The following is a 122,764-nucleotide window of genomic DNA, read 5'->3' on the forward strand; positions in this document are numbered from 1 at the left end:
GTCTTGCTTGGAACCTCAGAGACTAGAAGAGAGTCAAGCCACAACAGCCCCAGTCACCAGTGTGCCCTACAACTTTGTGGATTCCCTCACAATCAAGTGTATGTCACTGAAAAAAACCTGGGGAGAAGAACCTTCCCAACTCCAAATTTTCTCAATACACAACGACTAAAAACGTGTGGTTTATACTTTATCCACCTAATGCTTAACAAATACTTGCCAGAAGCTTAGATCTGGGGTGTGTGTGCTGGAATGAAGTTAGAATGAATCAAAAGATAGCGTCCCTTCCCCCAGCCCACCCCACCCTCCACAAACTGCTGTGGGCTAGTTTTCTTTGCCTGGAGAGATAGCAACATCTCTTTGTTCCCACCCACACTGGGAGCTGCGGTGGAAGATAAGCCCCTCCCTCAGCCAGGGCTGTGGCCAGAAGCTAACCGGACCCTCCTCCTTCTAGAGGGCAGATAACTGAAACCACAGAAGGCTTTGGAATCTTGAGAAACAAGAACTGCACCAACCCAGAAGGATTTATTATCTGTTTCCTCTAAAGAGGGGGCAAAGCTGTTCTAACAGTTTCCGTTACAGGGGTACCAACTGGCCGCTCCTCCCTAACAGACGGTTTTGGTGAATTGGCTTCTTTCTCCTTTTTGGGTGTTTCCCCCACAAACACCCTCTTCCTAGAAGAGAAAGTGCCTGAGTCAGGAAGGAGCAGGGAGAGGCCTGGTGGGGTGCTCTGAAGTCCCCTTCACCATCCCTATCAGCCACCTGTGTGTGGGTCTGAGGACTGAAGTAGGAGCGAAGGTCCCTGGCTCCTGGAGGGGAAAGTCAGGGGGATCCCCCATTTTCTTCACACCCAGGATGCAGGTTGCCTCAAGCTGGCCGCAGAAACACCAAGGCTTTTCTCTCTATTCAGAGAACATCTATTGTGTGCCAGCCCCAGTGCTGAGCTGTTGTTGCCTGACGGCATGGAAACTGTGGCTCTGGTTTCTGTGAAGAAGCCTCGGGGCAGCCCCCAAGTAGCCGAGTCTGGCTCCCCGCGGGAACCCCGTGGGTGTTTGTGGAGGGCAACTGGGGCAAGAGCACGGCCCATCGGGGCTGCATCCCCAATGGAATCACTTGAGGCGCGGGGAGGAACGTGATAAGTATGTCAAGTGCGAGAGGGAACTCTTAAGGTGTCACCGAGGCTGGAAGGGGCCAAGGCGGATTGGCACCGAGGAGTGGGGCTCAGCCGTCCCCGCCCCGCTATCCCGGAGCCAATATGGCCGCCGCGCAGAGGGGCAGGGCAGCTCCGAGTCCGGGCAGGAGCGGGGCGGGGCCGCCGTCGGCGGGCCCAGTGCGCAGGCGCAGGCTGCGGCGGCGGAGGGGGGGCGGGCGGCCGGATGAAGAAGTTGAGGTTCGGACCCGGCCAGGGAGGGCTTGATGGGCCGGCTTTCAGAACCCGGCACCAATTTGGGAGCGCCGTTGGGGGGAAGGGAGGGGAGGGAGGGACCGAGGTCTCACAGAGGCTGAGGAAAGGTATCCGAAGGCCGCCTGGAAGCGGGAGGCCCCGCCCCTCCGCCTGAGCAGCCTGCGGGTGCCGCCTCTTCCTTTACCGCCTCGCGCACCCCCCCTTCCGGGCCGGCCACCGCCAGCCCCCTCGGGAACCGGCCCCGGGCCGCGGCCCTGGCGGAGGGGCTGGGAGCCGGAGCCCACTGGCGATTGTGCTTGAAGGGAGATGGCTGGGACGGGCTTCAGCCTCGCCTGGGCCGGCGGAAGGCGACTCTGGGTCGCCGCGGCCAGCGAGGCCTCTTGCCCCCGGGGAGCGGGGTCAGAGCCAGTGGCCGGCCCCGCAGAGCATGTCGGTCTTACCCGGGGGTCCAGGCGCAGGCTGACAGGCTCCCCTGAGTTCTCAGCGGGCAGCTAGCTGGCCGCCCTAGGCAAGCTCAGCGAGAGCATGACTGTCACCGGACAGTTACCGGGCTAAGAGTTGGGAGCCACGTGACCAGACGTGAGGGCTGGTTTCAGAAACTAGGGAGGGGAAAAACAACAGCAAAAGCTGTAGCTTTGGATGTGTCCCTAGACCCTAGTGAGTCTCAGTTTCCACATCCATAAAATGGCGCTGGTAATTACACTGGCCTCCACAGTAGGTCTAATGAGATCTCTGATGTCAAAACTACGGGGATTTCTTATTACTCACCTCTCTGGGGCATATTTATCTCACGGGAGAAGAGAGTAAAACTAGTTGGTCTGCATGGATCCTGCCCGTTCAGTCTGTGATTTCGCAAAGGGGTTGTTGGGAAAGCGAGGCTGCAATTAGCTGAACGGAGAGAGCTCACTAGTTTTACTTTGCTTTGGCTTATCCATAAGGTAAGTGTAGGATACAGGTTTTCTGTGGTCGCTGAGGCTAGAGCTTGACTGGGGAGAGGAAGATTGAAAGCCTGGTGAAAAGGCAGAGGTGGGTTAAGTGCTTTCCTGTTCCCCCACTTCTGCATGTGGGTGGGGAGCGAAGGAAAGGAGGAAGGGCACATCCAGCCTGGGTCCTAGGGCCGAGAGGGAGCGGGGCTGGGGGCGAGGCTGTCCGTCTAGAATGTGTCTCCACTCCGCGAGTCAGATGTTGGAAACTGCTGGGTGGACTCAAAAGCTGCCGCTGCTCTCTGGGGTTTTAAGGTTGCCTTCGAACTGAATCTTGAGCAGACGACCGTGCTGGCGTGGGTGGCCCCTCCTTTCCTCTGGGCAGCCTAGAGTTGGAGTGAGCAGCCGGCGCCCCCTTGTGCCGAGGAGCGAGTTTTGTGGCTATTGGCCAATCTCGCTCCTTTCCAGAGAAATTTTATTTTCCTGTGACTTCTGTAGCTTTGTTTTATTTTATTTTATTTTATTTTATTTTATTTTATTTTATTTTATTTTATTTTATCTTATTTTATTTTACCAGAGCACTGCTCAGCTCTGGCTTATGGTGGTGTAGGGGGATTGAACCTGGGAGCTTGGAGGCTCACGCTTGAGAGTCTCTGCGTAACCCATTATACTATCCTTACCCCCATTTGTCTTTTTGCACTTAATGGTACGTGGTGGGCGGAATACTTGGGCTGGGGTTTTACATCCAGAATCAGTGAACTGTTGATGCTGTGTCTTGTTCTTACCACTTCCACGCAGTCAGCACACAGACTATTTGTATGCAAAGCCCTAGGTAGGCAAGATAGACAAAACCCCTACCCTCACAAACAAATAAGCAGTAGTAATAAAGATGACAAGACATAGTGCAATGAAAGAATATTAGTCTAACAAGGAGCAGAAATCTGCCAATCTAAGTGGTACCCAAAGGTTTTGGTAGGTATTAGGTAGATACAAGACCGGGGAAACTGATTTACAAAGCAGACTTATTACAAGGTTCGGTACCAGGCACCACCATAAACTAGAGATGAGCAGTACTTTGGTTAAAAAAATGTTTTTCAGCCCTACATGTTAATTTATTAATTTAATTATTTTTTTCTATTTTATTTTATTTTTTTGCCTCCAACGTTATTGCTGGGGTTTGATGCCAGCCCCATAAACCCACTGCTCCTGGAGGCCACTCCCCCTTTTTTTTAAAATAAATATTTTATTTATTGATTGATGAGAAAGATAGGAGGAGAGAGAGAAAGAACCAGACATGACTCTAGTACATGTGCTGCTGGGGCTTGAACTCAGGACCTTATGCTTGAGAGTCCAACGCTTTATCCACTGTGCCACCTCCCGGACCACATTTTTTCCCCTTTGTTGTCCTTGTTCATTGTTGCTATTATTGTTGTCGTTGCTGGATAGGACAGAGAGAAGTCTAGGGAGGAAGGGAAGACAGAGAAGGGGAGAGAAAGACAACTGCAGAACTGCTTCACTGCTTGCCAAGCGTCCCCCCTACAAGTGGGGAACTAGGAGCTCGAACCGGGATCCTTACACTCGTCCTTGCGCTTGGCACTATGTGTGCTTGACCCGCTATGCTACCGCCCCACTCCCAATTATTTCTTTTCTTTAGGTATAGTTCTTCACTTCCAAATCAGTGAACTACCCCTGTTATTCTCCACCTTCACTGTAATTCTTCAGAATAGCATCAGAACATTCTGTGGGAGCCATGGTTACCTAGCCCAATAATTTTTTTTTTTTTAAAGCATACCTAGCCTCAGAATGGCCTTGATTTTTTAAATTTTTTATTTTATTTTAATTTTTTATATTTATTTTCCCTTTTGTTGCCCTTGTTGTTTTTCATTGTTGTTGTAATTGATGTTGTCACTCCTAGTGACAGTTTTCTTCATCCCTAGTAGTCAACTCCATCTTACCCCTAAGTTTGTTTTAGAAATATGAGCTGGCCGAAGTCCTGCTGAGTGGTGGTAATAAAATAGATTTTGCTGCTATGAACATATGTATACATAAATCTTTTTGGGTGGTTGTGTTTGGTTCCTTAGGATATATTCCCAGGAGAGGAATTGCAGGATCATAGGGTAGGTCCATTTCTAGCCTTCTGAGAGTTCTCCAGACTGCTCTCCATAGGAGTTGGACAAATTGACATTCCCACCAGCAGTGCAGGAGGGTTCTTTTGTCCCCGTAAGCTCTCCAGCCTTTGCTGCTGGTACATTTTCTGATGTATGACATTCTCACAGGAGTGAATTGGTATCTCATTGTTGTCTTTATTTGCATTTCTCTGACAGTCAGTGACTTGGAGAATTTTTTTATATGTTTGTTGACCTTTTGGATCTCTTTGGTGAATAATTTGCTTATTTTTGGATGAGGCCAATTGTTTTCTCTCCCCATTTTTTGGATGAGGCCAATTGTTTTCTTTTTTATTTTAATTTATTTTTTTACTACAGCACTGCTCAGCTCTGGCTTATGGTGGTATGGGGAATTGAACCTGGGACTTCAGAGTCTCAGGCATGGGAGTCTCTTTGCATAACCATTAAACTTATCTACCCCTTTCTGTCAATTGTTTTCTTGTTGCTAAATTTAGTAAGCTCTTTATATATTTTGGTTATTACCCTCTTGTCTGATGTATGGCATGTAAAGATCTCCAGTTCTGTAAGGGGTCTCTTTGAGTAGTGGTTTCTTTTACTTTCAGAAGCTTTTTTTTTTTTTTTTTCTTTTTTTAAATATTTATCCCCTTTTGTTGCCCTTGTTTTATTGTTGTAGTTATTATTGATGCCATTGTTGTTGTATAGGACAGAGAGAAATGGAGAGAAGGAGGGAAGTCAGGGGGAAAGATAGACACCTGCAAACCTGCTTCACCGCTTGTGAAGCGACTCCCCTGCAAGTGGGGAGCCGGGGGCTCGAACCAGGATCCTTATGCCGGTTCTTGCGCTTTGCACCACCTGCGCTTAACCTGCTGCGCTATCGCCTGACTCCCTTGTTATTGCTGTTGTTGTGGTTGGATAAGACAGAAATCGAGAGAGAACAGGAAGACAGAGAGGAGGAGAAAAAGAGAGACACCTGCAGACCTGCTTCACCGCTTGTGAAGTGACCGCCTTGCAGGTGGAGAGCCGGGGGCTAGAACTGGGATCCTTACACTGGTCCTCGTGCTTTGCACCAAGTGCGCTTAACCCACAGTGCTACCGCCCGGCCCCCTCTAGTTCTCTCTTATAAGTAAATATTTCCTCAAGTATGTTTTTGTCTCATGTGTAATATTTTCTTCTTGGGTTTTGGAGTATAGAAGTCTGAGGGAGCCCAGTCCTGGCAGCAACACTCCTGAACTCCTGGTGATAAGAGGATGTGGACCCTTGACCCATCCCGGAAAGAAGTGCTGAGGTTTGCAGTCAGCTGCCGTGCCCTGACTCTGGTGCTGCAGGTCAGTCTCTGATCCTTAGTTCTGCAATATGACAGGCCGGGGTAGGGCTAAGAATAGTTCTCCTTTCTACATTCCATGTTTGCCCCTCTGTGAAGTTGGAACCATAGAGACCTAGACTTTATTTAATTAATTTATTTACTTATTTATTATTTTTCACTTCTTTATTGGGGAATTAATGTTTTACATTCAACAGTAAATACAATAGTAAGTACATGCATAACATTCCCCAGTTTCCCATATAACAATACAACCCCCACTAGGTCCTCTGTCATCCTTCTTGGACCTTTTTTTTTTTTAAATTTTTTATTTTTATTATCTTTATTTATTGGATAGAGACCACCAGAAACTGAGAGGGAAGGGGGAGATAGAAAGGGAGAGAGACAGAGAGACACCTGCAGCCCTGCTTCATCACTTGTGAAGCTTTCCCCCCGCAGATGGGGACCGGGGCCTCAAACCCGGATCCTTGTGCACTGTAACCAGGTACACCACCACCCGGCCCCTGAGACCTAGACTTTATTTATTTATTTAGTTACTACTGTCTTTACTTACTGAATAGAGATAGCTAGGAATTGACATGAAAAGGGAAATAGGGAGAGAGGGAGAGGGAGAGGGAGAGGGAGAGAGACACCTATAGCACTGCTTCACCACTTCTGAAGCTTTCCCTCTGTAGGTGGGGGGGGGGGGTTGAACCCAGGTCCTTGTACATTGTAACATGTACACTCAACCAGGTGTGCCACCACCCGACCCCAAAACCTAGACTTTATAACTGAAAAGTGGATAGGACTTTTTTTTTTTTTTTAAGATTTTATTTATGAGATAGGTAGGAGGAGAGAGAAAGAACCAGACATCACTCTGGCACATGTGCTGCTGGGGATTGAACTCAGGACCTCATGCTTGAAAGTCCAAAGCTTTATCACTGTACCACCTTCCGGACCATGACTTTTTTTTTTTTTTTTAACCAGAGACTTGATCAGCTCTGGCTTATGGTGGTGCAGGGGATTGAACCTGGGACTTTAGAGCCTCAGGCATGAGAGTCTCTTTGCATAACCATTGTGCTATATATCCCCCCCTTTTTTTTTAAGAGGAGAGAGAACCAGACCATTACTCTGGTATATGCATTGCCAGGGATCAAACTCAGAACTTGATGTGTAAGAGCTCAACACTTTACCCACTGTGCCAATTCCTGGGCTATTGGTATTTCTAACTGACCATGGTGTTCTGTAACCAGAGACACTGCTAGGCTGTGACAGCTCAAAGCATTGCCCATGGTTCCCTTCCTAGGAGACTTAGTATTGTGTCAGTCAGTTGAGTGGGGGGGGAGGTGGCACTGTCCTGAGACCATGTTTGTTTGTTTATTTAGTTAGCAGTTCTTCTTCTGTCATTTGCCCTTCTTCCGTAGCCAGTCAACAGCGTCAGGTTGAGCCTGATGTAAAGTTTCGAGACCTCCTTTGAATCTGGAGAGGTGGCAGTCGTTGACTATGTGGGTCAAAGTCTGTCTGTAGCCGCAGGGGCAGTTGGGGTCGTCTCTGGCTCCCCAGCGATGGAACATAGCTGCACACCAGCCATGGCCTATTCGATAGCGATTGAGGAGGGCCCAATCATAACGTGCTAGGTGAAAGCCAGGTTGACGCTTACAGGGGTCTGTGATGAGGTGTTTGTTCTTTACCTCAGCTGACTGCCAACTCTGTTTCCAAGAGTCTGGAACAGAGAAGTTCAGTGTAGACGTAGGAGACCAGATTGGGTGACGAGACATCAAGCGTTGAACAGGGTGGGCGGAGATATCCGCGTATATTGGCAGGTCTGGTCGAGCGTAGACGTGGGAAATGAACTTAGATGATGCCGCATCCCGACGAATATCTGGCGGGGCGATGTTGCTGAGAACTGGCAGCCATGGAACCGGGGTGGAACAGATGGTTCCAGAAATTATCCTCATGGAGGAATATAATTTGGAATCGACCAAGTGGACATGGGGGCTACGGAACCATACTGGGGCACAGTATTCTGCAGTGGAATAGCATAATGCCAGAGATGATGATCGTAGTGTGGAAGCGCTCGCGCCCCATGAGGAGCTGGCCAGTCTTGCAATGATGTTATTCCTCACGCCCACCTTTGCTGCAGTTTTTATGAGATGTTCATGAAATGACAGAGTGCGATCGAGAGTAACGCCAAGATAGACTGGCTGGGCTTCATGCTGGATTCTTGTATCGCCAAGCTGCACATTAAGCTTACACGAGGCCGAGGCATGGTGTAGATGGAAAACAGATGATACCGTTTTTGCAGTGCTAGGGATTAGTCGCCATTTTTTACAGTAATCAGATATCAGAGACATGTCTTTCGTGAGTGTTTCCTCGAGGATGTCGAACTTGGATGCCTGAGTTGCACAGCAGATGTCATCGGCGTAGATGAACTTCCTTGAAGAAGTTTCTGGGAGGTCATTGATGTAAATATTAAATAGCGTAGGAGCCAGAACAGAGCCCTGGGGGAGGCCACTTGAGACAAGTCTCCATCTGCTAGACTTGTCACCCAGATGCACCCGGAATCTTCTGTTTTGGAGAAGAAACGATATAGTGTTGCCACCCATGGAGGCAGGCATCTTGAGATCTTGACTAGGAGACCACGGTGCCAGACTGTGTCATAGGCTGCTGTGAGATCAACAAAGACAGCACCGTCTTTAAATTAGTTAGCAGTGTTTCCTACTATTTCCCAGGTGTCTCCTTTACTGCTTTACCTATAAACAACCCTCAGAATGTAATTGTCCTTTTGCCAACTCTCTTTCCTCACAAGACCCTTGAAATGTGTGTGTGTGTTTCTTCATAGTCAGGACTTCACTCCTCCAGACCAGTTTTTTCAGACAGAAGGAGAGATAAGCAGAGGAAGAGCCGGAGAGACACCACAACTTCCCCCAGGACTGTTACTGGGGACTTGATCTGGGGTCCCAAAAAGCAGGCACCCTTTCTCCCAGTGATTTATCTTCCTTGCCCCACATTGATGCATATTTTAATTAAAATTCGCTTATGTATGAATTATATCCAGTAGCTAGCCCAGTGCCCAGTGCTTAGAAGATTGCCACTATTTGTGTTGTCATTAAATATATGTCAATTTCCTAGGGATGTTATGTTCACTTCTTTTTTTTTTTTTTTTTTTAATAAGATAGAGCCAGAGAGGCAGAGAGAGTGAAAGAGACCACAGCACTAAAGTTTCTTTCATGTATGTATGTATGTATATATATATATATATATACTTTTTTTTTTTTTTTTTTTTTTTACCAGAGCACTGTTTAGCTCTGGTTCATGGTAGCACGGGGATTGAACCTGAGACTTTGGAACCTCAGGCATGAGAGTCTCTTTGCATAACCATTATGCTATCTTTTATTTTTTTTAATATTTATTCCCTTTTGTTGCCCTTGTTTTATTGTTGTAGTTAGATAGGACAAAGAGAAATGGTGAGAGGAGTGGTCCGGGAGATGGCACAATGGTAAAGCTTTGGATTCTCAAGCATGAGGTCCCGAGTTCAATCCCCAACAGCACATGTGCTAGAGTGATTGATGTCTGGTTCTTTCTTCTCCTATCTTTCTTATAAATAAATAAAATCTTAAAAATAAAAAAAAGAAGAAAGAAATGGAGAGAGGAGGGGAAGACAGTGAGGGGAGAGAAAGTTAGACACCTGCAGACCTGTTTCACCACTTATGAAGTGACTCCCGGGGGCTCGAACCTGAGATCCTTATGCCTGTCCTTTCGCTTTGCGCCACCTGCGCTTTATCCGTTGTGCTACCACCCGACTCCCACCATTATGCTATCTACCCCCACCCCCAAAGTTTCTTTCAGTGCAATAGGGCTTGAACCTAGGTTGCACACATTGCAAAGCAGCACACTGTCCAAGTGAGCTATTTCTTCAGCCCTATAGTAGTGTAACTGTGTTTCTTTTATAACAAGTAGCACTCTGTTGAGGCTCATAGCTCATTCCTTTGTGGAAAATGTATTTCCTTTCTCTTCTCTTCTCTTGCTGGGTTACAAGTTTAGTTAAAAGAGTCTTTGAGGGGCTAGGTGGTGGCACAGCTGGTTAAGTGTATGTATTACTATGCACAAGGATCCAGGTTCAAGGCCCCAGTCTCCACCTGCAAGGAGGATAGGACTGTAGGTGTCTCTCTCTGTCTCTCCCTCCCTCTCAGTTTATGTTTGTTCTATCAAATAAAATAAAGTTAAAGAAAAAAAAACTTTTAAAAAAATTGTCTGATTTAGAGACTGGGGCTGTTATCTAGAATTGTCACTCCTGTCCCTTTTTTTTTTTTTTTTCCTGCTTGAAATGACCTGATAAACTGCACGGGGGGTGGGCCATGACACACCCAGTAGAATAGACATGTTACCATGCTTGAGAACCTGAGTGAAGCCCTGGTCCCCACCTGTAGTACTGCAGATATCTCTCTCTTCCCCTTCTACTTTCCCCCTCTATTTCTGTATCTTGAAAGAGAGAGAGAGGGAGCCGGGTGGTGGCGCAGCTGGTTCAGCGCACTTGGAACGAAGCACAAGAGCTGGAGTAAGGATCCCGGTTCCAGCCTCGGGCTCCCCACCTGCAGGGGAGTCGCTTCACAGGCGGTGAAGCAGGTCTGCAGGTGTCTCTCTTTCTCTCCCCCTCTCTGTCTTCCCCTCCTCTCTCCATTTCTCTCTGTCCTATCCAACAACAATGGCAGCAATAACAATACTAATGACAATAAGGGTAACAAAAGAGGAAACATTAAAATTAAAAAAAAGAGAGAGAGAAAGAGAAAGGGAGAAAGGAAGGGAGGAACCTAAAAGGGAAAGATCCTTAAAAATGGAGTTGTAGCGTGTCAGGCGGTAGCACAATGGTTAAGCACACGTGGCGCGAAGCGCAAGGACTGGCGGTAGGACCCCGGTTCCAGCCCCCGGCTCCCCACCTGCAGGGGAGTTGCTTCATAAGCGGTGAAGCAGGTCTGCAGGTGTCTGTCTTTCTCTCCTCCTCCTCTCTCCATTTCTCTCTATTCTATCCAACAACGACGACGTCAATAACAACAACAATAATAACTACAACAATAAAACAACAAGGGCAACAAAAATGGAAAATGAATAAATAAATATAAATATATATTAAAAAATAATTTTAAAAAAATGGAGTTGTAGGGAGTCGGGCGGTAGCACAGCGGGTTAAGCACACGTGGTGCAAAGCATAAGGATCCTGGTTGGAGCCCCGGCTCCCCACCTGCAGGGGAGTCGCTTCATAGGCCGTGAAGCAGGTCTGCAGGTGTCTTTTTCTCCCCCTCTTTCTTCCCCTCTTCTCTCCATTTCTCTCTGTTCTGTCTAACAACGGCGATATCAATAACAAAAACAATAATAACTACAACAATTTTTTAAAAAGGGCAACAAAAGGGAAAATAAATAAATATAAAATAATTTTTTTTAAATGGAGTTGTAGGTGCCCTGGGGTGGTGGTGCATCTGGTAGAATGCACATGTTACAATGTACAAGGACCCAGGTTCAAGCCCCTATGATCCCTGCCTGTGAGGGGAAAGCTTCATGAGTGGTGAAGCAGTGCTGCAGGTATTTTTTTCTCCCTCTCTATCTTACCTCTTCCCTATCTGTTGCCAGCCTGGCATTGACTCATTGTTGGCTTTGAATTGGCATCAGCCAATTGATTGAAAGAATCAACAAAATATTACTGTGAAACAGCTTCTTGGTTAAGGATCCAGGACAGCAGTTCTAATTCAGATGGTGATTTGAAAACAAGTATGTGTTCTTTAGACTGTTTGCTAGACCACCACAATTTTATTATTATTATTATTATTATTATTATTATTATTATTATTTTGCCTCCAGGGTTATTGCTGGGGCTCGATGTCTGCACTATAAATCCACTGCTCCTGGAGGCCATTTTTTCCCATTTTGTTGCCCTTGTTATTGTCATTATTATTGCTATTGTTGCCATTGATGTTGTTATTGTTGGATAGAACAGAGAGAAATGGAGAGAGGAGGGGAGACAGGGGGAGAGAAAGACACCTGCAGACCTGCTTCACCGCCTGTGAAGAGACCCCCCTGCAGGTGGGGATATTATTATTATTTTTTAAATTATTTATTTATTTTGCCTCCAGGGTTATCGCTGGGGCTTTGTGCCAACACTACAAATCATTGTTCCTGTGGCTATTTTTTTTTTGAATTTTTGGATAGGACAGAAATTGAGAGGGGAGGAGGATATAGGGAGGAAAAAAAGAGACACCTGCAGACCTGCTTCACTGCTTGTGAAGCGACTCCCCAGCAGGTGGGGAGCCAGGGGCTCAAACGGGGATCCTTAGACTGGTCCTTGCACTTTGCACCACATGTGCTTAACCCGCTGCACTACCGCCCGACTCCCATCCTTTCTCTTAAGTTACAGGCAATATAGTGGGACAAAAGGTATCCAACAGTAATGCCATTTTATAATATTTTCTTCCCTTTTCACCTCTTAGTTCTAGCCTTAGAGCCAATTCCTCAATTATTCTTCATTTTTGCTGCCATATCTGTTAATGACAATTCATTCCTGATTAGCTCCTAATACAAAGTGTTGCTTTTCTTATCCTTATTGGGGGGTATGTAGATAGCACAATGGTTATGCAAAGAGACTTCTCATCCCTGAGGCTCCAAAGTCCCAGGTTCAATCCCCTGCACCACCATAAGTCAGAGCTGAGCAGTGCTCTAGTGAAAGAAAGGAAAAAAGAAAGAGAAAACAAAAGAAAAGAAGAAAGAAGCCTTAGACCCATTATTCACCATTTCACTGTCCCTCAACTACCTCATGGTGCCAACTCCACTCTTAAGATAGATTTCACACTGAAACCAATCAACAATGTAGTAGTAGTCAGAGATTGAGTCCAAAGAGAAAGAATCCAAACCCGGCCTGGGGAGACAGCCTAATGATGATGCACACATCCTATCCACTGTGCTACCTCCTGGGATGCGTTTATTTGTTTGGTTGTTTATGTATATATGATGCTGGGAGTTAAACTCAGGATTTCATACTTAGAAGTTTGGTGCTGGGTGGAAGAGACAGCCTAATGATTATGTAAGAAGTAAAAAGACACTCACGACTAAGGTTCTGAGGCCCAGGTCCAATCCCCTACACCATCATAAGACAGATCTGAGCAGTGCTCTGGTAAAATTAAATACATAGTGAAGTTTGCTCTCCACTACACCATCTCTTAAAGGAGAGGAACGGAGAGGAGGGGAGGGAAAGGGAAGGGAGCGGAGGGGAAGGGAAAGGAGGGGAGGGGGAGGGAGGGGAGGGGAGAGAAGGGGAGGAAAGGGGAGGTGAGGAGAGGAGAGGAGCTCTCCACTGCACCACCTCTTAAACTGTTCAACTCCATTTTTTTTTTAAGACTTTTTTTTTTATATTTATTTTATTTATTTTTTCCCTTTTGTTGCCCTTGTTGTTTTATTGTTGTAGTTATTATTGTTGTTGTTGTTGTTGGATAGGACAGAGAGAAATGGAGAGAGGGAGGGGAAGACAGAGAGGAGGAGAGAAAGATAGACACCTGCAGACCTGCTTCACCGCCTGTGAAGCGACTCCCCTGCAGGTGGGGAGCCGGGTTCGAACCGGGATCCTTATGCCGGCCCTTGTGCTTTGCGCCACCTGCACTTAGCCCACTGTACTACAGCCCGACTCCCTCAACTCCATTTTTTTAACTTATCTTATTTTTGTATGCTCTTTATATATTTATATTATTATATGTTGTATGTATTTATATATTTATATTATTTTATATATTACTATTTACTGGAACTATAAAACCTGCGTAACTACTATGCTATTTTCCCAGCCCCTTATTTTTTAAAGTATATTTTTATTTATTATTGGATAGAGACAGAGACAAATTGAGAAGGGATGGGGGGATAGAGAGGGAGAGAGACAGAGAGACACCTGCAGCCCTGCTTCACCACTTGTGAAACTTTCACCCTGCAGGTGGAGACCAGGGGCTTGAACCTAGGTCCTTGTGCACTGTAATGTGTGCACTTAACCAGATGTGCCACCATATGGCCCCACAGACTATTTTTTTAAAGATTTATTTATTTATTTTGTTTTTTAAATAATTTATTTATTCAGAAAGATAGGAGAAAGATAGGAGGAGAGAAAGAACCAGCCATCACTCTAATACATGTACTTCTGGGGATCGAACTCGGGACCTCATGGTTGAGAATCCAGTGCTTTATCCACTGCACCAACTCCCGGACCACTATTTATTTAGTTTGAAAGATTTTATTTATTTTCTCATGAGAAAGATAGACAGAGAGAAAAAGAACCAGACATTATTCTGGTACATGTGCTGCTGGGCATTGAACTTGAGACCTCATGGTTGAGAATCCAGTGCTTTATCCACTGCGCCACCTCCCGGACCATGATTTATTTTATTATGTATGTGATGGCAAGTTCTACATGAGGCAGAGAGGAGAAAGAGAGTGAGAGGGAGAGTGGCCAGGTGGTAATGCACCTAGTTGAGCTCACATGTTATAATGCACAAGGACCCAGGTTCAAGCCCCCAGTCTGTACCTACAAGGGAAAAAAGTTCTCAAGTAGTAAAGCAGGTCTACAGGTGTCTGTCTGTCTATCTTCCTCTCTGTCTCCCCCTTTTGCCTCAATTTCTGGCTGTCTCTACCCAACAAATAAATAAAGATAATTAAAAAATAAGTAAATAAAAAGAAAATTAAAAAGAAAGATGGAAACACAAAAACAAACCAGAGCACCAGTCAAGTATATGTGGCATTGGGGACCAAACCAGAATTTGGGCATTAAAGTTTGATGCTGTACTAGTGGAGCTGTCTCTCCTGTCACTAAATTTATTTCAGTGAGAGACAGAGAAGGAGAGAGAGAAAAATCAGAGCACTGTTAAGTTCTGTTTTATGATGGTGTCAGGGATTGAACCTATGATATCAGAGCCTCAATCATAAGAGTCTATTGTGCTATTAGCCTAACCTCGATGCCTGCACTATGAATCCACTGCTCCTGGAGGCCACTTATCCATTTTGTTGTCCTTGTTGTTATTATTATTACTATTGTTGTTGGATAAGACAGAAATGGAGAGAGGAGGGGAAGACAGAGGGGGAGAGAAAGATAGACACCTGCAGACCTGCTTCACTGCCTGTGAAGTGACCCCCTTGCAGGTGGTGAGTCAGAGGCTAGAACCAGGATCCTGAGCTGGTCATTACACTTGGTGCCATGTGCGCTTAACCTGCTGTGCTACCGCCCCACCCCTCTACTTTTCTTTTTTTACTGAATCATTTTATTTGCACTTATGTATTATATCCCTAGCTAAAGAATCCCCAGGATTTTCCCTCGTGTGCGTGTGCGTGTGTAGTGATAGACTAGGTGACTGGGTGGTAGTGCACTGGGTTAAGTACATATAGTACAAAGCATAAGGACCTGTGCAAGGATCCCGGTTCCAGCCCCTGGCTCCCCACCTGCAGTGGGGGTTGCTTTCCAAGCGGTGAAGTAGGTCTGTAGGTGTCTATCTTTCTCTCTTCATCTCTACTTCCCCCTCCCCTCTCAATTTCTCTGTCCTATCCACTGCACTACCTCTTGGACCACCCATAATTTTTCTAGATATTAGAGTTGCACATCAGATTTTGGGCTAATCACTCTACACTTGTGTAACCTGCTAGTGAGATACACAAGGATTTTCCCTGCTCTGTTACCATCAATGATTTCAAATTCACTAGTGAAACCATGCTTCATCATTCATAGTTAAAAGCTGGACCGTGACTTTGGAGCATGGTCTAATAAGAACTCAGCATTTACCTCTCCTTTTTGGCATTGTTGATGCTCTTGAGAGTATTGGCCAGACATTCATGCACACCATTATGGCAGCACAGAAAGATCATAGAAAGGGGATGGAGGGAGTGAGCCCACAGTTATTGGCTCACCTCTACTTCTTACCCAGCTTAGGTACCATATCCATCATTAAGAGTACAGCATGCTTCCTTATCCCTCCTATGAAAAAGGGCAAAAACTCAGCCTTGTTTAAAATCAGTTCTTGTCTACGTCATACTTGAATCTGCTCAAAGAAAAAACATAAGACTCAGGACTTAGCTTAGTGATAAAGGACATACTTGACATGTTTGAGGCCCTGAGTTTGATCCTGTTTACTTTTTTAAATTATCTTTATTAATTTATTGGATAGAAGCAGCCAGAAAATTGAAAGGAAGGGGGAGATAGTGCGTGAGAGAGACAGAGAGACACCTGTAGCTCTGCTTCACCACTCACAAAGCTTTCCCCCTACAGGTGGGGACTGGGGCCTTGAACCTTGGTCCTGGTACATTGTAACATGTGCATTCAACCAGGTGTACCACCTCCTGGGCCCCACCTTTGATCCTATTTACCAAATTAAAAAAAAAGAGAGTAACAAAATAGCTTACTTGAATAGTGTGCCTACTTTGCCATGGAGGGGGGGATGGGAGGGTCAGTCTAGAGCACTAAAGGCCTTTTGACAACAAAACCCGTAACTACACTAACCTCTCTCTTTTTTTTTAATTTTTATTTATTTATTCCCTTTTGTTGCCTTTGTTGTTTTATTTTTGTAGTTATTATTGTTGTTATCATTGTTGGATAAGAGAAATGGAGAGAGGAGGGGAAGACAGAGGGGGAGAGAAAGATAGACACCTGCAGACTAGCTTCACTGCTTGTGAAGCGACTCCCCTGCAGGTGGGGAACGGGGGCCTTGAACTGGGATCCATTGGTGCTTGTGCTTTGCGCCATGTGTGGTTAACCCCCCTCCACTACCACCCGACTCCCATAACCTCTCTTTTAAAAAAAAAAAAAATAGCCCCTGGCTCCCCACCTGCAGGGGGTTGCTTCACAGGCGGTGAAGCAGGTCTGCAGGTGTCTTTCTCTCCCCCTCTCTGTCTTCCCCTCCTCTCTCCATGTCTCTCTGTCCTATCCAACAACAATAACAGCAATAACAATAACAACAACAATAACGATGACGATAAACAACAAGGGCAACAAAAGGGAAAAATTATTTTTAAAGATTTTATTTATTTATTATGAGAAAGATAGGAAGAGAGAAAGAACCAGACATCACTCTGGTCTGGTACATGTGCTGCGGGGGATTGAATTTAGGACGTCATGCTTGAGGGTCTAGTGCCTTAGCCACTGCGTCACCTCCAGACCACAGGGGAAAAAAAAATTAAGAAATAAAGTTTCTTTAAAAAAATAAAATAAAGAGTCCAGCGGGTTAAGTGGAGGTGGCACAAAGCCCAAGGACCTGGGTAAGGGTCCTGGTTGGAGCCCGTGGCTCCCCACCTGCGGGGGAGTCACTTCACTATTGGTGAAGCAGGTCGGCAGGTGTCTATCTTTCTCTCCCCTGCTCTGACTTCCCCTCCTCTCTCCATTTCTCTCTGTCCTATCTTTATTTTTATTTATTTATTTATCTCCCCTTTTGTTGCCCTTGTTTTTATTGTTGTAGTTATTATTATTGTTGTTACTGATGTCGTTGTTAGATAGGACAGAGAGAAACGGAGAGAGGAGGGGAAGACAGAGAGAGGGAGAGAAAGATAGACACCTGCAGACCTGCTTCACTGCCTATGAAGCGACTCCCCTGCAGGTGGGGAGCCGGGGGCTCTAACCGGGATCTTTACTCCGGTCTTTGCGCTTGGCACCCCTTACTTAACCTGCTGCGCTACCGCCCGAGTCCCCTCTCTGTCCTAACAACGATAATATCAGTAACAACAAGAATAATAACTACAACAATAAAAAACAAGGGCAACAAAAGAGAATAAATAAATACATATTTAAAATAATTAAATAAATAGGGGTCTGGGCAGTAGCGCAGCAGGTGGCACAAAGTGCAAGGAAAGGCTTAAGGATCCTGGTTTGAGCCCCCAGCTGTCCATCTGCAGGGGTCGCTTCGCAAACAGTGAAGCAGGTCTGCAGGTATCTTTCTCTCTCCCTCTCTGTTTTCCCCTCCTCTATCGATTTCTCTCTGTCCTATCCAACAACAACAGCTATGACAACAATAACAATAACAACTAAAACAAGCACAACAACAAGGGCAACAAAATGGAAAAAATAGCCTCCAGATGCAGTGGATTCATTGTGCAGGCACTGAGCTCCAGCGATAACCCTAGAGGCAAAAATAAATAAATAGTAAATATACATATATTTTAAATTATTTTTATTTACTGATTTTATAGAGACAGCCAGAAATCAAGAGGGAAAGGGAAGGTAGAGAGGGAGAAAAACAGATACCTGCAGCACTGCTTCATCACTTGCAAAGCTTTCCCCCTGCAGGTGGAGATTGGGGGCTTGAACCCAGGTCCTTGCACATTGTAACGTGTGCTCAACCAGGTGCGCCACCACCCAGTCCCACTAATACCTATTATCACTAATCCAAGCTAGTTTTTAGTGTGTTACCTGACAATCTTAGTGTGTGTGTGTGTGTGTGTGTGTGTGTTTTACAGGAGAGAGAGGGACAGTGCAAGCATGATTGAGTACCATAGCATCACTAGTACATGTGATGCTAAGAACTGAGGGCTTCCAGTTTGAGATATCAAAGCTTTATTCACTGAACCACTTTCTGGGCTGTCTTAGTGTGTTGTCTTACTTAGTCCATTTACCTTCCTTGTTTCTCAGCTATTTCTTTTTAAAAATTTTTTATTAGTTTTATTTTTTGAGAGAGATGCAGAGACACACAGAGAAACACCAGAGCACTGCTCAGCTCTGGCTTCTGGTGGTTCGATTGAACCTGGGACTTTGGAGCCTCAGGCATGAGAGTCTATTTGCATAACCATTATGCTTTCTCCCCCACCTTCTCAACTATTTCTGTACCTGAGAATCACCAAGGGTTATTTTTTATTATTTTTTAAAATTTTATTTATTTATTCCCTTTTGTTGTCCTTGGTTTTTTTTTTTTAATTGTTGTAGTTATTATTGTTGTTGTTGTTGATGTCGTTGTTGTTGGATAGGACAGAGAGATATGGAGAGAGGAGGGGAAGACAGGGAGGGAGAGAAAGATAGACACTTGCAGACCTGCTTCACTGCTTGTGAAGTGACTCGCCAGGGGATATTCTAAATATGACTAAACTACCCCCCACACACACCAGTTAAATCATTAAGTCTGAGAGAAGGGATCCAGATATCATTAATATTTTTGAAACTCCCTGGATAATTCCAGTGCACATCCATCTTTTTTTTTTAAAAAAAATTTTATGGGAGTCTGGCGGTAGCACAGTGAGTTAAGCACACGTGGCGCGAAGCTCAAGAATTGGCGTAAGGATCCTGGTTCAAGCCCCCAGCTCCCCACCAGCAGGGGATCGCTTCACAGGCAGTGAAGCAGGTCTGCAGGTGTCTGTCTTTCTCTCCCCCTCTCTGTCTTCCCCTTCTCTCTCCATTTCTCTCCGTCCTATCCAACAACGATGATATCAATAACAACAGCAATAACTGCAACAATAAAACAAGGACAACAAAAGGGAAAATAAATAAATATTAAAAAATAAATAATTAAGAACATTAAAAATTTTTTAATCTTTATTTGTTTATTAGATATAGACAGTTAAAAAGTGAGAGGGAAGGGTGGAAATAGAGAAGAAGAGAGACAGACACCTACAACACTGCTTCACCACTCGCAAAGCTTTCTCCCTACAGGTGGGGATCGGGGACTTGAACCCAGGTCCTTGTTCATATAACATGTTTGCTTAACCAGGTGCACCACCACCAAGACCCCATCCATCTTCCTTCCTTTCATTTATTTACTTATTTTGTAGAATGTGGGTCTCTTTCATATGTAAGATTTTACTATTCCAGCATTTCTTTTTCATTCAGGCAGAGAAAGAGAGAGAAGCACTCTAGCATCTGAGCTTCCTATGGTACTATGATACTCCTATATAGTGCTGTGGCTTAAATCTGTGCCGAATGCATGGCAAGACAGGAACCCTTCCTGTTGAACTCTCCCTCTGGACTACAGATTATTTTTCTCTAAGATTTTATTTAGTTATTATATTTATTTTCCCTTCTGTTGCCCTTGTTGTTTTTTATTGTTGTTGTAGTTATTGTTTTCATCGTCGTTGGATAGGACAGAGAGAAATGGAGAGAGATGGGGAAGACAGAGAGGGGGAGAGAAAGACAGACACCTGCAGATCTGCTTCACCGCCTGTGAAGCAACTCCCCTGCAGGCGGGGAGCAGGGGGCTCGAACCGTGATCCCTACCCTGGTCCCTGCGCTTTGCGTCATGTGCGCTTAACCCGCTGTGCTACCGTCCGACTCCCTATTTATTTATTTATTTATTTATTTACTTATTTTAAATATTTATTTATTCCCTTTTGTTGCCCTTGTTGTTGTTTTTTATTGTTGTAGTTATTGTTGTTGTTATTGATGTCGTCGGTGTTGGATAGGACAGAGAGAAATGGAGAGAGGAGGGGAAGACAGAGAGGGGGAGAGAAAGATAGATACCTGCAGACCTGTTTCACCGCCTGTGAAGCAACTCCCCTGCAGGTGGGGAGCAGGGGGCTCGAACCGGGATCCTTACTCCGGTCCTTGCACTTTGCGCCAAGTGCGCTTAACCCACTGCGCTACTGCCCCACTCCCATTTATTTATTTATTAATGAGAAAGATAGGAAGATAGAGAAAAAGAACCAGATATCACTCTGCTACATATGCTTCCGGGGATTGAACTTGGGACCTCATGCTTGAGAGGCTAATGCTTTATCCACTGTGCCATCTTCCACTGTGCCATCTTCTGGACCACCACAGACTTTTTAAAAAATTTTATTTATTTATTCCCTTTTGTTGCCCTTGTTGTTTTATTGTTGTAGTTATTATTGTTGTTGTTGGATAGGACAGAGAGAAATGGAGAGAGGAGGGGAAGACAGAGAGGAGGAGAGAAAGATAGACACCTGCAGACCTGCTTCACCACCTGTGAAGCGACTCCCCTGCAGGTGGGGAGCCAGGCTTCGAACCGGGATCTTTATACTGGTCCTTGTGCTTTGCGCCACCTGCGCTTAACCTGCTGCGCTACAGCCCGACTCCCCACAGACTATTTTTTAAAAGATGTATTTGGACTGGCAGAATAGTTCACTTCGATAGTATGCTGCTTTTACCATATGAATGACCCAGGTTTGAGCCTGGCCCCACTGCATTGAAGGAAGCTTCAGTGCTGTGGTCTCTTTCACCATTTTTTAAAAAATATTTATTTATTCCCTTTTGTTGCTCTTGTTTTATTGTTGTAGTTATTATTGTTGTCATCGTTGTTGGATAGGACAGAGAGAAATGGAGAGAGGAGGAGAAGACAAAGGGGGAGAGAAAGACACCTGCAGACCTGCTTCACTGTTTGTGAAGTGACCATCCTGCAGGTGGGGATCAGGGGCTCCAACAGGGATCCTTACGCCGGTCCTTGCACCTGCGCCACCTGCGCTTAACCTGCTGCACTACCACCGGACTCCCTCACCATTTTTTTTTTTAATCTCTGCCTTTCATCTCTATCTTTTATAATATATATATATATATATATATATATATATATATATATATATATATATATATGTATGTATGTATGTATGTATTTTCTATGAGACTGAGTAGTCAGGAGCACTACTCTGGTACTTGTGACATTGGGAATTGGACTAGGAGACTAAGGCATGCAAGTCCGGTTGAAGTAGTTACCCTGCCACTGCATAGCCCACTTTGAGGGGCATGTTTTCCACTTTGTCTCTAACACCTTTTCTCCCATTTGCTTTCCTGAATGAATACTCAGAAAACTTAAAAATAAATTAAATAAAAATAGAAGTATTCAGAAGTGACCATCACAACCATCAGCTAACCCATATCTGCACATCTGTGCCTTCGCTACTGAAAGTGTGAATAGTCTGTCCTCTGAAGCTAACCTGTCTGCCTGTGCAGTGGAGTTCATCTTCTTTTACCTTTTCTTTCTTTCTTTTTTAAGATTTTATTTATTGGCTGATGAGAAAGATAGGAAAGAGGAAGAACCAGACATCTCTCTCTGGTACATGTGCTGCTGAGGATTGAACTCAAGACCTTATGCTTGAAAGTACCAAATGCTTTATCCACTGCACTACCTCCTGGACCACCTCTTTTACCTTTCCTAGCAGATTTCCATCTCTCCTGCATATTCCTTTTTAAAAAAATATTTATTTATTCCCTTTTGTTGCCCTTGTTGTTTTATTGTTGTAGTTATTATTGTTTTCGTTGTTCTTGGATAGGACAGAGAGAAATGGAGAGAGGAGGGGGAAGACAGAGGAGGGGAGAGAAAGATAGACACCTGCAGACCTGCTTCACCACTTGTGAAGTGACTCCCCTGCAGGTGGGGAGCCTGGGCTCGACTGGGATCCTTCTGCTGGTCCTTGTGCTTTGTGCCACCTGCGCTTAACCTGCTGCGCTACAGCCCAACTCCCCTTTTTCTTTTTACTAGAGCATTTCCTCTGGCAAACAAATATTTATCTCCTACAATTGGGGGGAAAAAATCTGTGAGTGTAGGACTCACAAGTTTGAGGTCCCAAGTTTGATCCCCAGCACTGTCTATGCCAGAGTGATACTCTTTGTTTTCCCTCTTTCATTAATAAATTTTTTTTTTTTCTTTCTTTCTTTCTTTCTTTCTTTCTTTCTTTCTTTCTTTCTTTTTTTTTTTTGGTGGTGTGGGGGATTGAACCTGGGACTTTGGAGCCTCAGGCATGAGAGTCTCTTTGCATAGCCATTATGCTATCTACCCCTGCCCTAAATATTTTTTTTCAAAAACCAAGATTCTGGAGCTTTAGAGGCGACTCTAGATATTTTTTCCATCAAGGTAATCACTGGGGTTTAGTGCTTACATGACTCCATTGTTCCTACTGTTTTTTTTTTGTTGTTGTTGTTGTTTTGTTTGTTTGTTTTTAATGGAGGATGAAAGACAAGGAGAGAAATAGAGAAGATACCATAGTACTCCTCCACAGTTCTTGAAGCTTTATCCCTGCAAGCATTCCCATGGGGTGGCAGGAATCTCAGAAACTGGCCCTTGAACATGGTGAAGTGTGTACTCTACTGTAGCCCTGCTTCACTACTTGTGAAGCTTTTTTCCTGTAGGTGGGGATCAGGGACTTGAACCAGGGGCCTTGCACATTGTAAAGTGTGTGCTTAACCAGGTTCACCACTGCCCAGCCCCCTGATTGTTTCTTCTTGATCTTTATTGCTAGATCCTCGTGCTCTTTCAAGCTTCTAATTGTTGATATGTCCAGGTCTAGTCCTTTGATCTTTTCTCTATCTGCATTTCCTATCTGCATTTCCTCACACCTTTTAATGTTTCCATGCACTGATTGCTCCCTGATTTATATCTCTAGCCTTTATTACCCTCCTGTTGCCTAGTTGTCCTCTGTGCTGGAATGTCCAGCTCAAACTTACCTAGTCCGAAAGTAAGCTCCTGATTATGCCAACAAGTTTGTTCTTCCATGTTTTACTAAATAGTAATTCTTTTCTTTGGGTTGTTCAACCAAAATCCTAGTTCTCCTTTATCCCACAGGCTCTCTTCAATGCTGTCATCCCTGATCATCAAGCAGAAGCCTTCTCTCCTCCTCGCCTCACCCCTTCGGGCTCTCTGGACCAACTTGTGGAAGGTCTTCTGGGTGGCCTGTCTCGCTGGGATGCTGAACACTTTCTCTTCATTGCTGAGTACGGCTACCTGTATGAACACAACTTTGCCTTCTTCCCTGGTTTCCCTCTGGTCCTGGTGGTAGGGACTGAACTATTGAGGCCTCTACGACTGTTGCTGAGCCTGCGAAGTTGCCTGTTAATCTCAGTAGCATTGCTCAATTCCTTGTTCTCTGTGCTAGCTGCAGTTGCACTTCATGATCTTGGCTGTCGGGTTTTGCATTGTCCCCGCCAAGCCTTTTATGGAGCACTGCTCTTTTGCCTCAGTCCTGCCAGTGTCTTCCTCACAGCTGGTTACTCAGAAGCTTTGTTTGCCTTCTTGATGTTCACTGCCATGGGGCAGCTGGAAAGGGGCCGAAGCTGGACGAGTGGACTTCTCTTTGCCCTTGCCACTAGTGTACGGTCCAACGGGCTAGTCAGTATTGGCTTCCTCATACATTCTCAGTGCCGAAGCTTTTTCTCTTCTTTCATGGTACAAAATCCTTTGAGACAGCTCTTAAAGTTAATGGGCTCTGTGTTCCTGTTAGTGCTCACACTTGGCCTTCCCTTTGCCCTCTTTCAATATTATGCTTATACCCAGTTCTGTCTGCCAGGCTCAGCTCGCCCCATTCCTGAGCCCTTGCTGCAGTTAGCTGTTGATAGAGGCTACCGGATTGCCAATGGAAACAAGCCACCTTGGTGCTCTTGGAAATGTCCCCTAATATACAGCTACATTCAGGATACCTACTGGAATGTTGGCTTTCTGAGATACTATGAGCTCAAGCAGGTACCCAATTTTCTATTAGCCACACCAATGACTATGCTGGTTGCCTGGGCAGTTTGGACATATGTGACTACCCACCCTTGGTTCTGCATTACACTTGGGATGCAAAGGGATTGTAAGGCCCTAGAGAAGAAGCCTGCTCTTGGATTCCTCAGTCTTCAGGTGTTTGTGTACTTGGTCCATGCTGCAGTGCTGCTCCTGTTCGGTGGTCTATGCATGCATGTTCAGGTGAGATGGGGTTTTGGCTGGGATTAGGGTATGAATACAGGCAAAACTCCTTAACTCTCATTTGATTGATCTGTACTTGATTTGTTCATTCAGTGCTTTAGGGGCTTTTTTTTTTTTTTTTTTGTGATAGGCTCTCAGTCCACTGAGAATGAAACATAAAGAAGATGAGGTTGCTTCTTTACTGGGTCTCATAGTAGAAATGTGGAAATAGATATTTGAGAGGGCCAGCTGGTGGCACATCTGGTTAACTGCACACACTACAGTGTGCAAGGACCCAGGTTCAAGCCCATGGTCCCCACCTGTAGGGGAAAAGCCTCACAAGTTATGAAGCAGAGCTGCAAGTATCTTTCTGTCTTCCTCCCTCTCTATCTCCCTCCCTCAATTTCTATCTGTTCCTATCCAATAATAAACAAATAAAATAAAAAGAAAATTTAAAAAGGACATTTAACAGACAATGTTGTAGCACAGCAGAATTAAAATATGTTGCTGTTTTGAAATAAAGTATTGAGACAGCATAGAGGGGAAAAGTGCTAAGTAAATGAGTTAAGGAGGGCATCATAGTTAATCTGGTTCCTGAAGAGCAAGAAGACATTCCATTGAAGAAGCAGGAAAGGAGACCAGGTGGTAGCACAACAGGTTAAGTGCACATGGTGCAAAGTGCAGGGACCTATGCAAGGATCCTGGTTCAAGCCTCTGGCTTCCCACCTGCAGGGAGGCTGCCTCACAATCGGTGAAGCAGGTCTACAGGTGTCTATCTTTCTCTTCCCTCTCTGTCTTCCCCTCCTCTCTCCACTTCTCTCTGTTCTATCCAACAACAACGAGATCAATAACAACAACAATAATAATTACAACAATAAAATAACAAGGTCAACAAAAGGGAATAAATAAATATTAAGAAAAAGAAGAAGCAGGAAAACTTGTCCCCAGAAGTGGTGCATTGGACTCACACGCATGAGATCCTGAGATCCCAGAATCACATGTGCCACAGTGATGCTCTGGTCCTTTTTCTCTTCTTGCTATTAGTTTTTTTTTTCTTTTTTTCTTTTTTTAAAAGGTGGGTGGGTGGTGGTATATCTGGTTGAATGCACTTGTTACAATGTGCAAGGACCTGGGTTTGAGCCCTGATCCCCATCTGCAAGGGAGGAAGCTTCACGAGTGGTGAAGCAGGGCTGCAGGTGTCTCTCTGTCTCTCTCCCTTATCAGCCCCTTCCCTTTCAATTTCTGGTTATTTCTCCAATAAATAAATAAAAATAATTAATTAAACCAAAAGGGGGGTCGGTGGTGGCATACCTGGTTGAACACAAATGTTACAGTGCAATAGAACCTGGGTTTGAGTTCCTGGGCCCCACCTGCAAGGGGAGAGCTTTGTGAGTGCTCAAGCAGTGTTGCAGGTGTCTCTCTGTCTCTCTCCCTTTCATCATCCTCTTCCCTCTTGATTTCTGGCTATCTCTACCAATAAATAAATAAAGATAATTTTAAAAATTAGTCTTAAAAAACAGCAGGGAAGATAGCATATATTTATACAAACAGACTGATATCTAAGGCATCCATCCCAAGCACCATCATAAGCCAGAGCTGAGTAGTGCTCTGTTCTCTCTCTCTCTCTCTCTCTCTCTCTCTCTAAATGAGAGCACTGCTCAGCTTGGGCTTATGTTGGGGTGGGGGGGCTGAACCTGGAACTTTGAAGCCTCAGGCATGAGAGTTTCTGTATAACCATTATGCTATCACCACCCCCATCCTCTTTTTCTCTCTTTGTATCTTTCTGTCTATGTCTCTCTTTTCATTAAAATTAATTAATTAATTAATTAAATTAAAATGTTCATTAAAATAAAAAAACATTAAAATGAAGAAGCAGAAGGAGAACATTTTGGCAAGTGGAAAGGCATTTGTAAAGACCTAGAAGTTATGAAAACCTGATCTGAGCTGTAGGAATAAAGCACTAATGTATCTGAAACTTTCCTCTAACATACAATTATTTCCAGAATGTCTACTTGAAAGTTGGCGTCTTGAGGTACTCCACACTGTGGCACTGTTCAACTTTTTTCATACCTGGCTGTGCTCTCCATTTCAGCATGACCTTGAGGATATCTTTTTGCTCTGTGTCACCACTTCTTAGTAGATTCTGCTTCTTGGAGGCCCACATTAGCTGTTTGTAAAGTTTTCTGAGCTGTGTCAATAAGAGGCACAGGGAAAATAAAAAGTAGCATTTTGTGTTTTTGTTTTTTTTTTTATTTAAATTTTTAATTTAAGAAAGGATTAGTGAACAAAAGCATAAGGTAGGAGGGGTACAACTCCACACAATTCCCACCACCCAATCCCCATAACCCACCCTCTCCCATGATAGCCTTCCCATTCTCTAGCCCTCTGGGAGGCATTTTGTGTTTTTAACTGGATTAGTAGAATGAGTGCCCCAAAGATTATAGCTTCCCTCTGGAAGCGTGGCTCTAAACACCCTTAGATGTAAAATTTTGAACCACTGGGCTATTTGCCTGCTTCCTCTCAGCTTTGCTATCCATATGGGATGGGGAACTACCTCACACTTCCAAAACCCACACCACAACCCAAAATTTAAAATTGAACCCCATCAAGTTTATTTTATATCAGTTTGTTCATTTTGTGAGTCTACAGCTAAGTTTGTAAGACTGAAGTCATTTAGCTGGTTTCACACACAGCTTTATAAATCAGATTTTAAACTCTGTTGGGTTTTTTTTCCCACTGTAAAACACTTCTGGTCATAAGGTTATAGTTCCAGCCTCAGGAAACCCCTAGGTTGTTCAGTTTGAGGCAGTAACATTCTAATGAATGTGTGGGTTCCCCCCCTTATGATTTCTCACCAGGTTCTCACCAGGTTCTTGGGCTCCTCCTCTCCTGTTGTGTACTGGTTTCCAGCTCATTTGCTTCAGCATCAAGAGCCACTACTGAGAACGATAGAGATTATGCCTTGGCAACCTCTTGCAGGGAACTCCTCACCACTACAAAAGCTGCCCAGAAATTGTATTATGAGACTTTTGTGCAACTGGAAAACCTGTTCTCTAGTCACACGATGCATACTAGGCTACTTCCTGACTTACTGGCTCCTGGGACTACTCCTACATTGCAACTTCCTGCCTTGGACATGACTTCAGAGTCTCAGGAGAGAGAGAGAAGGAGAGATACAGAAAATGAGAGAGAGACTCAAAGCATATTTAGCCCAATGTCTGAAAATACAAATACATACTGGGTCTACTTGCACAGCCTTGAGATACTTACTATAGCCTTTAGAAATGCCTTCTGTCTTTTTCAAGGCTTGTTCGAGGTGGAATAAATGTGAGCTTCTAGAGAGCCCTTCTGGTACTGGCTATGGTCAGTTTACAGTAGTAGCTATTCTTTCTGTAAGTGAAATTGTATTACAAATATAAAGTATTCCTGGACCTCTCTTGTCAGTCAGGCATAACAGAGATAGTCTTGAACTTATCACTGTCCCACATGTAAATCACATCAAGATCTCTGACGACTGGGTGGTCCACACATGACATCAGAAGCCTGAACACTGTGGCAGCAGTAGTAAGTGGGACCCTTTTTTCTAAATGGGAGATTGTTTATGATTATATTTTCCATGATTTGTTCATTTATTTTATATGAAGTATTTTATAAATATATGCAAATTAAACACCTTTTGGTTGTACATGCAATGAATTTTCTCCCCCCTCCTTCAGTCATTTCATTAGGGGACAGTAGTTGACAGCATAGTTGACACGAGTATAGTTTTCGTCTACCCATTATAGGTGTCTGCAAAACATTTTCAGTCCCCCCCCATACCCTCTTCCCTCCCATCTCCTCCTCCCCAGAGTCCTTTGCTTTTGAAGCAAAGCAATGTGTTGTTTTTTTTTTTTTTTCCTTTTTTTAACTAGAGGACTGTTCTGCTCTGGCTTATGGTGGTACTGGGCTGAACCTGGGACTTTTGGTTATCCAATTTATCTTACTGGCCCCAAAGTACTTTTTTTTTTTTTGCCACCAGGGTTATCTCTGGGGCCCTGTACCAGTACCACAAATCCACCACACCCAGTGATCATCCCCCCCTTATTTTTTCTTTCTGTGGATAGACACCTGCAGACCTGCTTCACTGCCTGTGAAGGGACCACCCTGCAAGTGGGGACCTGGGGGCTTGAACTGAGACCCTTACACCAATTCTTGTGCTTTGGGCCATGTGTGCTTAACCCACTGCGCTACTGCGCACCCCCTCACCCCCCAAATGCAACTTTTTTTTTTGCCTTCAGGATTATTACTGGGGCTCAGTACTGGCACTACAAATCCACTGCTTCTGGAGGCCATTTTCCCCCCATTTTTGTTGCCCTTGTTGCTCTTCTTGTTATTACTGTTGTTATTATTATTGTTGTTGTTGGATAGGACAGAGAGAAATGGAGAGAGAAGGGGAAGACAGAGAGGAGAGAAAGATAAGACACCTGCAGACCTGCTTCACTGCTTGTGAAGCGACTCCCTAGGTGGGGAGCCAGGGGCTCGAACTTGGATCCTTACACCATATGCGCTTAACCCATTGCGCTACCTCCCGACCCCTCCCACCCTGTGCAACCTTTTTTTTCCCCCCTTTTTGTTGCCCTTGTTTTTTTAATTGTTGTTGTAGTTTTTTTTTTTCCCTCCAGGGTTATTGCTGGGCTCGGTGCCTGCACCATGAATCCACCGCTCTTGGAAGCCATTTTTCCCCCTTTTTGTTGCCCTAGTTGTTGCAGCCTCGTTGCGGTTATTATTGCCGTTGTTGTCGTTGCTGTCGTTGCTTTGTTGTTGGATAGGACAGAGAGAAATGGAGAGAGGAGGGGAAGATAGAGAGAGGGGGAGAGAAAGATAGACACCTGCAGACCTGCTTCACCGCCTGTGAAGCGACTCCCCTGCAGGTGGGGAGCCGAGGGCTGGAACCGGGATCCTTACGCTAGTCCCTGTGCTTTGCGCCACGTGCGCTTAACCCACTGCGCCACCGCCCGACCCCCTGTTGTTGTAGTTGTTATTGATGTTGTTGTTAGGACAGAGAAATGGAGAGAGGAGGGGAAGACAGAGAGGGGGAGAGAAAGGTACCTGCAGACCTGCTTCACCACTTGTGAAGCGATTCCCCTGTAGGTGGGGAGCCGGGGGCTCAAACCGGTATCCTTACTGGTCCTTGCGCTTTGCACCACGTGCCCTTAACCTGCTGCGTGACTTCCCTAAGTGCAACTTTTGATGACCTTTCTTTTCTTTTTGCTTCCAGAGTTACTGATGGGGCTTAGTGCCTGCACTATGAATCCACAGCTTTTGGTGGCCATTTTTTCTATTTTATTGGATAGGACACAGAGAAATTGAGAGAAGGATAGATACCTGCAGACCTTCTTCACAGCATGTGAAGTGTCCCCCTGAAGGCAGAGCGCTGGAGGCAGGTCCTTGAACTTAGTACTATATGTGCTCAACTGGTGTGCCACCACCTGGCCTCCCTTAATTGACTTTTCATTTGAAGACTTATTTTGTCAGAGATAGAGACCAGGGCACCACTCTGGCATATGTGGTGCCAAGGATCAAACTTGCAGTCTGATGCATACAAGTCTGTAATTCTATCTCCATGTTGCCTTATCTTTCCTTTGGATGAAAGCAGTGATACCTGATAAATAAAACTTTTTGTCCTGCATAAATAAATTTGTGCCAGGCAACTCAGCGGTCAAAATAGTGATTGATTTTCTTCCTGTTCTTAAGTGCCTGTACTTGTTTTGATGGTAGATGTGGGTCAGAGGAGCAAATATATGGCAACACAAATGACTTGTATATAAGTACTGCGTTGAAGGTAATGCTCTCTTCTGGGGGACAGATAAGATAGCTCATATAATAGGGAACCTGCCTTTCCATTTGTGTGATCCAGGTTCAAACCCCCAGAATACCACATAGGAGTGCTACAGCCCTAAGGAAAACTTGGAACTGTGTTCTCTCTCCCTCTATCTGAAAAAGCCACCCCAGAGCAGTGAAATCACACATTTGAGAAACCCTGGAGATGCAGAAACAAAGATATATTTTTAGTCCCCATTTGGTTATGCCCCTTTAATGCAATTGTAGTAGTCATTGACCCTTGCTGACATATTTTTAAAATATTTTTTATTTTATTATTGGATAGAGACAGAAGTTGAGAGAGGAGGGAGCAATAGAGAAGGATAGAGACAGAGAGATACCTACAGTACTGCTTCACCACTCATGAAGCTTCCCCTGCAAGTGGGGATGAGGGGTTTGAACCTACGTCCTTGTGCACTGTAATGTATGCACTTAACTAGGTGCATTACCACCTGGCCCCCTCTGAGCTATTTTTGTTCATTCTTTGAATCAGGTAAGAAAATGCATCATTACCATTCCTTCCCATTTTATTTATTTGTATTATTATTATTATATGTAAACAGTTCTCTTTTACTTACTAAGCCAGGAAACAGGAAGAGATACAAATCAAGGCCGAGTAGATTCCTAAATGAGCAAACAGTGGTGTTTCACTGAAGATACTAGCCATCAGATCTCAGCATAAATATGTGCACATCTTAGGGGAATCCTTATAGACCCAGCCTTGTTCTTCAGTGTCTCTCTTGGAGTTGTATCTGGTTTATTTTTTTATCACCAGTAGACTTTATCATCTGAATCCACTGCGGTGGTTCTGCTTTTGCTTCTTGGCCAGGAAGCGCTTGATTCTGAAAGTCTTATAGGAAGACATAGCAAGGACCCGTCAGTCCACCAACATGATGGTGGAGAAAAGGAGACAAAAACCCATTTTACTTTATTCCATTTTAAAGGTGTATTTTATTTTATTTTTAAGATTTTTAAAATATTTATTCCCTTTTGTTGCCCTTGGTTTATTGTTGTAGTTATTACTGATGTCGTCGTCGTTGGGTAGGACAGAGAGAAATGGAGAGACGAGGGGAGACGGAGAGAAAGACACCTGCAGACCTGCTTTACCGCTTGTGAAGCGACTCCCCTGCAGGTGGGGGGGCTTGGGGCTCAAACAGATCTTTACACCGGTCCTTGCTCAGGTGTGTTTTATTTTATGAGCTACAGACGGGAGGGGAGAGAAAGAGGCACTCTGGCTAGGCATTGCTAGGTTGAAACTCAGCACCTCACATTTGCAAGCCCAAAGTCACAACAACTGCGCCACCTCCTGGGCCACTCCTTCCTTTTTGAAACTAAAATTTCCAGCAAGCAGAAATTTCAGACTAGATGGATAATCATAAGCAGCTTCTGGAGAGCCCTGAGAACTGGAATTTTAACACGCTCCCTCTGACCATGACAGAATGCTAAACTTGCCAGCTGAGGGGAAGCTCCTGGCTGAGCTCCAGCACCCTCTGTTGGAGTTTCTAGTGAGCTTGGCCAGTAAGCATTTCCCAGCCATCATCCCAGCTCTAGCACAGCTGAGAGAATTTGGTCCAGAGTCAAATGCTTCTGAAAATGTACACACAGATTGGGGCAGCCCTCTACCTTCTGCCAAGATTCCCGAGTGCCCTTCTTGGCAAAAGATGATCACCCTTGCCCTACTGTCCCTCTAGTTGGCAGAAAGTATTCCCTCCCTCCTCACCAACAGCTGCAAACCCAGGGACTTCCACTATGTGTGCTGGAACAGCTGAAGTCTTATTTCACTCTTATTGCTGAGGTAGGAGCACAGATTGGTTTTCTTTCTCTCATGGACTGTCCTCTTTGTCTTCTTCAACACCACCCCTTTTCTTTTAAAAAATATTTTTATTGGGGTGTCAGGCAGTGGTGCACCCAGTTGAGTGCACATATCGCTGTCACAAGGACCTGGGTTCAAGCCCCTGCTGCCCACCTGCAGAGGTGATGCTTCATGAGCAGTGAGGCAGGTCTGCAGGTGTCTCCCTTTCTAAAGAGTATTATTATTATTAAAAAAATTTTTTTAAATATTTTCTCTTTTGTTGCTCTTGTTGTTTTTCATTGTTGTTGTAGTTGTTGTTGTTATTGATGTCGCCGTTGTTGGATAGGACAGAGAGGAATGGAGAGAGAAGGTGAAGACAGGGGGAAAGAAAGATACCTGCAGACTTGCTTCACCGCCTGTGAAGTGACTCCCCTGGAGGTGGGGAGCTGGGGGCTCGAACCAGGATTCTTAACACCGGTACCTGCGCTTTGCGCCAGGTGCGCTTAACCCGCTGAGCTATGCCCGACTCCCAAGAGTATTATTTTTTTAAATGAGAGAGAGAGACACCAGATCACTGCTCAGCTCTGGCTTATGGTGGATGCTAGGGTTGTATCTGAGAGCTCAGAGCCTCAGGAATGAGAGTCTTCCCCCCCCATTTTATTAGATAGGACAGGGAGAAATTGAGAGAGAAGGGGGAGATAGAGAGAGAGAAAAGGATAGATACCTGCAGACCTGTTTTGCTGCTTGTGATGTGTCCCTCCTGCAAGTGGAGAGCCAGGGGCAGGTCCTTGCACTTAGTACTATGTGTGCTTAACCAGGTCACGACTGCCTGGCCACCATGATTGTCTTTTTATTTATTTATTTATTTATTTTTATTCCCTGTTGTTGCCCTTGTTTCATTGATATAGTTATTGTTGTTGTTATTGATGCCATTGTTGGATAGGACAGAGAGAAATGGAGAGAGATGGGGAAGGCAGAGAGGGGGAGAGAAAGACACCTACAGACCTGCTTCACCGCCTGTGAAACGACTCCCCTGCAGGTGGGGAGCCGGGGGCTCAAACGGGGATCCTTAAGCTGGTCCTTGCGCTTTGCTCCACGTGCACTTAGTCCCTTGCATTACCACCAGACTCGGGATAGTCTTTTTTGTATAACCAATATACTGTCTCCCCAACCCTGTCTCTCCTCTGTCCTTTATCTGCCCCTTCCCTCTCAATTTCTCTCTGTCTTATCAAAAAGAAAGAAAGAAAGACAGAAAAAAGAAGAAGAAAAATGGCCACCAGGATCAGTGGATTGTAGTGCCTACACTGAGTTCCAGCAGTAACCCATCTAACCCATGATAACCCATGGTGAGGAAAAATATATATATTTAGGCAGGGAGGCAGCATAATGGTTATGCAAAAGACTTTCATGCCTGAGGCTCTGAAGTCCCAGGTTAAATCCCCAACACCACCATAAACCAGAGCTGTGCAGTGCTGTGATAAAACCAGGGGAGGGAGAGAGAGAACCAGAACATCACTCTTGTATATGCAATGCCAGAAATTGAACTCGGCATCACACTTTTAGGTCCACAGCTTTAGGTACTATACCATGTACCACTTCTCTTTTTTAGGGAGAGTTCAGAGGTTGAGCCAAGAACTTCATATGTGTAGGACACATGCTGTGGCTTGGGAGGTGGTGCAGCAGATAAAATGTTGAACCGTCAGTCATGAGGTCCTCACCTATGGGGGGAAGTGGTGAAGCAGTGCAGGTGTCTCTCTCTTTCTTAAAATTTTTAAAAATATTTATTTATTCCCTTTTTTTTGTTGTTGCCCTTGTTTTATTGTTGTAGTTATTGATGTCATCGTCGGAGGACAGAGAGAAATGGAGAGAGGAAGGGAAGACAGAGGGGGAGAGAAAGACGGACACCTGTAGACCTGCTTTACCACCTGTGAAGCGACTCCCCTGCAGGTAGGGACTGGGGGCTTGAACCTGGGTCCTTGTGTGTTGTTCCATTTGCACACAACCAGGTGCACCACCATCTCTAGCTCCCTCTCTTTCTCCCCCTCTATCTTACCCTTCCCTCTCAATTTCTGTCTCTGTAAAAGAGAGAGAAGAAAAAAGAAAAAAAAAACTCAAGTCAAACAAAGCAAAGAAAAAAAGCTGAGTTGCATCCCTGATGTCTGTCTTTTCCTGTGTTGAGGAGGGAGATAAATAAGAATGCTTGATTCTCTATTGGGGGAGGTGACAAACCCCACAGGGTAAGGGGCGGTCTCACTGCCATGGCAGTTTTAGCTTTCCAACAGATCTTATCACCCCAGAAAAGTGACTTAAAACTTATTTATTTTATTGTCACCAGGGTTATCACTGAGGGTTGGGTGATAATGATGAATCCACTACTCCTGGCGGCTTTTTGTTGTTGTTGTTGTTGGACAGAACAGAGAGAAATTGAGAGCAGGAAGGGAAATAGAGAGAGACACCTATAGTAATTGCTTCACCACTTGTGCAGCTTCCCCTCTGGGGGTGTGGAGTGGGTGTTCAAACCAGGGTCCTTATGCATGGTAATGTGTGTACTTAAATCAGGTGCACCACTGCCTGGCCCTCCTCAATTATCTATATATATGCGTTTCATTTATTGGATAGAGGCAGAAAGAAACTGAGATGGAAGGGGGAGCAGAGAGGAAGGAGATACCTCCTGCAGTACAGTTTCACCACCCAGCCCCTTAAATTTATTAAAAAAAAAAAAAAAGATTTATTGGGGGTTGGGTTGTAGTGCAGCGGGTTAAGCGCACATGGCTCGAAACTCGAGGGCCAAAAGATCCCCAGCTCCCCACCTGCAGGGAGGTCGCTTCTCCAGTCTGCAGGGGTCTATCTTTCTCTCCTCATCTGTCTTCTCTTGCTTTCTCCATTTCTGTCCTATCTGGCAACAACAACATCAGTAACAACAATAACATAACTACAACAATGATAAAAATAAGAGCAACAAAAAAGGAAAATAAATAAATAAAATAAAAGATTTATTGTTGGGGCTGGGCAGTGGTACACCTGGTTGAACGCACATGTTACCATGCTCAAGGAACTGGGTTCAAGCCCCAAGTCCCCACCAGTAGGGGGGTAGCTTCACTAGCAGTGAAGCAATCCTATAAATGTCTCTACCCCACCCTAGCTCCTCTTCCCTCTCAATTTTTGTCCTATCAAATACAATTTAAAGAAATATGCAATGTTTTATTTTTAGGAGAGGGAAATATCCACAGAAAGAGAAAGCAACCAGAGCACTGTAGTGGTGCAGGGGGTTGAACCTGGAACCTTGGAGGCTCAGGTATAACAACACTGGCTCTTACAAATTGAGCTATCCCCACTATCACCCACCCCACGCCCCCAAAAATGGATTTTTAAAAAACATTTTATTTTATTTTAATTTTTAAAAAATATTTGTTTATTTATTCCCTTTTGTTGTCCTTGTTGTTTTATTATTGTAGTTATTATCGTTGTCATCATTGTTGGATAGGACAGAGAGAAATGGAGAGAGGAGGGGAAGACAGATGGGGAGAGAAAGATAGACACCTGCAGACCTGCTTCAGACCTGTTTGTGAAGTGACCATCCTGCAGGTGGGGAGCCGGGGGCTCCAACCGGTACGCCGGTCCTTGGGCTTTGCGTCACCTGTGCTTAACCCGCTGCACCACCGCCAGATTCCCTTATTTTATTTTAATGAGAAAGCTAGAAAGAGAGAGACAGATCAGAGCATTGCTCAGCTCTGGCTTATGGTGGTGTTAGGGTTTGCACCTGGGAGCTCAGAGTCTCAGGTATGAGTCTTTTGCATAATCATGCTGTCTCTCCAACCCCTAAACCATGATCTCAAGGACTAGAAACCCTCTAAGTGGGGATTCCATCTTTTTTCTTTTTTTCTGTTCCCTTCTTTCCTCTCCTCCTCCTTCTTATTCCATTCCTCCTTCTTCCCCTCCTCCTCCTCTTTCTCCTTCTTGTCTTCCTCCTCCTTCTTCTTTTTTTTCTCCCCACCCCCCTTTTTTTCTTTTTTACCAGAGCACTGCATAAATCTGGCTTATGATGGTCTGGGGGATTGAACCCATGACTTCAGAGCCTTGGGCTCAGGTTTTTTTTCATAACCATTGATATATCTTTTTGTTGCTGTTGTTTGTTTTTTAAATAACTTTTTAAAGTTTTTTTAAAATTTTTTAATTTTCGCATTTATTTGTTGGATAGAGACAGCCAGAAATCAAAAGGGGCAGGGGAGACAGAGAGGGAGAGAGTCAGAGAGACACCTGCAGCACTGCTCTTCACTGCTTCTGGAGTTTTCCCCTTACAGGTGGGGACCAGGGGCTTGAACCTAGGTCCTTTTGTGCATTGAACTAGCTGCGCCACCAGCCGGCCCCTTAAGTTAATTAATTTTTTTTTGAACAACTTTAGTTTTTCTTTTATCCGATACGGTAAAAAAAGAGAAGGAAGGGACGGGTCTTGAACCTGGGTTCTTGCACTTGGTAATCAGGTGTGCTACCACCCAGTCCCCCTCCCCCTTTTCTTCTTTTTCTTTTAATATTATGTATTTAAGAGAGGGATAGGAGAGAGAGGGAAAGAGGTCCAGACATCACTAGTACATGTGCTGTGGGGGTCAAACTCAGAACCTCATGCTTCTGGAGTCCTAAGTCTTTACTTCTAGACCACAAATCCCATTTTCTTAGCTAGTCCTGAGCATTGACTAGTACTAAATCACAAGAATTCTGGAAATACTATTGTGATTCCAGTTGATCACTAAGGAGAGAACTGATGACCCCAGCTAGATGAACATACCTGATGTCACCTGGAGAAAGAAAGTTTTCACTCTGACCATGGAGGGATGTAGTTGCTGATCTCTGAGGATCTAAGGAATGGGCTGACTTTATGGCCAGCAGCTGTCCTTTTACCAACCCATTAACCTTCTTTAATAGTCTGAGAGAGGGACATGAAGGGCCCGAGGCAGGAAGCTTCCTGTTTACTCTGAGGTCTAACAATGCTGCAGCTGGGGTAAACGTCTACAGTTTCAGAGAAAAGTAATTTCCGAGGCCCAGCTAAAACAGAAACCAGCCGCATCATCTACCTAGAAGCAGCTCTTTTTGTTCTTTAATGGTGGTGGGAGGAGTGAGTGTCTGACACGTCTTTACCAGTCTTCTTGGGGGCCCGGGGAAACACTTATTTTTTCAGCCTTATCTTACCTTCACCTAAAATTGTAGTGTGTGCAGGCTCAGTGATTTTTGAATTGATTGATTCTTTCAGCAATTGTTTACTAATGCCTATTTTAGAGGATTTAGGGCAATAAAGATGACTCAGTCAAGTTGCCTGTCCTCTAATAACTATAATAACATTGCTAGCAGATACATAGAAATATTAGTCAAAAAACAAACAAAAAAAAAAACGTTTAAGGCTGGGGAGATTATGCCAGTGTTAGCAAGCTACTATTATGCCTAAAACCAAGAGGCCCCATGTTCAGTCCCCATCATCACCATATGCCAGAGCTGAGCAGTGCTCTGGTTTTTACCTACCCCTTTCATGAAAATCAATCAGGGATGGGGAGATATAGCATCATGGTTACACAGAAGGCTTTCATGTCTGAGCCTCTGAGGTCTCAGGTTTAATCCACAGCACCACTTGATAAGCTAGAGCTGAGCTGTGTGCTCTTGGTCTGACTCTTTCATTAAAAAGTAAAAAATAGGGGGTCTGGTGGTAGCACACCAGCTTAAGTGCACATAGTGCAAAACTCAAGGACCAGTGCAAGGATCCAGATTTGAGCCTTCAGCTCCCCACCTGAAGGAGGGTCACTTCAAAAGCAATGAAGCAGGTCTGCTGGTATCTTTCTTTCCCCCTCTCTATCTTCTCTTCCTCTCTCAGTTTCTCTCTGTCCTATACAAAAACAACAGCAGCAGCAACAACAACAATGGAAAAAAGATGGCCACCAGGAACAGTGGATTCACAGTGCAGGCACTGAGCCCTAGCAATAACTCCGGAGGCAACAAATAAATAAATGAAGGCCAGGTGGTGGTGCACCTAGTTAAGAGCATACATTATAGTACGCAAAGACACAGGTTCAAGCCCCTGGCCCCTACTTGCAGGGGGAAAGCTTCACAAATGGTGAAGCTGGGCTACAGGTGTCTCTCTGTTCCAGCTCTTCCCCCATCTCTCTATCCTCTCTCAATTTCTCTCTGTCTCTATCCAATAATAAATAATTTTTTTTCCCTCCAGGGTTATTGCTGGGCTTGGTGCCTGCACTATGAATCCACCGCTCCTGGAGGCCATTTCCCCCCCCTTTTTGTTGCCCTTGTTGTTGTAGCCTCGTTGTGGTTATTATTATTGCCATTGTTGATGTTGTTCGTTGTTGGATAGGACAGAGAGAAATGGAGAGAGGAGGGGAAGACAGAGAGGGGGAGAGAAAGATAGACACCTGCAGACCTGCTTCACGGCCTGTGAATCGACTCCCCTGCAGGTGGGGAGCCGGGGGCTCGAATCGGGATCCTTACGCCGGTCCCTGCACTTTGTGCCACATGCGCTTAACCCACTGCTCCACCGCCCAACCCCCATAAATAAAAATATTTTTAAAATAAAAGAGAAGGGTAAGGTTACATGAAGACATTCTCATGCCTGAGGCACCAAATTCCAAGGTTCAATCCCCGTACCACCAAAAACTAAAGCTGATCAGTGCTCTGGTAAAAATAAATAAATAAATGGGAGTCGGGCGGTAGCGCAGTAGGTTAAGCGCATATGGCGCAAAGTGCAAAGACCGGCATAAAGATTCGGGTTCGAGCCCTGGCTCCCCACCTGCAGGGGAGTCGCTTCACAAGCGGTGAAGCAGGTCTGTAGGTGTCTTTCTCTCCCCCTCTGTATCTTCCCTCCTCTCTCCATTTCTCTCTGTCCTATCCAACAACAATTACATCAGTAACAACAACAATAATAACTACAACAAGGGCAACAAAAGGGAATAAATATTTTTTTTAAATATAAGTAAATATAAAACATGCTTTTTTTTCCTTTTTGTTGCCCTTGATTTTTATTGTTGTTGTAGTTATTATTATTGTTGTTGATGTCGGCGTTATTGGATAGGACAGAGAGAAATAGAGAGAGGAGAGGAAGACAGAGGGGGAAGAGATAGACACTGCAGGTGGGGAGCCGGGGGCTCAAACCGGGATCCTTAATCCTGTCCTTGTGCTTCCCGCCACATGCGCTTTACCCACTACGCTACTGCCCAACCCCCAAAACATATTTTTTAATCTTGGTTATTAAAAACCAAAAATGAAATAAATAAATAAATAAATAAATAATGTCAAAGGACAAAAAAAGAACTCCACCAAAAAAAAAAAAAATGGAAATAGGGCCAGCAAGATAGCTCATCTGCATAGTGTACCTGCTATATCATGTTTGTGACCCAGGTTCCAACACTGGCCCCTGCCACACTGGGGGAAGCTTTGTCTTTCTATCTGAAAAATTCATCCCAAAGAGGTGAAGTCCCAGTAAAGATCAATTCTGCAGATTGTAGTAGTTTCTCTCCCTTCCCCAACCAGAGAACTCCTCAGCTCTGGTTTATGATGGGATGGGTGATTGAACCTGGGACTTCAAAGTCTCAGGCATGAGTCTCTTTGCATAGCCATTATGCTATCTATCATGCCCTCTCTCTTTTTCTCTCTTTTTGTAACCAGAGCACTGCTAAGCTCTAGCCCATGTTGGTACTAGAGATTAAACCTCGGAGCTTTGGCTATGAAATTCGTTTGCATAATCACTATGCTGTCTTCCCATTCTTCAACTTTTTACAATGAGGATGAATTGAAATTTTACTTGTATGGTTAGGAAAAAGTGAAATCCAGTGTAAGCATTTTGTAAATTCACACAAAGTAAAGGTCCCACCCAGTTTGGAAGATCTGGAGTCTATAGAAAAGCGACCTCTGAGATGGGCTTTGAAGGACAGGTAGAATTGAAAGGCAATGACAGGAGTCAGGTGGTGGCACACCTGGTTAAGCACACACATTACAAGGTGCAAGAACCCAGGTTCAAGCCCCCAGTCCCCACATGTAGGGGAAAAGCATCACAAGTGGTGAAGTAGGGTTGCAGGTGTCTCTCCCTATCTCCCTTGCTCTCAATAGCTGACTATATCTTTCTGGTAAGTAAGTAAAGATAATAATCTTTAAAAAGTTTTTTTTTTTGCCTCCAGGGTTATTGCTGGGGCTCAGTGCCTGCACCATGAACCCACTGCTCCTGGAAGCCATCTCCCCCCCCCCCTTTTGTTGCCCTTGTTGTTGTAGCCTTGTTATTGTTGTTGATGTTATTCGTTGTTGGATAGGACAGAGAAATGGAGAGAGGAGGGGAAGACAGAGAGGGTGGAGAGAAAGATAGACACCTGCAGACCTGTTTCACCATTTGTGAAGCGACTATCCTGCAGGTGGGGAGCCGGGGGCTCCAACTGGGATCGTAACTTACGCTGGTCCTTGTTCTTTGTGTCACCTGCTCTTAACCCGCTGCACTACCACCCAACCCCCTAAAAAGTTTTTTTAAAAAAAAAAAAAAAAGACGACATAGGAACAGAAGAGGGTGTCAGTGGTAGAACACCATATTTGGGGAGTCAGGCGGTAGCTACAACAATAAAACAAAGGCAACAAAAGGGAATAAATAAATATTAATAAAAAATTTAAAAAAAAAGAACGCCGTATTTGTATGTCTGACCTCCCAGAGATTCTTGAATCACCCTATGCCAGAGTTGAGAAATGCTCTAGTTAATTAGTTAATTAATTTTTAATATTTATTTATTCTCTTTTGTTGTCCTTGTTGTTTTATTTGTTCTAGTTATTATTGTTGTCGTTGTTGTTGGATAGGACAGAGAGAAATGGAGAAAGGAGGGGAAGACAGACAGAGGGAGAGAAAGTCAGATACCTGCAGACCTGCTTCACCGATTGTGAAGCGACTCCCCTGCAGGTGGGGATCTGGGGGCTTGAACCGGGATCCTTACGCCAGTCCTTGTGCTTTGCACCACGCTATCGCCCGACTCCCTATTAATTTATTTTTAATATTTTATTTATTTTTATTAATGAGAAAGATAGGAAAGAGAGTAAGAACCAGACATCACTCTGGTACATTTGCTGCCGGGGATTGAACTCAGGGCCTCCTGCTTGACAGTCCAGTGCTTTATCCACTGCGCCACCTCCCCGACCACTGCTCTGGTTTATTTCTCTTATGAAAGTAAAGAGAGAGAGAAAAAAGAGACTAGCTTTCAAGCATGAAGTTTCAAATTTGATCCCCAGCTTTGCATGTGCAAGAGTGACTCTAGTTTTTTCCCTCTCCTTCTCTATGTCTCTCTCATTAGTAAATTTTTTTTTTTTGGTATTGGCAGTATTATAGTGTAACAATTTTATAAATACTGAACTGTGATGAAAACATACTTTGCAGTTATTTTAAAAAATTAATTTATATTTATTTATTTTCCCTTTTGTTGCCCTTTTTTTTTTTTTTTACTATTGCTGTAGTTATTGTCGTCATTGTTAGATAGGACAGAGAGAAATGGAGAGAGGAGGGGAAGACAGAGAGGGGGAGAGAAAGATAGACACCTGCAGACCTGCTTCACCGCCTGTGAAGCGACTCCCCTGCAGGTGGGGAGCCGGAGGCTCGAACCGGGATCCTTACTCCCGTCCTTGTGCTTTGCGCCACATGCTCTGTGCTACCGCCTGACTCCCAGTTTGAAGTTTTTTTTTGTTTTGTTTTTTAGATTTTATTTATTAATGAGAAATGTAGGAGAGAGAAAGAACCAGACATCACTCTGGTACATGTGCTGCTGGGGATTGATCTCTGGACCTCATGTTTGAGAGTCCAAGTAAATAATTTATTCTATTATTATTATTTTTTAATATTTATTCCCTTTTGTTGCCCTTGTTTTATTGTTGTAGTTACTATTGTTATTGGTGTCATCATTGTTGGAGAGAGGAGGGGAAGACAGAGAGAGGGGAGAGAAGGATAGACACCTGCAGACCTGCTTCACCGCCTGTGAAGGGACACTCCCCTGCAGGTGGGGAGCTGGGGGCTCGAACTGGGATCCTTACCCTGGTCATTGCACTTTGCGCCGCCTGCACTTAACCCACTGCACTACCGCCCGACTCCCATTTTTTTTTATGTGCGTATAGGAAGTAGAAAATGGAACAGGAAAGGGAGAACTCAGTTCAAGTAGAACTGGAATTTAGACCTTGAAATCAGCCCCAAGGCTAGCTTAACACATATTAAACTGTAGAGCAAGATATTGAACTTTTTTTCAATTTCTCTCTACTCCCTCAAATAAAAAAAGAGTAAAAAAAAGAAGTCTACAGCAAGGGCAACAAAAGAGAAAATAAATAAACATAAAAATTAAGAAAAAGAAATATAAAAACAAAAAAATGAAGTCTTTTAAAAATAAATAAAAATAAATTATTTGGGGATCCAGGTGGTAGCATACTCAGTTGAGCACACACTTTACCAAGTACAAGGAGCTAGGTTCAACCCCCTCTTCCTACCTGCAGAGGGCATGCTTCATGAGTGGTGAAGTAGGTCTGTAGGTCTCTCTCTCTCTCTCTCCTTTTTACCACTAGGTTTTTGTTGTCTTTTTTAAATTTTTAAAAAATATTTATTTTCCCTTTTGTTGCCCTTGTTTTTTTATTATTATTATTGTTGTTGATATTGATGTCATCATTGTTAGGTAGGACAGAGAGAAATGGAGAGAGGAAGGGAAGACAGAGAGGGGGAGAGAAAGACAGACACCTGCAGACCTGCTTCACCGCCTTGAACTGGGATCCTTAAGCCAGGAACTGGGTTCTTGCGCTTCACATTACCGCCCGACTCCCCGCTTTATCTTTTTCTTGGACTCTCAAGCATGAGGTCCCAAGTTTGATCCCTGGCATCATGTGTACTAGAGTGGTGCTCTGGTTCTCTCTCTCGTAAATAAATGTGTTTTTTTATATAATTAAAAAAATTTTTTTTTAATATTTATTTTATTTATTTATTCCCTTTGTTGCCCTTGTTGTTTTATTGTTGTAGTTATTATTGTTGTTGTCGTTGTTGGATAGGACAGAGAGAAATGGAGAGAGGAGGGGAAGACAGAGAGGAAGAGAGAAAGATAGACACCTGCAGACCTGCTTCACCGCCTGTGAAGCGACTCCCCTGCAGGTGGGGAGCCGGGGCTCGAACCGGGATCCTTATGCCGGTCCTTGTGCTTTGCGCCACCTGCGCTTAACCCGCTGCGCTACAGCCCGACTCCCAATTTTTTTAATTTTATATTTATTTTCCCTTTTGTTCCCCTTGTTGTTTTTCACTGTTGTTGTAGTTAATACTGCTGTTGTTATTGATGTCGTTGTTGTTAGATAGAACAGAGAGAAATGGAGAGAGGAGAGGAAGACAAAGAGCGGGAGAGAAAGACAGACACTTGCAGACCTGCTTCACCACCTGTGAAGTGACTCTCCTGCAGTTGGGGAGCTGAGGGTTCGAACCAGGATCCTTATGCAGGTCCTTGCACCCTGCACCACGTGCACTTAACCCGCTGCACTACCACCCGACTCCCAAATAAATGTTTTTAAAATAATTTTTTCAAGGGTCCTAGTGGTGGCATACCTGGTTAAACACTCACATTACAGTGCACAAAGATCCAAGTTTAAGCTTCCCGTCCCTACCTTCAGGCAGGAAGCGTCACCAGTGGTGAAGCAGATTTGCAGGTATCTCTCCCTCTCTTAACGCCTTCTTCCCTCTTGATTTCTTTCTGTCTCCAAATAAATAACTTATTTTTATTTTCACATACTGAAGCCATACCAATTAAATAATAACTCACATCCCCCTCTAACACCAGCTCCTACCAAGCATCATTCTACTTTCCGCGTCCCATCCCCTCCCCCGATAGCTTTCCTATTCTTTAACCCTCTGGGAGTATGGACCCAAGGTCATTGTGGGATGCAGAAGATGGAAGGTCTGGCTTCTGTTATTGCTTCCCCAATGAACCTGAGCGTTGAAAGTGTCTATCTTTCTTTCCTCCTCTCTGTCTTTCCCTCCTCCCTTGATTTCTCTCTGCCTTATCCAACAACAGCTATAACAACAATAACATTAACAAGGGCAACACAATGGGAAAAATAGCCTCCAGGAGCAGTGGCTTTATAGTGCAGGCACCAAGCCCCAGCAATAACCCTGGAGGCAAAAAAAAAAAATCATTTTTAAAAAAGAAATAACTGGGGGCCAGGCAGTAACACACTAGGTTAAGCAAGCCCCTGGCTCCCTACCTGCAGGGGAGTTGCTTCACAAGCAGTAAAGCAGGTCTGCAGGTGTCTATCTTTCTCCTCCCCTCTCTATCTTCCCCTCCTCTCTCAATTTCTTTCTGTCTTATCCTATTTAAAAAAAAAACGAAAGAAAGAAAGGAAAAAATGGCCTCCAGGAGTAGTGATTCATAGTGTAGCGATAACCCTGGAGGCAAAAATAAATCACCTTATTCTTGTACTTTGTAAAAGCACTAGTTATTAAGTTATTGTCTTCACTTCAAACTCACCTTTATTTATTTATTAATATTTATGTTTCCCTTGTTTCTTATTGCTGTGGTTATTATTGTTGTCGTTGTTGTTGGATAGGACAGAGAGAAATGGAGAGGAGGGGAAGAGAGAGAGGAGGAGAGAAAGATAGACACCTGCAGACCTGCTTCACCACTTGTGAAGCGACTCCCCTGCAGGTGGGGAGCCAGGGGTTCAAACTGGGATCCTTATGGGGGTCCTTGCGCTCTGCGCCACCTGCGGTTAACCCGTTGCTACTGCCTGACTCCCACTCACCTTTATTTTTAAAATTTAATTAATTTATTATTGGATGGAGACAGAAATTGAGAGGAGAGGGGGAGATAGAGGAGAGACTTGCAGTTCTGCTTCACCACTCGTGAATCTCCCCCCCACCTCCGCAGATGGGGGCCAGGGGCTTGAACCAGGGTCCTTGCACACTGTAGTGTGTGTACTTAACCAGGGATGCCACGGCCTGGCCTCTCAAAACTCACCTTTCTACTAATTTTTCTTCTTTCTTTTTCTGATAGGCATAGAAATAGAGAGGGAACGATAATTGTTCTACCATCTGCAAAGCTTCCTTCTGTATGTAGAGCCCAGTGGCTTGAACCTGGGTCCCTGCGCGTGGTAACATGTACACTCTTACCAGGTGTACCACCATGCAGCCCATTATCTCTCTTCTTCTTTTTTTTCATAGCCCGTCATCTTTCTACTTTTTCTTTTATGCCAGAGCAGTGATCAGCTCTGATTTATGGCGGTACAGTGGATTGAACTTAGTGCTTCGGAGCCTCAGGCATGAGAGTCTCTTCACATAACCATTATGCTATCTACCCTCCTACTTTCTCCCAGAGCCTGGAGATGGAGCTTTGCAAATCACTCTCCCTACTTTGTCAGCTGGTTTTATGTTGGCTCTGCCAATAGGGACCACTAGAGGGAGATGGTGAGACCGAGGAGGAAGAAAGGACTCCTCTGCTTCCTGTCTTTTGAGGTCACTCTAACAATGCTCCTTCACCCCTGCAGCAGCAGTTCCTTCCTGTTGCAGAAACTACACTCTTGAGTTTCTCCCAACAGTAGCGGAATTAGCCCAGTGTTCCAGTTAGAGACATCAATTGTCAGGTCATACCCCAGACACCAGGTAGTAGATATAGAGGTCTGTTAACTCCATAGAGTCTCTGTCTTAATTTTCTGGATTTTAGTCATGGCAAACTTTGTCCCCTTTGTTATAGTCCTGGGATTTACCTTTTCAGTTTTTTAGTTAAGAATTTTACTGAGACTGGGTGGTGGTACGCCCAGGAGAGAACATATGTAACAATGTGTAAGGATCCAGATTGGTGGTCCCGGAGGTGGCACAGTGGATAAAGCATCGGACTCTCAAGCATGAGGTCCTGAGTTTAATGCCCGGCAGCACATGTACCAGAGTTATGTCTGGTTCTTTCTCTCTCCTCCAGTGTTTCTCATTAATAAATAAATAAAATCTTAAAAAAAAAAAAAAAGATCCAGATTCAAGCCCGAAGTCCTGCAGTGAGGTGGGGAGAGCTTCATGAGTGGTGAGGCAGTGCTGTAGGTGTCTTTTCTTTCTCCCTGTCTCCCCTCCCCCTCAATCTCTATCCTATAAAGAAAAAATTAACAATGTTTACCTAGCTAATTATTCTAGCCTTTTAAATTTATTTATTTATTTATTTATTGCCTCCAGGGTTATCGCTGGGGCTTGGTGCCTGTACTATGAATCCACTACTGGAGGCCATTTTTTTCCATTTTTGTTGCCCTTGTTATTGTTATTATTGTAATTGCTGTCGTTGTTGTTGGATAGGACAGAGAGAAATCTAGAGGAGGGGAAGACAGAGGGAGAGAAAGGTAGACACCTGCAGGCCTGCTTCACCGCTTGTCAGGCAACCACTCTGTAGGTGGGGAGCTGAGGGCTTTAGCCAGGATCCTTGTGCTGGTCCTATTACGCTTTGTGCCATGTGCACTTAACCCACTGCGCTGCCCAGCTGCCCTGACCATTTTTTATGTTCTATCCTTTGTGCCAACAATTGCTGTGGTTTCTGTCTCGATGACTGATACAGAAGTTGTACTAATCAAAGGTTAGGATTAGGAACCTAGTTTGGCTCTATAATTGGGATTAAATGTGCTAAGCAAGTTGACAATGAAAAATGTGATGCAGGGCCAAGTGGTGGTGTAGCTGGCTAAGTGCACACATTACAGTGCACAAGGATCCAGATTCAAGCCCCTGGTCCCCACCTGCCAGGGGAAAGCTTCACAAGTGGTGGATCAGGGCTTCAAGTGTCTCTCTGTCTCTCTCCCTCTCTGTCTCCCCCTTCCCTCTCAATTTCTGGATGGCTCTGTCCAATAAATAAATAAAGATAACAAAAACAATTATTTAAAATTTTTATATTTATTTATTTTCCCTTTTGTTGCCCTTGTTGTTTTATTGTTGTAGTTATTGATGTTGTTGTTGTTGGATAGAACAGAGAGAAATGGAGAGAGGAGGGTAAGACAGAGAGGGGGAGAGAAATACAGACACCTGCAGACCTGCTTCACCGCTTGTGAAGTGACTCCCCTGCAGGTAGGCAGCGGGGGGCTAGAACCGGAATCCTTATGCTGGTCCTTGCTCTTTGTGCCACATGCGCTTAACCCGCTGCGCCACTGCTCGACTCCCAATAATTTTTTTTTTAAATATGTGATGTCACTAGTCCATGATGTGGTAAGGCATCATGATTAATCAAATTATCACCTATGGCTATTAAAAGTACTTATTAAATAGAAAAGAGAAAGAACCAAAGCTAAATTCTACCATATATGGTACCAAAGAGTGAACGTGGGACCTCAGGCATACAAATTTTATACTCTACTACTAAGCTCAGGGTATCACCTGTGGCTGTTTGTGATGGAGTTCTGACTGAAGCAAGTATTGTTTATGACAATGATGATGACAACAGGGACTTGTATGAGTTTTTTTTTTTTTTTCATTTGTCTCATACAATTTAAACAATTTAATTTTTAAAAATATGTTTATTTATTTTCCCTTTTGTTGCCCTTGTTTTTTTTTTATTGTTGTTGTAGTTATTATTGTTGTTATTGATGTTGTCATTGTTAGATAGGACAGAGAGAAATGGAGAGAGGAGGGGAAGACAGAAAGATAGACACCCGCAGACCTGCTTCACCACTTGTGAAGAGACTCCCGTACAGGTGGGGAGCCCGGGGCTGGAACCGAGATCCTTAAGCCGGTCCTTGCACTTCGCGCCACATGCACTTAACCCACTGTGCTACTGCCTGACTCCCACAATTTAAAATTTTAAATGATCTTTATTTATTTATTGGATAGAGACAACAAGAAATCTAGAGGGAAGGGAATAATAGAGAGGGAGAGAGAGATAGAGTGACACCTGCAACTTTGTTTCACCACTTGCAAAGCATTCATCCTGCAGGTGGTGGCTGGGGGCTTGAACCCAGGTCTGCACATTGTAACATGCATTCAACCAGGTGCGCCACCACATGGCCCCTGTTTCCTTCTTTTTTAAAAAAAGACTACTTAAAAAATTACTACTTATTTATTTTTTTGTTATTGGATAGAGACAAAGAGAAATTAAGAAGGGATAAGAGGATAGAGAGGGAAAGAGAGAGGCACCTGCAGCCCTTCTTCATCACTTGTGAAGCTTCCCCCCTGCAGATGGGGACCAGGGACTTAATCCTGGGTCCTTGTGCACTGAAACGTGTGTACTTAACCAGGTGTACCACTGACTGGCCCCTCTTTTCCTAGTCTTTAAAAAAAATTTCAGGTAGAGAGAGATGGAGCGGCCAGGCAGTACCACACTTGGTTAAGCACACACACCACAGTGTGCAAGGACTCAGGTTCAAGACCCTGGTCCCCACCTGCAAGGGGAAAGCTTCATGAGTGGTAAAGCAGGGCTGCAGGTGTCACTCTGTCTTTGTCCCTCTCTGTCTCCCCCTCCCACCTCAATTTCTCCTCTATCCAATAATAAATAAATTAAATTTAAGAAGAGAGAGACAGACATGAAGAAGAAATACCACAGGACTTCTCTACCATTTAAGGAGCTTCCCCCCAGTACTGTGGTTCAAACCAGGTGCTTTGGCAGCCTAGGAGGTATTGGACTGTTAAGGATAAAGTCCTTAGTTAAATCTCTGGCATCAAATCTGCCAGAGTGATACTCTGGTTCTCTCTCTCTCTCCCTTCCTCTTCTTCTCTCATTAATTAATAATTTATTTTTTTGCCTCCAAGGTTATCGCTGTAGCTCAGTGCCTGCATTACAAATCCACTGCTCCTAAAGGCTATTTTTCCCTTTTGTTGCCCTTGTTTATCATTGTTATTATTGTTGATATTGCTGTCATTGTTGTTGAATAGGACAGAGAGAAATCAAGAGAGGAGGGAAGACAGGGGGAGAGAAAGACAGACAGACACCTGCAGACCTGCCTCACCACCCATGAAGTGACCCCCCTGCAGGGGGGAGCTGGGGGCTTGAACCAGGATCCTTGTGTGGGTCCTTGTGCTTTGCTCCATGTGTGCTTAACCTGCTGTGCTACTGCCTGGCCCCCTATGAATAATTTTTTTAAATTTCTTTATTGGGGAATCAATATTTTACATTTGACAGTAAATACAATAGTTTGTACATGCATAACATTTCCCAGTTTTCCATTTAACAATACAACCCCCACTAGGTCCTCTGTCATCCTTTTAGGATCTGTGTTCTCCCCACCCCACCCACCCCAGAGTCTTTTACTTTGGTGCAACTATGAATAATTTTTAATTGGAGCCCTGAAACTTGCAATGGGGACACCTCTCCTCTAGGTTCTTAGAGTCTCGTCTCCTCTGTTGTGCCAGAGAGGAGGGACAAGAATTACGACCTGGGAGCTTTTTAAAATTTTTATTTATTTATTTATTTATTTATTTTCCTTTTTTTTGCCCTTGTTGTTTCATTGTTATTGTAGTTATTGTTGTTGCTAATAATGTCATTGTTGTTAGATAGGACAGAGAGAAATTGAGAGAGGAGGGGAAGACAGAGAGGGGGAGGAGAAAGACAGACACCTGCAGACCTGCTTCACTGCCTATGAAGCAACTCCTTTTTTTTTTTATAATTTATTTCTTTATTGGGGAATTAATGTTTTACATTCAACAGTAAATACAATAGTTTGTACATGCATAACATTCCCCAGATTCCCATTTAACAATACAACCCCCACTATGTCATTCATCATCTTTCATGGACCTGTATTCTACCCACCCATCCACCCACCCACCCACCCACCCCAGAGTCTTTTACTTTGGTGCGATACGCCAATTCCATTTCAGGTTCTACTTGTGTTTTCTTTTCTGGTCTTGTTTTCAACTTCTGCCTGAGAGTGAGATCATCCCATATTCATCCTTCTGTTTCTGACTGATTTCACTCAACATGATTTTTTCAAGGTCCATCTAAGATCACCTGCAGACCTGCTTTACTGCCTATGAAGCAACTCCTTTGAAGGTGGGGAGCCGGGGGCTCGAACCAGGATCTTACACCGATCCTTGCGTTTTGTGTCACATGCCCTTAACCTGCTGCGCTATAGCCCCACTCCCGACCTGGGAGCTTTCTGGGCCAACCTGTCATTTCCACCAATGTCACACTAGCCAGTGACTACACTTATTGATAGGAGAAAATGGAAAGTCTGGAAGTAAGTGAGGATAGATATTTTATTTATTTATTTAAAATATTTATTTTATGTATTTATTCCCTTTTGTTGCCCTTGTTGTTTTATTGTTGTAGTTATTATTGTTGTTGTCATTGTTGGATAGGACAGAGAGAAATGGAGAGAGGAGGGGAAGACAGAGAGGAGGAGAGAAAGATAGACACCTGCAGACCTGCTTCACCGCCTGTGAAGCGACTCCCCTGCAGGTGGGGAGCCGGGGTTCGAACCGGGATCCTTATGCTGGTCCTTGTGCTTTGCGCCACCTGCGCTTAACCCACTGCGTTACAGCCCGACTCCCCGGATAGATAGTTTATACCATACTTAATATGTCATTAGTGAGATTTTAGAGAGAAGTTATAACCCAGGAGGTGGCTCAGTGGATAAAGCATTGAACTCTCAAGCATGAGGTGGTGAGTTTGATTCCCATTGTTGCATGGATCAGAGCGATGCTCTGCTTCTCGCTTATAAATAAATACTATTTAAAAGAGTCTTTGGGGAGTGACATAGATAGAAAAGTCATAAAATGTTAAGTAATAAATAGGGAAGGGCTGGGGGGCGTGTAGCATATTGGCTATACACAAAGAACTTTTATGCCTGAGGCTCTGAAGTCCCAGGTTCAATTCCTGTACCACCATAAACAAGAGCTGAGTAGTGCTTTTGTCTCTCCCCCATCCCCACATCTCATTAAAAATATATATGTATTTTTTTAAAAGAAAGAGATATATCGTCTGGGAGGTGGCACAGTAGATAAAGCATTGGATTTTTTTAAAAAAAATTTAAATATTTATTTTATTTATTTATTCCCTTTTGTTGCCCTTGTTGTTTTATTGTTGTAGTTATTATTGTTGTTGTCGTTGTTGGATAGGACAGAGAGAAATGGAGAGAGGAGGGGAAGACAGAGAGGAAGAGAGAAAGATAGACACCTGCAGACCTGCTTCACCGCCTGTGAAGCGACTCCCCTGCAGGTGGGGAGCCGGGGCTCGAACCGGGATCCTTATGTCGGTCCTTGTGCTTTGCGCCACCTGCGCCTAACCCGCTGCGCTACAGCCCGACTCCCCTTTCTTAAATTTTTTTATATTTGTTTATTTTCCCTTTTGTTGCCCTTGTTTTTCTTTTATTGTTGTTGTAGTCATTATTAGATAGGACAGAGAAATGGAGAGAGGAGGGGAAGACAGATAGGGAGAGAGAAAGACACCTGCAGACCTGCTTCACGGCCTGTGAAGGGACACTCCTGCAGGTGGGGAGCTGGGGCTTGAACTGGGATTCTTAAGCCGGTCCTTGTGCTTTGTGCCACGTGCGCTTAACCCGCTTGCTGCGCTATCGCCTGACTCCCAAAGCATTAGATTTTCAAGAATGAGGTCCTGAATTCGATTCCCAGCCGCACATGTACCAGAGTGATGTCTGGTTCTTTCTCTCTCTCCTCCTATCTTTCTTATTAATAAATAAATAAAATATTTTTTAAAAAAAGAAAAAGGGAAAATTTAATAAAGAGAGCTAGGCTAGGGAGATACCATAGTAGTTACATAAAACACTCATGTTTAAGGCTCCAAGCTCCCAGCTTCAGTTCCCAGTATCACTCTCCTCTGGCTTATGGTGGGCTTGGATATTGATCCTTAGACCCCTGAAGCCTCAGACATGCAGTGTTGCAGGTGTCTCTCTGTCTCTCTCCCTTATCCACCACCCCTTTCCTTCTCAATTTCTGGCTGTCTCTATCAAATAAATAAATATTTTAAAAATGTATTGCATGGAAACATAACAGATTGATTCCCTAACAATTGTAATTCTACCCTCTTCTGCATATGTACAACACTGTCTGTTACCAAAAGTTAAAAAAAAAAAGAGGCCCTAAATTTTGCAATGGAATAGTTAGGAAGACTCATAGTTACTGGGTCCTGTTTATTACAACAGTACTTGGAGCTTCAGGCATGAAAGTCTTTCTTTTTGGGCTGGGGAGACAACCTAATGGCTATGCAAAAAAAAATGTCATGCCTGTACTGAGGGTCCAGGTTCAATCCTCAGACCACCTTAAGCCAGAGCTGATCAGTATTGCTCTCTCTGCTTCATCCTCTCTGAATCTCTCTCATTAAAATACATAAATAAAAAAATACTGAAAAAATAAATTTTTAAAGTATTTATTTAAAAAGTATTTAAAAGTATTTTTAAACTTTTAAAAATATTTATTTAATATTTATTTATTCCCTTTTGTTGCCCTTGTTTTATTGTTGTAGTTATTATTGTTGTTATTGATATCGTTGCTGTTGGATAGGACAGAGAGAAATGGAGAGAGGAGGGGAAGACAGAGAGGGGGAGAGAAAGACAAGACACCTGCAGACCTGCTTCACTACCTGTGAAGTGACTCCCCTGCAGGTGAGGAGCTGGGGGCTCCAACCAGGATCCTTGTGCTAGTCTTTGTGCTTTGTGCCACCTGAGCTTAACCTGCTACGCAACTCCCTTTTTAAAGTTTTTGTATATAACTATTATGCTGTTTTCCAGCTGTTTTTTTTTTTCCTTTTAACGGACAGCATTTGTGGTGTCAATGAACAGAATGTCAGGATTTGGGGCTGGGGAGAAAGCCTGGTTATGAAAAAAGACTTATGAGTGATCTGGGAGGTTGTGCAGTGGATAAAGCACTGGCCTCTCAAGCATGAGGTCCTGAGTTTGATTCCCAGCAGCACATGTACCAGAGTGATGTCTGGTTCTTTCTCTCTCTCCTCTTATCTTTCTCATAAATAAATAAATAAAAGACTTAATGGAATAACTTTGGATATGTACCAAAGGCTCCAGGTTCAATACCAGTACCACCACATACCAGACCTGAGCATTCTTCTGGTAAATAAAAAGGAAAAAAGAGAGAGAGAAAAAAAAAAAGAAAAAAGATACAAATGGGGGATTGACCATGGACAGAAACAGACTGTGGGGTGGGGTGGGGTGGGAGGGTGGTGTACCTGGTTGAGTGTACATGTTACAGTACTCAAGGACCTGGGTTCGAGCCCTCAGTCCCCTTACGGGAAGTAAGCTTTGTGAGTGGTGAAGCAGTGCTGCAGGTGTATGTCTGTCTGTCTCCCTCTCTATCATCCCCTTCCCTCTCGATTTCTGGCTATCTCTATCCAACAAATAAATAAAGATAATAAAAATTTAAAAAAGAAAGAAAGGAACAGATAGGATAAAGGGGCCATACTGTGGCACAACTAGTTAAGTGCATGTGTTACCATGTGCAAGGACAGGTTCAAGTCCCTGATCCCCATCTTCAGGGAGAAATCTTCACAAGCAGTGAAGCAGATATTTCCTTGTCTCTCCTTCTCTCTCTCTCTCTATCTTTTTTCCCTGTCAATTTCTCTGTCTTTAAAATTTTTTTAAAAAAATATTTATTTAGTCCCTTTTGTTGCCTTTGTTATTGTTGTAGTTGTAATTGATGTCATCATTGTTGGATAGGACAGAGAGAAGTGGAGAGAGGAGGGGAAGACAGACACCTGTAGACCTGCTTCACTGCTTGTGAAGCAACTCCTAATCCTTCCACTTTGTACTACGTGTGCTTAACCTGCTGTGCTACCGCCGGACTCCCACCTGAAGGCTATTTTTTTTCCCTTTTGTTGCCCTTGTTTTATTGTTGTTGTGGTAATTATTATTGTTGTTACTGCTGTCGTTGTTGTTGGATAGGACAGAGAGAAATGGAGAGAGGAGGGGAAGACAGTGAGGGGGAAAGACAGACACCTGCAGACCTGCTTCACCATCTATGAAGCGATTCTCCTACAGGTGGGGAGCTGGGGGCTGGAACCAGGATCCTTAAGCTGTTCCATGTGCTTCGCGCCATATGTGCTTAACCCACTGTGCTACTGCCCAACCCCGTTATTATTATTTTTAACCAGAGCACTGATCAGCTCTGGCTTATGGAGTTGTGGGGGGGGGGGATTGAACCCGGGACTTTGGAGGCTCAGGCATGAGAACCGTTATGCTATCTATCCCTCTCCCCCACACACATTTTCTTAGCCCAGCAGCAAGAGAAGAAAAAGCCTATAAATGGTTCACTTCAAGGTGTGGCCCGTCAAATCCAGAACCTTTGGCATCAAGGGCATGGTTAGGCGACCTATGGTATGTATTTCAGTGAGTGATCTTTGAAGCCACAGGCACAAGAGTCTCTTTGCATAACCATTATGCTATCTACCCCTGCCTCATTTTTTTTATTGGATAGACAGAGAAAAATTGAGAGGACGGGGAGATAGGAAAGGGAAAAGAAAGATATATACCTGCAGACTTGCTTCACCACTTGTGAAGCGACCCCCACTGCAGGTAGGGAGCCGAGGCTTGAACTGGGTTCCATTTGAGGGTCCTTGTGCTTAGTACTATGTGTGCTTAACCTGATGTGCCACCACTCGGCCCCCCTCCACTATTCTTTTATTTTATATTTTAATATTTATTTATTTATTGAATAGAGAAAGCTAGAAATCGAGAGGGAAGAGGGAGATAGAGACACCTGCAGTACTGTTTCACCACTCGCAAAGCTTAGTCCCTCTGCAGGTGGGTAGCAGGGACTCAAACCTGGGTCCTTAGGAGCTCGAACCTGGGTCCTTACTCGTTGTAGCATGTGCGCTCAACCAGGTGCGCCACCACCCAGCCCCTCCACTATTCTTTTTAAGTCTCCATTCTTTCCTTAGGTTTTTCTAGTAAACCAATGTGGTAGGCAGACCCTAATATGACCCTTAATTATTCCTGTCTCCTGGTTCACCTTTGTGTGATTTTCTCCTTTTGAGTTCAGGCGGCACTAATGATTTATTTTTTAAAGAAGTAAATAGCATAAGCCTTATTTATCTTTTTGTTTTATTTATTTATTTTCCCTTTTGTTGCCCTTGTTTTATTGTTTTAGTTATTATTGATGTCGTCGTTGTTGAATAAGACAGAGAAATGGAGACTGGAGGGGACGACAGAGAGGGGGAGAGAAAGACACCTGCAGACCTGCCTCATTGCTTGTGAAGCGACTCCCCCGCAGGTGGGGAGCCGGGGCTCAAACCGGGATCCTTCAGCCTATCCTTGAGCTTTGTGCCACGTGTGCTTAACCCGCTGCTGCGCTACTGCCCAACTCGTGGCACTAATGATTTCTAGCCTAGAGCAGATAACTTGGATTATAAAGACTCTGTCTTGGACTGGGGAGACAGCGTAATGGTTATGCAAATGACTTTTATGCCTGAGGCTCCTAGGTCCCAGGTTCAGTCCTCAGCACAACAATAAACCAGACAGTGCTCTGGTTTCTCTGTATTTATCTTTCAAAGACTGTCTTCCTCTTCTCACACCCCTCCCCACAAGGGAAAAAAAAAGTCTTCTATCTAAGCTGACTGGAGCTAGAGATTCCTTGTAGGCTTGATGAAGTGGCCATGTTGGTAAAACCCACATGGTAAGGAACTATGATAACCTCTAGGAAGGACAGTTAGCCTCTGGAATCTAAGGAGATTTTAGCTGACACCCACCAAAACCCCTCAAGACCTCAGTCATACTGTCTCTAAGAATAAGTTCTGCCAACAACCTGAATGGACTTGCAAATGATTACTTCCCCAGTTGAGTCTCCAGATGAGAACACAACCTTGCAGACACTTTACAGCCCTCTGAGACTGGGGGTGGGGGGGGGGAATTAGAGATGGAATGTGCTTTTGACCTGGAGACTGAGAAGAGTTCTTCCTATTTCTGTCATCATCATCATCATCATCACACCAGGGCCGAAATCATGTGCAATTTAATTTCTCCTGGTACATCTTTTGTATTCTTATTTCCACAGAGTCAGGGAGATACATCACACCTTGCTTCCACCAGTATTGTGGAGCTCCCATGTGGTGGTGGGAAAGGAGGGCTTGCACCCTGGCCAAGTGCATGGCAGGGCTCCTTCATGGTAAGGCACATACCCTAAGAGATGAGCTACCTTCTGACATTATTTATTGTTTTTATGTACAGGAAGAGAATGGACAAACTAGAGGGGAGAGACACGGGGAGGAGAGAGAACACAGTGGTAATCCACTATCTATGCAGTTCCTCAGTGCTGCCTATGGTGCGCTCTTATGTTGCTCCCGTGTGTGGCCTGGTTCTCAAACCCAGTGTCCACACACGGGAAAATGAAAGCTCTGCGTCTGAGTCCAGATGGCAGAGCTGGGTGAAGGAGGCCAGAGGGCGTGCCAGACATGCCCATTGGTACACTGAACTTCAAAACTGTAGTTAGCAAGCCCCTGGCTTTCGAAGCAGATTATGTCCCCATCCCCTCCCCTGGTGGCCTTCCCTAAGGGTATCCTCTGAGAGGGTTGAAACCTGGCCCTGGAATTACAGACTGCCCAAGCAGATGGTGAAGCCCACCATCCCGAATCTCGACTGTCTGCATTGTGGCCCGCACAGTGGACGCTGGTCATAAATGGCTCTAAATGGCGTGACTGCAAAAGCACAGAAAGAGCGCCCATCTGCAGCCCCTTCCTCGCCACCGCTCCAGCTGAGAGTCCCCTCCCGCCAGCCGCGCGAGCGTCATCCCCGGCCCGGGCGGAGGGGGCGCTGTGGCGGGAGGCCGCGCAGGACCAGGCGGCAGGGCGGCGGGGCGGCGGGGCGGCTGGGCGGCGGGGCGGCGGGGCGGGGCGAGGCGGGTCCGCTCCCTGCGAACCAGCGAGCGAGTGAGCAGCGCGCTGCTGCGCCGCTGCCCTGCCCCCCCCACTACTCTGTCCCGGTCCCGGTGCGGCCCGGCCGGCTCGCGGGGCGCCGAGCCGAGGCTGCGGCCGGCTGCATGAAGGAGTGCGAGTACCAGCAGATCAGCCCCGGGGCCGCCCCGCCGCCCGCCTCCCCCGGGGCGCGCCGCCCCGGTCCCGCAGCGCCCCCCGGCCCGGGCCCCGGGCCCCCGCCGCTCGCTTCGGCGCCGCGTTGGAGCAGCAGCGGCAGCGGGAGCGGGAGCATCGGCCGCCGCCCGCAGCGCAAGTGGGAGGTGTTCCCGGGCCGCAACCGCTTCTACTGCGGCGGCCGCCTCATGCTGGCCGGCCACGGCGGCGTCTTCGCACTCACGCTGCTGCTCATCCTCACCACCACCATCCTCTTCTTCGTCTTCGAGTGAGTTCCTCTGCGCCCCCGGCTCCGCCCCCTCAGACGCGCGTCCCCTGCTGGCTTTGCCCACCTTGCGCGGTCCTGAATGGGCCCTCCAGCCTCTCGGGCAGGTGCGGGGCGCCCATCCTCTCTTAACTCCGGAGGGACTGCACTCTGTCCAGCACCTGCCAACACCCGCCCTTGCGTGTGCGTCCTCCCTGAGCTTCTCAGAATCGCCTCTGCGAATCTCTTCTCCATTCTCTTTGCAGCTGTCTTACCCATCTTCCCTGGCACCCTCTGTCCCTCCCAGCCAGCTCATCCATCCTTGATTGCCCATTTGGATATTCCATCTGCGCTGGCTCCCTCTTTCCCTTCCCAGTCACTCTTATCCTTTCTGCCCTTTCAGAATCTGTCCGCCAGGCCTCCCTGGGTCCTTGGATACACACACTATTCCTCACTTGCTTTTATTCCCCCCTCCGCCCCCAGCTTCTGTCTAAACCATTGAGGCTTTCTTTCCATTATGCTTTATTTATTTTTATGAGAAAAGGAGCTGAGATAGCGAGACCAGTGCACTGATCAGCACTGGTTTATGGTGGTGCCTAGACTTATGGGGATCTCAGACATACAAATCCTGTGCTCTAACTCACTGAACTATTTCCCTGGCCTCAGGCATCATTTCTTCATATCCTTTCTAGATAGCTCTTGACTTTCTCCCTTGTCCTTTTACAATGTTCTCTCCTCCACAAATGTCCTAGCCATTTCCCAGGTCCCTCTAGGTTTTCTCTCAGGCCCTCCTCCTTGCTTCCCCCCCCCCCCAGTCATTGTCACTTTGTGGCTCTCAGAAAACCTGCCTTCAGACACCATTACACCTCTCAGACCTTCCTTACCCCTCTGCTTCCTCCTGTGCCCAGATATTCCAAACCCTGTTCCTCACTGCCTGGCTTGCTGCACTTTCCCTGCAACGTCCCGGAGCATCCCTCTGGCCCATTCCACCGTTGTGCTGTATTGCCAGGTTATTTTTTAAGAGAATCTAGAGTGCTTTTGTGTGACAAGTCGTGTTTGCCACTGTGGGCTTTTGACTGTTTCATATCCTCAGTGACCCAGGACTGGCTCGCATGGTATCTCCATTTCACAGATGAAAGAAGGGTGTTCATCACTTACTGTGGCCACATGTTTTACCAGAAGTCTTCCTCTACTCTTGGTCCTAGCTTGAGCCTCCTACTCTGTTATTCCTTGCACTTGCACATGCCACAGCATCTACATGGAACACATGTCCACCCCTACCCCTCCCAGCCTCCCTACTCCATCCTTTGTTGTCTCCCTTCATTTTATACCGTGGTTAAGAACTTCATATCTGGAGCCAACAGACCTGGTTTCAGCCCCAGCTCCACCTCAAACTGGCTATGAAACTTAGGGGCAGTCCCATTACCTCAGAGCCCCCATTTCCTTGTCTAAAAGAACTCACCTCTTCAGATTGTCTTCAGAGTGCCATATAAGCTTTAAGCTTTTAGTCAATGACAAGCACTTAATGCTGGCTGAAGCTCTTGTTATTACTTGTTATTTTCCCCCAAAGACACTTCCTAAGGGCCTGTGGCCATTATAAGACTGCCACAAAACCCCAACCCCCGGGTCCTTCCAGTGGCCAGGCCAAATATCAGTAACCTTGGGCTTCCCCTTGAAACAAGGTGAAGACTTCCTACAAAAGAGTCTCTTCCTTCCTGAGTCAGGGTAGATAAAATTCTCACAATACTTTGATAAGGAGAAGCTCTAGGAAGCCACCACCTTGCAGCCTGGCTCTGGACTTAGTTTCAGATCTGCCTCCTGGGCCTGCCCACATGGGTACTTTGAAAGTGCTGGATAGGTCGTCCCAGCTGGGGCCAATGCCGAGGCAGGAGGAAGTGGCACTTGCTGCAGTGGCCCTAGTGACCCTGCAGTGTGAGAGTCCATCAGTTCAAAAGCAGGACCTTCTCTTAGAAGGGATGAGGGCATATCTTCACTGATGACAGATTTGTCCTCACAGGGGGAGGAATCAAGGACTTCTGGGTTTGGGGTGAACTTGGGACTCATCTTTGTCTTCTCCTCAGTTGGGGTGGTAGACTTGGTAAGAGAGTCTGGTCCTCAGTTGGGTCTGTGCTGGGCTAACAGGAAGGCAAATGGCCCTCACACTCTTGTCTTGCTCTGGGCTGTTCTTGCTACTGTGAATAATTTTGCTTCATTTGTTTGGTGGGTTATTGTGCAGGGCTTCTGCTTCTGCCCTCCTGCGCACCCCCAACCCCACCCCCTCGCAGCCAAAGTGCTCTTGTATTTTATTTTATCTTTATCTTATTTTTATGTGCTACCAAGGATTGAACCCAGGACCTAACGTATACAAGGCATGCCCTCTACTGCTGAGTCACTTCCATTTATTTATTTATTTATTTATTTATTTTGCCTCCAGGGTTATTGCTGGAGCTCAGTGCCTGCACTATGAATCCACTGCTCCTGGAGGCCATTTTTCCCATTTTGTTGCCCTTGTTGTTACCCTTGTTGTTGTTATTATTATTATTTTTTGTTGTTGTTGCTGGATAGGACAGAGAGAAATGGAGAGAGGAGAGGAAGACAGAGAGGAGGAGAGAAAGACAGACACCTGCAGACCTGCTTCACCGCCTGTGAAGAGACTCCCCTGCAGGTGGGAGCCTGGGGCTCAAACCGGGATTCTTATGCCAGTCCTTGAGCTTTGCACCATGTGCGCTTAACCCACTGCTACCCCACGACCCCCTGCTGAGTCATTTCTTTTTATTTATTTATTTATTATTATTATTTTTAAAATTTATTTCTTTATTTGGGAATTAATGTTTTACATTCAACAGTAAATACAATAGTTTGTACATGCGTAACATTCCCCAGTTTCCCATTTAACAATACAACCCCCACTATGTCATTTATCATCCTTCATGGACCTGTATTCTCCCCACCCACCCACCCCAGAGTCTTTTACTTGGATGCAATATGCTTGCTGAGTCATTTCTAAGACCCAACAGTGACCCTTTAATTCTAAGTCAGATCCAAATCCCGCCTGCATTGCAGGATCAGAGCCAGACCCAGATAATAGCCTTTCTCTCTGGCTTCATTTCCTCCCACTGTCCCTCTGTATATCCCCCTTTAAACACATTGGCTTCCTTGTACCTTCCTGCCTCAGGACATTTGCACTGTTTTGAATAACTGTGCTTTGTATAGCCTCATGAGTTCTCACTTTCTTTCAACTTTCCCTGACCTTCGCTACAACATAGCCAACTACTCCATCTTCTGTCCCCTTTACACTGACTTGTGTTCTTCAGTATAAATAAGCTTTTTGTTTGTTGACCCTCAGAGCACACCTCAGCTCTGGCTGTTGGTGATGCTGGGGGTTATACGTGACACCTCTCAAATGCAGGTTCTGTGTACTACCTCTGAGCTATCTCCCTGGCCCCATATGCCTTTATTTTTTTAATTGCCACCAAGGTTATCACTCGGTGCCTGCACAGTGAATCCACTGCTCCCACAAGCCACCCCTTCCCCTTTATTCTTTCTTTCATTGGCTAGGACAGAGAGAATTTCAGAAGGGAACGGAAGGCAAAGAAAGAGGGAGAGAGACACCTGCAGCACTGCTTTGTTGCTCATGAAGTTTCCCTCCCTCCCCCGCAATTGGAAATGGGGGATTGAACCTGCGTCCTTGTGCATAGTGACTTGTACACCACTGGCCCAGCTGGCCCTTGTACCTTTTTTTTAAAAGTTTCTTGCCTGTCGTGGGCATGTTTGGATAGTGTGCTGTTTTGCCTTGTGCGTTACCAGATTCGAGCCCGGCCCCCGTAGCACTGATGGGAGTTTTGGTGCTACGGTTTCTTTTACTCTTTCTCCCACTCTGCCTCTCTGTCTCTATCTAGAATAAATACAGGTTTTTTTCCCCCTCCAGGGTTATCGCTGGGGCTGGGTGCCTGCACTACGAATCCACTGCTCCTAGAGGGCATTTTTTCCCATTTTTTGTTTCCCTTGTTACAGCCTTTGTTGTTGTTGTTATTGTTATTGTTGCCATTGATGTTGTTGGATAAGACAGAGAGAAATAGAGAAGGGGAGACGGGGGGTAGGGGAGAAAGACACCTGCAAATCTGCTTCACCTATTGTGAAGCAACTCCCCTGCAAGCAGGAAGCAGGGGGCTCGAATCGGGATCTTTATGCCAGTTTTTGCGCTTTGTGCCATGTACACTTAACCTGTTGCACTACTGTCCGACTCCCATAAATAAAACTAAAAAAAAAAAAAAATTAAGTTTCTTGACTGTTTTTTCTGTGAGAGCAATACATTATTATTGCGATTGTGTCGCCAGTTCCTAGACAGGTAGTTGTAGTTCCTCAATACATTGGATGTATTTTTTTAAACATTTTTTAAAATTATTTTTATTTATTTATTTGATACAGAGAAATTGAGAGGGGATGGAGATAGAGAGGGGGAGAGACAGAGAGACACCTGTAGCCTTGCTTCACTGCTCATGAAGCTTTCTCCCTGCAGGTGGGTTTTTTAAAATTTTTATTTATTTATTTATTCCCTTTTGTTGCCCTTTTTATTGTTGTAGTTATTATTATTGTTGTTGTCATCATTGTTGGATAGGACAGAGAAAAATGGAGAGAGATGGGGGAAGACAGAGAGGGGGAGAGAAAGATAGACACCTGCTTGTGAAGAGACTCCCCTGCAGGTGGGGAGCCAGGGCTCAAACCGGGATCCTTACCTCAGTCCTTGCGTTTTGCGTCACTTGTGCTTAACCCGCTGCACTACAGCCCAACTCCTTTTTTTTTTTTTTTTTAACTTTTTTGTATTATCTTTATTTTTTAATATTTATTTATTTCACTTTTTGTTGCCCTTGTTGTTTTTTATTGTAGTTATTATTGCTGTTATTGTTCTCATCGTTGTTGGATAGGACAGAGAGAAATGGAGAGAGGAGGGGAAGACAGAGAAGGGGAGAGAAAGACAGACACCTGCAGACCTGCTTCACCACGTGCACTTAACCCGCTGAGCTGCCACCCAACTCCCTGTCTTTATTTATTTAATTATTTATCGGATAAAGAGCCAGAAATAGTGGTCCAGGCGGTGGCACAGTGGATATAGCGTTGGACTCTCGACCATGAGGTTATGAGTTCGATCCCCAGCAGCACATGTACCAGAGTGATGTCTGGTTCTTTCTCTCTCTCCTCTTTTCTTTCTCATTAAAAAAAAAAAAAGGGGGGGAGTTGGGCTGTAGCGCAGCGTGTTAAGCGCAGGTGGCGCAAAGCACAAGCACTTGCATAAGGATCCCGGTTCGAGCCCTGACTCCCCACCTGCAGGGGAGTCACTTCACAGGTGGTGAAGCAGGTCTGCAGGTGTCTATCTTTCTCTCCCCCTCTCTGTCTTCCCCCTCCTCTCTCCATTTCTCTCTGTCCTATTGAACAACGACGACAACAGTAATAACTACAACAAGAAAACAACAAGGGCAACAAAAGGGAATAAATAAATAAATAAAATAAATTTTTTAAAAAACAGCCAGAAATTGAGAGGTAAGGGGGTGATAGAAAGGGAGAGAGACATCTGCAACACTGCTTCACCGCTTGCAAAGCTTTTCCCCCTGTAGGTGGGAACCGGGGGCTCAAACCCGGATTCCCGTGCACTGTAACATGTGCACTCAACCAGGTTCATCACCACCTGGCACCTAATACATTGGATATTTGTTGACAGAATATGTAGACTATTTGCTGGAAACCAAGATTCCAGTTTTGCCATTGACTTGCTGGGTGACCTTGGATCTGACTGTATACCTTAGAACCTTAGAAAGAGTTCTAGAAATCAGGGGATGAGGACTTGGTGCTTCTGAAAATTCTCATGGGGCCCTAGCAGGTTTCAGGTCTTCCTCATTGCCCAGAAAGTCTGAGTTGTTGGGAGTTGGGCGGTAGCACAGTGGGTTAAGCGCACATGGCGCGAAGCACAAGGACCAGCCTAAGGATCCTGGTTCGAGCCCCCGGTTCCCCACCTGCAGGGGAGTCGCTTCACAAGCAGTGAAGCAGGTCTGCAGGTGTCTGCCTTTCTCTCCCCCTCTCTGTCTTCCCCTCCTCTATCCATTTCTCTCTGTCCTATGCAACAACAGCGGTATCAGTAATAACCACAACAATGTTTAACAACAAGGGCAACAAAAGGGAAAATAAATAAAAAGAAAGAAATTAGAAAAAAAAAAAAAAAGAAAGTATGAGCTGTTGCTTGTTTGAGACTCAGACCCAGGGAGCGAGGTGTTTGGAGCAGAATATGGTCCACTTGGAACCTTTGGCCTTGACAGTCTGTGGAAGGGAAAAACTCTGGAGGCCAGAGCCTCTGAGGACGAGACTTCAGAAATAAAGAGTAGATTTTGGGGGCTGGGCAGTAGTGCAAGTACACGTGGCGCAAAGCGCAAGGACTGGCATAAGGATCCTGGTTTGAGCCCCCCAGCTCCCCACCTGCAGTGGAGTCACTTCACAAGTGGTGAAGCAGGTTTGCAGGTGTCTATCTTTCCACCTCTCTGTCTTCCCTTTCTTGATTTCTCTCTGTCCTATCCAACAACAATGATAAACAACAAGGGCGACAAAAGGGGGGGGGGAAGCCTCCAGGAGCAGTGGATTTGTAGTGAAGGCACTGAGCCCCAGCAATAACCCTGGAGGAAAGAGAGATAGAGAGAGAGAGAGAGAGAGAGAGAGAGAGAGAGAGAGAGAGGGAGGGAGAGAGAGGGAGAGAGAGGGAGAGAGAGAGAAAGAGAGAAGATGCCCATGGATTTTTTTCTTGCTACTGTGCCTTGGCTGATTGAAGCTTCCCTGTGGCAGGTCATCTCCCAAAGAGCACCCCCCGACTCTGTCAGGTGCCAAGCTAGCTCTGGCAGGGAAAGCAGCATAGGACAGTGGCTCAGCTGGTCTCTATGTGTTCAACTAGGGCTCCAGGGCTACTGGAACCGACTTGGGATGCCAGCCCATGAGTGACAATGGTGGTGACTAGACCATGCTTTTCCCCAACACCCTTCACCTGACTGGCCCTGCTGAGTCTTTAGATTTGGGCTTAGGTGTCATCTCCTTTGGTTAGCCTTTCCTGACAGTCTTGCTCCCCTCTGCTCTAATATAGCACACCAAAGCCCTGTGTGGCAATTTTCTGCTTATATCATTTTCCTACTAGACCATGTGCTGCTTTGGGAGAACAGGAGGACTCTTGTCCTATTCGCTGCCATCATTCCTGCTGCTTGTGGGAGGAATTGCTTGGCAGGAAGAAATTTACATTACCTCAGTAAATGTTTATGGAGTAACTAATTAAATGAGTGAACATTGCCATGAATTCATCTCAAGTGATCATCCAGTTCATTGGTAATGGCTGCTTGAAACTGTGTTTAGAGGGATTCTGAGGCTACAGCTAGGTGCAGGGGTTAAGCGTGCTGGGATTTGGGGGCCGGGTGGTAGTGCACCGGGTTAAGCTCACAGAGTGTAAAGCACAAGGACTGGTGCAAAGATCCTGGTTTGAGCCCCCGGCTCCCCACCTGCAAGGAGTTTGCTTCACAAGCAGTGAAGCAGGTCTGCAGGTGTCTGTCTTTCTCTCCCCCTCTCCGTCTTCCCCTCCTCTCTCCATTTCTCTCTGTCCTGTCCAACAACAATAGGAGGAAAAAAAAGACCACCAGGAGCAGTGGAGTCATGGTGCAGATACTACACCCCAGTAATAACCCTGGAGGCAAAAAAAAGTATGCTGGGATTTGAGGGGCTGCGGAAAGATTGCACATTGATTATATAAAATGTCCTTCATGCTTCAGACACCAAAGCTCCCACGTTCAGTCTCCAGCACCACCATAAACCAGAGTATAGAAGTAATCTGGCAAGGACCAGGATGATAGCATACTGGTTATGCAAGAGTCTTTCATATCTAAGGTTTCAAGGTCCTAGGTTCAATCTCTGGACACCTGACACAATAGATAAGGTGTTGGACTCTCAAGCGTGAGATTCCAAGTTCTGTCCCCTGCAATGCATGTATCAAATGATGTTCTGGCTTTCATTCTCTCTGTCTCTCTTATTTATAAATAAAATAATAATGAGTGCTGGAATTTTGGACCTGAGAGGTGGTACAGTGATTTAGACATGAAAGCATTAGGTCCTGAGTTCCATTCCCTGGCACTGAATGGTGTGTGTGTGTGTGTGTGTGTGTGTGTGTGTGTGTGTGTGTGTGTGTGTGTGTGTGTGTGTTGTGTGTGTGTGTGTGTGTGTGTGTGTGTCTGCCTGCCTGCCTGCCTGTCTGCCTGTCTGTCTGTCTTAGTTATATCTGTTCTGGGAAAGCACACAGATCACTGAGTGGTGCCTGCTATGGTCACTGATGGTGAGGGCCAGGGGACACTAGCTACTGCTTCAGGGAGAGGCCCTATTGAAGAACGTGGTGTTTTTTTAGTGGCTGATAGTGCCTGCCTAGTACTCTAGCCCTGTGTCCCTGGGAGCTATAGAAGGTATCAGCTCAACTTTCCCCTTTCTCTTTCTAGCTGTCCCTTCCTGGCACAGCAACTGACCCTTGCCATCCCTATCATCGCTGCCATCCTGTTCTTCTTCGTCATGAGCTGCCTGCTGCAGACAAGCTTCACCGACCCCGGGATCCTGCCCCGGGCCACCGTCTGCGAGGCAGCTGCCCTGGAGAAACAGATCGGTGAGGCTCCTGTTCCAGCCAAAGTTGTGTCTCCCAGCTCCATACTCGTGGATTTGAAAGGAGGCCTGATTTTCTCTCCTCACTCTGTGTTAGGGGCCTGAGGGGCAGGTGGGGGCCAGGAATATGGTGTTAGGTAAGCTTGAGTTGACACCAGAGTAGGAGACAGGTGATAAACAAGGGAGCAAATGAACAATCCGGAGATGTTAGCCAGTGAAGGCTGTTGTGGTAGCCATTGGAGCACTGAGCGCTTACTAGGGGCCAGGCAAGTCACCTCTTTATATGCGTGATCTTATTTAATCCCCTATCATTTTATGAGGTAGGCACTGTTGTTTTTTTCCTTTCAGTAATTAATTAAATTGTGTCAGAGAGGCTAAGTAAATGACCTAAGGTTACAAGGAGTGCAAGAGCTTGGAAGAGACCCTAGATCAGGTCATCTGACCATACAGCGGAGTTTGACTCCGGTCTGGTCCTTTTTCTTTCTTTCTTTCTTTTTTTTTTTTCCCCTTCCACTTTATTAGGAGATTAATGGTTTAAAGTATAGTTATTATATTAACCTCTTGTCCTTCCCTCCTTTTTCTTAAGGTTTATTTAGGGCAGCAAAATAAATAAATAAATTTTTATTTATTTTGAGAGAGAAAGAGACCAGACTGTCCTTCTAGCATATGTAGTGCTAAAGACCCATCTGGTGGGAGGTGGGGTGGGGTGGCTGGGCGGTAGTGCATCGGGTTAAGTGCACATAGTGTGAAGCACAAGGACCTACGCAAGGATCTTGGTTTGAGCCTCCGGTTCCCCACCTGCAGGGGTACAGGGGTATCGCTTCACAAGCAGTGAAGCAGGTCTGCAGGTGTCCTTCTCCCCTTTCTCTGTGTTCCCCTCCTCTCTCAATTTCTCTCTGTCCTATCTAACAACAGCAGCAGCAACAACAACACAATAATAACAACTGAAAAAAAGATGGCCACCAGGAGCAGTGGATTTATAGTGCAGACACCAAGCCCCAGCGATAACCCTGGAGGCAAAAAAAAAAAAAAAAATCCATATGGCACCTTGTGAGTGCGAGTCTTGCATGCTATTTGCTAGAGGAGCTTGAAACTAGCCCTCTTAATCATACATATTTACTCATCAAACATTTATTGAGATATTATTATGTTCCAGGAACTTTTGTAAGTGCTGCTTGACATAGCAGTAAACAAATCTGCTATTAATCCCTGCCTTCTAGGAGCTGACATTGCAGTGGGAAGAAAAGACAATAAACAAGTGCAGCGGGTAGTGTCTGGCCTGCAAGCATGGCATCTCAAGTTCTGTCCCTGGTGTTCTACATGCCAGAATGCTATTCTGGTTTTCTCTCTTGCTCTCACTCATTTTTTTAAAAAAAATTTTTAATCTTTATTTATTTATTGGATAGAGACAGCCAGAAATCAAGAGAGAAGGGGGTGATAGAGAAGGCGAGAGGCAGAGAGACACCTGCAGCTCTGCTTCACCACTTGCAAAGCTTTCCAGGAGCACAGTAAGCATGGAGGGTGGGATGTGGCACTTGAGATGAAAGCCAATAATCTGTGGTCTGGAAATAGTGACAAGAAGATCAGTGTGACCAGAAAGAACCTGTGCTCTCAGGCATCCCAGGCGGCCCTTGCTCCTTCCCAGCCCACTATGTGGGTTCGCCTGGATAACTGGGCTGAATCTTAGCCAGCTCCACCTCAGCTCCTTCCTGCTGAGAAGTGACATGGCTGTTTGCACACCTCAGGGATTTCCGGTCTGTGGTTGGCTCCTTCGTCTAAAGGGTGGCTCTCAGACAGGCCCTTAAACATGCTACTGACCCTGTAAATGGAAGAGCTCTGCTGCATCCACTGCTGGAAATCATCCCAAGAAAATGCAGCAGCAGCTCCAGAGGGCAGGCAGGAGTAGAGAGGAAGTTGTCTTTGCTTACAGCCTGTTCTTTGTTTTTTGTCTCACCCTATCTTAGCCACACCCTCAAGTACTGCCTTCCTCCTGTTTGCATCCTGCTTCCTTCTGTCTCACTGACTGGTCCACTTGCCACTTAGCCTCGTAGACCCTGCTCCCTCTACTTTGCCTTCCAGCCTGGCTGTCCAGCCTGGGAAGCTCACCAGAGGCCTCCAGATTGGAGCTAATCATGAGGCAGGATTATTATCTGACTGCCTAGAATCATCTGGCCTTCTATGAGCTGCTTGGGTAATAATGACAACAGTAATCCAAAAGGTTTGGGGAGATTGTGTATCTGTGTACCTCTAAAATCACTCACACAACTGGACTGTCCCCGGCCTGGGACAGGAGACATGGAGCTGGAGAGTCCTAACCCCAGGCCGCCCTGCTTTCTCTTCTGTGTTGGCAGCAGGGACATGCCCCCAGTCTCGTGTGTGTGTGTGTGTGTGTGTGTGTGTGTGTGTGTGTGTGTGTGTGTGTGTAGATACAGAGTGTGTGTGTGTGTGTGTGTCTAGATAGAGAGAGAGTGTGTGTGTGTGTCTAGATAGAGACAGAGAGTGTGTGTGTGTGTGTGTGTGTGTGTGTCTGTCTGTCTGTCTGTCTGTCTGTCTAGATAGAGGCAGAGATTTTTAAATAGACCATAGCACTAAAGCTTCCGTCAATGTGGTTTGGGCCAGGCTCAAACCTGACAAAGCAATACACTACCAAAGTGAGCTAATCGGATGGCTCTGCTTTATTATTATTTTATTTTATTTATTTTTAAATATTTATTCCCTTTTGTTGCCCTTGTTATTTTATTGTTGTTACTATTGTTGTTGTTATTGATGTTGTTGTTGGATAGAACAGAGAGAGGAGAAAAGGAGAGAGGAGGGGAAGACAGAGAGGGGGAGAGAAAGATAGACACCTGCAGACCTACCTCACCGCTTGTGAAGTGACTCCCCTGCAGGTGGGGAGCCAGGGGCTCGAATCGGGATCCTTAAGCCGGTCCTTGCACTTCGTGCCACGTGCACTTAACCTGCTGCACTACCGCCTGACTCCTGCTTTTTCATTTTTTAAATTTATTTTATTTTACATTTTTAATTTTTTCTAATGCAGAGCAGGGCATTGAATGCAGGACCTAGCACATATATGACACTTACCTTTTTGAGAGGAGGCCTACCACAGAACTGTTCCACTATCCCTGGGTCTCCCCTAGTGCCGTCCAAGGGGGTCTCATGTGGTGCCAGAGCTCACACATGACCAAGCATGTGCTCTGCTGAGTGAGCTGTCTCTCCGCATATCCTTTTCTATATATCTGTTTTTATTAGCGGTTTAACAGTGATCTATAAGACTGTAAGATGGTTGGGGTATGAGCCTACACCACTCCCACCACCAGAGTTCTATGCTGCTCCCCCCTTCTCCCAGCACATTTTCACTCTTACATTTCAGCCCAAATATATCTGTCCTCTGGGAATCCTTCACTACTCTAGTTGGACCTGGCCTTCCATGACACATTCCCAGAGCAGTTGGCCCTGTGCAGAGTGTTGTGCAGTTGTCAGGCTTGACAACCTTTTCTGAGTGGCGAGTATCTGCTGTGTGGGAGACTCTGAGTGGATAGACCACCGCAGAGACCCTCATTGCTCTATCTACTAAGGTGAAGAGACTGTTGGAACTTTGCTCATTTGCATTAAAGGTTTGTTCACCTACATGTTAGTTCTGTATGCTGAGTTGTGACTGCAGAGGAGGGTAGGGGTAGAAACAGTCCTGATGTGTATGTTTGGAAGGTAACTTACTGGCCAAAGCACATGCATTCTGTGTGTGGCCTGGTTTTAAGCCCCCATGGGAATGTCATGACAACAGGGAGAAGCTCTGGTACTAGCCTGTTTCTTTGTATCTGTATCTATGTTTGTTTATTTGTTTGTGTTTTTTTGCCACCAGGGTTATCGCTGGGGCTTAATGCCTGCGCAGCTCTACCACTCTCAGTGGCCATTTTCCTTTCCTTTATTTATCTTCTGATAGAAGTAGAGAAGGGGAGAGAGAAAGAGAGGCGCCCCCCCCCCCCCCCCCCCCCGCAGCACTGCCTCACTGCTCATCAAGCTTCCCTCCAATAAGTGGGGACAGGGTCCTTGAACCCAGGCCCTTGCACATAGTAATTATAACTAATAACTATGCACTACTCAATGCAACACTTCCTAGCCCCTATAGATGGTTTTTTATCTGAAATTTTTTTTTCATCTTTTTTCTCCCTATATTTATTGGGGAGGACAGAGAGAAATTGAGACAGGAGGAAATAAAGACATAGAGAGAAAGATAGATACCTGCAGACCTGCTTGACAGCTCATGAAGTGGACCCCCCTCCGCTGGGGAGCAGAGATTTGAACCCCGGTCCTTGTGCATGGCAATATGTGCGCTTAACTAGGTACACCACTGTCTGGCCCCCCATATGAAAATTTAAAAGGATGAAAACTTGCCCCAAGACCAATGAAATTGTGAATGCTTGAGGGCCCAGAGCAGCAAAAACAAAGCCCAGTGATTCTAGTGTGAGCTTTGTCTTCTGGTTTCCAGGCTCGCTGAGGTGGAAGTCCTGATTGGCCACCACAGGTGTTAAGTCAGGCTATGGAAGAGGATCAGAGAAACCAGGAGCTTGGAAGATAAGGAGAGGATAGACTGGAGAGATGCCTTTGAGTCACTATACAATCTAGGTGGAGTTTTAAACCCAGGCTGATGTGTGAGGGAAGCCTTCCAGGCAGATGGAATAGAAGAGAGACTGAGTAGCAATGAGCGAGGATAAGCATACACTTAGGAGCAGGCCCCGCTAGCAGGATGAGGAGTACTTCAGAGAATTAGGGGAATCACATTGGAGGATGGGATGGAGTCAGTCTTATAGGGCCCTGAACATCAAGGTCCAAGACATCCTTTTGAGAACTGTTGCCAAGCCTGTACAGTAACATCTTTGTGGCCTTTGAATCCTCAAACTGGAAGAGGAACCAGACTTGAGGGTGTGGCCAGAACGCTTCTCATCAGGGTGAAGCATCTTCTTGAAAAGGACTAAGATCACTCAAACTTTTTGAAAAGTTTTAAGGACCTGTAGTGAACAATGCCTCCTATATACTGTGAACTTGGGCGGGGGTAGATAGCATAATGGTTATACAAAGAGACTCTCACACCTGAGGCTCCAAAGCCCCAGGTTCAGTCCCCCACCCCATCAAAAGCCAGAGCTGAGCAGTGCTCTGGTAAATAAATAAATATGAACTAGTCACCTGGGGCCACACAGGCAGTAGGACTTTTCACTTCAGCCCTTATGTTAGCAGCTCCAATCCAGCAGTTTCCAGACCCCGAAAGTGGGGTGACCAGATCTTTCCAGACTGTCCCTGCTTTAGAGTTTTTAGAAAATCTCAAGTCATGGGAAATCCCTCAGTTGTAATAAAACTAGGCTAAAATCTTGACCACAGAGTACAAGAGGTCTGGACATTTGGGACGAGGTAGGAGGTAAGAATATTGTCCCCAAGAAGTTCCTGGTGTGATGGGATGACATAAATACCCTATTCTAAGTGACAGACACTCACCTAGACAGTTACAGCTCACAGGACAGTCACTAAACCACATCCTGTCTGTTTCCACTATGTCTCCTTTCTGCCCCACCCAGACATACCTGCTGAGCAGACCCCAACACCTGGCCTCTCCTTTTAATTGGACTTGTGTCTCTGAGACCCAAAATTGGCCCTGCCCTCCTGGTTTAATATGAGTGAGTGATACCCTAGTCCCCTCAGCAGCATTTCCCAAAGGTATATTACTCAAGTACACTTTCATGATTTCTGTACTTTCATTTCCTTTGTATTTTCCTTTCAGTGACTCACTTTAAAGTGTATTTTACAAGGAAAGTTTATATCACCCTGTAGGCAGAAAGCCACTTGCTCTGAATAGGAGATAATCATGAAAAGAAAACATAAAAAAAAAATCTCGATAGTTACAGTTGCCTGTGGAAAGCAGTCTCTTGGAGAACTATGGGGATTTCAGGCATTAAACCATGAAAAGTTCAGGCTTTCCTTTCTTGAAGGAATCAAAGATTTAAAAGAAAACTGCAAAGGAATCCTTTTCTTTTTTCTTTTTACCAAGGGGACTGCTCAGCTCTGGCTTATGGTGGGGTGGGGGTGGGGGGAGAGAATTGAACCTAGTACTTTGGAGCCTCAGGCATGGAAGCCTCTTTGCATAACCATAACCATTATGCTTTCTACCTCCCCACCCCCAAAGGAATCATTTTCTCATCACTTGATTCATGGTTGCTTAGTGTCACCACCAGGAAGCCACAGCTTATGTTTCCAAAAAGTCACCCCTGAGGAACACTTGCCTGTAGGCTCCAGGTCAGCTCCAGCTCCTGTTTATGCCACTCCCCACAGCCCTTCCACAATGCACACTGGGTGCCTTTCTGTCTTTGTTTATGCCATCCCTTTTACTGCCATGCCCCCACCTCATCATTTCTGACTGCCATTTCGTCTTCTGTTGCTTTCCTGAACATTGCCTCCTGCCTTTACTCTGCATGGCCCCTTATATTAACTCATGGTATTGAGTCTGGCCACCCCTCCCACACTTTTTTCTTTTTTTTTAGATATTGAATAAAAGAGACTATAACAGTGGAGTTTCTTTCAGTGCAGTGGGAGCCAGGCATGAACCTGGGTTGTGCAAATGGTAAAGCAGCACACTATCCAAGTGAGCTACTACAAGTGCTTCTCTCCAGTTTGTGTGATCATCTTGATCACAAGCTTGATATAACTACCCGTTGAGGAAACTGAAGCTCAGAAAGGTTGAGCAGCTTCCTCAAAGTCACAAGCTAGTAAGTGGCCGGGCCAGGTTTCAAAATGAGACCAGTTTATCGCGAGTCACTTCACTTGCTTCACATGACCTCTTCTACTGACTAATCCCCCACTTATGTTCACTCTGCCTTGGGGGGGGGCACCTCTTTTTTGTAGTCCCAGCCTCCCACTAAACCCATCTGTGGCAGGGGCTTCACTGACCTGGGAGTGAGCTGAAATAGCCAGCACTTAGACCCTGGGCACTGTGGGTGACCTTGAGCTGACACTTCCTGGAAGCTGGGAGACCACAGCCCTCCCTGCAGCTGTTTCCTCCACATGTGGTAACAATGCCATGGTAGCATCCAGGGCCCAGCAGAGGGAGTAGGGACCCAAAGATTTTCCTCACTGAAGACTTCTCTGGTGCTGCTGGCCAGGTCCCGATGGTGGCTTCCCTGCTTACCACTGGGCTTCAGACTTAGACACCCAGACTCTGCCTGCATGGTGCTGCCCACCCTTCTCCTTAGCTCTAGAGTAGATCAGAGATTCCCTTAAGGTAAAGATGGTATCTTTGATTATTCCTTCTTTTTCTTTCCTTTTGTTCTTTCTTTCTTATTTTATTATTATTGTTATTATTTTTACCAGAGTACTGCTCAGCTCTGGCGGCTTCTGGTAATGCAGAGAATTGAACCTGGGATTTCAGAGCCTTAGGTATGAGTACCTTTGCATAATCACTATGCTATCTATACCTGAGTTTTTTGTTTGTTTGTTTTTTTTAACAGCTGCCACCACCACATTTTTTTTTTCATTCAGAGGCTCTATAGCTCTGGAGCTTCCTTTGGTGTCATAACATCTACCATATGGTGCTGGGGTTGGAACCAGCACCTTATGCATAGCAAGGTATGTCTCCTACAGGTAAACTAGCTCTCTATTCACTTTTTTTTTGTTGTTTAACTTTTTCTTTAAATTTTAAAAAATATTTATTTTCCCTTTTGTTGCTCTTGGTTGTTTTTTTTTTTTAATTGTTGTTGTTATTGATATCATCATTGTTAGAACAGAGAGAAATGGAGAGAGGAGGGGAAGACAGAGGGGGAGAGAAAGATAAATACCTGCAGACCTGCTTCACCACCACCTGTGAAGCGAACCCCCTGGAGGTGGGGAGCTGGGGGCTCGAACCGGGATCCTTACGCAGGTCCTTGTGCTTGCACCATGTGTGCTTAACCCACTGTGCTACTGCCCGACCCCCTGTTGTTTAACTTTTACCAGAGCACTGATCAGCTCTGGCTTAGGGTGGTGCAGGGGGTTGAACCTGGGACTTCAGAGCCTCAATTGAGAAAGTCTCTTTGCAAAATCATTATGCTATCTACCCCTGCTCTCAGGTAAACTATCTCTCCATCCTCTCTTTTCCATTTCTTTTATTTGTCTGTTTGTTCTTAATGCAGCCTCACAATGTATACTGCCATTGGGCCCCTCCCTGGCTATATATATATATATTTTGCTTTTTCGGAATAAGAAGAGGACCTGGTTTGAGCCCCTAGAACCACAAGGGAGCACTATGCACAACACCAGGGGAGCTTCCTGAGCAGTGGAGTGATGCTGCAGTGTCTCTCCATGACTTCTTTTCCTGTTTCTATTTGAAAGTTAAAAAAAAAAAAAAAAAGTTCACTGGGAGTAGTGGAACCATGCAGGCAGGAAGCCCTGGAGCCAAAAACAAAAAAAGCGGAGTGGGGATGTGAGTGCTATCAAAGAATCACTGTACCATCTGTAGAGTACTTCTTGCTGCTCTCGTGTGGTGCCAGAAACCAAACCCCGAGTCTCATGCAGACTGAGCCACGTCTCTTGCCCTCTTTCATTTCTGCAACAAGTATTTTTGAACAGGATGAACAGAGAAACATACCTGACCCATCCATATCTACTTGGCCCTTTCCCCTCCCCCACCCACCACCTCCCAACACCTTGTATTAACCTAATAGATGCCTATGTGTGAACAAACGAACAACTGAGTGCTTGGAAAACACAGATTCTAATTCAGCCCCACCTCTGTTTAAACATAAAAGACTTGAGACTGGTGGTCAGGGGTGATGGCAAGTGGACTTGCTCCCGGTGCCTACAGCTGCCTTTGAGAGTGCTGCTGGGAGGAATGGACTGAGGAGGGTTCACTGGCACATTCCAGGGCAGTGACTGTCTGCACTGTCTGGCCTGATAATGAATGGTGGGATAGGGGCTTGCCTTCTCCCAAGGGTAGGGGGAGAAGACAAGCTTCTGCAGTAGCATCTCTACAAAACCTCCTGTCACTCAGCTTCATTCAAAGTGTACAAATCATAAGTGTCCTATTTACTGAACGTTCACAAACTGAACATGTGTACATCAAGAAAAGTGAGCAGTATCTCATGGCCCTTTCTAATAATTGTCACCATCCTAAGTTAACCTTTTCAGTAAAAAACATAAAAAGAAAGGCTTGGGGCCAAGTGGTGATGCACCTGGTTTTGCACACATATTACAGTGTGCAAGGATGCAGGCTCAAGCCCCTGGTCCCCACCCGTAGAAGGAAAGCTTCACAGGGTGAAGCAGTGTTGCTGGCATCTACCACCCCCTCCCCTCTCAATTTCTCTCTGTCTCTATCCAATAATTAATACATTAAAATATTTTAAATAACTGTTTCACTTTATTTTAAAAAAAAAAGGTTTGGGGCTGGGTGGTGGCACACCTGGTCGAGTGCACGTTACAGTGCGCAAGGACCCGGTTTGAGCCCCTGGTCTCCACCTGCAGGGGGAAAGCTTTGCAAGTGGTGAAGCAGTGCTGCAGGTGTCTTTCTCCCTCTCTATCATTCCTTTCTCTCTTGATTTCTGGCTGTCTCTATCCAATAAATAAATAAAGATAACATTAAAAAAAATTTAAAAGGGGGTCAAGTGGTAGCGCAGTGGGTTGAGTGCACATGGGGCAAGTGTAAGGACTAGAGTAGGGATCCCGGTTCGAGCCCCCGGCTCCCCACCTGCAGGGGAGTCGCTTCACAAGCAGTGAAGCAGGTCTGCAGGTGTCTGTCTTTCTCTCCCCCTCTGTCTTCCCCTCCTCTCTCCATTTCTCTCTGTCCTATCCAACAACAACAACATTAATGACAGCAATAATAATAACCACAACAACGATAAAGCAACAAGGGCAACAAAAAAGGAAAAAGATGGTCTCCAGGAGCAGTGGATTCGTGGTGCAGGCACCGAGCCCCAGTGATAACCCTGGAGGCAAAAAAAAAAAAAAAAGTTTAACTAGCTTGTCTGAGCTTATGTAGCTGGTATGCCAGCTAAAAAGGCCCAGAAACCTCAGCGTGCCATATGCAAACCCCATTATTTATGCACTAAGCCTCCTGGCACCCTACAGCACGGCCCCTTCTCAGACTCCTGTGAGCAGCTCTACGATCCCCAACCGTAGCTTCTGTGAGATGCATTCCCTAGATAGTATCTCCAGCTTGGTCATTTGCCAGGCTTGATCTCATAGGGCTGTCATGAGGGCTGAGATGCTCAAGGTCAGCCCTGGGTAGAGGTGCCTCCGACCTGACTGATAGGTCACTGTTGATGCTACTCCATATCCAGCCCCTGCTTCTGCCCCAAAGGCCTCAGCTCCTGCCCCAGCCATCTCCCAGACCTGGACACAGTCTGTGAAGGCAGACGACCTGGGTATGGATTTTGTTTCAACCCTTTACTAGCTGTTAGATATGAGTCAAGTGGGTTTAGCAAATTATTAGTATTATTATTTTAAGATAGATAGCAAGAATGAAAGCCATCATAGCTCCAAAGCTTCCTTCAATGTTGTGGGGGCTGGACTTGTGTATATGGCAAAGCAACACACTATCCAAATGAGCTATTTAACTGGCCTGGTTTAGCAAATTATTATCTAGTACTCTGGGCAAGAGTTTTATTTATTTGTTCTTTTTTTAAAATTTCTTTATTGGGGAATTAATGTTTTACATTCAACAGTAAGTACAATAGTTTGTACATGCGTAACATTTCCCAGTTTTCCACATAACAATACAACCCCCACTAGGTCCTTTGTCATCCTTCTTGGATCTGTATTCTCCCCACCCACCGACCCCAGAGTCTTTTACTTTGGTGCAATACTGTTCTTTTTAATTTAATTTTATTTATTTTATTAATGAGAAAGATAGGAGGAGAGAGAGAAAGAGCCAGACATCACTCTGGTACATGTGCTGCCAGGGATTGAACTCAGGACCTCATGCTTGAGAGTCAAGTTCCTTAACTACTGTGCCACCTCCCGGACCACTATTTATTTGTTCTTTTAAAGATGTATTTATTCATTAATGAGAACTAAAGAAGCGAGAACCACAGTACCACTCTAGCATATATACTGCCAGGATCCACTACTTTACCCACTGTTAACTCCCTGGCCACTATTATTATTATTTTTTTAAAATATTTATTTCCTTTTTGTTGCCCTTGTTTTTATGATTGTTGTAGTTATTATTGTTGTTATTGATGTCGTCGTTGTTGGATAGAACAGAGAGAAATGGAGAGGGAGGGGAAGACAGAGAGGGGAGAGAAAGACAGACACCTGCAGACCTGCTTCACCACCTGTGAAGCGATTCCCCTGCAGGTGGGGAGCCGGGGTTCGAACCGGGATCCTTATGCCGGTCCTTGTGCTTTGCGCCACCTGCGCTTAACCCGCTGCGCTACAGCCCGACTCCCACAATTTTTAAAAAAAAATTATTTATCCCCTTTTGTTGCTCTTGTTGTTTTTTATTATTGTAGTTATTGTTGTTATCGTCATTGTTGAGTAGGACAGAGAGAAATTGAGAGAGGAGGGGAAGACAGAGGGGGAGAGAAAGATAGACACCTGCAGACCTGCTTCACTGCCTGTGAAGCGACTCCCCTGCAGGTGGGGAGGTGGGGAGCCGGGGGCTCGAACTGTAATCCTTGAGCTTTGTGCCACATGCGCTCTACTCGCTACGTTACCGCCCGGGCCACTATTATTTTTATAAAAATATTTTATAAAAATATTATTTTAATTTTAATGGTAGAGAGAAAGATAACTAGAGCATTATTCTGGCATATATGGTGCCAGACTCAGGGGCTAGACTCAGGGCCTGCACTAGCATATATCTCTGAGTAATCTCTCCAGCTGTCATTGCTGCAGTCTCTGTAAAACACTATATTCCAAACAACCACATTAAGGAAGACTCCTTCAGAACACAATCCACCTGCTAGAGAAGGGTAGACACAGAACCTCTCCAGGACTAACAGTTACTAGAATCCTCATTGTGGTCGAACAGCCTCTTCCCATGCTGCTTCTCCAAAGTAGGGCGGGAACTCCCAGCAATATATGTTCTGGCTTCCGTGGTCAAGTGTTCCTTCTCTCTGGGACTCTGGGAAAGAGGAAGTAAAGCTTCACACATAAACTTCCTTAGACTATGAGCCAGGAACCAGGGGTAAAGGGGAGGTGCCACTCTGAAGCACGAGTGCAACCTAAATGCTAACCAAAGTCACCCACAACAGGGTGCTCAATGAAGCTGGCACCCATTTCTCTCCCTCTCTCTCTTCCTATCACTAGAAAGACCACAACACGAAGCTTCCGTTATTCAGTTTAGATCAGAGTTGAACCTTGGTTGTATACATGGCAAAGCAAGCTGATTATCCAAGTGAGCTCTTTTGCTGGCCCTCTCCTTTGTGTTCTATTTTAGCTTTGTTTAAAACCATTCTGAAAATTTTTTTTGTCTACTTCTAAGTCAGTAAACATTCTTCTATTTTTCTTTTTTTTAAAAATATTTATTTATTCCCTTTTGTTGCCCTTGTTTTATTGTTGTAGTAGTTATTGATGTCATCGTTGTTGGATAGGACAGAGAGAAATGGAGAGAGGAAGGGAAACAGAGAAGGGGAGAGAAAGATAGACACCTGCAGACCTGTTTCACTGCCTGTGAAGCGACTCCCCTGCAGGTGGGGAGCTGGGGGCTTGAACTGGGATCCTTACGCAGGTCCTAGCGCTTTTCGCCACATGTGCTTAATCTGCTGCGCTACCACCTGTCTCCCCATCCTTCTGTTTTTCTTTCTTTCTTTTTTTAAATTTATTTAAGAAAGGAGACATTAACAAAACCGTAGGATAGGAGGGGTACAACTCCACAAAATTCCCACCACCCGATCTCCATATCCCATCCCCTCCCCTGATAGCTTTCCCCTTCTCTGTCCCTCTGGGAGCATGGACCCAGGGTCGTTGTATATACAGCAAAGCAGGTGCACTGTCAAGGTGAACTATTTTTTTTTCCCCTGTCACCAGGGCTTCACTGCTCTAGGCTGCTTTTTTCTATTAAAGAGAGAGAAAGAGGGCTAGGCAGTGACACACCTGGCTAAGCACACATATTACCAAGTGCAAGGACCTGGGTTCAAGCCCCGGCTCCCCATCTGCAGGGGCTCTGCTTCTTGAGCAGCGAAGCAGGTTCACAGATGTTTTATCTTTCCCTCTCTCTATCTCCCTGTCCTCTGTCAATTTCTCTCTGTCCTATTTAAAAAAGAAAGAGGAAGGAAGAAAGAAAGAAAAAATAGAATTGGGAGTGGGGCCTTAGCGTAGCAGGATAAGTGCAGGTGGCGCAAAGCGCAAGGACTGGTGTAAGGAAAAAATAGAACTAGCAAACAAGCTAGGTATGGGCAGAGAGTGGTCCAGAACGTAAAGAGAATATATGCGTACAATTAACTGTCTACCACATCTATCTAAATCTAACCCAGGGCCTATGTACATTCATATTTAGCCTGTGTGACCTCCAAGTCCCTGTCAGTCTGAATTCACAGTCCATGGTCAAAGCTGAGAACATTCTAGGCTGCACTCATTTCAGGACCAGTTTTCCTCGAGTGCAGAGTGGGATGACCCAGCCTTCCTTTGAAGAGTGGGACAGTCCCTACCATTGCTACTTTATAGTGAAGGAAAGGTCCTGGAGAGACCCTTGAAAGGCTTATTATGATGACATTCCTGATGGAAGTGACCAGTGGTGGTAGAGAGAGGCTCATTGCATCTGTGGGGATTCCAAGGATTTCCTGATTAGGGTGACCTGGTAATGACCAAAACGGCCACCATTAAATGAGCCAGTCTCTTGCCCTTTACCAGCTTTTGTCCCTTCTTTATCTGATGACATGCTTTCTTAAGTACTGTAACTGATATCATAATTTTTTTTGGTGTCTTGTTTTATTTGTTAGTCTTAAAAATCTCATTTTTGACTAGATTCAGACTTAGAGGTAGAAGCTCTCAAGAAAGACAGCTTCCGTCACTTTACGATTTGTTCCTGATGTTTTTCTTTGGTGACTCACTCTCTCTCTGTCACACACACGCACGCACGCAGGCACGCACGCACCCTCCCTCTCCCTTCCCCTCTCCCTCCCCCTTTCTCTCTATATATGATCTTATTTACTTAATGAGAAAGATAGGAGGAGAGAGAAAGAACCAGACATCACTCTGATACATGTGCTGCTTGGGATTAAACTTGGGACCTCATGCTTGAGAGTCCAGTGCTTTATCCATTGTGCCACCTCCTGGACCACACCCCTTCATTCTCTTGGCCAAAAGTTTAGCATTATTCTTAGTGTGTTTTCTTCAAAGCAGTGTGATGACGTTTGTGTTGCAGAACGTGGAGTAATAAGATGCTGGATGTTGGGTGCTTTGGTGCTAGGTTCTTTACCTTCTTTGTTTAGCAGCTTTCTCACAACATTCTGGCAGACATCATGTTCTTTAGCGAGGTGGAAAGGTTGGCAGATTCGGCTAGCTCTTTTGGGCCCCAGGGGATGAGGCACAGTAGTACCAGTGAGTCCAGGAATATCCCGCCCCCTTTTTTAAATGGCCAAGTTGCGAACACTCAAATTGACATCCACAATGCAACCCTGAACAGACTTGTGCTTTCCTTCGCCAGTCTTCCTTGGTCTGTAACAGGAATGCCCCTTACTCAGCAGCAGGAAGACTCATGGTTCAGGACACCCAGCTTCATGGGGAAACCCTGCTGTGGTTCCCGCCACTGACCCGGACCACATAGCCCTTCCACGCTTCCTCCCGAGCATGAGCAGCAACCTCTGTCGCCATGCGCTTCTCACAGAAGGTGTGAAGCTTGCACTTGTCATCCACTTCAGTGAGTGTCTGGCAGCCAGAGGCTGGGAAAGAGATGTTTAGCTTCTTGAAGATGTTTAGCTTCTTTTCAGGAGGGCTGGGGAGACAGCATAATGGCTCTGCAAAAAGACTTTCATGCCTGAAGCTCTGAATTCCCAGGTTCAGTCCTCAGCCAGCATCACCATAAGCTAGAGCTGAGCAGTGCTCTGGTCTCTCTCTCTGTGTGTGTGTGTGTGTGTGTGTATGTGTATCTTTCTCTCTGTATCTCTGTCATTAAAATAAGTAAATAAAATGTTTTTTTAAAAGGTGCCATGAAAAAGGACTATCACAAGTCTTTATATCTAGTAGTATAAGTCCTCAACCTCATTCTTTAGAAGTGCCTTGGCTCTTCTTGGCCCTTTACATTCCATAGAATTATAGAATGATGTGTGGTCTGGGAGGTGGTACAGTAGCTAAGGCACTAGACTCTCAAGCATGAGGTCCTGAGTTCGATCTCTGGCAGCACATGTATCAGCGTGATGTCTGGTTCTTTCTTTCTCCCCTATCTTTCTCATTAATAAACAAATCAAATCTTAAAAAAAAAAGAATTATAGAATGAGTCTGTCAATTTACACACACACCTCTACTGGGGTCTTTCTTTCTTTCTTTCTTTCTTTTTAAAGAGTCCATTTATTTCTTCATGAGAAAGATAGGAGAGAGAGAAAGAACCAGACATCACTCAGGTACATGTGCTGCAGGGGATTGAATTTGGGGCCTCATGCTTGAGAGTCCAATGGATTATCCAATGAGCCACCTCCTGGACCACTCTCTTTTTTTTTTTAATTGAAATTATATTGAATCTACAGACTATATTAGGGAGAGTAAGTCCTTACACTGAATATTTCAATTACACTGAATTGAATAATATAGAAATATAGATAGGAATGTGCTATATTTCTGCATTTCTTTGTCTAGGAAAGAAAAGAAAAAGATTTAGCAGTGTAGGAAGTGGCAGAGTAAAGTGCTGAACTTTCAAGCATGAGGTCCTAAGTTTGAAGTTTGATCTCCAGCATTTCATGTGGCAGTGATGCTCTGGTTCCTTCTCTCAAACAAATCTCACACTCACACTCCAGAGAGGGTGAGAGACAACAAGAGGACAAACACTACAGTACTGCACCACCACTCGTGAAGCTTTCCCTTTGCATGGTGCTCCCATGTGGTGACTCAGGCCTCAACCCCTGGGCTATACATGGTAAATGAAGTGCGTGCTCTCTTGTGTGAGCTATCTCCTAGCCCCTCCCCCTCTTTATAAGTGACATTTACTTTTGTTGTTGTTGCTGCTGCTGCTGCCAGGATTTCACTTCTCCAGGTTGACTCTTTCAGACAGATTGAAAGAAGCAGGAATTGAGTGATACAGTGTGGAAGCAAAGCTTCCCTCAGTGCTATAGGCTTCAGGGTTTGAACAGAAGTTATACACGTGACAAAGCAGATACTTTCCCAATGGAGATATCTCATTGTCATGTGACATTAAGTTTTTGTTTTGCTTTACCTCCAGGGTTATTGCTGGGTCTCAGTGCCTGCACTATGAATCCACTGCTCCTGGAGTCCGTTTTTCCCCATTTTGTTGCTCTTGTTGTTGCTATTGTTGCCATTGCTATTGTTGTTGGATAGGACAGAGAGAAATCGAGAGAGGAGGAGAAGACGGGGGGAGGGGGGAGATAGACACCTGCAGACCTGCTTCACCACTTGTGAAGCGACATGGTGGAGAGCCCAGGGCTCGAACTGGGATCCTTCCGCCAGTCCTTGTGCTTGGCACCATGTGTGCTTAACCTGCTGTACTACTGTCTGGCCCCCAACACTGAATTATTTTAAAAATATTTATTAATTTACTTATAAATGGAAGAGAAAGAGAGTGAACCAGACTATCACTCTGACATTTGTGATGCTGGGACTTGAACTCAGGACTTTGTGCCCATGATTCTATCATTCTGTGTCCTGTGCTACCTCCTGGACTGCAGCATTAACTTTTGTTAGAGATCAGGCCAGTGGTCTTACAGATGCTGCACCATCTGAGCCCTATTCTTTCCTCATAGTATTTTGTTATTGTTGCTATTGTTTTATTTTTTCAGAACACTGCTCAGCTCTGGCTTATGGTGTTGCTAGGAACTGAATCAAGCCCAGGGGTTGAAAGTCTTTTTGTATAATCATTATGCTGTCTTCTCAGCTCCTCCTTATAGTAGTGATTTCTTTGTTCCAGTATCTCCTGAATCTCCTAGAAGCTGGACTTCAGAGATAGGCTTGAGTAGATGCAGATAAGCCTCACAAGTCTTCCTGAGGTCTTGTCCTCTGGTGGCCCTTGTAGAGCTGTAGGAGGCAGTGTTTGGAGCCAGTGATTCACCCAGTTGAATGCACACATTACTGTGTGCAAGGAACCAGGGTCAAGCTCCCTGTTCCCACCTGCATGAGGAAGCTTCACAGTGGTAAAGTGGTGACACAGTGCTACAAGTGTCTTTTTTTCTTTCTCTCTCTCAATTTCTCCTGTAAAATTAAAAACAAACTATAGAAGACAGTGCTGTATGAACTTGGCACAGTGAGTCTCCATCCTGGGAGCAGCATTGAAACTATTTCCTCACAGCACACCAGCATTTCCCCTCAGTGTTTCATTCCCAGAAGCTTATCTCATGTAAGAGGTAGTGGCTCCCCCCACCAGCTTGGGGCTTCAGGTGGTGGGCTGTCTTGAATACCCCACCCTTCTCTCCTCCCACCCTCAGACAACACAGGCAGCTCCACATACCGACCACCCCCTCGGACCCGGGAAGTGATGATCAACGGGCAGATGGTGAAGTTGAAATACTGCTTCACTTGCAAGATGTTCCGGCCACCCCGGACCTCACACTGCAGTGTCTGCGACAACTGTGTGGGTAAGTGGAGGCCACAGGAGGAACATGGGGCATCCCAGGGACAAGCCCTGCAGATAGGGGAGTTCCTGTCCAGGATGGGGCAGGGATCTGGTTCTCTCAGATTGGCTTTCTTGGAAGAGGAGCTGATGGGAAGGCCTTTGAGCGACTACTGATGTCTTTACCTGAGCCTAGAATTTCTCAGTTCCTTCCCCTGGCACTGAAGTGGAAGGGGCAGACCCACAGAGGCCCTGGACTCTTCTCCTAGACCTTAGCCTGGTCCTCAGTTAGTACAAGTCCCCAGAAAGCAGAAACTAGAGAGGTAACATTCTTCCTAAGTTTCAGCCAGAAAGAGTTAACCACCCAGGGGCCCAAGGCCTCTGACACAGAAAGACTAAAGTGGTTCCCACGCCTGAGAGGGACAAGCTTCTGGGAACAGAGGTGTGTAAACTAGAGGGGTAGAAAGATTGGGAGCTCTGGGAGTCGGGCGGTGGCGTAGCAGGTTAAGCGCATGTGGTGCAAAGTGCAAGGATCAGCATCCTGGTTCAAGCCCCCGGCTCCCCACCTGCAGGGGAGTTGCTTCACAGGCAGTGAAGCAGATCTGCAGGTGTCTTTCTCTCCCCCTCTGTGTCTCCCCTCCTCTCTGCATTTCTCTCTGTCCTATCCAACAACAACGCCATCAATAACAATAATAATAAGTACAACAATAAAACAACAAGGGCAACAAAAAGGGACTAAATAAATAAATATTAAAAAGAAAAGAAAGAAAGATTGGGAACTAAGCTCCTGATCTGCAGCTGCAGTGGTTGCTGGGGAACCAGAGGCTGTGTTGTCTGCTTTCCATGCTCTCCAGAGGCCAGGCAGCTCCACTAGGGAGGTGTCATAAGGGCAATGGTATACATACATACATACATGGGGCCCCAGGCGAGCTGAGCCACAGTGACTGTGCAGTCCTCAGAGCAGTGAGCTCACTATGCTCATTCAGCACAGCTTGAGCAAGAAAAATGGGGAACACCCTGTGACGGCAGGCAGTGAGTGGGTGACTCAGTGGGCGGCTCCAGCCATGAGAATCAGCCCCACCTGACCCCTGCGTAGGCTGCTAGCCTTGGCAGGATATCTGCAGTGGGCTAGTGAGCCACATTCCCACAGGGGACTTTCCTCATCAGCCCGGTGTGAGCTCAGCCCTGTGCCCAGGCCTCCAGTTCCGATTCTCCACAAGTTCCATTTTGGCCCAGCCCCTCCCTGAGCCCCTAGAGAGAAGAGCAAGGGGCTGGTGGAACAAGTCATTGTTTGATATGTGGCCAGGGTCGTAGACCAGGAAACACATCTCCCTGAGCACCTTCTTTGTACTGGGCACTGCTAGGGCCTCAGAATGAGGCCAGCACAGCCTTCCTCATAAGAGCTAATTATGAGCAGGGCGACTTGACCAGTCTAACAATCAGGAATATATGGCAGGGACTGGGTGGTGGCACAACTGAGTGAATGTTACTACTTACATCAATCTGGGTTCAAGCCCCTAGTACCCACCTGCAGGAGGGAAGCTTCATGAGAGGTGCTACACGTGTCTCAAAAGACAAAAATGAAGAAAAAAGATTTTTTACTAGCTTCTGGGAATAGAGGAGTTATGTCAAACAGACAAAAACTAACTTTAAAAAAAAAAAATTTTCCCTTTTGTTGCCCTTGTTGTAGTTATTATTGTTGTTGTAGTTATTATTGTTTTTGTTATTGATGTTGTCATTGTTGGATAGGACAGAGAGTAATTGAGAGAGGAAGGAAGACAGAGGCGGAAAGATAGACACCTGCAGACCTGCTTCACCACCTGTGAAGAGGTCCCCCTGCAGGTGGGGAGCCAGGGGCTCGAACCGGGATCCTTGCGCCAGTCCTTGCGCTTTGCACCATGTGCACTTAATCCGCTGCACTACTGCCTGGCCCCCGAAAACTAAGTTCTAAGATGATAGAAGCAGATAATTATGGCCCCCACCTAGCCCATTAGGAGATTTTCTTTTTTTTTTTAATTTTTTATATTTATTTATTTTCCCTTTTGTTGCCCTTGGTTTTTATTGTTGTTGTAGTTATTACTGTTTTTATCACTGATGTCATTGTTAGATAGGACAGAGAGAAATGGAGAGAGGAGGGGAAGACAGAGAGGAGGAGAGAAAGATAGACACCTGCAGACCTGCTTCACCACCTGTGAAGGGACTCCCCTGCAGGTGGGTAGCCGGGGCCTCGAACCGGGATCCTTACGCCGGTCATTGTGCTTCTCACCACGTGCACTTAACCCGCTGCGCTAGCGCCTGACTCCCCAGGAGACTTTCTTAAGGAAGTGGTTTGACAGCTGAGACAAGCGAAGAGAAGCCACTGGCAACCCATCAGCAGGGCCAGAATCAGGGAGTGTCTAGGAAATGGAGATCTGGGAGTGAGGAGGAGGAAAGTGCGTGCTGTGGATGTTGCTAATCCTTTCCTCTGGCCCTTTTCCAGAACGGTTTGACCATCACTGCCCGTGGGTAGGCAACTGCGTGGGGAGACGGAACTACCGCTTCTTCTACGCCTTTATTCTCTCCCTCTCCTTCCTGACAGCCTTCATCTTCGCCTGCGTGGTCACCCACCTGACACTCCGTGAGTTGGGGGGGGAGCCGGACAGGAGGGGGACCAGCCAGCTCACTGCAGTCAGGGGGCTCTGGTCATCCAGCCTTGAGCTGTTCCCTGCTATTGCTTCTTCCCCAGGCTCTCAGGGAAGCAACTTCCTTTCCACTCTGAAGGAGACACCAGCGAGATATCCTTTGTTGGTAGTGGACGTCCTAACTGGAACCGAGGCCCTTCATGGAGGGAGGTGGGGGAAAGATGGGAGGGCGAATCTCTTACTTATCCTGTAAGCAGAGGGAGGGGGTTGAATCGAATCCATTAGAACCCAAGAGCCTGGCCTGCTGGTGATGTACCCAGTAGAGCACATATATTACCATGTACAAGGACCTGGATTCAAGCCCCCTGTCCTCACCTGTAGGTGAGGAGGCTTCATAATTGGTAAAGCAGTGCTCCAGGTGTCTCTTTTTCTCTCCCAGTTTGTCTATCTCCCCCTTTCTCTCTCAGCTTCTCTCTCTTTTTTAAAAAAAGAATTTATTCATTTATTCATTAAAAGATAAGAGAAAGAAAAAGAGCCAGACATCACTTTGGTACATGTGCTACCATGGATTGAACTCAGAACCTCATGCTTGAGAGTCCAATGCTCATCTACTATGCCACTTCCTGGACCACTCAATTTGTCTCTATCAACAGAAAAAAAGAAAGAAAGAGGCTGCTGGGAGCAGTAGAGACACCAAGTCCCAGCAATAACCCTGGTAGCAAAAAAAAAAAAAAAAAAAAAAAAAAAAAAATCCAGTGGTCCGGGAGGTGGCACAGTGGCTAAGGCACTAGACTCTCAAGCATGAGGTCCTGAGTTCAATCCCCAGCAGCACATGTACCAGAGTGATGTCTGGTTCTTTCTCTCTCTCCTATCTTTCTCATGAATAAATAAAGAAAACCTTTTTAAAAAAAAAATCCCACACACCAGTTGCTCTTGTTCACACCCAAACTTGAGCACATCTAAGTAGGCTGCTGTGGAGGCTGTGGTTTCCCTTGAAACACCAAGCTCCTTGGACCTTCTCAGGTCTGTGACTCTGTGCTCAGGCTTCTCATTTCTCCCTATTACCCATCACACTGGACTTATCCTGCTTTTGAGGAGGCTCCTTAACCCTCCATGGGTCCCAGGATTTGATCCTGGTGTTGAGAAATGGTGACAGGGCCCCAGGAAGGTAACAGACTTACTTCCTGCATAGAGAATAGTTGACAGGAGGGTAGACTAGACGCACGAGGCCAAGGTGGCAGCTCCAGGGAGGGGAGGAGAGGAAATAGGTGAAGAGGGAGGCTCCCAGCCTGATGCCCCAGGCCAGATCCCATGTGGGTCCTTGACTGCCCTGTTACTGTGCTGGAGTTGGTGATTTGCTTCTTCTCCATCTGGTCCATCTTGGGCCTCTCAGGGTTTCACACTTACCTCGTCGCCTCCAACCTGACGACCAACGAAGATGTGAGTAAAGCTGGAACAGCCCCTCATTCCTGGGCAGGGTCCTCAGGGAGGGAGACGCGGCAGAGGCTGGAGTGGCAACAGAGCAGCCCTGCTCTCAAACTTCTGGGGAGATGGGGGTGGAGATACAAGGCTGCCAGATATCTTCCAGTGCTCACACTTGCTCTTGGGAGACTCACTGAAGACCTTAGCCCTTGATACAGGCTCTCAGTACTACCCAGGTAGCTTTCTGCTAGTACCAAAGAGGCAGTACTGAAGCATTAAGTCATTATATTTGATTGCATGTTACTGTTTCCAGAGCCCTGTCGCCATCATCTCTTTGGTTTTTAAATCACATTAATTTTTTTTAATATTTATTTATTCCCTTTTGTTGCCCTTGTTGTTTTATTGTTGTAGTTATTATTGTTGTCGTTGTTGGTAGGACAGAGAGAAATGGAGAGAGGAGGGGAAGACAGAGAGGAGGAGAGAAAGATAGACACCTGCAGACCTGCTTCACCGCTTGTGAAGCGACTCCCCTGCAGGTGGGGAGCCGGGGTTCGAACCGGGATCCTTATGCCGGTCCTTGTGCTTTGCGCCACCTGCGCTTAACCCGCTGTGCTACAGCCCGACTCCCACATTAATTTTTTTTTATTAAACTTATATACAGAGAGAGGGGGTATGCACCAGCAGGGGAGATAGCATATTGTTTATTGCAAACATACTCACATGCCTGAGGCTCCCAGGTTCAATCCCCTGGACTACCATAAGCTAGAGCTGAGCAGTGCTCTGGTTAAAAAAAAGGAGAAGATGATGATGATCACATGAGAGAGAAAAACCAGAGCACTGCTGAACTCTGGCTATTGGTGCTGGCAGTCTGGGCCTCTCACTTGGAAGTCCTGTGCACTAGTACTGTTACCCTGACTGACCTGCCACCTCTTTTGGTTTTTATTTGTATTTGAATTTTTTTGTTTTCACCTCCAGGGTTATTTGCTGGGACTTGGTGCCTACACTATGAATCCACTGCTCCTAGAGGCAATTTTTTCCCATTTTCATTGCCCTTATTGTTGCCCTTGTTGTTGTCATTATTGTTATTGTTGCCATTGATGTTGTTGTTGGATGGGACAGAGAGAAATTGACAGTAGGGGAGACAGAGAGGGGGAGAGAAAGATAGACACCTGCAGACCTGCTTCACCGTCTGTGAAGAGACCCCCCCCTGCAGGTGGGGAGCCGGGGGCTCGAACCGGGATCTTTTTTTTCAATATATTTAAAATTTTTTTTATATTTATTTTCCCTTTTGTTTCCATGGTTGTTTTTTATCGTTGTTGCAGTTATTATTGTTGTTTTGATTGATGTCATTGTTAGAGAGAAATGGAGAGAGGAGGGGAAGACAGAGAGAGAGAGAGAAAAATAGACACCTGCAGACCTGCTTCACTGCTTATGAAGCGACGCCCATGCAGGTGGGGAGATGAGGGCTTGAACCGGGATCCTTAAGCCAGCCCTTGCGCTTCATGCCACCTGCACTTAACCCACTGCACTACTGCCTGATTCCCATCGAACCGGAGCAGAGCTAGGACGGGTGCCCAGAAGCCATGTCTGCACTCTTTGTGCCCTGCCACCTTGCACTCATAGACACCAATAACATGATTACTTTTAGAATGTCACTTAAGGCATCATAAAAAACAAAAGATTCATTTTATATATTACATATGATATTTTCACATAAGGCAGAGAGAGGGGAGAGAGAGAAGCCAGAGCACCATGTACATGCAGTCCCGTAACTGAACCAGGAACCTTAAGCATAAAAGTCAAAAACTACCAATTAAACTGTTTCCCCAACTACCACTTGAGGTGTCCTTAGTGAAGAAAGCAGCCAGAATAGGGCAATGAAGTTTCAATCCACCCTCCCTGCTACCTGGAAGCCCTCCAAACAAAAATTTTGGAGCACCCGTGATATCCACCCTCCCCTTTCCATCTACCAAAAAAGTAAAGAAGCAAGAAAATATGTTCCAGATGATACCACTCAGAGGTGACACACATCCTAGGGTGTTCTGTTGTGGCTACAGAGTACAAATGGCATCAGTCAGCACCTCTCCCAAGGTGAAGCCCTGGGTGTTAGTTCTGTAAGACAGTACTGGGGGTTAAGCACAGAGAGGTGCTATGGCCAAATAAGTGTAAGAAACTTTGGGTTGGGCAGGAGCTTTATTGTTAAACTCCTAGTACCTTTGACGGCCAGTTTCACAGAGCTAGAGATGAACAAGATTTCATCGGATGCTCCAACAGTGCTATGTTATAGTTTCCTAATTTTGAAACAAGGATTAAATCTGAGAAAAGTGGCTCTCCAGCCAAGGTCATGTCTCCAGCCAGTGGCAGGGTCAGAATTCACAATCAGGTCAGATCCCCTGCCTGTGCACTTACCCCTCTTAACGTGGCTGGCCAGGGAAGCGGGGCTGTACCCCAGAAGCCTCCTTTGGAGGCTTGGTTTTGGTTCTGCTCTGTCTTTAATCCTGGTTAGGGGTTCCTAATCTCTGCTGGGTACTTCCCCCCCCTCCCCACAGTAGTCCCCAATGTACTCACGTGGTGGCCCAGGTTGAAGATGTGTCCCTCCAGTAGTCCAGCCAGAATCAACTCCAGAATTCTCTGGTTTTCCCTATCCTCAGACATCAGTCCTAGCAAAGTGAGTGGAAGGGAGATCCTTGACCCAAACGTCCATCCTGCTTGCAGATCAAAGGCTCCTGGTCCAGCAAGCGGGGTGGTGAGGCCTCTGTCAACCCCTACAGCCATAAAAGTGTTATCACCAACTGCTGTGCTGTGCTCTGCGGCCCCCTACCTCCCAGGTAAGCCAAGGGTGCTAGGGGGAGGTCACTGTGCCTGGCCTGGGCACCTCTCAGAGGCTGTGGATGGCAGCAGATCTCTCCCCTCACCCCACATGCCCTCTGACTACCAGTTCCTGTCAGGGGCACTCAGAGCACCTGTCACATGAAGGACTTCTGTGGAATTATGATTTTTAATATTAGTACACATTTTACTAAAGAAGAGTCTTAGTTATCATAGGAAACCTTACTTCCTAGAGATAATCACAATTATTATTTGTATTTATTATTTATTTATTATTTAAAACATTTATTTTTACCTCCAGGGTTATTACTGGGGGTCGGTGTCTGCACCACAGATCCACTGCTCCTGTAGGCCATTTTTCCATTTTGTTGCCCTTGTAGTTGTTATTGTTATTAAAGCTATTGTTGGATAGGACTGAGAGAAATGGAGAGAGGATAGGAAGACAGAGAGGCGGAGAGAAAGATAGACAACTGCAGACTTGCTTCACCACCTGCGAAGTGACCCCCCTGCAGGCGGGGAGCTGGGGACTCGAACTGGGATCCTTATGCTGGTCCCTGTGCTTTGCACCACGTGCTCTTAACCCTCTGCGATACTGCCCAGGCCCCTACTTATTATTATTATTATTATTATTTTAATTTTTTATTTAAGAAAGGATTAATGAACAAAACCATAAGGTAGGAGGGGTACAACTCCACACAATTCCCACCACCCAATCTCCATAACCCACCCCCTCCCCCGATAGCTTTCCCATTCTCTAGCCCTCTGGGAGCATGGACCCAGGGTCATTGAGGGTTGCAGAAGGTAGAAGGTCTGGCTTCTGTAATTGCTTCCCCGCTGAACATGGGCGTTGACTGGTCGGTCCATACTCCCAGTCTGCCTCTCTCTTTCCCTAGTAGGGTGTGTCTCTGGGGAAGCTGGGCTCCAGGACACATTGGTGGGGGTCTTCAATCCAGGGAAGCCTGGCCAACATCCTGGTGGCATCTGGAACCTGGTGATTGAAAAGAGAGTTAACATATGAAGCCAAACAAATTGTTGAGCAATACTTATTATTTTTTTAAGATGAGATAGAGAGGGAGAGTGAAATAGATAACACTAAAACTTCCTCCGACTTGGTGGAGACTGGGCTTGAACCCAGGTCATGCACATGGCAAAGCAATGAACTATCTCACAATTAGTGTTTGGCTGTGCTTGAGCAACACTGCCTTCTGGTGCCCAGGCCAGGCCTCGGTGGTGCCACGATCCTCCTTCCTGGCAGAAGAGAAAGAACCCTCGTCTCTCAGCCTTGTTGGGATGTGCCTCCTCCATCCTGCCACCAGGGAGCACCAGAGCTCCAGAATGGGCATTCAGTCGCAGTGGTCACTATGGGAATACGACTTTCCTCACACACTGCCCAGTCCTTCAGTGTCGGGACAGTTGGAATCTTACTGTCTTCAAGTGCCCTTTTATTTCTACTTTACTCCACAACTCCTTGCAGCCCAACTTCTTGGCAGCCAGACAAGAAGGTGGGCCAGTTTGAATTAACAATAAATAAATTTTGTGGCCCAAAGCCAGAGGGTCAGAGTATAGGTCCTTCTAGAAGTGGAAGACCTTGAGCCACCAGAGATTATCAGCCATTATCAGGCTGAGTCTTTCCCTGGCTGGATCTTCCCCTGACATCCAGCCCCCGCCTGGAGCTCTGGTGTCTGGCAGGGCCCTCACAAGGTTACACTTATATTTTGGAAGCCTGATCGACCGGAGAGGATTTGTACAGCCCGACGCCATGCTGCCCTCACCCATCAGAAGTGATGAGCCAACCTTCGGAGCCAAGCCCGACATCAACATGGTAGGAGGCCACCCCTGAACTGGGCTCAATACTTGCCACCTGCTGGCCTGTCCGCCCCTCCGCACCCACCTGCCGCCTTCCACACCCGCCGGGATCCTCCCCATTCCATCTAAGGGAAGCAGAGCTGCCAGAGACTCCAGCCTTTTCGTATTTATTTCCCACCCTGCGTGGCTTTTCTCACACTGTTCCATGGCTGTACCCTCTGCTCCCCAAAACTAGGTTCCCAGGGCCCTGGGTTCTAGATCCCCTCAGCTGATCAGTGGCAGGAGTGACAGGATAGAGGTCAAAGGCCCAAGGGGACCAAGCCAAGTCTCTGCTTGTGACAGGACAAGCCCTGTGTGAGTAGTGGCACAGTCCAAGTGTGGCATCTCCCAGATGGGGAGCTGCTGCCCCCCCCCCCCCCAAGTCAGTGGTGCTGGGAGAGATGCAGAACCACTGAGCGCTCGGTGTGGGAGAAGATGAAACCTCTATCTATGGGCTTCTTTAGTTTATGGCTCCTTCCTTTTTTTTTTTTTTTTTTTTTTTGTGATAATCACTTTTTTCCAGTTTTTTTTTTTTTCCTTTAGTCTGGAGTTGGCCAGTAGGATGGAGCTGGGATCCCAGCTAGAGAAGGCAGAGTTAGGGGTGGGGGTGGCACCTATATCAGAGGAAGCCAGACCAGCCACACCAGCCAACCAAGCACCCATGACTCAGCTCCTGCATGATTCCTGGGCAGCGCACTAGGAAGTAGGGGTCAGTCAGGATCCCAGTCAGGCTCCCCACCTCCCCCACAAATCAGGTCTGGGGATAGGCGAGTTTTACTCACGCTGGCAATACTTGAAACGGGTTTATTAACGCTGGGTATTTTGCACAATTTTATAGACCTCTTTTTTACATAGCATTTTTTAAACCAGAAGAAAAGCAAAAGCCAGTCATGTTGATGTCTGTGTAGTGCCAGGCTAAGTGTTATCAGAAGGCATGTGGTGTCATGTGTTTATTACAAAGGCCTCCTGGCTGTGAGCTAGTGAGTGTGTGTGTGTTTGCTCATGCTCGTGTATGAATGTAGCTGGCTCCCACCCCCACCCTCAGGCTGCCCCCTCCCCGCCACTCCCCTGTGGTTGTCAGCCAGCAAAGCAGGAGCAGCCTGAGTCTGGGGAGCAGGGACCCTTGGACTCCCCCCTAAGCCTCCCTCCTCCTGTCATTCCCTTCATGGATTTGAGACACTAGCCAGTGGGCTGGGGCTTTGCTGCCACCACCACTGCTCCCCAACACCCTGGCCATGCAGACTCCAAGGTAGACTACCAACTGGACCTGCCCAGACAGGCTGCACAGGCGTGGTGGATGGGATAATGGCTGTGGGGAGCAGCTGCCATCCTCCAAGCCACACCCCCTCCTCCCAGCTCTCAACACTGGCCCAGCACCAGGGCTAGGGGACAGGGAGTCTCTGCCACTGGAGCCCAGAGGAGAAAAAGGAAGAATAGGGCAAGCCAAGCGGCCAGTAAAGTCTAGGCCAGAAAGCCAAAAGATGCTCTTCCTTTGCTAGGAGTTAGAGATACAAATCAAAATGATGGAAAATTCTGTCTCCCTTCCTTGGCCCTTAAGCTGGGCCAAAGCCCTAGAAAGTGACACAGATATTCCCGCACCTTTTCCTTCCCTGCCTCCCACCCCCACCACCAGAAGCCACTAGAAGCAGCTGCAGAGGGTCCCCCGGGAGACACAGCCCTGCCCAGTGTGGGTCCTGGGTTCTGACACAGGGCACTGGGAAATGGGGGGCAGGGACGGAGCTGACTAGAGGAGGGGACTCCCACCTGCCTTTTATTTAAGCCAGTATTCTTTGTTCCTGCTTATAATAAAACTTCGGTTTTTAAGAGCTGATTTGCTTTGATTTGGTTTTTCTTTGCTGAAGCCCCAGCTGGCAGCCCAATTAGGTCTTTTCCAGGGAGACACAGGAAAGCAGGCAGTCTAACCATTTGGTTAAATTTCTCCTCCACTGGCTGAGCCTGTCAGCTGGAGACAGAATCTAGGAGGCTGTAAGAGCCCCCGGGCTGTGAGAAGAGGCTGTCTTATCCCCTCTTGGTCTCCTCTCCCATCCTCTGCCTCAGAGGCTTAGAATTTTCCAGTTTCTTCCTGCTGCCTTTCCACTCTGGCCTCCGTTCAGCTAAGGAAGTGCCATTGAGGCAATAGATTCTAGATAAAGAGCCAAACCTCCCTGGCCCCCACCCCGCTTGGGCAGCAAGGTCCAGCCCAACAACTCATAACACTGGCCCACCTCTCCGGTATCTCCCCCAGGAGGACACCTGTCAGGATTTTGCCATCTCCTGCACAGCCTGAGGGGAGCTAACAGGCCTCTTGGCAGAGGGTTAGCTGGTAAGACCATGTGCCCCCCATCAGCCAGCACGGCCGCTCCCCTCACACACCATCTCATACTCATCGCATGCCTCGCCCACCCTGTGGAGCCATTCATCTGTCTGGTGTGTGGTGTGGTGTGTGTGTTGGTGGTGGCAGGGGCCCCTCAAATCCCCCCCCTAAGCAGAAGGATGGGGCAGGGCTGAAAGCCCAGCCTGCTCTAAACAGAGGAACTGAGTTTACACAGAGCAGCCCTTCAACCAGAGCAGACAGTGAAGGGTGAAGCTGGGAGAGGTGGTGTCTCTGCTCCAAGGTGCCCTGGGCCGTCCTAGCTGAGCTGGTATGCAGGGACCCTGGGTTGCTGACACTGTGTTCTGGCTTTCTGTCCCTGCTTAGCTCTATCACCTGCCTGTTTTCTCTCCTGCTTCATTGCCTGCTGCCCAAGCCTTGGCCCTTCTTTGAAGAAAAGGCAGGTGCCACGATAGTGCCTGCCCCCAACAACACTCCCACAGTCCTGCCCTCTTCTCCCAACCCTGCTAACCCTCTCTCTTCTCCTTCCTTGCTGCCTCCCACCGGGATCTTCAGTGTGTGCGGGGGCTTAAGGACCTCCTGAGGACCATTGCTCTCTGCCTCTCCAGGTGTGGCCTGGGGGGAGCCAGGCACCCAGCACCTCTACCTGCCTAACCTGTGGCCCACCTGCCACCATCTGTGCCTCTAGGGTCTGCCCCCCCAAGCCTGCCCCACACCTGTGCTCTCTAGGGCATCCCACAGGGGGCTGGAGCTGGCCTCTGCCCCAGCCCCCATCCCATGCCCACCAGAGCAAAAGCCATAAGGTAGCTGTCAGCACAACGATATGACACTATACTAAACTTGCCTCCCTTCCTCTCTTCCTCCCCCTTCCCCAGATCTGTAAGGTGTCAAGACTCTTTAGGAATCTTGCCTTACAGCTTGCACCCCCAGAATCAGGCATAGCCAAGCAGGTTTCTTCAGGAGCTGTCTGGGGTGTTGATGACGCTGCTGAACAAGTTTGGTGACTGTTCTAAGTGTAACTGGCTTGACACAGTTCCCACGGCCCCCACCACCCCCACTGCCTAAAGTCTGCAGGGCACAAGGAGCGTGCTCATACCCTTTGTTCCAGACACTGAGAGATTGAGCTAGCTCTGACAGCCTCTTTCTTGTTCTTCAGAGAAACTAAGGCTAGTCCTAGGAATAGCCGCTGAGCCCACAGCTAGGGGCTGCTTGTCTGCTGTCTTGTATCTTTTTTAACCAAAATAAAAATATCCCTCTTCTTGCCATATCCTTAGCCATGTGCCATCTTGACTTTAAGGCTGGGGGTGGGACCTGCAGTGGGCAAGCAGGAGAACATCTGGTTTACCTTCCAGCTGGTCCGTGCTGCTCTGGAGTTATAAAAGAGACACAGCAAAGCTAGAAGTGACGGGAACGGTCAGCATCCTCCTCACTCTTCCCCCTGCAGAACTCCTGGGCTCAGTTCCAGAGAGCTTCAAGCCTTTGCTAACCTTTAAGCTCTGAGTGGTTCAGATCTTACAGGTGAGAAGGGAGTGTTGAACTCCACAATCTGGGGGTGTCATATCCCTAAACTGAGTCCAACATCAAGATGCACACAGTGTGACAAAAACTAGAGAACAGTTATAGGCACATTTCCTCACCTAGACCTGTGGGGACGGTAACGTTAACCTGTTTTAAAAGAAACTGAAGCTGAAAACTGCAGGTATTGTCTAGGGTCTCCCAGCACGTAAAGCAGCAAGTCTAGGATGTGAACCCAATCTCTTTCCAATCCCTCCTCTGACACCCTTCTGCTCTTTCCAGGGAATGAACACAGCTGCCCCAGGAGAAGGGGATCTTAGAGGAAGAATCCCTAAAAGTATACAGAATGTCATTCAGAGCCAGCAGAGAGCTTAACACCATCTGTGTTGGCCTCCTTGTATAAAGTCTGGGAGCCTGGCAGTGGTAAACCTGTTTGAGCACACATTACCATGCATAAGGACCCAGGTTTAAGCCCCCCTGCTTCCCACCTGCAGGGGTGGGGGTGTGTGACTCTTTATAAGTGGTAAAGCAGGTCTGCAGATGTCTTATTTTTCTCTCTCCCACTTTACCTCCCTCTCCCCTCTCAATTTCTCTCTGTCCTACTAAATAGAAAAGAAAAGGAGAACTTTGGCTGGGAGCAGTAGATTCATAGTGCTAGCACCAAGCCCCAGTGATAACCCTAGTGGGGGTTAAAAAAAAAAATACATATATATATATATATATATATAAAGGCCCAGAGGCCAGAAGAAACCTGGCGAGGTTTTGAAACAGCTGGGTGGTGGCCCAGGAGGTAGTGCAGTGGATTAAGCATTGGACCCGCCAAACATAAGGTTCCAGGTTCAGTCTGTTGCATTGCATATGTCAGGGTAATGCTCTGGTTCTCTCTCCTTCCTGTACCTCTCTCATAAATAAAGAAATCTTAGGTCTGCAGTTGTCTATCTTTCTCTCCCTGTCTTCCCCTCCTCTCTCCATTTCTCTCTGTCCTATCTAACAACGATATCAGTAACAACAACAATAAAAACAACCAGGGCAACAAAGGGAAGATAAATTTAAAATTAAAAAAAAAAAGTTAGGTTTCAGTCCCCATCCCCTGAACTGATCCTGAACTGATCCTGTATGCTGGTCTCATACTCTGAGCTCAGTTCTCTTGCAGAAGTTTCCACATGGAAAACTGGGAAATGTTATGCATGTACAAATTAATTGTATTTACTATCAAATGTAAAACATTAATTCCCCAATAAAGAAATTTTTTAAAAAAGAAAAAGTTTCCACATGAAAGCCTGGCTGGACACGCCTGGGAGATGTAGAGTTCTCTAAACTGCACTGCCTTGAGAAGACAACTCAGAGTAACTGAGTCGCCTAAAAGTAATCTAGTGTCCTCTCCCAAAGGCAAATAGAGTGAGCTCTGGTTAGATAACTGAACACTTGTTCACAGTTAGCCAGGGAGAGAGGGTGTCATAGCTTCCACTAGTCACCCATTTCATCCTATCATACCAAAACTGAAACACTTATTGTGTGAAGTTCTTTCTGGAATTTTATTTATTTTATTTTAATGAGAGAGGGAGATTCAGAAATAAAGACACAGACAGATCAGAGCTCAGCTTTGGCTTATGGTGGTGCTGGGATTGAACCTGGGACCTTGGAGCCTCAGCCATAATAGTCTGCTGTCTTAGAAGGCAGAGAGAGTGAACGAGACCATAGCCTGAAGCTTCCTTCAGTGCAGTGGATGTCAGGCTGAAACCTGGGTCGTGCACATAGCAAAGCAGTGAGTTATTTTACCAGCCCTCTTTCTGGAATTTAACCAGAGTTCTTGTGCTGCACTCAGAGCCCTACCCCCTGTTGTCAGTAGAGACAGGAAGTAACCAAGTCTCTGCCTTCTCTATGCCACACCCTTGCAAAGCATTTTTTTTTTCTCTGCTAAGAAGGATTGGTTGTCTATGGGACACGAGACCTGTAGCCAGCTGTTGTGAGGGATGCTCTGCAGATGGGTGGGAAGGTAGAAGGCAGGATGAGTAAAGCCCCTTTGGACTGTAGCATTAGCTCCTGTCCTGCTGACTCAGACAGCTGATAGGAACCTCATTCCCTGCCAGAGCCTGCTACCGCCTGCCTGCCTGCCTGGGCTCCTCGACTTGGGAAATGCAGGCCTAGAGGCAAAGGGAGGTAGGTACTGAGACAGGAACTGAGTCAGGACCAACAGGCCAGAGCGGGCAGGAGATGTTAGGCAGATGGCTTCCAGATTCTCCTCTAGGCTTCAGCACGGGGGCGGGACAGGACACACAGACAGGAATGAGGGACTTTCTTTCCCTTGCTCACAGCAGTGCTGAGGGCAGTGGAGCTTGTGTTATGAACACTCAGTCTCCTGGCTAAAGTAGTATGAAGAGAATGACTCCTTTCTGGAGACTGTTCAAAATACAGGTCTGCCTTTAAGGTTTTAGTGGTTCTGGGATCTTCCCCCCACCGCCTCCAGGACTTGGGTAAGCCTGAGGTGTGTGACAAAAGAATGTCCTGAGGGCTCAGAGCCAGAGCAGTGTCCAATGTCTGAGGCTCATCAAGGGAAGAAGCAGCGCTGGGCTGGTGCATCTGATCACATTCATCTGTCTAGTGAGGAAGAGGGTACCTGTCTGCACAGAGACCCAGTTTGGGCTCCTTCCTCATTTCAGAAAACCCAACTCCATGGTAGTGTTTTGAGTTTATGTTTATAATAATATAAAGTTAGGGGCTAGGAAGATAGCATTATGGTTATGCAAAAAGACTTTCATGCCTTAGGCACCAAAGGTCTCAGGTTCAACCCCCCCTAGTACCACCATGAGACAGCTGAGCAGTGCTCTGGTAAAAATTAATTTTTTAAAAATAATATAGATTTTTTTTTCCACATGATAATATTCACTACCATCCACTCTACCAAATACCAGATGCTTTTAAGCAACTCATTAAGTCCTCACAAGCCCTATTTTACACTTTAGGAAAACTGAGGCTCATAGTCATAAATAACTTAAACTGTAAGCCTCAGTTGTAAGAACTGAATGGCTTGTAAGAACTGAACCCAGGGGGCTTGGAGGTAACTCATCCTGTAGAATGCACCCTTTACCATGTGTGAGGACGAGTTCAAGCCTCTGCCCACTACATGGGAGCACCATGCAAAGGGGAAGCTTCATGAACAGTGGAGGAGAGCTGTGATGTCTCTCTTCCTCTCTGTGTGTCTCTGTCTCTATCTAGAAAAAGAGAGAAAAAGGGACTCAGTGGTGGCACACCTGGTTGAGTGCACACATTACTGTGCACAAGGACCCAGGTTCAAACCCCTAGTCCCCACCTGCGGGGGAAGCTTCATAAGCAGTGAAGCAGTGCTGCAGGTGTCTCTCCTTTCCCTTCCTCCCTCCCTCTCTGTATCCTCCTTTCCTCTCAATTTCTCTCTGTCTTTATTCAAAATAAATATTAAAGAGAGAGAGAAAGAGTTCACCAAAAGGGGTGGAATTGTGAAGAGTGAATCCCAAGCAAAGCCCTTGAGGCAATAATAATAATAATGATAAGGGCGGAGGGTAGATAGCATAATGGTTATGCAAACATACTCTCATGCCTGAGACTCAAAGTCCCAGGTTCAGTCCCCCGCACCACCATAAGCCAGAGCTGAGCAGTGCTCTGGTAATAATAATAATGATAAATAAAACTGGACCCAAGTAGTTTGATTCCAAAGATTCTAGGCTATACTATATCTCACAGAAAAATAGTACATTTGCCATTGCCAACTTGAAGCTAATAATAATAAAAAAAAAGGTCACTAGGGTTGGTGTATTACACCAAAGTAAAAGACTCGGGTAGGGTTTCAGGTCCTGGAACATGATGGCAGAGGAGGATCTAGATGGGGTTAGATTGCTATGTGGAAAACTGAGAAATGTTACACATGTACAAACAACTGCATTTTACTGTCAACTGTAAACCATTAATCCCCCCAATAAAGAAAAAAAAATCACTAGGAATCCCACTACCTGAAGTTACTTTCTTAAAGTTGGTATTTCAGTATTTTCCTTTTCTATCATTTTCTGTGTCAGTGATCCAATTTGAACAGTCTTGGGCACATCAAGCCTAAAATCCCTTTGATTCCTCAGAATACCCGTGGCATCAGCCCAGATATATCCTTACTCTGCAAGAAGGCAGAGCTCATGTTTGGGCCTCAGAATTCTGGCCTAAGCCTCCTTTCGGGAGGGGGCAGGAAGATGTTCAGTACTTAGCAGAACAGGGGAGGCACAGGCCTGTGAAATGGATTAAGCTGGCTGGATCCAGTAAGGGGAATCCCATCCCAAAGTCCTGTCTGCTTTGACTCAGGGTGGGGCAGATAACCAGGAATCCACCCTCCTAGGCACAGAGCCAACACCTTTAGGTGAAACTCTTGGGTGACATAGGATAGCACCCCAGTAAACAGGGAAAAAAGGTTGGTGACAGAAAAGTCTCCATCCCTGAAGCCTCTGCCAAGGGTCAGAGATGGGGCTGTCAAAAAGGACAAGGGAACTTCTGAAAATCAGACTAGGAGAGGTAGCACTCAGCTGGGATTCTGTCCCATAAAACCATAAAATGGTATGTGTCACTATACCTCCTTTTTTGTTCCTGTAGCTCTCCCCTGGTTGCTAGCGTTCCCCCCTGGGGAATCAAACTGGGCTGAGCACTAGATGGCCTGCTTCCCAGCCTCTGGCAGAAGGCAGGCTGAGTCAGGCAGGAAAGTGGGACAACCAGCAACCTGGGCACCAACCCTCTGTGAGCCCTACTGATACAGGGTGCTTAGAGAGGGGCAGGAGACCTGGCTTGGAGAGCCAGAGGGCAAGTCCTCAAACAAGTGGCAACAGGCCACCAACTTGAAAGGGAAAATTGTGTTGCAATGGGGAAGGTGTTCAACAAACCTACTGGGTGACTAATTATAAAGGCTGAGCTGGAGCGTCAGAGGCCGCTTGTTAAACGCTTCATTAAGTGGCACCCTGAAAGCTGCCATCTGTGCATTCTGGGAGCCTAGAGGAGACAGGACCCTCAGGGATATTGAGAAACGGGGGGTGGGAACATTTCAGGTCAACTCTGGGAAGAGCCTGGATGTCATTTCTGAAACAGTCCGAGTCTCACAAGTCAGAAGCCTTCTGTCTTTACAGAAGTCCAAGAAGTAGATTGAGGGGACTTACTAGCTGTGACTTTGGGTACATCTCACCCCTCTCTGAACCTCTAGAGTGGGAGTAACGTCATAGTCATGGTCCATATCATAGAGACGTCGAAAGGATTAAATTAGACCATAGATTTGAAAATGCTTCAGAAACTGTCTACCCTGCCAAACACCAAACACGAATGCACTCACCCAGTGGTGGTAGTGGGGGGTATAATGGCAAGTTTAGAAACCCACCCTCCTGTACCTGACATTGTGGGCACTACCAGAGCTGAAGCCTGGAAGGACACAGTGAAAGTGGATCCAGTGCAAGAAACTGGGGCAGCTACCTTACGTGGGCACCCCTGTAATGGAAACCTGAACAAGAGGGGACAGCCTGGAGCCCTGAGAGGTATCTGTGCAGGTGTGGCCAACGCCTGGATTTCTCCTGCTGACTGTCCTGATGACTCACCCTCACCTCAACCCCCATCACAGCCCTTTTACCTTGAAGGAAGAGCTGGAAAGGGTGTGGGCAGAAGAGGAGATGGAGGCAGGTCCTGGGTCCCAGTCCCGCCCCTGGCCCCACCCCACTCCTCTCTGGGCCAGGCCACCCAGCCAAAAGGCAGGCAGAGAGCTGGAAAGGCACAGAGTGCCACACTGGTCCCGAGGCAGCCACTTAGCCCACCGCTGTCTGTCACAGGAACCATGGAGAGAGCCAGTCAGATTCAGAAGGCCAAGCTGGCAGAGCAGGCCGAGCGCTATGAGGACATGGCAGCCTTCATGAAGAGCGCTGTGGAGAAGGGTGAGGAGCTCTCTTGCGAAGAGAGAAACCTGCTCTCGGTGGCCTACAAGAATGTGGTGGGTGGCCAGAGGGCGGCCTGGAGGGTCCTGTCCAGCATCGAGCAGAAGGGCAACGAGGAGGGCTCAGAAGAGAAGGGCCCTGAGGTGCAAGAGTACCGGGAGAAGGTGGAGACCGAGCTCCAGGGTGTGTGCGACACTGTGCTGGGTCTGCTGGACACCCACCTCATCAAGGAGGCAGGGGATGCCGAAAGCCGGGTCTTCTACCTGAAAATGAAGGGCGATTACTACCGATACCTGGCTGAAGTGGCCACTGGGGACGACAAAAAGCGTATCATTGACTCCGCCCGCTCGGCTTACCAGGAGGCCATGGACATCAGCAAGAAGGAGATGCCGCCCACCAACCCCATCCGCCTGGGCCTGGCGCTGAACTTTTCCGTCTTCCACTACGAGATTGCCAACAGCCCCGAGGAGGCCATCTCACTGGCCAAGACCACCTTCGATGAGGCCATGGCTGACCTGCACACCCTCAGCGAGGACTCCTACAAAGACAGCACTCTCATCATGCAGCTGCTGCGAGACAACCTGACGCTGTGGACAGCCGACAACACTGGGGAAGAGGCGGGTGAGGCTCCGGAGGAGCCCCAGAGCTGAGCAGAGCCTATTCCCCTCCCCACCCTGCCCTCTCCAGTCCCCAAGCCCAGCAGAGAGGACTCTACAGGTGGCAGGCCCTTCTGCCTCAGCTCAGAAAGGCTCTGTGAAGTGAGACCAACAGCTGAGGGCACCTGGAGCCAGAGGAGCCCACTCTTCAGGTCATCCCACCCAGCCCAGCTCTCTGCACGCCCTCCCGCCAAACCCCCTGCCCCCTCCCAGCCGGCTACTCCTTCCCTCCCCCTCTTGACTCCTTCTGCCTCTGGATCTTAGGAATTGAGGAGTGTCCCATCCTTGTGGCTGAGAATTAGACTGTGTGTGTGTGTGTGTGTGTGTGTGTGTGTGTGTGTGTGTGTGTGTGTGTGTGTGTGAGAGAGAGAGAGAGAGAGAGAGAGAGAGGACCTGAACTGAGACGGAAAGCATGTCTGCTGGGTGTGACCATGTTTCCTCTCAATAAAGTTCCCTTGTGACACTCCTCCTGTCTTTTTTCAGTTATTGCCTGGGGATGGGGACTGGGGCTCTTGTGTGATTTGGAGACCCTGACTCTGGGTTTCTGATGTAGAGGCTCTGACTTCCCGCGGCTGGCTCAATGACACACAGGCAAGGGTGACTGGGGCCCGGAGACTCCAGGTGAGAGGCCAAGAGTCCAGCTGTCTCCATCAGGATCCCCCTCAAATCAGGATCACCTGATTGGGTGCATGGGGTAGATCAAATGAACGCAAAGGTGGCTCTGAGGAGAGGTGAATGGGAGGGGTCGCAGGTCCGGACCCCAAGAGTCCAGATCTGAGGGGACGGGAAACCAGTGAAGTCTCAGGTGTGAGGTCTGAAGAAAGCTCCCCAAGAATATGTAGCAGTAAGTATCCCTGAACACCCCAGACCTGAAAGCAGCGAACAGTCTCATCAGGTGTTCAGATCTGAGCCGAAGGGAGAGCAACCTAGGGTGGTGCGGGACATCGCCACCAAGTGCCCGGGTCTGAAGAGAAAAGGAGGCGGTTGCCCCCCGCTCCCGCCCCTGCCCTTCAGAGATAGAAAATAAAACGGGCTGGAGGGGAGGAAGCGCCCCGCGGGTGTGAGGGCTAAGGCCGGTCAGGGCCCGTCGAGCGCGCCGCCCCCGCTTCCAGCACCAACACGAACACGCCGGGACCTGCGGCTGCAGCGCTCTGCCGCGCTTTCGCAGTCCGGGCCTTGGAGGCGGGCTCGCGCGCCCAGTATCATCCTATCACAAGAGGGGACTGCGAGGGTCCCGCCCCCGAGGCCTTACTGGCCAATAGGGAAGTAAGCGGCGGAGATACGGAGAGCGGCCCTCCCACCCCCGGCCTCGCTGCGCAGCTTGGCGGAGTTGGGTGAGGTGTCCGCGCGGGGTCAGGGGCGGCGCTTTCCTGGTTTCGCTCAGACGGGTTCCCACCTGCCCGATCCGAGAGCTCAGTAGCCTTAGAGCTGCGGGATGGGCCGGGCGGTGTGGAGATTGCAGTCCCCGCCCTTTGAGTCATTGGCTTCGCAGGTGATGTTGGGCCTGGCGGGCGGGTAAGCCGGGCTGCCTGGGAAAAAGTTCCACCAGGCGCCCCCATAGCCGTCTGGCCCCATAGCTGAGCTGGTGGCCAAAGGATTGTCTCACGAGAGCCTGTGCAACCTGCAAGTTCCTCCTGTATCAGAAGGGGCTTGGACTTAAGCTCTCTACTGAAAACCAGGACATACGGGTTCTGGAATCAAATTGCGTGGGTTTGATCTCCGCCAGCCTCTGCCAAAGCCCGCCTTAACCTTGCTGAAGGGAGCGCTTAGGAAGCAGTAGCTACTTAAAGAGTTGGGGGGGGGGGCTGTTAAGGAGCAAGACGCACAACTGAGGCTCTGAGCTCCCAGGTTCAATCCCCATCCCCATACGCCAGAGCTGAACAGTTTCTAATTAAAAAAGGAAACATGTTAGAGAAGACCAGAGCACTACTCTGGCGTATGTGACACCAGGGATCAAATTCAAGACATTACGCTTTCAAGTCCAACGCTTAATCCACTGTACCACTTCCAAGGCTGCTCAAAAAAAGAAAATATGGAACAGGAAAGAGTTGCTGGGAAGATTTAGACAATAAATAAAGGGGGCTGGGGAGATAGCATAATGGCTTTGTAAAAGGTTTTAATACCTCGGGGTGGGGCGGTGGCGCAGAGGGTTAAGCGCACATGGCCCAAAGCTCAAGGAACAAAGACGGGACCTAAGGATTGAGTAAGGATCTGACCACCTGCAGGGGGGTCGCTTCATAAGCCGTGAAGCAGGTCTACAAGTGTCTATCTTTCTCTCCCCTTCTCTGTCTTCCTCTCCTCTCTCGATTTCTTTCTGTCCTATCCAATGACAACAGTAACAATAATAACAACAAGGGTAACAAAAATGAGGAAAAAGTGACCTCCAGGAGCAGTGGATTTGTAGAGCAGGCACCAAATCCCAGCAATAACCCTGGAGGCAAAAAAAAAAAGTCTCATGCCTAAGGCTCTGAGGTCCCAGGTTCAATCTCTGAGCAGTGCTCTGCTAAAAATAAATAAATATAAAAAAAAATAGAGTCAGGCGGTAGTGTAGCGGGCTAAGCACAGGTGGCGCAAAGTACAAGGACCAGCATAAGGATCTGGGCTCGAGCCCCTGGCTCCCCACCTGCAGGAGAGTTGCTTCACAAGTGGTGAAGCAGGTCTGCAGGTGTTTATCTTTCTCTCCCCCTCTGTCTTCCCCTCCTCTCTCCATTTCTCTCTGTCCTACCCAACAATGACGACATCAACAACAATAATAACCACAATAATAAAAAAAAGGGCAACAAAAAGGAATAAATATTTTTTTAAAAAAAGAGTAAAGTAGCCTACAGTACATGATCACATGTTCAGTATGCATTAGCTACTGCAAATCCTGCCAGCATAAGCAGTCTAGGATGTATTTAGTATTTGCCCAAAGCAGAATAATTAGGCCCAGTTCTGAGGAGCTTTACTACCAAAGCTGACCCACTTGCTCACTGGGTCACCTGAGAATGCTGACCTGACAACAAGGGGTCATTCCACCACCTAGCAAAATGGGGGGAACCTGGTCCTTCCAGCCTCGTGGGGTTTCTCAAGAGTTCAGGTTTGGCCACACCTATGGGATACAAAATCCAAGTGTTTTTTATCAGAGTCTGAGTCTACAGGGGAAGCTGGCAGGATCACTCTCATGTCTTCTGGCATTTATGTTTTCTCCATTCTTTTTCTGGAGGTGTGTTGAGTTTCAAGGTTCCAAACCCAGCAGAAACGCCAGGCTAGGTCAGATGCTCCTCCCTTCACACACCCCCACCCCACCCCCAACTCTGGAAGTGACCTGGTTTCTCTTGCCAGACAAGTCTGGTGACTTTCTCTTAATTGGCTAGGTCCTGGGAACAGAACCTCTCTCTTCTTTTCTCTCTCTCAAATGACTGCTGCCAGGAGGGTTATCGCTACAAAACCCTGCCAGCACTACAAAGCCACTGCTCCCGGTGGCCATTTTTTTTCCTTCTAATTTTTATTAGACAGGACAGAGAGAAATTGAGAGAGGACAGGGAGATAGGAAGAAGGAGAAAAAGGTAGACACCTGCAGACCTGCTTCACCACTCATGAAGCAGACCCCTGCAGGTGGGGAGTAGGGGTTCAACCCTGGGTTCTTAAGTGGGTATGTCACCCCTGGCCCCCTCTCTTCTTTTCTCTACATTCAGACTTGTCTACTCTCTTTTCACCACATGTGCTTGTCCTGTACGGGAAAAAATGAGCTGAATTGAGGTAGCATGCTGGTGCTGGAGGATTTTAAGAGGAAGCTGTGAGTTGGAATGTCACCAAATCAGATGGCTAAATGTTCACTGGCTTCTGGTCACAAGGGTACCCAAGTTTTTGTTGACAGCATATTTATGTATATGTAATACATATGTTTAAATCTAATTTTTAAAAATATTTTTATTATCTTTATTTAATCGAGAGGGTAGGGGAGATAGGGAGAGAGAGAGAGAGAGACACCTGCAGACCTGCTTCACCGCTTGTGAAGCTTTCCCCCTGCAGATGGGGACTAGAGGCTTGAACCTGGGTCCTTGAGCACTGTAACATGTGCACTCAACCAGGTGCACCACCACCTGGCCCCTCATTTATATCTAGTTATATAGCTATAGTTATATGAGATGATATGTTTATTTTATGAGAAAGGTGATTGCATTGTTCTGGCATATGTGGTGCCAGGGATCAAACCCAGGGCCTTACACTTGTGACTGAAACTCCTGATCTCTGGTCACCTCCCCAGCTACAATAATTTATTTATTTATTTATTTATTTGTTTATTTATTCCTTTTTGTTGCCCTTGTTGTTTTACTGATGTAGTTATTGTTGTTGATGTCGTTGTTGTTGGACAGGACAGAGAGAAATGGAGAAAGGAGGGAAAGATAGAGAAAAGGAGAGAAAGATAGACACCTGCAGACCTGCTTCACTGCTTGTGAAGCGACTTCCCTGCAGGTGGGGAGCTGGGGACTCGAACCGGAATCCTTATGTTGGTCCTTGCGCTTTGTGCCACCTGCGCTTAAGCCGCTGCACTACCACCGGACTCCCAATAATTTATTTCATTTTAATTTTTTCTTTTCTTTTTTACAATAATTTATTTATAATGTGGTACCAGAGGTTTAACCCAGGGCTTCATTCATATGAGACATGTGCTCTATAACTAAGCCACCTCCCCCAGTGTGTGTGTGTATACTTGCTCAAGTGGGAGCTCAGTGTACTTTTCCCCTTGCCCACTGGGCTCTTGTGGCTGTATCTGTGAAAGCCCCCTGCTCCTGACCACCTCCTCTCCCACCATAATTTCAGACAAAGACAGCAAGAGGAGAAACACTACATGGAGCTTCCCCTAATGGCAAAGCCTATGTTCCTCCTAGTGAAATATCTCCCAGCCCCTCAGGATACATTTACTTCCATCTTTTCTGAACTAGTTTGATATTTAAATTTTTCAGTTCTATTGCCAGTGGACACATAATTTATTTTGGAGTGTTGAAATATTCTGGTTTCAAATAGTAAAGTTGCACAGTTTATGAACACACTGTACACTTTCATTTTAAAATATCTACTTATTGGGCAGGGGTAGATAGCATAATGGTTATGCAAAGAGACTCTCATGCCTGAGGCTTCAAAGTCCCAGGTTCAATGCCCTGCACTATCATAAGCCAGAGCTGAGCAGTGCTCTGGTTAAAAAAGAAAGAAAGAAAGATATATCTACTTATTTACTTATTTCAGAGAGAACTAGAGGGGGCCAGGCAGTGATGCACCTGGTTAAGCACACATACTACTAAGAGCAAGAACCATGTGAGGACACGGGTTTGAGCCCCCACTCCCCACATGCAGGGGGGATGCCGCATAAGCAGCAAAGCAGGTCTGCAGATGTCTTTCTCTCTCCCTCTCTACCACCCTCTCCTCTCTCAATTTCTCTCTGTCCTATCCAATAAAATGGAAAAAAAAAAAGGCCATCAGGAGCAGTGCTGGCACAGAGACCTACTGATAACCCTGGAGGCAAAAATAAAAAGAGAACTAGAGGGGGGTTGGGTGGTAGCGAAGCAGGTTAAGCGCACATGGCCCAAAGTGCAAAGACTGGTGTAAGGATCCCGGTTTGAGCCCCTGGCTCCCCACCTGCAGGGGAGTCACTTCACAGGCGGTGAAGCAGGTCTGCAGGTGTCTATCTTTCTCTCCCTCTCTCTGTCTTCCCCTCCTGTCTCCATTTCTCTGTCCTATCCAATAATGGCGACATCAATAACAACAATAAAACTACAACAACAATAAAAAAACAAGGGCAACAAAAGGGAAAATAAATAAATATATTAAAAAATTTTTAAAAGAGAAAACTAGAGCATCATGGTGACACATGCAATACCAGGGATTGAACTTGAGACCTCATTCTTGAGAGTCCAAAACCATGAGTGTGTGTGTGTCTGTGTGTGAGATTTGTTACATATATGATTTTATTTATTCATTTATTGGATAGAGACAGAGAAATCAAAAAAAGAAGGGAGAGAGAGACACCTGCAGACCTGCTTCACTGCTTATGAAGGTGAGGGCTGCAGGCTTGAACCTGAGTCCTTATGTACTGTAACGTGTGCTCAACCATGTGTACCACTACCTAGCCCTTTGTTTGTATTTACTTTTTAATGAGAGAGATAAAAGAGAAAACCAGATGTCATTCTGGTACATGTGCTGCTAGGGATCAAATTCAGGACATCAGACTTGAGAGTCCAATATTATTATTTTATTTTTTTATCAGAGCACTAATAGCTCTGATTTATGGTGGTGTGGGGGATTGAACCTAGGACTTAGAAGCCTCAGGCGTGAGTCTTCTTGCATAACCTTATGCTATCTACCCACACCCTTGTAAATAGTCTTTTATTATGATTTAATATTGACTTACATAATTATGAGATAGCAGGGGTATAATTCCACACTGTTCCCACTACCAGAGTTCTGTGTCTGCACAGAACTCCATTGGAAACTTCAGTAATTCTCCTAGGGTCACAGATATGGGTTGACTATTATTACTGTAACTATGTATGTATATTTATATGTATTTCCCCTTTTTCTTTTCTTTTCTTTCTTTTTTTTTCTTTTAATCAGAGCACTGATCAACTCTGGTTTATGGTGGTGTGTGGGGACTGAAACTCTGGTTTATGGTGGTGGGGGGACTGAACCTGGGAATTTGGAGCCTCAGGCATGAGAGTCTGTTTGCATAACCATTATGCTATCTACCCCCAATATTTGCCCTTTTTTTTCTATGATCCTGCCCTCTCTTCCTTTCTAAGTCACAACAAACCTACTACTACTTCTGAATGTCCTTTAGTTTTTCCTTTTCTTTCTCTCAGTCCTGATGGAATTGAATTCATAGCCCTCTGCTCATCTTTTCATAACATTTCTCCCCTTCTGGGAGTATGAACCAAAATTCTTTTTTTAAATTAAATTAAATTTAAATTTTTTAAAAAAAATTTCTAAAGAATTTATTTGTTTATTCATGAGAAAGACAGGAGTGAAAGAACCAGCCATCACTCTGGTACATGTGCTGCAGGGGATCAAACCCAGGACCTCATGCTTGAAAGTCTAGTGCCTTAGCCACTGGACCACCTCCCGGACCACAAATTTTTTAAACATTTTATATTCATTTATTCCCTTTTGTTGCCCTTGTTGTTGTTTTTTTATTGTTACAGTTATTATTATTGTTATTGATGTCGTTGTTGGATAGGACAGAGAGAAATCGAGAGAGGAAGGGAAGATAGAGAGGGGGAAAGAAAGATAGACTCTTGGGAGTCGGGCGGTGGCGCAGTGGGTTAAGCACACGTGGCACAAAGCGCAGGGACCGGCGTAAGGATCCGGTTCGAGCCCCGGCTCCCCACCTGCAGGGGAGTCGTTTCACGGGCGGTGAAGCAGGTCTGCAGGTGTCTATCTTTCTCTCCCCTCTCTCTCTGTCTTCCCCTCCTCTCTCCATTTCTATCTGTCCTATCCAACAACAAAAGCAACGTCAACAATGGCAATAATAACCGCAACGAGGCTGCAACAACTAGGGCAACAAAAAGGGGGAAAAATGGCCTCCAGGAGCGGTGGATTCATGGTGCAGGCACCGAGCCCAGCAATAACCCTGGAGGAAAAAAAAAAAGAAAGATAGACTCTCTTATTTTTATTTTTTTGCCTCTAGGGTTATTGCTGGGGCTCAGTGCCTGCACTATAGTGCTCCTGGAGGCTATTTTTTTTTCCCATTTTGTTGCCCTTGTTTATCATTGTTGTTATTATTATTGTTGTTATTGCTGTCATTATTGTTGGATAGGACAGAGAGAAATTGAGAGAGGATGGGAAGACAGAGTGGGAGAGAAAGATAGACATGTGCAGACCTGCTTCACTGCCCCCTAATTTTTTAATCTTTTAAAAATTTATTTATAAAAATGGAAATATTGGGAGTCGGGTGGTAGTGCAGTGTGTTAAGCGCACGTGGTACAAAGCGCAAGGACCTACGTGAGGATCCCGGTTCAAGCAACTGCTGCACTACCACCCAGCTCCCTGTAAATATTGTTAATTGTGTCCCTCATCAATTTGATCTGGGGCTCATATTCGTCGATGGAGCCTATGTAACCTCTGTATCCCTGTAAGTCCGAACTTGCAGTCTGTGGTCACAGCTAGGAACTTTCTAGGCTGCACTCATTTCAGGACCCATCTTCCTCTAGTATGTTGCCCAACCTCTGTTCAGAGAATGGAACATTCCCTACCATTGTTGATCCACATTGAGGACAAGGTCATATAGGGACCCACAAAGAGATCCATTATGTTGTACCTGATGGAGGTGACCAGTGACAGTGAAGAGAGGGGTCTGTCAGAGGTCTAGGCCCATAATGTCTGTGTAGAAATCCCAGGATTCCCTGACTAGGACCTCACAGTGCCCAAAGAGCAATCATTAAAGTATGCCGCTCTCTTATCCAGCTTTTGTAGTACTCACTTTGTCTGACAAGGTTAGCCTTGGAGTGATTGAGGAAAGTGAAATAGGTAGTAGATGAGGAGGGTATCTAGGTCTAAGTATAAACCATTTGATTAGGTGCTTTATGGTGTCTCTTTTAGGTCTTTCTACTTGCTTGCTGTATTTATTGACTCACTGCAAACTATTTTGCACTTTTGCTTTAAGGTATATATTGTCCCCTAACTTATGGATACATGTGTACATGTGCCTTATCTCATGGGCCCTGTTCTATACCTAGGTTCTGAGTATGTTAGGAAGTGCACCACCTGAAATGGAATTAAGGAGTCTTATGAGCTAGGAAAGGTCTCACCAGAGTAAAGAAGCTGGAGGGTTGACATTCTACACCTGACATCTCTGGACACAATCCGAAGTGAAACATTTCAAGATGGTATTGGTTGCATTGATTAGGTTGAGATCAGCAGATGCAGTATCAATTAGTATGAATTGAGAGAAGAATGCAGGAAAGTGAGTCCCAACCCAGAGGTCCCAGGACTAGGAGAAATATGGGCTATATAGAGAACAGAGAAGGTTCCTGCTGTCTTAGAGTTTATGAAGGCAATAGATAGTTATTGCTATAAAATTATTTGGAAATTTGGTTGACTTTGAAAATCCTATTGTTAGGTTTTGCTGTATCATATAGTACCTCACCATAATTTATCCTGTAATGCTATTTACATATAGCTGTATCTAATAAAGTGATGCAGCCAGTTGCTTCTGTTCTTCCTGGTCTAAGATGGCACAGGCGCCGCCATGCGAGCTGCTTGACACGGTACCAGCTTTGCAGGAAGTTCAGCACGGCTAGACTCTCCAGGCCAAACTGAAACCTTTTGCCATGATTAAGCTCTGTGTGGTCTTAATAATATTTACCTATGGCCAGGCCCTGACCAAATGACAAAAGTAATGACAGAACCTGCACTGCACTCTGTAAGACTGATCATAATGGAACAAGCAAGAGCAGTAATGCAGAATTTTTCAGGAGGCCCCAATAGGAAAAAATGTTTTCCCCTTTATCCACACCACTTTCTTTAGTATTCCCCCTAAAATACAGAGAAAGATTGGTGGTTCCCACAGTGGAGGGGCCACCTTACATAACATAAATAATTAATGGAAAGTTATGGTACCTGCCTAGATACAAGGGGCCTTTTAATCTACCATCCACCACTATGCTCCCACTTCCTTATGCAGGAATAGTACACAAGAACCTAGGACACATAGTGAGCATACAAGAAAGATAGATTTCAGCTAGAGAATTTAACTTTATGGAGAGGCTGGCCAGGTCAGCACCACCTTGGTGCCTTCTCAGTAAGGAACAAAACTAAACTCCTTGATCAAACAATGGAACAGATTTTATGAAAAATGGGCTGTTCAATTTGTTTAAGGCCCCTAGAAACATAACAAGCTTAAACTTTCTATGAACCACTGGCTTCTGATGCATAGAGGCAAGAGAATGGCATAAACATACAGGTAGAATATTAATCTTAACCAACAGGACATCTGCCTAGCACACAGGTACAGGAATAACAAAAGACACAGAAACTGTGATATGATCTCTAGGGAGGAAAGTGCCCCTGGAATGTGAATGTTCCACAAAGCAGGAAGTGTTTGCTACCTGTGCTATTCTTACTTGGTGATTTTTGTTTTAATAATCAAAGCCTTGGTGATTTTTGTAGTAGTGACTAAAACCTTGGTGATTTTTGTTTTAATAATCAATACCTTGGTGATTTTTGTTTGAATGATCTAAGCCTTCTGAGACTATTAAAATGAAGTTCTTCTTAAGTAAGACAGAGATGTCTGCTTGAGCTTGATTCAGCATCAACTCACTCGTCTCTCATCCTTCATTCTTCACCGACACCCCTCCTCCTTCAGGCTGACCCTAATAACCTGCTGGGGCTGGCCCCCGGCACTAAGATTATAGATGATTTAATATTTCAAAGAAAAAGTCATTATTAGAAATTTATTGGGAGTGGTCAGGGAGGTGGTGCAGTGGATAAAGAATCGGACTCTTAGGCATGAGGTCCTGAGTTTAATCCCTGGCAGCACATGTATCAGAGTGATGTCTGGTTCTTTCTCTCTCTCCTCCTATTTTTCTCATTAATAAGTAAAATTAAAAAAAAAAAGAAAGAAATGTATTGGGAGCTGGGCAGTGGCACAATGGGTTAAGCACACATGGCTTAGGCACAGGGATCCTAGTTTGAGTCCCCAGCTCCCCACCTGCAGGGGAGTCGCTTCACAGGCGGTGAAACAGGTCTGCAGGTGTCTATCTTTCTCTTCTCTGTCTTTCTATCCTCTCTCGATTTCTCTCTGTCCTATCCAACAACAACGACAGCAATAACAACAACAATAATAACTACAACAACAATGAAAAACAACAAGGGCAACAAAAAGGGAAAATAAATAAAAATAAATTTAAAAATTCAATCAGATTACCAATTTGAAGTTTTTATTTTATTTATTCCCTTTTGTTGCCCTTGTTGTTTTATTGTTGTAGTTATTATTGTTGTTGTCGTTGTTGGATAGGACAGAGAGAAATGGAGAGAGGAGGGGAAGACAGAGAGGAGGAGAGAAAGATAGACACCTGCAGACCTGCTTCACCACCTGTGAAGCGACTCCCCTGCAGGTGGGGAGCCGGGCTTCGAACCAGGATACTTATGCTGGTCCTTGTGCTTTGCGCCACCTGCGCTTAACCCGCTGCGCTACAGCCTGACTCCCTAATTTGAAGTTTTAAGTGCTTAGATTGAACGATTATACTCAGAACTGTGCATCAAAAAGTTTGGGACATTCAATCCATTTCCCCCTCTCATATTGATTAAAAAGTGATTTGTGGGAGTTGAGTGGTAGCACAGCGGGTTAAGTGTACGTGGCATGAAGCGCAAGGACCAGTGTAAGGATCCCGGTTTGAGCCCCCAGCTCCCCACCATAGATGTCCATAAGTGTGGGGGTTTATTTCTGGGCTTTCAATTATGTTCCACTGGTCTGTATATCTATGTTTGTTCCAGTACCAGACTGTTTTGATTATGATGGCCTTTTAATATAGTTTGAGTTCTGGGAGTGTGATGCCTCTATTTCTGTTTCTTTTCCTCAAGATTGTTTTGGCAATTCTAGGTGTTTTCTGGCTCCAGATAAGTGATTGTAATTTTTGTTCTGTTCTCTTAAAGAAACTTGGTGGAACTTTGATGGGTGTCACATAAAATGTGTATATGGGGAGTCAGGCTGTAGCGCAGTGGTTAAACACAGGTGGTGTAAAGCGCAAGGACCGGAGTAAGGATCCGGGTTTGAGCCCTGGCTCCCCACCTGCAAGGGGAGTCGCTTCACAGGCGGTGAAGCAGGTCTGCAGGTGTCTATCTTTCTCTCTCCCTCTCTGTCTTCCCCTCCTTTCTCCAATTCTCTCTGTCCTATCCAACAACGACAACAACAATAATAATAACCACAACACTAAAACAAGGGCAACAAAAGGGAATAAATAAATAAATAAATATTTAAAAAGAAAAAATACTCTAAAAAATGTGTATATGGCTCTGAGTAGAATATTCATTTTGATGACATTAATTCTTCCAATCAATGAGCACACCTTTCCATTTCTTTATATCATTTTCTTTTTAAAAATTTTAAAAAATATATTTTCTTTATTTTAATGAAAAAGAGTAGATACAGAGGGAAAGATACTGAGACAGAGTGAAAGAGACCAGACACTGCTCAGGTCTGGCTTATGGTGGGCTGGGGATTGAACCTGGGACCTCAGAGCCTCAGGCTTGAAAGGCCTTTTTGCATAATCGTATGCTGTCTCCCCAGCTCCTCTTTTTTTTTTTTAGATTATTTATTTATTCATAAAGATAGAAGGAGAGAGAAAGAACCAGACATCACTCTGGTACATGTGTTGCCAGGGATTGAACTCAGGACCTCATGCTTGAGAGTCCAACGCTTCATCCACTGTGCCACCTCTCAGACCACCCCAGCTCCTCTTTGTATCATTTTCTTATTTATTTATTCCCTTTTGTTGCCCATGTCTTATTGTTGTAGTTATTATTATTGTTACTGATGTCATCATTGTTGGGTAGGACAGAGAGAAATGGAGAGAGGAGGGGAAGACAGAGAGGGGGAGAGAAAGACAGACACCTGCAGACCTGCTGCAACGTTTGTGGAGTGATTCCCCTGTAGGTGGGGAGCCGGGGGCTCAAACTGGGGTCTTTCCGCCATTCCTTGCGCTTAACCCACTGCACTACTGCCCCACTCGCCTTTTTCTTTTATTTTCTTTTGTTGCCTCCAGGGTTATTGCTGGGGCTCAATGCCTGTACCAGGAATCAACTGCTCCTGGAGGCTATTTTTCCCCTTTTGTTGCCCTTGTTTTTTTTATTGTTGTTGTAGTTATTATTGTTGTTGTTATTGATATCATTGTTGTTGGATAGGACAGAGAGAAATGGAGAGAGGAGGGGAAGACAGAGGGGGAGAGAAAGACAGACACCTGCAGACCTGCTGCAGGTGTTTGTGGAGTGATTTGTGGAGTGATTCCCCTGCAGGTGGGGAGCCAGGGGCTCAAACCGGGATACTTACTCCAGTCCTTGCGCTTTGTGCCACCTGCACTTAACCCTTTTATCTTTTAAGTTTTTACCAGAGCACTGCTCAGCTCTGTCTATGGTGGTGCTAGGGATTGAATCTGGAATCTCAAAGCTTCAGGCACAGATGTCTTTTGCATGACCTTTGTGCCCTATAATATATATATTTTATAATATCTATTTATAGCATTGTTTTATAATATATATAATTTAATATATAGTATTTATATCACTACAAATTTCAATAAACAGTTTGGATTTCCTTAGCCTGGCTACATTTTTTGTTTTCTATTCTTCACCCTGTTCAAGGGACCTACCCTACCCCCCACTCCATCCCTGCTATGTGTGCAGAGTGTGTGGGTGAGGAAGGCAGGTTTCTACAAGGTAGGCCCCCCTCCTCTCAGAACCTCCATAGCCCCACCTTCCCACTGAGTCAGGATCCAGGGATGTCTGTGGAGGCAGCAGTGCGTATGTCACCCTGTAGGCAGCAGGGGCTGCTGATTCAGCTACCTCCACCCAATCTTCATCCTGTTTTCTGGGAAATTTATTTCTTCATTGGTCCAGAGATAAGAAGGAAATCCCAGGGAGTCGGGCGTAGTGCAGCGGGTTAAACACACACAGTGCAAAGTGCAAGGACCAGCATAAGGATCCCGGTTCAAGCCCCCAGCTCCTCACCTGCAGGGGAGTCACTTCACAGGCGGTGAAGCAGGTCTGCAGGTGTCTATCTGCCCCCCTCCCCCGTCTTCCCCTCCTCTCTCCATTTCTCTGTCCTATCCAACAACGACAGCAATAACAACAACGACAGCAATAACAACAACGATAAACAACAAGGGCAACAAAGGAGAAAATAAATAAATAAATAAAAAGGAAATCCCAGGCTTTGAAAAGCATGGAGTCCTCAGTCTGTGACCAGGTGCACTACTTAATTCATTAGCTTATAATATTCAATAAATGTCTGTTAAACAACAAGGAAAAGAGCCAGTGAAGTAGCTCACTAGGCTAGCGCCCTGCTTTTCCATGTGTGTGACTCAGGTTTATTCGAGTCTGGCCTCCACCACGCTGAAGGAAGCTTTGCTGCTGTGGCTTCTCTTTCTCTCTCTCCTAAAAGAATAATACGGGTTTGCAAAAAAATAATAATAATAACAGATGGGGGAGGGCGGGGAAAGAAAGAAGGACTAGGTGGCAACTCACCAGGTAAAGCACAAGTTCTCCAGGCTGAATGGCCTAGGTTCAAGGCCTTGATTGATAAACTACCTGCAAGCAGGAAGCCTCAGGAAAGGTGGAGCAGTGCTATAGATATCTCTCCTTACCTTTGTATCTCTCTCCCTCTCAGTCTCTTTTTGTCTCTCATCCTCAATCAAAAAGCAAAGTAAAAAAAAAAGAAAGCTGGAAGTCTGGTGGTAGCGCAGCGTTAACCGTGGTGAGAAGCTCAAGGACTGGCAGAAGGATCCTGATTCAAGCCTCCGGCTCCCCACCTGCAGGGAGTCCCTTCACAGGTGGTGAAGCAGGTCTGCAGGTGTCTAGCTTTCTCTCCCCCTCTCTGTCTTCCCCTCCTCTCTCCATTTCTCTCTGTCCCATCTAACAACAACAACAGTAACCACAACAATAAACCAACGAGGGCAACAAAAGGGAATAAATTTTTTTTTTTAATTTAAAAAATGAAAGCTAGGAATGGTGGAGTCATGTAGACAAAGAGTCCTGGTGACAAAAAATAAATAAATAAATAAATAAATAAATAAATACGAGGAGGAGGGGAGAGGAGAGGGGAAGAGGGAGGAGGAAAGCATTTTTCCTCCTTTCTTTCTCCAGAATAAAGTTAACCAGAGGGTGAGGGGTTTTGCATAGTGGCCAAGCATATCAATTCATGCCTGAGGCTGTGATGTCCCAGGTTCAATCCCCTCCATCTCATCATAAACCAGAGATGAGCAGTGCTCTGGTACAGTAAATAAGTAAAAGGGGCCAGGTGGTGGCACACCTGGTTAAGTGCACACACCACAGTGCACAAGGACCCAAGTTCAAGTCCCTGATCCCCACCTTCAGGGGAAAGCTTCACAAGTGGTAAAGCAGTGCTGCAGATGTCTGTCTGTCTCTTTCTATCTCCCCATCCCCTTCTCAATTTCTCTGTCTCTATCCAATAATAAAAATTTAAAAAATAAGTAAACAAGGGAGTCAGGCAGTAGCGCAGCAGGTTAAGCACATGTGATGCAAAGCGCAATGACAGGCATAAGGATTCCGGTTCGAGCCCCCGGCTACCCACCTGCAGGGGGTTCCCATCACAGGCGGTGAAGCAGGTCTGCATGTGTCTGTCTTTCTCTCCCCTTTTCTATCTTCCCATCCTCTCTCCATTTCTTTCTTTCCTATCCAACAACGACATCAAAACAACAATAACATCAATAACAACAATAATAACTACAACAATAAAGCAACAAGGGCAATAAAACGGAATAATGAAAAGTTAAAAAAAAAGTAAATAAATAAACTTAACCTGAAAATTTCTTGTGTGATTATAGAGGGGACTGGTTTTAGCTAACAATAGATAGGAAGTGATGGTCTGGCTTATGAGTTGGGAGAAATATTATCCACTATATCCCAACATCCCTCTTGAAGTTATTATTATTATGTCATCATCAGAACTTTACTCCTCCAGGATGACTTTTCATTGAGAGAGAGAGAGAGAGAGAGAGTGACAGAGACTGAATAGTAGAGGAGGTGGTGCAGTGGATAAAGCACTGAACTCTCAAGCATGAGGTCCTGAGTTCAGTCCCTGGCAGCACATGTACCAGAATGATGTCTGGTTCTTTCTCTCTCTGCCTATCTTTCCCATTAATAAAATAATTAAAAAAGAGAGAGAGAGGGAGAGAGACAGAGACAAAGAGGCAGAGAGAAGAGAGGGTGGGGGGAGGGAGAGAAAATGACACTTTCTTTATTGCTATGGGTGCTGAGTTCAACCCTAGTCCTGTACAGGGCAAAGCAGCACACTATCCATGTGAACTATTTTGCCGGTCCCCTCTTGCAGTTTCTATGACTCCACAAAGCAATGTGGAGATCCCGGGACTATGCATGTGAACAAGCGAGATAGCCAGTGTGACAGGCACCGGTGTCTGCCCAGAAAGGACACTAGATTTTATTGGGGATGGTTTTACATTTAGGGAAATGCACTTCATCACTCTCTACAGCTACTTCAGGATTTGGATTTTTCTTTAAGAATTTATTTATTAGCCCCCACACCTATGGACATCTAATCTTTGACAAAAGGGCCCAGACTATACAATGGGGAAAGCAGAGTCTCTTCAACAAATGGTGTTGGAAACAATGGGTTGAAACATGCAGAAGAATGAAACTGAACCACTGTATTTCACCAAATACAAAAGTAAATTCCAAATGGATCAAGGACTTGGATGTTAGACGACAAACTATCAGATACTTAGAACCTGACGCTGTTGACTGGCTACGGAAGAAGGGCAAACGCTAGAAGTAGAAGAAGAAGATACTTAGAAGAAAATATTGACAGAACTCTTTTCTGCATAAATTTTAAAGACATCTTCAGTGAACCGAATCCAATTACAAAGAAGACTAAGGCAAGTATAAACCTATGGGACTACATCAAATTAAAAAGCTTCTTCACAGCAAAAGAAACCACTACCCAAACCAAGAGACCACTCACAGAACGGGAGAAGATCTTTATATGCCATACATCAGACAAGAGGCTAATAACCAGAATATATAAAGTACTTGCCAGACTCAACAACAAGACAACAAATAACCCCATCCAAAAATGGGGGACATGGACAGAATATCCACCACAGAAGAGATCCAAAAGGCCATGAAACACATGAAAAAATGCTCCAAGTCTCTGATTGTCAGAGAAATGCAAATAAAGACAATAATGAGATACCACTTCACTCCTGTGAGAATGTCATACATCAGAAAAGGTAACAGCAGCAAATGCTGGAGAGGGTGTGGGGTCAAAGGAACCCTCCTACAGTGCTGGTGGGAATGCAAATTGGTCCAGCCTCTTTGGAGAACAGTCTGGAGAACTCTCACAAGGCTAGAAATGGACCTACCCTATGACCCTGCAATTCCCCTCCTGGGGATATATCCTAAGGAACCCAACACATCCATCCAAAAAGATCTGTGTACACATATGTTCTTGGCAGCACAATTTGTAATAGCCAAAACCTGGAAGCAACCCAGGTGTCCAACAACAGATGAGTGGCTGAGCAAGTTGTGGTCTATATACACAATGGAATACTACTCAGCTGTAAAAAATAGTGACTTCACCGTTTTCAGCCGATCTTGGATGGACCTTGAAAAAATCATGTTGAGTGAAATAAGTCAGAAACAGAAGGATGAATATGGGATGATCTCACTCTCAGGCAAAGTTGAAAAACAAGATCAGAAAAGAAAACACAAGTAGAACCTGAAATGGAATTGGCGTATCGCACCAAAGTAAAAGACTCTGGGGTGGGTGGGTGGGGAGAATACAGGTCCATGAAGGATGATAAATGACATAGTGGGGGTTGTATTGTTAAATGGGAAACTGGGGAATGTTTGCACGTACAAACTATTGTACTTACTGTTGAGTGTAAAACATTAATTCCCCAGTAATAAAAATTTTTTTAAAAATTTATTTATTTATTATGAGACAGATAAAGGAGGAAAGAGAAAGAACCAGACATCACTCTGGTATATGTGCTGCTGGGGATTGAACTTGGGACCTCATGCTTGAGAATCCAATGCTTTATCCACTGTGCCACCTCCCGGACCACGATTTGGATTTTTTTTTTAATAGCATTATTAATAAGAGAGAAAGCTGAGAGATAGAAGCAAAGCATCACAAATGCTGTTGAGGATGGAACTCTGGACCTCATGCTTGAGGGTCCAATGCTTTATTATTATCATTATTTTTATAAATATTTATTTATTCCCTTTTGTTGCCTTTGTTGTTCTATTGTTGTAGTTATTATTGTTGTTATTGATGTCATCGTTGTTGGATAGGACAGAGAGAAATGGAGAGAGGAGGGGAAGAGAGAGAGGGGAAGAGAAAGATAGACACCTGCAGACCTGCTTCACCACTTGTGAAGCAACTCCCCTGCAGGTGGGGAGCCGGGGGCTCAAACCAGGATCCTTTTTTTCATTCTATTTGTTGTTTTATGTTATATTTTCTTCTTTTTTTTTTTTTTTTTTTAACCAGAGCACTGTTCAACTCTGACTTATGGTGGTGCGGGGGATTGAACCTGGGACTTTGGAGCCTCAGGCATGAGTCTGTTTGCATAACCATTATGCCATCTACCCTCTGCCCTCAAACCAGGATCCTTATGCCAGTCCTTGCACCATATGTGCTCAACCCACTGTGCTACTGTCCGCCCTTTAAAAAAATACTAACCCAGGGCCATAAACACACAAAACATGTGCTCTACCACTAAATTACATCCCTCAATACTTTAAAAAATTTTTTTTATTATTTTTTGCCTCCAGGGTTACTGCTTGGGGCTCAGTGTCTGCACCATGAATCCACTGCTCCTAGAGGCCATTTTTTCCTACATTTGTTGCCATTGTTGTTGTAGTCTTATTGTGGTCATTATTGTTATTGTTGATGTGATTTGTTGTTGGATAGGACAGAGGGAAATGGAGAGAGGAGGGGAAGACAGAGAGGGGGAGAGAAAGACAGACACCTGCAGACCTGTTTCACCACCTGTGAAGCGACTCCCCTGTAGGTGGGGAGCCGAGGGCTCAAACTGAGATCCTTACTCCAGTCCTTGTGCTTTGCGCCACCTGCGCTTAACCCATTGCGCTACCGCCTGGCTCCCTATTTTTTTTTTTTTAAAACTTAGAGCACTACTGCTCATCTCTGATTTATGGTGGTGCTGGAGAAAGGATCTGGACTTTGGAGCCTCAGACAAGAACAGTCTTCACATAACCATTATGCTTATTCCTCCTGCCCCAGACCTTAATATTCTCTCTGTATTGGGTCCCAAGCCCCCAAATTATGCCCTCAACACCACTCCCTTAACTACCTGATTTTTTGGGATTGTCTGAAGTTGACTCCCTATCTGGAAATGGAAGACACAATGTTTGGAAGTGAGGCTACTACTATCCTCAGCAGGCTGATACCATTTAGGTATGTGTTAATTTAGATGCTTTCTTTCAAAGGGAACTGAGAGAGGAGATGGATACCCCAGCCAAGGTGAATAACTGCTTGACAACTAGAAGCAAGAGTGAAGAGGAGGGAATTTCCCTCCAGGATTCAGGAAAAAGTCTCTCTACTGCTTTGAAAACAGGAAGGTCTTAGCAGTGGTCTGTAGCCAGTCTTCTCTTATTGACCTGACCCTTTCTTGGAAGCCTTGGGAAAAGGCAAGCGTATTCATTTATTATTGGATAGAGACAGAGAAATTGAGGACAGAGGAACAGAGGGAAAGAGAGACAGACACCTGCAGCCCTGCTTCACCACTTGTGAAGTTTTCCCCCTGCAGGTGGGGACCGGGGGCTTGAACCTGGATCCTCGTGCACTTGTGCTTAGCCAGTTGTGCCACCACCTGGCCCCAGAAAGGGCAACCTTTAGATCTTCCTTCCCTTACTCCTTCCCAAGGACCCTAGTGGGTTCAAGCTCTCTGTTGTCAGTCGTGGGTGAGCCGACTGCTGATTCAGCAGGCCAAGTAAGCTTCAGCTCTGTGGATTTGCGGGAGGATTTAGGGCATCACCCTCACTCCTAAGCTTCTTTGTCTGGGCTGGAAGCCTTTCCAATTACCTGTGCCTTCTGAGTGCTGTCTTCCAAAGTTGGGGTCCCCAGCTCAGAGCCAGGAATTGGTTAGTGGGTGGCCAACAAGTTCTCTCCTATGGCACTCAGGGGTGTTTTCCTCTCCCAGAAGTTGTCCACAACTGCCAAGCAAGGCCTGGAAAAGCGTGTGTGTGTGGGGGGAGGGGGGGGGACAAGAGGCCTTCACAGTATCCAGATATAAAGCAGTACTTTTCTGGAAGGTTTTTTGACAATATAAATCCAGAATCAGGGAGGTCGCGTGGTGGTGCACCAGGTTAAGCACACATAGTATGAAGTACAAGGACACATG

The 122,764-nt window shown here is 45.8% G+C and overlaps 3 protein-coding genes and 1 pseudogene across 20 annotated transcripts; 3 read left to right on the forward strand and 1 right to left on the reverse strand.

Annotated features, from left to right (window-relative positions):
- Positions 1–1,314: 1,314 nt before the first annotated feature.
- PIGV (phosphatidylinositol glycan anchor biosynthesis class V) lies at positions 1,315–56,510 on the forward strand. Of its 9 annotated transcripts, none has more exons than XM_060205632.1 (5): positions 1,540–1,981; positions 2,341–2,428; positions 5,642–5,776; positions 23,250–24,368; positions 27,206–28,022. In XM_060205632.1, exons 3-5 carry the CDS (start codon positions 5,699–5,701, stop codon positions 27,485–27,487), a joined length of 1,479 nt encoding a protein of 492 aa, XP_060061615.1. In that variant the 5' UTR covers positions 1,540–1,981; positions 2,341–2,428; positions 5,642–5,698; the 3' UTR covers positions 27,488–28,022. The 9 variants fall into 9 exon arrangements, with proteins under 9 accessions (XP_016047773.1, XP_060061615.1, XP_060061616.1 ...); XM_060205633.1 differs by having other exon boundaries at positions 1,540–1,831; XM_016192287.2 differs by lacking the exons at positions 1,540–1,981; positions 2,341–2,428 and adding an exon at positions 1,315–1,387.
- Positions 56,511–56,692: 182 nt separating this feature from the next.
- On the forward strand, positions 56,693–99,304 carry ZDHHC18 (zinc finger DHHC-type palmitoyltransferase 18). Of its 10 annotated transcripts, none has more exons than XM_060205628.1 (10): positions 56,710–57,231; positions 65,712–65,872; positions 83,412–83,561; positions 86,016–86,153; positions 86,262–86,310; positions 87,495–87,597; positions 90,295–90,407; positions 92,131–92,230; positions 94,499–94,576; positions 95,461–95,566. In XM_060205628.1, exons 1-9 carry the CDS (start codon positions 56,915–56,917, stop codon positions 94,538–94,540), a joined length of 1,173 nt encoding a protein of 390 aa, XP_060061611.1. In that variant the 5' UTR covers positions 56,710–56,914; the 3' UTR covers positions 94,541–94,576; positions 95,461–95,566. The 10 variants fall into 10 exon arrangements, 9 of the variants coding, with proteins under 9 accessions (XP_060061613.1, XP_060061606.1, XP_060061608.1 ...); XM_060205627.1 differs by lacking the exon at positions 95,461–95,566 and adding an exon at positions 95,141–95,238; XR_009553728.1 differs by lacking the exons at positions 94,499–94,576; positions 95,461–95,566 and adding exons at positions 95,938–96,103; positions 96,383–96,480 and having other exon boundaries at positions 56,711–57,231.
- Positions 79,973–83,286, reverse strand: LOC103121944 (small ribosomal subunit protein eS6-like; annotated as a pseudogene).
- Positions 99,305–101,851: 2,547 nt separating the features above from the next.
- Positions 101,852–103,140, forward strand: SFN (stratifin). Its single transcript, XM_007532495.3, has one exon. It carries the CDS (start codon positions 101,922–101,924, stop codon positions 102,666–102,668), a length of 747 nt encoding a protein of 248 aa, XP_007532557.3. The 5' UTR covers positions 101,852–101,921; the 3' UTR covers positions 102,669–103,140.
- The last annotated feature ends 19,624 nt before the right edge of the window (positions 103,141–122,764 follow it).

This window comes from Erinaceus europaeus, chromosome 13, assembly GCF_950295315.1.
Source record: "Erinaceus europaeus chromosome 13, mEriEur2.1, whole genome shotgun sequence".
NCBI classification, from domain to species: domain Eukaryota; kingdom Metazoa; phylum Chordata; class Mammalia; order Eulipotyphla; family Erinaceidae; genus Erinaceus; species Erinaceus europaeus.

Bases quoted from the DNA above. Each gene is read 5' to 3' on its own strand.
- PIGV (XM_016192287.2), top strand. From the start codon at position 5,699: ATGTGGACCCTTGACCCATCCCGGAAAGAAGTGCTGAGGTTTGCAGTC. The intron at 5,777-23,249 runs GTCAGTCTCTGA...TTTATCCCACAG, and splicing joins CCCTGACTCTGGTGCTGCAG to GCTCTCTTCAATGCTGTCAT. The intron at 24,369-27,205 runs GTGAGATGGGGT...ATTTCTCACCAG, and splicing joins GTCTATGCATGCATGTTCAG to GTTCTCACCAGGTTCTTGGG.
- ZDHHC18 (XM_060205623.1), top strand. From the start codon at position 56,915: ATGAAGGAGTGCGAGTACCAGCAGATCAGCCCCGGGGCCGCCCCGCCG. The intron at 86,311-87,494 runs ATATCCTTTGTT...CTGCCCTGTTAC, and splicing joins CTGAAGGAGACACCAGCGAG to TGTGCTGGAGTTGGTGATTT. The intron at 90,408-92,130 runs GTAAGCCAAGGG...ATATTTTGGAAG, and splicing joins TGCGGCCCCCTACCTCCCAG to CCTGATCGACCGGAGAGGAT.
- SFN (XM_007532495.3), top strand. From the start codon at position 101,922: ATGGAGAGAGCCAGTCAGATTCAGAAGGCCAAGCTGGCAGAGCAGGCC.